Here is a 116,889-nt window from a genome sequence, read left to right as displayed (position 1 = left end):
TATTAATTTTAATTAATAGTTAACTAATTTCTCTGATCACTCTCAACTCTAAATTTGTAGATGATTGAAACAAAAAACATTAAGGGGAGAGAAAGAGATGTATTTGGTTGTGGGTCAGTGGAAAGACAAGGCTGAACGTGAGAGGCCCAGGCAGAATGCCACGGAGGGAGTGCTTCTGTGGTCTAGCCTCAGCCACTCGGGAACAGGCAGGCCATCAGCGCTTCTCTTGTCTTCTCATGAGAGCTTGGCCATGGCTCACTATTGGTGTTAAGTGTGTCATCATGGTGGACTCTGGAGAGTGTAGCACCTCTAAGGGTTTAATATCTGACAATTCCCAATGCACGCATGCGCGCACACACACACACAGTTTCTTTTAAAAGTATCTTTATCCCAAAGAAGTTTTCAGCTGTTACCATGTATTAAGTCTCACTTCACGCATGCTCTGAGTTATTTTTTATAAAGTAGAAAGTCTTCTTATGAGAACAGAGTATTTGGAAAGATCTCAATCTGTTATTTTTTACTTTTTAATCAAGATCAAATAACAAAACATAAACATAAAGAAGCAGAGATTCGATGGGGTGCTGGAGGGATGGCTCGACAGTTAAGGGCACTTTCTACTCTTGCAGAGAAGCTGGGTGTGGTTCCTGGGACCCACATGGCGTTCACAGCGTGTAAGTCTACTTGTACTAGTACTCACAACCTTTTCTGGCTTCTGTGGGGATTGCATGCACACGGTGCACGCATGTGCAGGAAACACACTCATTTATATCAAAATCAAGGTTTTTCAATCTGCAGTCCTTCAGGCCTGCTGTGTTGGTCCTGTAGAAAAGTGTACGTGGCAGGAATGCATGGCACCATGGGTGGTTAGTCAAAGACTGCTTAGGAAGGAAGAAAGGGGAGAGCTAAAAAGCTGAGGGGGAGCAGGCCAAAGCTTCGCGACCCCTTTCAATGGCATACCCTAGTCACCTCTTCTACCAGGTCCCACTTCTTAAAGGCTCCCCAGCTCCCAAATCACACCAACAGCTGGGGACCAAGCCTTTAGTACATGAGTTTTGAGGGACACTTGTGATCCAAACTATAACACTGATACTTAAAAAAACAAAAACAAAACAGACTTAAAATCATTGTTGTTTGTTGTATGGTTTCTCATTTGGGAGGCTTACATATCCTTTGTAAGAAATTTAAGGACCAATTTGGAAACTTTCCAAGAGAGACTTAAATTGTGCAAAATACAAACATATCCACACAGGATGGCTGTTTAAAATACAATTTTTTTTTTTTTTTTTGAGACAGGGTTTCTCTGTGTATCCTTGGCTGTCCTGGACTCGTTTTGTAGACCAGGCTGGCCTCGAACTCACAGAGATCCGCCTGCCTCTGCCTCCCATAAAGTATAATTTTTTTTCCTGATCAAATCAGTTGATTCGATCCAGGATCTTGGTATAAGTTTTCTAGCGACAGAATGCACAGATTCAAAAGTACCGTTTGTCACGCATTTAAAGAGTAAACACTTTATGTTGTGGAGAGTTGGTGGATGGTTTGAGCTGTGTCTCTGGATGATGATGAAGACACTGAGGTTGAAAAGCCTGAGAACTGTTTGAACAAAACTGCTTCCTCGGCGGTGAAAGAAGGTGTGTCTGAGTTAATGGTTACATCACTTGTAGTTGACACATGAAGCACATAGATACTTCACCACTCCATCCATGTCCCTAAGCATATATGGATTCGAATCATAAGACTGGAGCCTTGCCACTTGGAAAAAGAAAGGCAATTACTTCACATTTGAACACGTGTGCACCTTGTACTTAAATGAAGATTGGCATTAAAACACACCTAATTCAATTTTGGACTCATATTCCATATCACTATGTAACGATAAGTATTTTGAATTTTCTTCTTAGGCACGAAAAGGTTTTGAACTGCTTGTACCAAAAGCCTGATGCAGTTTTTAAGCTGATTTGCTTTCCCTGGGCAGGAGGTGGCTCTCTTCATTTTGCCAAGTGGGGCCAAACAATTGGTGACTTACTGGAAGGTATGTTGGCTTTCATACTAAGTAATTTAAGACGCTCAGTAACAGCTACATAGAGAATCTGGAGTTCATTGGGTTTTCCAGGTTTGTAGATTTCTAACTCTTATTAAATTGGGAAAAAAATCAGTCATTATTTCATCAAAAAATAATTTTTATCCATCTTCTTGCCCTGGCATTTTTGATGTCATGGGATAGTGCACCACGCGCTGCTGGTTCAGCATCTTGAGCTGCCTCTCTATGCAACCATTGATTTGGCTTCTTAGGGGTCCTGCTGATGGGCTTCCTCCCACAGCATCATAAAACAAACTCGTCTTCTCAGAAACTTTCCCAGCTATATTTTCCTTCCTATGATTTCTTTTAAAAAACCATAACGTTACTGTCTACATGCAATGTTCTGTGATTGAGTCTTGACGACTTGAGTTCAATCCCCAGACTCACCTGGTGGGAGAGGTGAGAACTGAGTCCTGCACGTTGTCCTCCGACCTCTGGTCTCCATCGGCACATGCACTCACACGTGCACAAAAACATTTTTTAAACGACAAATTTTCATTTTTCTTATGGAACAGTAATGCTTTGCTCTGTATTATACACCACTTTTTCTTTTCTTTTTTTTTTTTTTTTAACCCTCTATGTTGATAGCACCTGAGCTGATCCCCTAACTTGGCTATTGTTGCTACAATGAACATGGGCACTCGATTACTTTTGTAGAGAACTGACTGATTCTTTGGGAAATTTGTCCAGAAATGGAACAGCTGGATAATATGGTAGTTTTATCTTTAACTCTTTTTTTTTTTTCTTCAAGACAGGGTTTCTCTGCATAGTCTTGGCTGTCCTGAAATCTCTCTTTAAACCAGACTGGCCTCAAACTCAAAGATTCGCCTGTCTCTGCCTCTTCAGAGCTGGGGTTAATGTGTGTGCTAGCACTCCAGGCTATTTTTAACTTCTTAAGGGGCCTCCAAACTGATCTCCACAGTAACTGGATTAATTTACATTCCCTCCAACAGTGTATATATGCCCCAACTTTCCCCCTGTATTCCCATCGGCACTAACTTTTTTTTTTTTTTTTTGTGCTTTGTGAATAGGCATTCTCACTGGGATGGCACAGAATCTCCATGTATTTTGCCTTTTATTTCCCCAACAGCTAAAAACCAAACATTTTTATTAGCTGTTTACACTTTGACAAAGTGTCTGCCTACCTGATTTGCTTTGGTTTTATTATTTGGTCTTTTTGTATGTATTTGTTTTTACTCCCTTCTGTATTTTGTGTATCAGTCCTGTCTGATAAGTTACTGGCAAGGAATTCCTCCAGTCTGTGGGCCATCTCTTCATTCATGCTTCCTTTGAGGTTCAGAAGTGCTTCATTTTAATGTAATACCATGTGTCAAACTTTCTGTTAGTCACTGAGGTATGAGAGCTGCATTAAGAAAGTTGTATTTAAAAAAGAAAGAAAGAAAGAAAGAAAGAAAGAAAGAAAGAAAGAAAGTTGTATTTTGCAGTTGCGCATGGTGACACCAACCTTTAATCCCAGCACTCAGGAGGCAGAGGCAGGTGTAAGACTGAGACCTCTAGAGAGATCTCTAGTCTATCCCCGGAGTCCCCACTAAGAGACGGAGTCCATTGTCAATGCAAAAGCATAGGAATAGGAATTTATTGAGCCATCGCGATGGGGTCTGTGCAGCTCTTTCAAGCTGCAGACCCCGAGAAACAGAGGCATAGGCCTTTTATAGGTTTTAGACAAAGAAATGAGTTTTACAGTATGTGATTGGTTGGCATTTGGGCAGAAAAGCTGCAAGCAGGGGGTTACAAGTCTTGGCGTTTGGTGGTTGGATAATGGGTGGAGGGGCAAGCTGACCTATGGGAAAGATTGGTTGAAGCAGTCACAGGGGGCGTTTAGGAACTTTTTTGGTTGGGGAGGGGTAGTGGAAATTTTAAACACAGCTGGTTGTCCTTGAGTCTAGCTGGACTCTGAGCACAGACTAAGACCTTGAGTCAAGTTGAACTCTTCAAGGTTTTTCCTGTCCCTGCCACACACATATGTGATCTGATATCTGTCTGTCCTTGGTTCAAGCTACACCCTCTAGAAATTTACATGCTTTGGCCTTAATGGGGGTCTTTAAGGGAGGACTGAGTAGGCTGACTTTTACATTTTCCCAGACTTTGGCTTTAATGGGAGTCCTTAAGGGGGCTGGTTCCTTCATTCCCCCTTCTTCTTGTAACTGCTTTAATCTTAAAGCAGGTCTAGAGATTGTTTACATGATCTGAGAGTCTTTTATCTTTTGCACCATAAAACGTAGGGACCAAAAGTCAGTAGACATTAGGGTAGTCAGTCAAGGAGAACAATTGAATGAACATAACATAAAGTCTATCATATAAGGGGTACAAGCATGACTTGGAGAAACAGAACTAAAGGCTCAAGTTTGTCTCTTATGTCAGAGAGTTGTCCTTGACTTAGCATTTCAGCCTATAAAGTGGGAAACTGGGCGGAGTCACTTTTTTTTCTGTAGCTTTTTTTTGCTGACATTAGGGGCGCTGTTATTAGGACCTAGAAAGGCTGAAAAGCTACTCAAGGGCCACTGGGGCACTTATCAAGAGCATATGTTCAGCTGATCTAGTTGAAGAGACAAGGAGCAGTCATCTCTGTGGGACCGGTTTATATCAGCTTCTTGTAGGTCTAGATCTCAGCAGGTTGTAATTTACAGGTGATCTCTGGATGGAGTCTGTTAGTCAGGTAAAAATCTGTTGAGACAAACATAAACTTGGAACAGGATTAAAAATTTTTAGTAAGTGGGGAAGCAGAAGAATCTCAAGACCAGGGAAAGTTTTTATTTTATTTATCTGGAGTTTATTTGATCTGTGGCAGGTGGATCCAGTTTTTATGGCCTTTTGATTGTCTTGAAGCTTATAAAAAGTATATTAATTTTATAATTGTAAATGACAGTAGCAGTAGACTCATACTTTTGAGACCCAGTACAAGCATAAACAATTTTTTTTAGTCCAGAAGACTTGATATATAGATTGGACAGACTCATTTTTAGCATGATGAGAAGCACCCTTAAATTTATATTCAGAATATAACAAAAGAAAATTAAACTCTTGATCTTGGGACTGATTTATAAGCAGCCAGTACTTTACTAGTTTATTATAACCATTGATCTTACTTTAAATCTGCAACTTGCACTTACCAACATTTAAACACTTTTTTAGACCCTTAAATGTTATAAACATTTTTTCAGACCTTTAAACACTTGCATTTATCAACTTGAAACACTTTTTTTATACACAACCTTAAAACACCTTTTTGGATCAGGTTTTTTTTTATCTTGCATGTATCAACCTTTAAACGCTTTTTCGAACCCTCAAATATTTTAGACTCGCCTAACTTAAGCTTTTAGATCCTCAGACATTATATAAAGTATATCTTTTTTATCTAGTTATATACCAAGAGACACAGGCAGTTGAGTTACACTAAAAACTGTTCATCATTTAATATGAAGCCTGGGAGCAAGGCAAGTCTGTTTGTCTTTTTAAATAAGAGAGAGATCTGGTACCTAGTAGTTTTAAGTAGCTAATGAACTGACTAGTGTATTAACAGTAGATCTAGTTGTCTTCTAGCTATTAAGCTGCCATTAGCTCAGCCATCAATATAATCAGAGATCTGAGAAGGAAAAAATGTAACCTAGATGAATCTATATATTAATTAAAATGACAGAGATGACTAGCCAGTCCACCACCTAGACAGTTGTTTCACCCAGGCTCCTGTTGTTTCCTGGTATCATGGGCAAAAGCAGTCTGGCCATCAGGCACAGAAGGTGAGAGGCTGTTTCTGTGGAAGAATAACATGAGAGACCGGCCTCACCTTGTTTTCAGCAACGTGAGACGATAACTCTCTAGATGTCCAGCTTGTTGTCCACAGTCCATGTTGGGCCTAGCACCAGGTGAAGCATTGGGGCAGTTTTGCCCAGTGGTAGTCATCTGTCATGCCAAAACTCTTCTTGGAGACTTTAGGAAGCCACTGTTAGGATGTGGGAATCTCTGTCTTAATTACTTTAAATATAATTAATGTCATATTCAGCAGATCTCTGATAAGCTTGAGGACCAGCATATCTGTGTTCAATCTTTGTCTGTCTTTAGTTGTCTGTTTTAACTTACATCTTATAAACATAAAACAACGTTATAATCTATAGTCTGCAGATAAGTGTTAGAAGACTACATCTGTTTAATTTTAGTGTATCTGAATTGCTTGTTTTTAGCTATGTATTGGCTGATTATTTTAGAAAACACCTGTGATTAACTGAGCTAGTACCTAACAAAACCATGAGTTTTAATTATTTTAAACAGTTTGTGATAGTAGCTCTTAACTTTACGCACCAGTTGTAGTTAGAGTACCGGTATGGCTTAAGAGTGTTTACTATTATGTCTATAATTATTATTACTTTTGTTTTTTAAACCCACTAGCAACCAATCAAGACATACACCTGTTATTATTACTTTATATTGACTATAACATAATTAATACAAATGAGTCTTGTTACATTTGTTTAAGAATGAAGTCATAGAGTATAACCATAATTTTTAGAACTTAAAACCAGATTTTTTACAGTGTTTTGAACTAGGATTGAATTGTATAATATCTGTGTTACAAATGCACATGCACTCATATATTTTAAACAAGAGTTTGAACTTAAATTTTAAACATCATAGTCAATAAGCAAATTATTAATTTTTAGATAAAAGTTCACAGATATATGCTGGAGATGTAGTTTTAATACCTTTAAAGTTAATAAGAAACAAACATGTAGTAAAAGAGACAACATGTTTCTTAATTTATAGCATAATTTAAAATCCACCTCCTCCTGGGATTACATCACAGTTCAGGCCAATTACACCATCCCCGGTTACAAATCCCTCTATTTACCTGGTTGGCCTAAACTATATGCCCAATGTCAAAACAGAAATCAGATTGGATGGCAGAGCCTCTCTACCGTTTGGATTGAGGAGACTGATGACAGTATTATCGGTCTTCTTCCAGACAACCACCGGAGTGTCCTCCAGGGCGAAGGGGAGAAAGGTCTGGACACGTCTGTCCCCTTTTTCCTCCCAATACAGATTTGCGCGCTACAGAGGGGAACTGAAAGTGATTGGCCAATTGGAAAAGGGAACAACAAAAAGGAGCTCGCAAGAGCTGGCGGAGAACAGACAGAGAGGAGAGCTCCCGGGAGCTTGCGGAGTACGGAGAAAAGACAAAGTGAAAGTAACTCACAGTCTCAGAAGTCAGTCTTACACCTAAATGTTAAAGGCAGAACCTGTGAATGATAATAGAGAAACTAGGAGTATCCGAGTTTGGCATCTTGCCCAGAATGTTTTTTGGGTGTGAAACATTTTTTTTTTTTAATTCACAGCCTTTATAGTAAAAGTTGTTCAGAGCCCATCACCAAGGAGTCCAAGGAGTGACTAGGACTGAAAAAGACCTTACCAGTGGCTTTATCTGGTCACTGTTTACCACCCAGTTCCCGGAGAGACCCATCACATTAGCTCCCATGGTTCAGTCTTTTCTTTTTCTTGTTGGGTGTAGTGACCCTGCCCTCCCATGTTGAGGCTTCTAGGCTTGTTGGAGTTCGGAGCACATCATCAGAAGTTCAGGCAGCTCTGGGCTTGTTGCCAGTTTGATCTAAGCAGGAGACTCCCAGTCCGGCTCCAAGGACAAAGCTAGTTGATCAGTTTTTTACTGCCTTTTTTGAGAATCTTTTAAATGAGTTAGAACTAATGGCCAACAGATGAAATTTCGCCCTTTCTTACACCAGAATATAAAATATAAAATAACACCAACCTCATGCTGGCTGCGGGAACAACCCGCCTTGTCCTATGTCTAAAAATATCGTCAGTCTTAGACCACAAGCAAATAGATAAACAAATAGACAGATACAGAAACGCCTTTGTCACTGGCAGGGGGGAAGAAAACTAGACCAGTGGATGGAGGCCACTTATCCACACAAATAGATACAAATAAAGACAGAAAATGACGCCAAAAGTCATAGTAGTCCGGACTATACCAAAACCAGAACCAAATGAGCGGTCGACCTGGTGATCAGGCGGGACTGCTGCGTCATCTCTCCAGCCTCTTTCTGCCATCTTGTTTTGTTTTGTTTTCTCCCTAGTTTGTTTGTTTTGTTTTGGTTTTTGGTTTTTTAAAAGAGACAGAGTCTCTCTGTGTAACCCCTGGCTGTCCTGGACTCACTTTGTAGACCAGGCTGACCTCGAACTCACAGAGATCAACCTGCCTCTGCCTCCGGAGTGCTGGGATTCCAGGTGTGCACCATTGCTCCGGGCTCTTTTCCTAGTTTTCTATTTCTTTTCTCTGTGTCCACAAATACTTTTCCCTGTCTTATTACAAGGAAAGTGTTGTTTTTTTATTTTTGTTTTACAGCTTTGTCTTTTTATTCAATTTCTTTCTGGCAGTCTTTATGCGATTATTTGTTTTTAGTCGGAATTTTAAATTTCCAAATTACAGTGATTATATTTTCATTTCATATTGGAGTTAATTCACTTTGGGCACTATTTTCTTCTCCTCTGTGGGATCTTTGGTACGTATTTTCAATGGCCAGAGATGCCTGGTCTACTGTTCCTGTGTCCTGTAGTAGGCGTGTCTCTGGGGTTGCTAGCTCAACCTCTTGGTTCACGAGTGCCCTCTCGTGTTGATACAGTGAAGTGCAGATTAGGGAAAACTGGCACCTTGTTTGTGTAGGTTGCTGGTTGTGTTTTCTTCTTATGCTTTGGTACTTTCGTTGTTTCTGTAGAATTTTTACACCTCCTGAAGTGAAGAAGCCATTTCCTTCTTCAGATTTTTCCCCTCTTTATAAAGTGTCTTTTTGGAAATGTCTTCCCAGCTTGCCTCTGTTCTCTCAAGAATTCTAAATCCTTCCCTAGGGGCTCCAGCTGTTCTTACTTCAGGTCTCAAACTGTCCATCCATTAAAAGAAGAAAGCCCCAGGAATTGTGTACGGATGGATTTTAAAGGTGTTATTCTAAGTGCCTTTGTTGATCTGACATGGAGCCTGTTCACCTTGCTTTCTGATTCTGTGATAAACACCGTGAGGACCGACAAGGCGGGAGGAGGCGGGGGGGGGGGGGGGGGGGGGCGGGAAGAAAAGAGTTTATTTTACGTATACTTCCTGCTCACAGTCCATTGTTGAGCGAAATCAGGGCAGGAACTCAAACAGGAAAGCAGGCAGGAACCATGCAGGAAGTGCTCTCACAGATCCATCAGAAGTGTGTCTCTTAGCGGCCTCCGGATCCAATCAAGGTGGCAACCAAGCTTTACTTCCCTGCCACCGCGCCACGGTTGGCCATTATTGCTTCTTAGAAATTGATCGCATCATGTAAATCTGAGGCTTTTACAGCACGGCAGTATCTCATTCGTCTGCGTTAACTGGCTTACAGCATCTTCCTTGTGTGTTAGTGACTTGCCTCTCAACCCCCAGTGCATGCTGTAAGGCTGGCTGGAAGGGAAACCCGACTTCAAGAGCCGTTCCCAAGCGACATCCACCAGATAGCTGACGAAATTGCATCCGCCCTGCTGCCCATCATCCAGGACAAAACATTTGCATTTTTTGGCCACAGGTATTTAAATCTTGTTGTAAACAGCACGTGTGGGACTCGGGATAGGTGCTTGAGGCTACAGCACTTGCCGAGCATTCTCAAGGCACGAGAGAAATGTTCTTCAACCACAGGTGGGCTTTGTGTTTTGTGAGCTACAGCTTTTTCTCCCGGTTAAACAGGCTGTAGGCTAGTTATCTCTACAGTTATCTGTTACAATTATTTGTTACAGTTTTCCAGTTTGTTTAGGAATTACACCTAGAATGAAAATTCCACCCGAAACTTCTATTTATTTTTCAAATTAAAATATGTGGAAATAGTATTTCCCAAGGGCTTGGACCTGACTTCAGACCTCTTGAGATGATATGGCCATGCCGTTGGGCAAGTTTCTTAGGCTTCTAAGTTAGTTTCCTCCTTCTTGAGGCTGGGCATTGTAGTTCTTGTCTTCGGAGAGTAAATGAACAGCGATCACAGGCCTGGAGAGACGGCTCTGGTTAACAGAGCATACTGTTCTTGCTTAGGACCTGAGTTTGGTCCCCAACCACTATATCAGGCAGGCACATCTGCCTGTAACTCCACCCCCTAGTGATCTGATGCCTCTTGCACTTATGTGAGCATACCCACACACATATATATATGCATACACATAACTAAAAACAGATAAAAAATTTTAAATGGATGGTGATCATAAGGAACTGTGGTGTGTGTACGTGCAAGACATGTGTACGTACAGTGGCATGAATGTGGAAGTCACAGGCTAACCTTCAAAGACTGGCACTTTTCTTCCACCATGAAATCCAGGGATCAAACTCAGGTCCCCAGGCTTATGTGCCAAGTGCTCTTATCTGAGGAGCCATCTCATTGGCCCTACAAATAATATGTAAGGGGGCTGGAGAGATGGCTCAGAGGTTAAGAGCACCGCCTGCTCTTCCAGAGGTCCTGAGTTCAATTCCCAGCAACCACCTGGTGGCTCACAACCATCTATAATGAGATCTAATGTCCTCTTCTGCAGCTAAAGCACTCATATGCAATAAATAAAATAAGTAAATCTTTAAAAAAAATGTTAGTATTACACTGAAAATACTTTTGACACTGGATGGTGTCTTAGGATTATTATTGCTGTGATGGAACACCATGAAAAAAGCAATTTGGGAAGGAAAGGGTTTGTTTGGTTTACATTTCCACATTATAGCCCATCTTGGACGGAAGCCAGAAGAGAAACTCACACATGGCAGGAACCTGGATGCAGTAGCTAATGCAGAGGACATCATGAGTGCTGTGTACAGCCTCGCTCAGCCTGCTTTCTTTTTTGTTTGTTTGTTTGTTTTTGTTCTTTGTTTGTTTGTTTGTTTTTGTTTTTTGTTTTGTTTTTCAAGACAGGGTTTCTCTGTGTAGCCTTGGCTGTGCTGGACTCACTTTGTAGACGAGGCTGGCCTCGAACTCACAGCGATCTGCCTGCCTCTGCCTCCTGAGTGCTGGGATTAAAGGTGTGCACCACTACCGCCCAGCTGGTCTGCTTTCTTATGGAAGCCAGGACCACCAGTCTAGGGGCAGGCCTATCTAATTGAGGCGTTTTTCTCAGTTGAGGTTCCCGACATTCTAGCGACTCTAGCTTGTGTCAAGTTGTCATAAAACTATCCAGCCACAATCAGATCTTGGAAATCCCTAAGTGTCCCTGAAGTACTTTGAGAACTGTTGATATATACCTTGAAGAACAAAATAATGTGCACCTTTAATGGAGAAAAGGAAATATAGATGAATTTCAAACCATTCCTTGCATAAGTCATCTCTGTCTCTGTCTGTCTCTCTGTCTCTGTCTTTGTCTTTCTCTCTCCTCTCTCTCTCTCTCTCTCTCTCTCTCTCTCTCTCTCTCTCTCTCTCTCTCTCTGTGTGTGTGTGTGTGTGTGTGTGTGTGTGTGTGTGTGTGTGTGTGTGTAAGTGTATGGGTGTATGTGCCTAGAACACATGGGAAAGTCAGGAGATGACCTTGAGTCACTGACTATCTTTTGTTTACGATGGGCTACCAGGCCCATGATCTTTCGGGGATCCTCCCACCTCTGTCCCTCATTTTTGCATTGTTGAGATTTCCGGTCTGAGCAGCTGAACTCAGCTTTTAGCATTGGTTCCAGGGATGGATCAGAACTTCTCGTCACAAATGCAAACCAAGTGCTTTGCTGACTAAGCCGTCTCTCAACATTTAACTATGTTGACAGTCACCATCAGTAAGATGCTTTTTACAAGCCAGTTTCCAGGCAGTTAGCTTTTGCCCACCCAGCAGTCGCTGCTGTGTTTGGGACACGTGGTTACTGTGCGTTTTGCCCAAAACGCTGTCTGTCATGTTTGTCTTTCCCCTGGTTTAGTTTGGGATCCTACCTTGCTTTTCTGACGGCCCTGCGCCTGAAGGAGAAATACAACCTGGAGCCGCTGCACTTCTTTGTGTCCAGTGCACCGGCGCCCCACGTAAGTGTCCTGGTTTTCGTTGGATTGGGGTATGAAGAAGAGGGAAATGGGGTGTTAACAATTGGGCCATTGTTCTTCTTTTGTCTAGCCTGGGATAATGGCAGGGATACCCTGCGCTAAAGAACACCTCTGTGGTCTTTCAATGTATGTCTCTCCATACCCCCCTCTCACCCCAAGTGAACATCAGCGTTTTCCCGAATATTGTCTCATTGTTTCTGCCCCTCTGAGCTAGTGCTGCCCGTTCCTGCTCTCTATCCAAAGCACGCCAGCCTCAGTTAGGAACTTCTCAACTGCCAGGAGAGGAACCAGTCAGCACCGGGAAAGAATCTTTTTTTTTTTTTTTTTCAAAACAGGGTGTCTCTGTGTAGCCTTGGCTGTCCTGGACTCCCTTTGTAGACCAGGCTGGTCTCGAACTCACAGTGATCCACCTGCCTCTGCCTCCCAAGTGCTGGGATTAAAGGCATGCGCCACCACCCCCGGCGGGAAAGAATCTTAAAGTGATGCCAAGCTTTTGTAACCCCTGTGGCTTTGTAAGCCAGTCCTGTAATTCCTGGTTCCTTCTTGCTCCAGCTTTGACCTTCTTGGCTTCCTCCGTACAGACAGGGACTGACCTAACACTCTAAATCGGGAGCGCCATTTTGGTGGCACCCTGACGCTAAGGTTACTAGGACATTTTCTTCTTCCTTGATTTAAGGAGGTGGGCGCAAGGCTTTTGGGGCTCTGGGGCTCGTGTGTCTCCTGAAGAATCAGCCTTGTGTTTGTTGCTGTTTCAAGTCAGTATCCCGGCCTCAAATTCCTGAACTTAACAAGCTGTCAGAAGAACAAATCACACACTACCTTCTGAATTTTGGAGGCACCCCCAAGCATCTCATTGAAGACCAGGACTTCTTGAGGCAATGCATTCCCTTACTGAAGGCAGATATTACTGTTGTGAAAAACTTCACGTAAGTAACTGGCATGCAGCCGCCATGTGCACTGTGTTTGTTGATATTTATAGAAAAAAAAAAAACAGACTGGCAGTTCACAGAGGCTGTGTATATGAACACACACCATTCTAAAGGCTGCAATGTGTTCCTGAGGCCTCCTGTGATATTTTTACTGGCTCAGAGTGGATCTGGGTCACAGAAATAGAATCTGTGAAAGATGGCTAGTACATGTTCTCTTTTAAAATATTTATGATTAGGCGGATGGTGGTGGCACACGCCTTTAATCCCAGCACTTGGGAGGCAGAGGTAGGTGGCTCTCCATGAGTTCAGGGCCAGCCTGATCTACAAAATGAGTCCAGGACAGCCAAGGCTACACAGAGAAACCCTGTCTTGGAAAAAAATTATGATTAAACATACATATTTTATTGCATAATAAATATGTATTGAAATAAAGTACTGCCATCACACTCAAGGGATCAGCAAGAGTGGACAGGCTGCTTTTTGAGTGTGGAGGCAGATAGTAGGGAGCAGAAGTTGGCTAGGTTCTCTAGTGAAGTAATGCCAGAAACCCATCCCACCTCTTCATTGCCTGCTCTTGAGGGCATCTGTCTCCAATCCTGGGTTTTCTGACCAGGCTGAAATGTTAATGTGTTAAATCCCATGAGTCTATGAGGCTCTTGCAAGTCTTTCCCAGGGCACTCACTTCCTGCATTGTCAGTCCTGGCTAAGCCTGGATCCCCTGGGCTAAGGCCCTTAAAAGCAGCTTTGTTTCCTTTGCAAAGCCCAGAATGTGTGTGTGTGTGTGTGTGTGTGTGTGTGTGTGTGTGTGTGCATGCGCCTCTGGGTGTGTATGAGTGTATGCTACTTGCCAGTGGAAGCTGACACAGTTACAGTGTTGGACCCTCATGCCCAACTCGGGAAGGGGGTCGCCATGAGAGACCACAGGAGGCACAACGCACTGATGCAAAAGCAAAGGTTTATTGCTGACGCGCCAGGGTCCCTCAGCACTCGAGAGGCTAAGGACCCCCAGTGACTGTTACAGGCTAGTTTTAAAGGCTAAAACTGCAAAGCAGGTGGGGTTGCTTATCAAGTTAGATCATATGGACATTAGGACATCTGGCGTTGGGAGACCTCTTGTGGGGACTTGGGTGTGAGTCCCTAGGGCGGTTACTGGAAACCATATGGGACCTCTGATATTTGGGAGCTCACATGTAGCTATTCTGGGAACTAGGGTGGAACTCCTGAGGCTAGCAGTAACGAGAACTGGGAGAAGCCTCTGGGTAGGCAGGGCAAACAAGCGTCTTACATTTTATAATTTTACAGTTTCTCAACAGCAGTGGGGCAGTCATCTTGAGAACAGAGGTAACCTCATCCTTCCCTCTGCCTCTCCATTTATCTCCTATCTTCAGCCTATCACAAAGTTCACAGCGCCACCCCCACCCCCCAGATACTCCAGGTTCGTCCCCTTCTCTCTGTTTCTATCTGATTGGTGAGATCCCCGTTGAATGAGTTGCAGAGGGAGTACAAGAGGGCGAGGACACATTCTGAAGAGCTAATAGGCAGTAACAGTCTAAATAATCAACTTAGTACCCGCTGGCATTCTAATGATAGTCTCCATAAGAATAGGGGGAAAATTCTTAAAATTCATATGGAAGCACAAAAGACTAACTTGCCAAAGCAATCCTGAGGAAAACAACCAACCAACCAACCAACCTAATGCGGATGGTATCACCACACCTGATTTCAAACCGTACTACAGAGCTGTAGGAAAAAAAGCAACACAAAACCAGACACGCTGACAACTGGGGTGAAAGAGAGGTCACAGAAACTTCTTCCAGCTACAGGCATCTGAGTGTTGGAGGATTATTAATTTATTTTTTATTTTTTGGTTTTTCGAGACAGAGTTTCCCTGCGTAGCCTTGGCTGTTCTGGACTCACTTTGTAGACCAGGCTAGCCTCAAACTCACAGCAGTCCACCTGTCTCTGCCTCCCAAGTGCTGGGATTAAAGGCATGCGCCACCACGCCTGGCTGGATTATTAATATTTAATGTTGATTCATATAATTATTAAGGCAGCAGTTATTCCTTAACCTGCTATTATATATATAAAAGACACAGAAATCTGTTAGATTTTTGATAAGCCTTCATGTACTGGGGCTGGGCAGATATTAACCCTCTAAGCTGTTTTGTCAGCTTCCTCATCAATACTTGCCCATGTTTTCCCTATGGGCTGCTTCTCTTCCCCATCCTCAGAGCAGGCTCCTCCCAGCTACGTGTTTCTAGTTCACGCTAACCCATGGCGAACACACCTCTCTCCTCCTCCCTCTCCCCATCCTTGTCTCTCTGCCACCCCCAAGCCTGCGAATCTTGGCTCTGCCTACCTCTTTCCTGCCCAGTCCAGGCTGTAGGCAACTTTATTAGCCAATCAGGGATAATTTGAGATGCAAGGTTTACATCACGTCATTTTGGGCACTGGAGAATTTGCTGGTAGGGATCTTGGAGGGCAAGCAATTAACATTTGAATACATTATAGCTCCAGATCACCCCCCACAACCTGAGTGGTGACCAAGTAGATAGCCATATGTGGATCAATAAAACTAGGTCCTTCTTAAGTTGTCAAAAGAAAAATCAATAAAAGGCAGATCAGAGGCCTTAATATAAGAGTGTAAATGTTGGAACTACATAAGAAAGCAGGACAAATGAGATCAATCTGTATTCAACTCGGTGGCAATGGTGGCTACAGTCAGTAACGACATATTGTAGTCTTGAGGGTTGCTAAGAGCAGTGTTTCAAAGTGTTCTTGTTGCAGAAAGATCCGTCTGTGTGCAGCTGTCTTCATTTACCCACTTGTATCTGTGGGTTCAAGTAGTAATGTATAACAAAGGGCTGCCAAGAGCAGGGATGCCCGAGACAGCACTGTGGCATCTGTTTCTTTCTTTCTTCTTTTCCTTTCTTTTTGCTGTTGTTGTTTTGTTTTTTGAGACAGAGTTTCTCTCTGTAGCCTTGGCTGTCCTAGACTCACTTTGTAAACCAGGCTGGCCTGGAACTCACAGCGATCCCCTGCCTCTGCCTCCTGAGTACTGGGATTAAAGGTGTGTGCCACCGTGCCCAGTCCTGCTTTTTCTTATAATCTAAAAATTCTTTTAAATTTTTATTAATTAAAAATAAGCTTTATGGCTCACCACTCAGGGAGGCAGAGAGGCTGGTGGATCTCTGAGCTAAATACTAGAGTTGAATGGAATTTTTAGAAAGCTGCTAAGTGAAGTCTTTATTCCTCTATTTCTGCCAATGTCTTTCTTGTAGTGGAAGTGACGCTACACCGTGTTTTATTTCAGTGAAGTCAGGAAGGGGAAAAGACTCTGGGAAGTTGAGGATGAAAATTACAAACAAGCTCTTTCATGTTTACAGCTTTGACCCACCCTCAAAAGCTCCTCTTTCTCGGGACATAACATGCTTTGTTGGATCTGAAGATATAATAACGGATGTAGAAGGTGAAATTGCCTTTGTACTTTGGGATATTTTATTGAAATATGTGTTGGCCGGTTCTCAGCAAATGTCAGCTCGTAGTAGTCACTAAAACAGATAAGTTTTACTGGGTATAAACAAAGAGATATTGGTCTCCTGTAAAATGAGGTCACACAACTGAATCCTGATAGGTCTTCAAGAGATTAAAAATACAGGAGGCACAAAACCTGAGACCTACTGGCTGTAACTCAACCACCGAGTGTCAGCTTTTAGTGAAATAGGACCTGGGAATACGCGTTATGTTGCCATTGGCCAATGCCTTTTATCACTGAATAAAACTTTGTGTATGCCTCAGGCTGGAAGGATGTAACCAGTGGGAAGATTGACAGCTACACGCTGGCAGGTGATCACTTCTATCTGCTGGATCCTGACAACGAGAAGTTTATCAAGAACTACATCTCCAAGTGTTTGGAACTGTCATCACTAGACTGCTTTTAGACGCGCTTTCTCTGGGGTTTCAAATACGCCAACCCATCACAAGCTCTTCCTCCAGGCCCAGCTTCTAGTGTTCAGAGGTCAGAAAGATGCATATTAATGAATTTCTTCATGGAACGTTTATCTATCTGGGGAAAAGACAGCTGCTGGAGTCAGTGAGGCAAAGGAGCTACTGATAGCTGCAGTGAGGGGGGGGGTGCTTTTCTCTGGGGGATGTTGTCACCAGTAGGTTAGCCATGCTCCAGTGAATGACCCTACGCCCTGGTGGCACACACAGGTAGCACTCAGTGGACTCAGTGGGTTATTTAAAAAGAAGATGATGAGAAGAGAGCATGAAGCAGGGAGGGGCACATGTTGGGGGGGGGGAGGGGAGCGTCCGTTGGGGAGGTTGGAAAAGCAAAGGAAAGCTGAATATAGTCAAAATACACTGTACGCATTTATGAGAATTTCAAAGAATAAATAAGAATATTGTTAAAGGAAGAAAGGTTCTGCTAGAGTCCTTTTTCTTTTTATTCGACTCCAATCTGGTTGTCACTTATACAAAGTTTTATCAGCAAAGTGCCTCCAAATGGGGCTACACCTGCAGCTCCTTGCACTATTTTAATGGCAAGCGCAATTGACAGAGGAAAATTATCGATTATCCAACACCATGCCATGGCTCAAAGTTTAAACTAATCTCTAGAAATATGTATTTGACCTATTTCATAAGAGAGAGTAATTGCTGCTTTTATCAAAATACAGCCCTTAACAGTTAGTGCTCACTGTGACAGGAAGATCTCAGGGCTCCTGCAATTCCAGGTGTCTTGTGGTCCTGCTAACCTTCAGTGATTGGCTGGGACTTAGAGCCTTGCTGTGAGCAGCCAAAGGACACCCTGGTTAGGTAACTTGTCCGTATCACATAGTAAGTCAGGAAGTGGCTTAGAGCCAAGTCTATCTGTCACTCCATAGTGCCCACATTAGTGGGAACCCAAAGCTACACAGTGCAGCAAAGGAACTGTTTTTCTTTTCGTCCCACCTACCCTTTCCTTAGGTTTTAGGTTTGTTGGTTTGTTTGTTTTTTGTTTTGTTTTGAGATATGGTCTCATTATGTAGCCCAGGCTGTCCTTAGACTTGTGACCCTCCTGGCTTCACTTCCTGAAGCACCCAGGAATAGTCTGGCCACTATTAATTCTGAACAAACTTCTTTGATTGCTCCAGTAGCACTAACTCACTGTAGAAGAACAGATTAAGTAAAGAAAACAAATGCTGGGGCTGGGAAGATGGCTCAGTCACTACAGTGCCTGCCCTGTGAGCACCAAGTCCTGAGTTCAAGCCCCAGATCCCATATAAAATGCCTGGAATGGTGAGCCACATCTGTAATCTTGGTGCTGGAGTGGAAGATATAAGTGGACATCTGGGGCCAGTTATTCTAACTTGTTGAGCTCCAAGCCAATGATAGATAGATCCTCCTCACAGGAAGTAAATAGCACACTTGAGCAAAACAGCCTAAGTTGTCCACTGGCCTTCCCATGCACGCAGACACACGTGCAAGACACACATATGAATATCCATACACAGAGGCATAAATGCAAAAAAAAAAAAACCAATCCAGGCATTTATTAGAGTTTATATGCACACTACAAAACAACTTTTGAAAGGAATTTTTTAAGTCATCTTGCTCAAGCAAGTAAAATTGAGGAACTGTGTTGACATAGTACTAAGTAATATACTTCATGCTAATAGAAAAAGTACCCATGATTTGGTCACTAATGCCTATGACGGCTTCCAAAGGACATCTGTTTCCTCAGTCGAATTCTAAATTCCATATTTGTCAATCAGCTGTCTTGCTTTAGAAATATAAGCACTCATGGCATCTTCCTTTGACAACCCTAGAAAGACAAGAACATATTATCTCACTAAGTGGTGAGGTAGGCAGTGAAGATGGCTTGTTTTAACCTTATTTAAGAGTTAAAAACCAGCTGGGCACGGTGGCACACACCTGTAATCCCAGCACACAGGGAGGCGGAGGCAGGTGGATCTCTGTGAATTTGAGGTCAGCCTGGTCTACAAAGTGAGTCTAGGACAGTCAAGGCTACACAGAGAAACTCTGTCTTGAAAAAAACAAAAAGAGAAAAGAAAGTTAAAAACCTTTTTGGAGGTTCCACGCTTCCCACTTGGCCTTGCCCTTTAAGTCTAACATTGCTGGACATGCTGCCAAAAGAAGGAGAGAGTTTCAGCTTTACTTTTCACTGTGCACTTCTACAAATATTTTGCAAGCAAGTACATGTATTTATTTAAGACAATGAGCGGGTACCACCGATGTTGATGTCCCCAATAATGGACTGTTTGTAGAGCCCGTAGAGTTCTTTGAGTTCTTCATCTTCCGGTCTACTTTTCAACTTCCTCACGTCTTGTGTAGCCTGGTCAAAATCAGCCTAGGAAAAAGACAGCAAGGACACACAGAAAGCACACATGTGATGCATATACATACATGCAAACAAGATACACACATAAGATCTGAAAAAAAAATGTTTTTAAATTGTAGGTCTCATGTCAACTGATTTCCAGTAAAAAGAAGTTGCTTAGCTCATTTTGGGTTGATTAGCAAGCATGTCTTATCTTGAGGGAATTTTTTTTGTTGCTGTAATTTCTCTCCCCTGCTTCTCTCCTCTCCTCTCCCTCCCCCTTCCTTCCATCTATAGCAACCGCTGGAGAGAAATCACTTTACAAAGAGAAAAGTTGGCGAACAGCCATTGGACTGACAATGGGGGTGGGGCGATAGCTAGAGTAGAAGGCATCAGAAGGAGCCTGCCTCAGAAGCGGTGCCTGCAATGAATCTTGGGTACGGGCATGCAGGTCTCCAGTGCTCAGACATGGGCTGTAAAAGCTGCTTCTGACAATCTGGACAGAATTCACTAGGGTTGAACATAAAGGCTGGGTTGAATCACATCTGTTTGTTCCCTCAAGATACCCACAATACCAGGAAGGCATGGCTATTCTCCTTAATACCTACTGTTGAGGCCTTGTCTACTGTTCTGTGGCAGTAGCCTGGTCAGAGATCATTAGGTGTATCCTCAGTGGGTGGATCAGAAAGTTATCACAGCTAAACCGTCTTTACAAGTGCAGCTGTTGACAATGAATTTCAAAGCATCCTGGGCAAAAGGAATGCCGCCTTCTCTATAGCCCCGTGCTCTGGGAGCTGGGTCCCTGTTGCAGGCAGCTCTGTTTCGGCTAAGTGTTCTTCCTCTCACTTGTGAACAATACCCGCTCCTGTTCATGCGTGTGCTCTAAGGTCTCCTGTTCCCACCTGTAAATGTCGGGTTGTTTGTTTGTTTGAATTTCCTCAGATGATGGGATGAGAGGAAAGCCATACCCAAGCTTTACAAATACATGACTTGAACTGAGCCCAGAGCATTTCTAGCTAACTATCTCTAGGCCGAGGCCCGGAAGCTTCTAGCCTCTGTACAAGCTAATCTTCTGTAAGCCGGAACCTTCAAGGCTTCATCTTCCACCGTCCATCTGTTAACCTAGGCCTAGAATGTTTTCAGCCTCTGAGACTTACTGCTGAATAAGTTCGCCCTTTCTAGCTCTTTCTGAACTTTGGCTGGCTGGTTCCACTCAGCTGTTCTGGCTCAAACTTCTTCTTTAAGCTGACTGATTCAAATAGGCTTCTCTTGACTTCTGACTGAATTGTTCTGCTTGGAAAAACTGCCTCTGAACTGCATGAACTGAACTGCACAAATTGAACTGTACTTCCAAACCCCACTGCACTGTTCTCCACTCCACTCTCTGTGCTCTCTGTCCCCTTTCCCCTCCCCCTTCTCTGTGCTGCTCTTAAGTAGCCTCTCTCTGACCCATTCTGTCAAGTCTCTCTCTTATTCATCACTTTGCACTTCAATTAGACACCATTGTTTGGGATTCAATGTGTGTACTAAAGGCTTGTCTGTATACCAGAGGGATTAAAGTTGTGTTGTGGCTATATTCCACCCAGAGGGATTCAAAGTGTATACTATGGGCATGTCTGCATTCCAGCCAGACCACACAGATCTAGGTCTTTGGATGTGATCTCTTGCCAGAGCAGCCGTGTTGCTGCATGAAAATTCCTCTACGCCCACCTTTCCTGTGTGAGGGATGGATGACACAGGGAGCACAGGACACCATATCAAAGGACTACTTGGGGCCTCTGGAAACTTCCATTCAAATTTCACGCTTCTGAAGACAGCCTCTGAAGGTAGCTCACACTTTACCTCACCTCACTTTGTGTAGAAAGTGAACACAAGAGTCTGCCTACATATAAGCTTGACAAAGCCCTTTGAGCAATTTTTCCTTGTTGAGGAAGACAAATTCCTCCATCAAGGTACTCCATCTAGGCTGTCCTGGAACTCACTCGGTAGACCAGACTGACCTCAAAGTCAGAGATCCGCCTGCCTCTGTCTGTCTCCTGAGTGCTGGGATTAAAGGCGTGCTCCATTCCCCACCTTTTGAGGTGTTTTGGGATCACCTCCTGCAAGCATTCTACTACTGAGCTGCATCTCCAGGCCAGAAGAGATAGATCCCCCGTCTCCTCCCCACCCCACCCACCCCTCCATCCCCCTAAGTCCCTACCACCCCCCACCCTCGCTTTAGCTTCACCATCTAGGAAGGAAACTTGTCCGAGGAAGATGACTGTCTGGCCAGGTGTGAAAGTGAACACCTGCAGTGCTAACATTGGAAATGCTCAGGCAGGAGGATCAGCCAAAGTTCAAGGCTAGCCTGAGCTACATAGCCAGACTCTTTCCCAAAAAAATTAACCCAAACAAAACAAAGACCTGTATCATAACTTATAAATAAAATTGGGAGACTATAAGTAATTTAGGAATTCCAGAACAATCTGCCAATATTTACTCCAGTATTGAAAAAAGAAAAGACAGGAAAATGGTGAACGTGTCCTTGCTGTTGTTCCCACTAGTGAGCTACAAACAGCACTCAGGAGGTCCATAATGTCCATCCTAATGCCATTTCTGTTCTGAAGAGAGAAGACATTTGAATATGATAGCCATATACTAGCTTCTGGCTTTCCAATGTTTTTTTTTTTTTTTTTTTTTTTTTTTTACTTTTACTACAATTTAAAATTTTAATTTTTGGAATCGTTTTAGACCCAGGTACAAGTTATAAAAACACTGCATCATCCGTATCTACCAGGTTCCCTTGGCTATGGCTTTTGCAACAAGTCCTTACCTCTGTTCTCTCCGTATGCTATCTAGGCTTAAATGATCCTCCCTACTTCAGTTTTTCTAGGGGTGGCAAGTGAACCCAGAGACTTCCAAATGCAAAGTACCCTACCAGCTGATTCACACACCCAGGATGCCCCTTAGTCCCAAGTGGGCTTCTAGCCCACCTTTATTCTTCTCTTTTGCTCTGTGTCTTTCTGACACAGGGTCTCATGCAGCACAAGGCTGCTTTGAATCCACAACGTAGCTGAAGGTGGCTGTGGACTCCTGATCCTCCCATCTCCAAGTCCCCAGTGCTAGGAATTACAGGTGTGTCCTGCCACACCCCGCCAGAAAATGTTGTATTTTTTGTTATGTTACTACATTGGCAAGAATTTCAAATTGGGGATGGAGAGATGGCTCAGAGGTTAAGAGCACTGGCTGTTCTTCCAGAGGTCCTGAGTTCAATTTCCAGCAACTACATGGTGGTTCATAACCACCTATAATGAGATCTGGTGTCCTCTTTTGCTGTGCAGGTGTACAAGCAGGCAAAACATTGTATACATAATAATCAATAAACCTTTGAGAAATTTCAAATTGAAACAATAAGTATATGTTTTAAGACATTGTTATTTAGGGAGGTATGGTGGCACATGCCTGTAATCCCAGTACTCTGGAGGCAGAAGCAGGCAGATCTCTATGAGTTCAAGGCCAGCCTGGTCTACAAAGTGAGTCCAGGACAGCCAAGGATACACAGAGAAACCCTGTCTGGAAAAACCAAACCAAAACAAAACCAAAAAAAAAAAAAAAAAAAAAAAAAAAAAGAAAGAAAGAAAGAAAGAAAAAAGAAAAGAAAATAAACTTTATTTGTAACACTTACTTTATTCTTTAAGCTAAACAGTTGCAGGTCTACAGTTCAAGCATTCTTTGAGCTACTGATGCTGATATCAAGCCAATTTGTGTTTTTCACTAGAATCTTATTTTATCAAAGTGAAAGAAAGCTTTTGTTAAAGCAATTAATAGACTTAATTATTTAACATTGACAATAGACACCCATGCCCTGTGTCTGTTTGAATGACTTGAACTTTTTCATTGCATCCCTATAGTCATGGCCGCTATTCACACGCCTTAGCTTATTGCCCATATGATGTTCTTTAACCCTTAAATCCTCAATGGAAATAGTTTTAAGGCAATTAAACATACCCTTCCCTGATGCTGCTTCCAATGCTGTCTGTGCGGGTACCTCCTCTAACAGCCCCTCCTTCTCCGCTTTTATTTACTCTACTTTTACTCCTCGTGTGTCAGGCTGTACATACGTGCATGGGCGCACACGTACCACGGTATGCATGTGGAGGTCAGGGAACAATTGCAAGCGCCAGGCCTCTCCTTCTATGGGGATCTGGAAGGTTGAACTCAGATCATCGGGTTTGCCAGCAGGCACCAGGCCTCTCCCCTTTCCCTTTAGACTAAGAGCGAGATGCAAGCCTCCATGTCTCTGGGGTATGTCACTCACTCATGATAACATCTTGCTTGAACAAATAAAGGTCACCGTACCCGTACTATGTAAAATGTTATGCATTTTATGAGTATCTTAAGCCAGGGTTGGTGCTTCATGCCTTTAGTCCCAGCACTCTTGAGACAGAGGCAGCTGGATCTCTGTGAGTTTGAGGCCAGCCTAGTCTACAAAGAGAGTTCCAGGACAGCTAAGGACTACACAGAGAGATCCTGTCTGGAAAACAACCAGAGAGAGAGAGGAGAGAGGAGGAGCAGGAGGGGGAGAGAGAGAGAAATGATTTAATGAGAAAATGCTAATAAAACTGTTACATACAGAAACATGTCAGAGGTGTACCATGCTCACATACGTTTCATTATACACACACAGAAAAAGGACATATAAAGGAAGCAACCTATCACGTGGTTACCTACTGGGGAAAGGGTTCCCTGGGTTTTACCTACTCATAATTATTATTCTTTTTCCACTCCTATCAATAAAATGGTAACGTCAGCCCTTCATAGACTAGTCCTGTTATTCAACAAAGACACTTAACCTGTGAGAACCTCCAGAGGTCCCAAAAGCAAGGGGACACTGAGACCTCAAAGGATGCCATCTGCTTCCCTGAGTTGTTAAGAGAGAGATGAAGAAGGGACCCCGAGGAACTTGTCAATTTTTCAGATCTGGGTAATTAAAACCATCCCTGAGGCCCAAAAGGGGTTGCTATGGGGATCCTGGGTCCTTGTCAACAGAGGGACCTGCAGTCTACTGTGCAATAAAGAGGCGCTTAGGCAGGTGTGGGAGTGGCTGCTGGGTTTCAGCAGAGCGCTCCTTGAATAACCTGCCTCTGCCCTGCTCTGGGATCCCCACGCCTCCTTTCCTTCTCGGAGCACCGCTCCAGCACGGCCGGCCTTCCCAGATTTGACTTACCTGCAGGGACATAGTGATGAGATGAGGTACAGAATGCGATGGCTCTCCTGCCTCAAGGGTCCCAGTTCCCAGGGCTTGGCTGCTTTCTTAAAGAGCAGCGCTCCTCCTCCGGTCTCCCCTATAGGTCGCGCTCAGGGAATGGACGATTCTAATTGGTCACGGGAACGGGAGGGCGTAGCTGGGCGGTGGCCAGAACCTGCTCTGTGTCTAGGAGACCCCTTCTCTGTCACTACCCTGAAGAAGTTTGCAAGATTACCTCTCTGCCTCAGGCTTTCCCCCTCCCCGCCGCCCCTCCCCCAAGAGGTTGTTTGCAGAAGTCTAAGAGAAGTTTTCCCCGGGCTTGGACCTCACCTGGGAGTCCTTGATCTTTCCTCTATGATTGGTGTGATCACGGGGACTTTTCAAGTGCCACCACCCCAGCTCTACATACCGGGCTAGTCAGGAGTGAAAAGGGACCAGGGGCTTGCAGACTCTTTGGTTGGTTGGTTGGTTTGGTTTTTCAATAAGGGTCTCTCTATGTTAGCCTTGGCTGTCCTGGACTCACTTTGTAGACCAGGCTGGCCTTGAACTCACAGCGATCCACCTGCCTCTGCCTCCCGAGTGCTGAGGTTAAAAGCGTGCGTCACCACTCACGGCTTGTAAACTCTTAAGAAAGCAAAAACATACATTCTAAGCTCAAGTTGCACTCATCTCCGCCGGCATTTAATTTAACTTGGCAAAGGCTGAAGCCTGTTTGGTGGGACCCAGATCTCCCGGGGCACAAATCCACCATCCTCTGAAGTCTCCAAGATTTCAGGAAGAAGCTGTGAACCACATTTTGCTACACTTGCAGAGAACTGGACGAAGATTCCACTTCAGGAGAAGATTTGCTTCTAACTAACTAAAATGGATCTGTGGAGAGGGGACCGAAGAAACCCCTTATTTAGAGAAACCGAGTTTGAAACGAGTTTGCAAGCCTCCAAACTATAACTCGGTTTTGAGTAAACTGTGTTTTAGAAAATATTTGCTACTTTTTCGTGTGTATCTTGCTTTTCTTCCCTTTTGATGATGACGACGATGATGATGATGATGATTTTGGTGGTGATATCAATCAATTTCTAACTACATGACAAAACCCAGGAACATGGGAAGTGCATGGTGGGATACAAGGGCAAAGGTTAGCTTCGGACACTGAGAACACTGAGTGTTTTCTGCTAGCCTAATAGTGGCTGCTGAGTGTCCATCTGCGTCCTGAGCTGAGATCCTTTTGACACTATGGTTGTTAAAAGAAACTAGTACAGGGAAGTCACTCTGTGCTCTCCTTTATTCTGGAATGTTTACTTTTAGGGCAGTCTTGTGTCCTCAAAGTTGTTCTTGAATTCACTCTATCTCAGGCTAGCTTCCATTTTGTGATCCTCCTGCCTCAGTCTCCCAAGTGCTGGGATAATAGGCATCCATAGAACGTTCAAGATCTCTTTTCTGAGTTGTTGTCTTCCATTCTGATGTGGCTGTTGCCCCTCCCTTTTCCTCCGTCCCATTCGTCCCATTCTACCTGTGGCTGTACGGGGCTCCTGTGTTAAGGTCGTAGCTCTGTATACTAGACGTTCATCAGAGTAGGTTCCTTAACCCAGAGAGAACACACATGACACCTGTTATCTTAGCCTTGGGGAGGAAGGATATTGTCCCCGGGGAATTTGAGGTACAGGGAACCGACATCTTGTTGACTTTGCTTGTTCTGGGTCTGATTTACCAGGTGCAGTTTTTCCCTTTTTACCAGCCTCTCTGTGGAAGGGTGGCGCTGCCACCCACTGTTGCCTGGGAACAGCCTGAGTGCTCCAGACCTCTCCCCTTCACAGGGCCACCACGGGCACAGATGGTCACCGAGGTGTCCTACAGACCTTCCAACAGCACAGGCTCGACGCCTGTTTGTTCATTTAGCAGCTCATCATTAAAGTCCATTCTCAGTTAACTGGTTTTTAAATGTTGATCTGATTGTAGACACACAGGAAAAGCCATAATGAAACCAGTATTTTTGGACAATTACTACACACTAATAAAAAAAACTAAAAATAAAATAATTGTTATTAACAGCATCTTTGTAGAATCCACAAAGCCACAGTAGCACATAGATACAGAGCAAAAGTCAGGAGTCCCTACAAGAAAGGGAGAGTCTGATGTTCAACTCTTGCATGTTTTTTTTTTTTTTTTGACAAATCTTATTGTCAGCTCTAATGCTACAACTTCTTGCCCAGAATCTTAAACTAATGTTATATTGCTGTAACATTTTAGTCCAACAGTTCAAGAATTAATACAAAAAGCTTTTATATACTTTCTAAGTTATTAAAATATTTTAAGTGATATTCATAAATTTAACGGTATTTACCTAAACTGTATATTTATAAATGTAACTGTTATTTACAATGTAGAATAGCAGCTCTCACTGCAAAGTAAAATTGATATAGAATTTAAGGAAGCTGTGGGAGGCATATGCTTGAGACATACTGGAAAATGTTTTGTAGAAAAATAATCTAAACATAAGCTGGATGGTATTACTGGTTTTTTTAGCACACATCTATGTGAAATATGTTAGTAGATGACGCTGAATGAAAATATGTGGAGGTAATTGCATCTTCACAAAGGATTATAAAAAGACCCTTAAAATAACCTTTTTTTTGTCATAAAGTTTGTGTTACACAAATGGAAAGAAATTACCTTTGAGATATATTCTTTTTGTTTGTTGTTTTTGTTTTTGTTTTGTTTTCAAGACAGGGTTTCTTTGTGTAGCCTTGGCCATCCTGGATTCACTTTGTAGATCAGGCTGGCCTTGAACTCACAGTGACCTACTTGCCTCTGCCTCCCAAGTGCTGGGATTAAAGGTGTGCGCCACGATGCCCGGCTGAGATATATTCTTTTTGGTAAAAATCTTGTGGAAACATTGCTAAGCCTTCAAATAGAAAACAAGGACTAAAATAGTAGAAGATAGATTTGATTTTCTGTTAACGTAATTCTGTCACAGCTGTCGCTAGCCAGCGTGGTTCCGTCTGTCAGACACCATGTGGCAGCCACTGTAGTAAGCATCTTACACACAACTCTCTTCTAATCCTCAGAATAGCTGCTATTTTTAATCACTTCATAGAAGGCTAATGAACTTGGGGTGTAGGTACACTCTGTAGTAAGGTTAGGGTTTCGCCTTCACAGCCTGGCTACAGAGCCTTGTAATGTAAGAGCTGAAAAAATCTGTGCAAGGTTAGCTCTTGGTAAACTTTTAAGTCTGGAACTTTCGTGGGACAACATGCATAGCCATTTTCTCTTCTCCTCGTTCCTTCTTTTTCTCTCCCCCTCTTGCCTCAGCTTTTTTTCTGGTTTCTTTTTTAAATTAAATTAAATTAATTAATTAATTAACTAATTTGTGCAGGTTCTGACCTTGTAGCTCTGGTTTGTGTCCTGGAACTAAGCAATCCAGGCAGATCTTGAACTCTAGATCCTCCCGCCGCAGTCTCCCACGAGCGAGATTGTTATGTGAACCTTTAGTATTTCAAGTCTACCATCGCGACTTGTCTTTAGTGCTACATGACTGCAGTTATGGTAAACATCGTTTTATGAAACGGAAGCCTGTTGGTACACTCAAACCTAGTCCTGGCTTCCTTCGTGTTAATCTACTTGTGATGAAAGCCACAGCACATTCTCCCTGTGAAAACTACAACGATCTTCAACCTAAAAGCAATGAAATGTCTTAATTTATGTCTAATAGGAGATGGAAAATAAAAACATAGAAGCTAGACTCTAAATTCCAGAGTCTAAAATGAGCAACGAAGGCACTGAGAAAAGGAGGAAGATAGAGTGAAGGCCCCGAATCTTTCCAAATTCATTAGAAAAGGACAGAAAGAACAAAACAACAAAACAAAAACAAACAAAAAACAACTGTCAAGTGTAGCCAATATTTTTGTTTGTTTTGTTTTGTTTTTTGAGACAGGGTTTCCCTGTGTAGCCTTGTTTTGTTTTTTGAGGCAAGGTTTCTCTGTGTAGCCTTGGCTGTCCAAGACTCTCTTTGTGGACAAGGCTGGCCTCGAACTGACAGCGATCAGCCTGCCTCTGCCTCCCGAGTGCTGGGATTAAAGGTGTGCACCATCACGCCAAGCTAAATTTTTTAATCTTTAGCACATTATTCCACTGTTTTACCAGCTGTCCGTAACTCCCCAGTGATCTTGTTCATAACCATTTTTGTCTCCTTTGGTGCAGCAGGCACAACAGATATCGTCAGAATATTCTGGAGCCCTTATTTCCCTTTCAGTGGGCTCATGACTCTCCACATAAATTGTAATTACATGCAACTCTACAAACCCTATTTATTTTATTGTCGTGGCTCGGGGACGCAGGCAGAGAATGGGTGGCTATAAGGGCTGGAGTTTTGCATCCTTAGAACGACAGAGTTCCAAGGCAGAAGCAACTAACTGGGCTAAAAACAGAGCCAGCCAAAAGGAGAGACAATCCGCCCCCCGCCTCCCGCCCCGCCCCGCCCCGCCCCGCCCCGCCCCGCCCCGCCCCCTGCACCAGGATGCAGGGACTTAACCAGCCGGAAGCGAAAGAGACCGGTTACTATAGCAACCACAGACTCTCGCGAGACAGATAATAGGCCTGCACAGTGCTGTTCCAGAGCTCTGTCCCGTGCCAAGGGATTTTACGGAGGGACCTCCCTCGGTCGTCAAGCTAGGGCTGACGTCCCTTACGGTAGTGACGTAATGCAGGCGGAAGGACGGCAGGCGTGGTTCGCGTTATACGCCCGTGCGGCGCAGGCGCACGCACGTGAGTCCGGTGCTTTGGGAAGTGTTGACGGCCGACGGAGTCGCGGCGGTGAATCCATCGGTCACGTGGTCTCCGCAGGGCTCTTCTGCACAGGTGGGCGCGTGCCCGTGGTCCGAGTCCTAGCCCGTGGGCATCCGGATCACCGCGGGGTGGGAAGGGGGCTGCCGGCGCCGGGTCTCCGTGAGGTCCTTTCCGGCTGTTCTCACGGTCGACCCCTGCCTCTGGGGGGTTTCCTTCCTCCGTGTAGTGCGCCGCGGGTACCATTGCATTCCCCGAGACTACGGGAGCTTCTCTGCAGCTGAGGACCTTTCCAGGGTCCATTCCCAGAATCAGGGTCTTTCTCTGACGCCTGTCTGTCTAATCTCGCTGCACACTACTGAAAGGCTCCCTAGAGTCACCATCTTGTCCTAAGCCAGTAACTCCATCTTTGGCATCCTTGCCCCAGCGACACTGAACTTGCTTTAATACTCTTCTGGGATACCTCGCTGCCGGGCCACTATTTCCTTTGGAAGGGATTCTTTAGATAGCGGCTGTTAATGGTCATTTTGTCCTGTGAGCCTACTTTTCTAAGGTCGCTGCTGTCTGCTTCCTAAGGTGCCCCACTATTCTGGCTTTAAAGTGGCTTTATTACTGGAAGAGGCTTTTTGCTTAGCCCAACGCCTAATGTCCTTGGGCATCAAGGATAAATCGTAAGAATTTTGAAGAAACCATGTGGCCTGTAGGTAGTATACCGAGCATGAGAAGCCAGAGGCCTCATTAAATAGCGAAGCCAATAATGTGCGTGGTGGGTCAGAGAGATTTTGAGATGGGTGAGAAATGGGAGTGTAAAAAGGTAAACCTTTTGAGTTTGCAACTGATACTGTAGGCAGTAGCGGCTTTGCATACATAGTTGAACCTTGAATCTGCTTCCTAATCCACACACTGGCGAACTGTAGAGGCGAGTTAGGGAATTAGGTATGTGGAGAAAGTGTCCTGAATTAGAGGAACCTTAGAGAGTCTTTAGACCTGGGAAGGAGAAAACAACTGAGAGAAGGAAATAAACAGCTGCCTTTGGGAAGGGTAAACAGGATCTAAATGAATGAATGCCAAACGACATCCTGACCTGTAAGGTTAACACCATAGTCACTAGGAATAGGCCAATGGCTTTTAATGTTTTTGGAAGGAGCCCAGCCCTTTTATCTCTCCCTAAGGATTGATCTCTCAATTTCATCACAAAATTTTTAGTCCTCGTGAAATCGTGTGAAGGGAAATGCGTATGTTTCAAATGTTTTAGGAAGGAACTTGGGGATCATGAGAGGGCGACTTTACAAAGGGATTACATAACAAAAGCTTTACCCATGGACATAGATTAATATTTTGATTCTTAAAGTCTGACCTGGTTCACTATAAATTTCAGAGACTACAGAAGGTAAGCTCTGTGTGGGCAGAGACAGAATCTTCAGAGCCCACTAGCAGCTGTATGGAACACCATCAGTCCATTGGAGCAACTCAGTGACTATGTGCTTATAAATGAAGGAAGAGGGGCTGGCAAGATGGTTCAGATAGGAAAGGCATTTTTCACCATGCCTGTGACCTGAGTTCAACCCCCTGACATTCACATGGTGGAAGGAGTGAACCTACTTTGATAAAGCGGTCCTCTGAGCTCCACATGTGCTCTGTGATGTGACCCCAAGCCTAATACTTTTTTTAACATTAAAAAATAAATGAGTGGAAGTACTGGAAGATGCTAACAAATCTGTAAGATTAACACCAGTCATTCAACAGTCATTGCCTGTATATCTTGAAAAAATAGAGGAAATTAAAATTGCTTCATTTTGTCAGAAAAGTTATGGTTAGTTGGACCTATACAGACTTATTTATTCTGAAATATTCTGAAAACATGCATTACTAACATGAGAATTTCATCGTTTTGCTTCTTTCCAAAGGATTTTCAAGATGGCTGTAGCCCCTCAGGCACCAAAGAGGGGATCTATCCGGAAGACTAGACCTCTGGTTGTAAAGACCTCACTCAACAACCCATATGTTATTTCCTGGAGCACCTTGGAGAGAGAGGACATATGCTTTATATTACAGACAGTTGAGGACAAGTTTAAGTCAATTGGACTTCAGAAAATTGAAGATAAGAAAAGGAAAAGAACACCTCTTGTAAAAAAGCAAAGATGCAGCTCAGATGTTGAAATTAGTGAGGCTCCAAAAGAGACGGAGCCCGAAGGGGATCTGAAGGTGTCAGGGTGGACACCTGCACACGTCAGAAAACAGCTGGCCATTGGCGTTAATGAAGTCACCAGAGCCCTGGAGAGGAACGAACTGCTCCTGGTTCTAGTGTGTAAGTCGGCTAAGCCTGCCATGATCACCTCACACATGATCCAGCTGAGTTTAAGCAGAACTGTTCCTGCCTGTCAGGTTCCTCAGCTCAGCCAGAGACTTGCTCCTGCCATTGGCTTAAAATGTGTGCTGGCCTTGGGCTTCAGAAAGGACACCGTGGACTTTGCTGATGAAGTAAAAGCCATCATTCCTAGGGTGCCCGGCTTAAATGTGCCATGGCTTCAACACAGAACCCAAGATCCCAAAGACAGTTTAGAGACTGAATCTTTGGAAAGCCACGACAGAGAGATTTTGGACACTTCCTTTGATGACCTTACAAAACTTAGTAAGAGGAAGGCTGCTGAGGGTAGGCAGGCTTCAGCTGCAGCATTACAACCCCTTAAAATAAAGAAACTCATCCCCAACCCTAGTAAGATAAGGAAACCGCCCAAAAGTAAAAAATGCATTTCAAAGTAGTTTTTATATGAACTTGTCAGTTCAAGGAAGGGTATGGTCTAAATAAAGTTTGAAACAATTAAGTATGTTTACATGTATTCTTAGGATGCTGTGTGGAGGTGTTTTCTAACTGGGTGGGGCAGACACGCACAAAGTTAAAACCGTGAAGTACAGAAAACACTCAAGACAATGATTAACAAAACCAAAGTTTATTGAGACTAATGTCCATGCGTATATACATTCACTGCTTTAAAGGCTGGTACAACGCTTGCAAGAACATCAGCTTCCTACAGCACTTAACATTTCTCTACCAAACTTGGAAAACGGGCCACAGACATGGTCTAGTAAGGTAGGTGAAACAACTGGAAAAGGTCCTCAGCTGCAAGGGAGAGACACTAAATGCTAAGCAGTGCATTGACTGCAGAAGCAGTGTGTTATTTTTATTTTGTGGTAATTTGGCTTTCTTTGTAGGTTAAGCATTGGCACAGGCTTGGGAGAAAGGCCTAATAAGGTTTGTTTCAGTAAGAATTCCCTCCCTGTACATCATTATTTCTTTGCAGTATTTAACATTATCAAAAGTACATTTGGGGGTATAGCTCTGTGGCAGAGTATGTGCTTATTAGCACATATAACCCCTGGCTTGATCCCCAGCACCAAAACAAAACACAAATTAACCACAGTAGTAACTAGGTGAAATGTGGCAAGAGGAGAGATACAGGCTAGGAAATGGAATTATCAGTGCTTCATGAATCCACTGTGTGTTTAGAAAATCATTCTGTAATTTAGAAGGTAAATGGGATATTTTCACCCTATGTTTTGGTTGAACTCACGGGCTGTGCCACCTTTGTCCCGTTTGGTGACAAAGTTCCTTTTTTTTTTTTGAAGGAAAGAACCCTTACAGCACAATTTGGATACAGAGTACAGGGCAGTGCGACTTAACAACTCTGGAAACCATTGCTTTTACATTTGGTTTTAACAGCTATTTTATATCCAAGTAGCTGGACTGGTAACTGATTCTCTAAAATACAGACTGGTCATGGGCTTGAATTATCAAGACACTAATGTTAACTGTTAGTGTATGTAACGTGATAGTTCTGTAACTGTAATGTGCAAAAGACAACTCTAAAGGAATGGTTTAATAGTTTCCTCATGAGGTAAAAAAGCCCACAAAAAAAAATTCCTGACAAGCAATTTTTATCTGAAAACTCAATTTGTACAAGACATAAAACTTTGAATGCATCAATTCCCAAAGAGCAGTAATTCCAGATTCACTAAACTCACTTACCTAATGCTTGACTTTCTAAACAGTGTTCCAATGAATAGGTAGTTTATTTCCTAAAGGTGTATTCTGTTAAAAATGTGACACAGTTGGGCATGGACCATATGGACAGAGAAATCTGCCACGTGTCTAAGACAGTACTGGTCCCACTTCTGCACCACTTGTGGGGCCCAGGTGCCCCCTCTAGTGGTGCTATCAGGGATGGCACAATTTGTGGCCTACTTAGGAGACTAGTCCAGAAGAGGCCAGACAGCAAACATTTTAACTTTGCAGGCAATACAATCCAGTCTGTCACAACTACTTCATTTCCCTTTCCCTCCATAGTATGAGGCAGCCATGAGTAGAACATAAATGCAGATGTGGCTGTATTCTGATAAAATGGTTGAATTTCATAAGATTTGCATGCTACAAAATGTCATCCTTTGGACTATTTCCCCCAACCTTAAAAAAAAAAATAAAATAAATAAAATAAAGACCATTCTCAGCTTGTGAGCTGTACAGGTCACATTTAGTGACTCCTTTCCAATAGGGAAGGAAATGCCATGTTGTGTGCAGTAGTGTTCTGGACTGGAGTGGAGGCACTGTAGTAAAGGCAGGAAGAGGATCTACATTGTGGCATCTGACTCAGGCCCAGTCTATACAATGGCCTTGTTTCGTATTTTATTTTCCCTTGGATTAGTGGCAGCATATACACATATATGTACACTGTGAAACTTTTGATTTTCAAATTCTAGGTAAAAACAACATCAGTAACAAAATTATGAATACTTATTTACAAGTAGACATTTTCCATTAGCATGACAATTTTCATGATAAATTAAAGTCAGCATAAAGGAACATGTGCAATTTTGCATAATAAAAACATTCAGACTATCTGTGTGCTGACAGCACAACTACACTCCTCTGGGCATTTAATCTGACCATAGAGCCTTTTAACTTCCTTTCCCTCATATATCCTTGACATTGCTGAGAAATGAGATTGTGCAGCAGCCGCAAGGTCTCATCAGTCAGCTGTGCACTCTACTGAGCACACTGAACATTTGCCCCAAACTCTGCTTTTGAAACAATCCACTGGCCTGCTGAAGAGCAGAGGACAAGCCTGTATTTGTACTGATTTGGCTACTATGCTTATGGGATAGACTGGTGTATTTGCTGATTTGGCTACTACGCTTACGGAATAATAAATGTGCTAAGTCACTGGTACATTTTCATATTGCTCCATACGTTAAATATCTACCGCGTGTCATTTCTATAAGCATTCCCAGTAGCATCATGTAAGGTGATACATATATGGATCCTTGTTCGGGTTTACAGGTGTATCACCACTTAAACAAAAAAGTAGCAGTGACTCTCCTACCAGCACAGGTTTTCTTAACATGACACTGCCACTTCTGTTTGGTTCACAGAGAAACAGTCCCACTTCCAGAGTAGAAAGACAACCTCCTCCCTCTATTGTGAGTGCTCTGTGGACCCCTTCATCCCTCCCACACATCAGTCAACAGCAGAGACTGGCTCTCAAAATCCTAACTAGAACTGTGTACTATTGGCCATCTATGCTGATTGTTAGTGACGACTTCAATTTCACTCAACTTGTGCTTTTATTCTTCTTTGGAATGACAGTTCCAGGAATCACTAAATAGAATATTAACAAATGAGAACATCAGCCTTCTAGAAATAACATATCCATCTACTGTAGAACAAGTCCAACCTAAAAACAAAAAAGAAAAATAGGATAGTAAGACCAAATGGAAGAGGAAACTGAATTGTAATACAGCATAATATACTGTTTTAAAAAGTCCCCTTGAGCTGCCAAGCTGGCTAAGAGGGCAATAGCACTCGCCACATCAGCCTGATGACCAGAGGTCAGTCCTGGAGCCTCAGGAGAAGGAGATACTGACTGATGACTTAGAGCTGTCCTCTGATCTCCATATATGCTATGGCATGTGCACACACATACAGAGTAATAAAAGCCCCCTCCATCCTAAAGTAGTATGGAATTGTCTGAATTAACTGATTCCATTTACAGTTTCTCATTTCTTCCGTAGAAGTAGATAAAGCCCGCTGATATGGGACTATTGTATTAAGCTCACTCACCTTTTCAGAGTCTGTTCCTGGACACCTCCAGTTGTACAAATAATACTGTAAGTTGCCATCTCCTATACCAAACTTGAGTTTTTCCAAGAAGGTCTTATTTTCCATCAGATCTAGTGCATTGAATACATCAAATCCTTTCTGCCAATTTAAAGTTTAAAAGTTTATTATACTAAAGGTAGTATATATTTCTGTACAGCACTCCTCTGCAGCTTGTGGAGGGAGCTGATTAAGCGCCACACTGCTCTTTTGGGGACCTTTCTGTATAAATTGATTTACTTAAGGAGAACCACATAGTATGAAAAGCAAACTGATACTCACCAGCTTGGCTATAATGAGCGCGTCGTTCATGAGGTCCAGCAGGGGTGTCTCTGTGTGAATGTTGTAGAAGGAGTACGCAGCCTTGAGGCTCTTGTGAGCGGGGTGGTGCATAACCGTGGAGGGGAGCGTGTAGAAGCTCAGGAAGTCAGTTAGCTTTCCACTGTGGCTCTGAGGGACCGAGGTAAGCAACAGTAGTCAGTGTTTCCTATAACATTCTGCCAACTGATGTTGACCTGTGGCTGACACCCAACGTTATGTCCAAACAACAAACAATCCTTTTGGTAACCCAGTTTGAGCCCACAGAGGGCATAGAGCTGGGTCCGAGACTAAGAAGTGGACAGAGTCAAAAGTTTAGCCAAAGTGCTAGTGGGAAACTGCAAACTCTTCTAAAGCTGCCTAAGTGCAAAGTTCCTCCAAGGTGACTGAGCAGTCACTGAAGAACAGTGACAGAAGTAGGTCTGCAGCCGCCCAGGCTGAGAACACAGGCTACCTTCTGCACCCACACTGAAGCATGTACACAGGCTGCTGTCAGGAGGAAACAGGGCGGCATGCCAAGCTGGCTACCCAGTGGGGAATAAGACCATTTCAAAGCACATGGCCTTGGTATCTGGCACATTGTCTTAGAAGTAAATGAGAGCTGGTTACTTAAGGGAAAGAAAAACTGACAGGGTTTGTTTGCCAATAACATTTGCACTTGTGAGGTCTAAGTTAAAGTTTTAAAGAAGGGGACAAAAGAAAAAAAAAACACATCATATCCTCTATCATGTGGTATCTTAAATCTTTCTGATGGCAAAGGTCTTATTCATGAATGTGATTTTTAAATATTATCTAACAAAATGTCAATATTTGAAAGATCTGTGTAACCCAGTAAATGAGTATTTCCCAAGCGGACAATGTGTGATGTTCCAAGTGTATATAAGTAAGCTTCATCCAAAGAAGCAGACCTAAGCTAGTGGTAGAGAATCTGCTTAGTGTGTACAAAGACTGTGCTGGGAGGAGGGAGCACACAGAAAGAGGAGGAAGAGGACAGAGGTGGGGGATGACATACCAATGAGTTTTAGTTCAACAGAAAACGGGTAAGATTTCAAATAACAGTATTCCTAATTATCTGAAAACAGTTGTGCATGGCGGTACACATTAGTAATCCCAACACTCTGGTAGACCAGGCAGGAGGATCAGTTTAAAGCCAGAAGCTGGACAGATGGCTCAGTGCCTAAAAGCACTGGCTGCTCTTCCAGAGGGCCCAGGTTCGATTCTTAGCATCCACACAGAAACTTACAACTGCCTGTAACTCTAGTTCCAAGGGATATGATGCTTTCTTCTGGCCTCTGAGGATATAGACATGCATGTGATGTACAAACATGCATATAGGCAAAACACCCATACACATAAGATAATAATAATAAAAAGACTCTAAAAGCCAGCCTGAGTGACACAGTAGGCCCAAGTATGACTACATATTGAGATCCCATCTGCAAAGAGGAAAAAAAGCGACAATTATCTGAAAAGGGTTAAGTACCCACTGATTTTCAAACCGTATTTCTTAGGAAATAACTTCTTCATATACTTCAGTCAAGGCACTATGCCACAATTAACTGAAAGCAAAACCAAGGAAAGGGCCCACAATTAAAAAAAAAAAAAGTAAAATTATTCTTTCACTAATTTTTATGAGAAAAATTAGTTTTTATATGTAGGATGTTCTTTAGGTAACGTGCAATGGATTTACTTTTGTTACATTATTACATGGGGACAAATGCCAAAATCTCATGACACTTTGAGCATGGTTAAGTAGCTACTACTGATGTAGTCCATCAGAGTGGGAGCTCTGGGGTTCTGGGTAATCCTTTAGACAGTGGACAGCTTCTAAGTCCTGGAGACACACAGGTGTGTAAAGATTTACGTACAAAGAACTTTTAGAAGTGCAAACATTGAGACCGCCTGCTCAATTATCATTTAAAGTCTATTGAGTCATCTTTACCATGGGTTAGTCTGTGATCATAAGGCTGACAATACCTGACAGCACTAAGTAACAGTTCTGGTCACAAGTGATGTAAGCAAACCCCAAGAATCATTTCTAATTGGCATTCTCCACTGTCTTCCAAATTACTTGCTAGACTAAATTCAACCCATGAGCTTCCAAGTGAGACAGCATCTGAACAACCAATCCCAAACTTTGTAAAATAGGGTTGGAAACATGTGTTAGCTCCATCTACGCAGTGGTCAGAGTGTCTAGACAGCTCCTTGTCCTTTCCTCTCTTGAACAAGAAAGAGTTAAGGGGCTTAATGTGTGGCTTGTCATCTTTATCTAATGGCAGTTGAGATCCAGCCACTTATACAAAAGGCAAAACAATACTAAATTCTGAAACATAGCTATCTAGGACGAGACACTATTATTAGCTTTTCATAATGAGAAGAGCAAATGCACAGAAAAGCACCCTAATTCCCCCTTAGTAACTAGTAAAATGCTCCAAATCAGGCCTGTGTGCAGCTATAGCAGGACTAGCAGAAGCACTGAGTCATGGAGGAAAGACATGGACACACTATGATCCTCCTCAAAGAAGCTTTGACCTGTTTTCAGGACTAGCGTATCATTTTACCTCCACTACAAATGTGTCAATGATGTGCTCCCTGGGGAGGAACCAGTGGGCCACTTCCTCTTCATCCATCACTGGAGCCAGATGAAACTGCTTCAAGTAGCTGTTGATTAGCTCTCGGACTGCTTTGATATCTTTTGGTTCCATTGGTCTCAAGCCTGAAGTCTTTGTAACCTTGATAGAAGGAACACAAACCAAAGCCAGAAGTTAAATGGAAAAAAAAAAAAAAATAAAGTGAAATTATTTTGTGCTCAAGTGTGGCCCACAGCTCTGCATTGCCTAAGGGAGCTTGTTAGAACTGGAGTCCCTGCAGTACACAGTGAAGCCAGTTCTTAGTGGCTGGGCCTACAGAATCCTAGCTCTTCAAGAGAATGAGACATGTTAGTTAACTGCAAGGTCAAGACCTGACTGGAATTCACAGTAAATTCAAGGCCAATCTGGGCAACTAACTGAGATGGTCCAGGAAGTACAGACGCCTACCGCCAACTCTGAGAACCTGAGTCCCATCCCTGGGGAACCAAATGGTGGAAGGAGGGAAACAACTCTACGAGCTGTCCTGATTTCCACCTGTGCACGTGGCAAATGCATGACATGTGCTCCCACAAAGATAAAGCTGCTAAGCAATGTGTCCTATCTTCTTATCCAAACAAATCAAATGGAACATGACAAGCTGATTTATACACCAAGAATTTAGCAGATATGAAAAATATCAAACTTTATGCTTTTTCCCCTTGGAAAAAAATTGGATAATTTTAGGAAGTAAGTAGCATAAATACTACTAATATGCTTTTTTGTTCTCAATTACTTGTAAATATGTCTAGTAAATTACTTGTAAATATGCCTCTAGTAGAAATGCCTAGAGCCTGGGAGAAGACCCAGCAGATAAAAGCATTCGAGAGCCTGACAACCTAGATTCAATCCCCAGAACCCACACTCTTATAAAAGCCAGATGTAGTCGTGTGCATCTGTAACCAACTCTACAAAGTTGTCCTCTGACTTCCACCACACATGTACACATATGTGCACACAGACAACTAAATAAGTAAAACAAACAAACAAACTCCAAAAAACAAAACCTAGAATTAGATCATTATAGTGTCTTCTGAAGGAGCCTACACAGAAGTCCAAGAGAGAAAACCAGCTTTATCTTCAGTGGCAGCTGCAATCAGCCTTGGTGGTTTCCAAGGCTCTGTGATCAACAGTGTTGACTGCTTACAGATTAGTGTGGGGGAAGGCAGGAAAACTGGCAATGCATGCTTTACACAAACAGACCCAGGAGTTTTCAGCTGAGCATTTACAACAAACTATTCAAGGATGGGGGTACATGGTCTTTATAAAGATACAGAACATCCTATATCTTTATATCATTCAATTATCTAAAGTAGGAGAACTAAATTCTCAACACTGAATAAACAGCTCGCACTTTTATTAATGTTAGAAACATCCAGTCCCTCTGAGGATACGGCTCACTGGTCAAATGCTTGCCTATTGTATAAAAGAACCTGGATTAAATCCAAGTACTGCAAAAAGAAATGTCCAGTCCTACCTGGAAATAAGTAAAATAAATATGCATCTCAGAATGCTAGTTAAAGACCAAAACCATCTAAAGTGTATGTTTGCTGCAATCACTTAGAAATTACTTTCTCTTGGTTACATTGCTCAGTGTATAATGCGTGACTAGCACACACAAGGCCCTGCTTCAGTGACACAAAAGACAAGATTATTTTCGGCTATGAAGCTCCACAGCTGAAACAATTACACTTCAGGAGTAAGTGGAAAGACCTAAACTGAAGTAAAAACAGGATGCTTTTGTGTAACTGAATAAAATAGTCGTGTTTTCTGGGGATTAAACATAGATCAAAGAAGCTTTCCTAGTTAATGGGAGCATGTTACATTTCCTATGTAAATTATGTGTCTCCAGTCAGATACTGTCCCAGCCTCAACTAGTATGGATTACTTTTTTAAAAAATCTATGTAATCTGAAGCTTGTGTAAATGTATAAGAAAAACTCAGAGCTCCACTGAAAAACAAGTGTTACCTGTCAACCTACACAGCACAAGCTGACTGAGCATGCAGAGACTCCAGAGCAGAGATGGGGACAATGGTTATGGTCACTTATATGATTAAGGAGTTTCTAAGCACTAAGATCATCAAGTATTATTCGCTAGAAACGACACCACATACTTTAAAGAGCATCCCTTTAATAGGACAAAGCTCAGACACACTGGGTGATTAATTCTGCTTTTATCTACTTAAAATTCTTTATTTTAATCCCCCTCCCTCCAACTTTGTTTGGAAATACTCAACTTCAAATAAACAAGTACACTGAAGGGTAGGGAGACATAGGGAGATAGATTTCTTGGGAATAGCAGCCATAGTGAATGTCAGGTCAGCTCTGCTCCTACAAAGCAGACTCCACATGTCAATCTTGTGTTTCCATGGCAACTGTGACTGCTTAGGCTAGTGTATAAAAGACTCACTCTCTAGCATAATGTTGGCCTAATACATGTTAGCTCCTAGATTCAGAAGTCTATGTCTAAGACACAAAAACAAGAACTGCAAGAAAAAATAATTTTTTTGCAGCAACAGAATTAAACTAGACTTCAGTCCTCTTTCTTATACCTGAAAAAGAAGGAAGACATCTAGAGCACAGGACCTTGGGAACTGTTTTCTGTTCCCATTTGTATGGTAATGACTGCACAGTAGCACATCTTGTGGGCTTGGGCCATGGGACCCCACAGGGACATGTGAGAGCAGGCAGCAGAAGGAATCTCTGAAGCCTAGGGACAGGACATCACAGGTTTTACCCTTTTGGTTTTAGGGCCAGGATTATGAGGCAACTTCCTAAGCCTCGGTTTTTCATGTGTATGAAAGGAATAAGGAGTACTAAGTTTTGAAGTTGTGAGAGTAAGTTGAATTACATTTGTAAAAGCATATTCTAAACTTAAGCTCACTCAGCAAGAAAGTCAATCCTTTGAAGAACAATGGCACTCCAGAAGGGACCCTGCTCACTCTAAGGAACACGTCAAAGTCTGCTTTTAGAACAAAAGCCAATTTACTAAACTTTGATATTGATGAGATTAATTTTTGTATAAAAAACATAAAGGTCAAGTTATACTTTAACTATCCCAACATAACTCAGGACAGGTAATAGAACCACTGATTTTTTTGTTCCATTTTAGGCATCCTCCATGTGAGTATTTTCCTTACAAATAAGCTAGACTGCTTTGCGCCTAATACAGGGAGACCTGAGAGACTAATGTGGAACGGCATTTTTACCTGATTAAAAATAAATAAATAAAATAAATAAGGTATGGGTCGTTTTAGTTTCAATTCACACACAGCACAACATCAAACTAAAGCTCTCCTCTGTAGTAGCTGAGAGTGTCTCTGGATAGTCCACCTCCTGTAGAGCATGCCTGGTGTGACCTATTCCTACCAGGTACAGAGAGCTGCTTAACAATCAACAGTAGTGACTGGAGGCCTCTTAGGACTTGGCAGCACAGTGAGCACTATGGTTTTCCTCTAGCTGACACACCCCTCCTGTAAACTGTCCATGCTGACTTTGATGACTGAGCTGTCAGGCTATGGGGTTGCCCTATGAAGAAGACCCTGTGGCAAGAAACCGAGAACAGCCTGTGGTAGCTGACAAGCAAAAACGGCTCTCAGCCTACCAGCCAGAAAGCAAGCCAATTCTGTAACAATCCTGTGAGCCTTCAGGTGGATCTTTCCCTGGTCAATTTGTATAAAACTCTGGCCCTGGCTGACTGACACCTACATGGCTAGAAGCAGAAGATTTAGTTAAGAGGTGCTTGCCCGTCAGAACCCGTATGAAAATAAATGTGCATGGTGTTTTGTAAAGACAGTATATTAGGGCTGGAGAGATGGCTCAGAGGTTAAGAGCACTGGCTGCTAAATGCTAAAGGTCCTGAGTTCAATTCCCAGCAACCACATGGTGGTTCACAACCATCTACAGAAAGATTTGGTGCCCTCTTGTGGTATACATGTAGGCAAAACATTGTATACCTAAATAAATAAATCTAAAAAAAAAAAAGACAGTGTATTATTTAATGTGTAGGTGTTTTGCCTGTATATACATTATGTGTGCATGGGGCCCACAGGGGCCAGAAGAGGGCATCATATCCTCTGGGACTGTAGTTACAGATGGCATGAGCTACCATGTGGAGGTCAGTGTGCTTAACTGCTGAGCCATCTTTCTAGTCCTAAATCAGGATACCTTTATGTAGCTCAGGCTGGCCTTGAATTCTATTCTCCTGCCTCAGTCTTCCGAGTGCTAGGATTACAGGAATGTGTCACTATGACTAGCTTAAACATACTGTTTGAAGTTGCTCAGTTTATGACAATCAGCAAGAGATACACAATATATACTATTCAACTATATTTAATTTTTTAAATACTAAGACAGTATTTCATATTGTGAATCTAGTAGTTTAAAAAGATGAAGGGGAAAGGGGTGGCTCAGCGGATAAAGTGCTGTACAAACCTGAGAACTGGAGTTTGGATCCCCAGTACCCACATGGGTCTGGTGGCCCAACTGTAACCCCAGCTTTCGGAAGGCAGAATTAGGGAACCCTAGGGTAAGCTTGCTAACTAGACTACCCAATGTGGGTTTAGTGAGAGACTCTGCCTCAATAAATAAAATGGAGAATGACAGAGAGACACTGACATCAACCACTGACTTCACATGCCTATTCACGCCCTGATCACTCAGACACGTATGAACATGTGCACACTATATATACCATACAAACAGAATAAAACAAGGAAACTTCCAAGAATGGTGCATATGCCTATAATACTAGCCTTTGGGGACAGCCTAGTCTATACAGCCGTCCTAAGCCACCATGAGCTACATAAACAAAACCTTGTCTAAAGAGTTTATTAAAAAAAAACAAAAACCAAAAAACTAAGCTAGGAAGAAAAAGGAGAAAACAACTGAATACAACATTATTTCTACCTCCCAACTTTTCTTTAAACCCGAACCTTGAGTTCTATGGTGTTAAGAAATCAGGGGCAGCTTGGATTTTGCGTATTACTTAAGGGGCAATAATCAAGAATGCACAACTTCCTTGACTTGATTAAATCACATACAACTCTAAACCATGAACTTAAACTTTACTGAGTGAACTTCCGCTCTCCTAGCTCTGGAGCCCCACACCGTCCACTCCTGTTGCAGCATTCTCCTTTCCCCAGACAAGCACAACATCAGTCTGATGTTAAAACTGCTCTTCTGTATTAAAAGCGTCAGTGGTTGCAGGCTCAGAAAGTCACGCATGCCCCCCCTTACTTACATCTGGAAGTCTGTAAAGCTTCATTGTTCTCTGTAAGGTCATGTTTCTACTCAAGTGAGAAAATTTCACTTCCACCAGTTTCCTGGGGTTTAGGGATCGGTGCCAATACCTGGAAGACAATGTTTTCACTTTGCCGTAGCTGTTCCAGAGCATCTATTTAATACTTTGCTGTGCCAGGCGCAGTGATGGTTGCTGGTCCCCTTCCTATGCATTAGTTTGAAGATTTAAAAAAGAAAAATAAACCTGATTCATAAAATTGACTTGCGTTGCTAGTTATGCTCCTTTGAAGTTTGTGGGCTTTCATCTTTTCCTCTAAGGAAGAATATTACATTTAATATTTTGTTTTATTTAATAAAAGAGGTATGTACATTTTTAATGAGCCTCATGATTTTATGTGAGGTGAATCAAGAAGTTTAAGATCATGAAGATGTTCCTACAAAATAAACAGCATTTGTTATAGGAGATACCCACCAAAGAAAACTAATATTGAACAAGTCCTTGAATTTATGAGTCCAGTTTTGATATATAATACATTATATGTACTGAAATAGTCCTGTGATAACCATTTTTATGTTTATCTACAAATGTAATAATTTAGCACATTATAGCAATTTTATAGTTTTATAATGTATTTACTTCATGTTTAGTCCTACTTGAGTCAAGAGAAATTGTGGAGGCAGATAATTTTTTAATGCCTTAAAAGCAGGTTAGTCCAATAACAGTCTGATTATATTCCCTTTGAGAGCCTGGCTAGTTATGAAGTCAGAAAAACAGCTCAAGCCTTCTTTCTTAGCCACCAGGCACACCTGGAATTGTGTGAGGTTTCCACAGCAGTTCAGCACTGCTGCACTGAGCTTAGATGCTGAAAGAAAAGTGTGACACTGGATGGATATTTCAAGACGGCAACACCACTATAGGTTTCCCCACGCACAGATGGCACTCTTTCAAAGGGAGTAGAAATAGAAAACATAAATTTACCCAGCATCATTATTGGGCAAATTTTACTTTTAATACCCAAAAGGGCTATATGATAAGCAGAATATTTGACTCAATGGTTCTATAGTTTTGTATCCATGTCAGCTACTAATAAACTTCTATCTCCTCCAAGCTCAAATCCCTGTGGATTACGTCAGAGAAGAACAATTCTAGCATGGCCTACACTGCATCTGGTAAAGGAAAAAACCACCAATGCTTGTGTGATGTCATTACCTGCATGTGGCCACCGGCTTAGGAAGGACCACTCCGGCAGTATACACAGCCTGAAAGATTCCTTCTAGGTTCACTCTTCTAGTTATTTCTCGAATTAACACTGGGGCCACCCGTTTTGATCTCAGTTTCTTATGGACACAAAGAAAGTTGATTTCTACCATCCTCTTCACACTGACAAATAGATGCGACAATATCAAAGCACAGTTAAAAAAAGCAAGACAACACCTTCATAAAGTTCCTAAGAATTAAGACCAGGAAAACATTCTGTAACATAATACTCAAGAAAACTTTCGAACTGTGCAGGCATTTCACAAGTTCAGACCAGACACCATTTTCTATATCCATTGCCAAAATGATCAACTCTAGGCCAGGGAGGCTTGGCCTCCTTGATCTCAATCAGAATTTAAAACTTTGGTCTATTATTGGAATTTCAATGCTGGATCAGATATGCCTCAAAAAGTTCTTATATTTATATATTTTTCCTATAACATATATAGAATTACAGCAAACAAAACAAAACAACAACAAAAACACCCCTCCCCCAACTACCCACCCAAACACCTCCTGGCTAGCCCAGTGTAGAAATAGCATGGTGCCATTACGTAACACTGATTCTCCGAGACCCCTCATCAGACAGAGCAGACGCTTTCCAAGATAAGCCTCCCAGAACCTCAAAACTCAGTCCTGACTTGAGGTATGCATTTAGGAGTTTGCTGATTTAGGTAATTTGGCCAAGTAGGAAGGCCCTAGTGTCTCTGCTCCCCCAAGTCCAGGATTATAGGTATGTATCACAGTACCTGGCTTTTGATATGGGTCCTTATGCTTGCATAGCAAGCACTTTTTACCAAGCTTTGTCACCCTAGCTCTGTACTGTGTAATTTTTTAAAACCTGGTTTAATTATAATTTGGAGGGTACACACACATGCATAGGACCTAATACATACCTGTCATAAATTCGGATGTTTGCTGGAATGGCACTTATGAAACCTACTAACTTTTTATTTGAAGACACTCTGACTCCACAGTGCCATTGCAGAAGCCAGCCTGGGGGACGCAGAGCCCTGAGGTACAGAAGATAAACACACTAGTTAGTATCCAAGAACATAGGAACAAAACAAGACCCGATTCAACAATCCATCAATGGCCCATGACCAGCCAGGCATACCACAAGAGAAACTCAGGCGAATAGTCAAAGCGGAACATGTTGTCATCATCTTCCACGTAATTCTCATTCAGCAATGTGTACAACTCCTTCAGCTACAAGACAAAACAAGTGTCCTATGTACGGTGCTCTGCACCTTAGACACAATGTGTGTGAATGCAGATGGTGAATTAAACTCTTACCACTTCGGCATTACTCAAGTCTAAAGTGTCCCACATAAAACCTTGTGGCAAAGAATATGGTTCCTGGCGGATATTGTCTTTGTCCGGTTCAATTGCACCATGAGATGTTATGACTTCATCTAGAGAAAAAGAGAAAGAAAAAGAGAGGTTATTACATCTCATAGTAGTCTGACAATCCCAAATGGTCAGCAGCAGAAGTGAAAGGATACTTTAAGTATTAACAATAGCCACTGTAGCTATTTAGTACATGTCTTTTTAATATAGCAATAGCATTAATTAACATTGCTAATAATCATATGTAGTAATAAACAACACATTATTATTGTGGATTCCTTTGGACTGTCATTTTATCAGTTTAAGCAAAGGAGGAACTGTATGTCACCTAATGACATAAAATGATGGTGATTTCTCATCCTCATCCTAGGTCACAGCACACTACCACCACAGCTACAAGTGATGCAAGCCTGATACAACAGCCTTAGAAATACCCACCCACCCCAAATCAATCAATCAATTTCTCTCTCTCACTCCCTCCCTCTCCATGAATTGAGGATGTAGAAGCCATTGTGACCTCTGACCCCTTCCACGAGCAAAACCCAAAATGATTTCCCCGATCTTTAATGCTAGCCATGTAGCCTGTACTACAGGCCACTCTAGTAACTTCTGAGTTCTCCCACTCTTCTTTGTTGGGGAGCAGTCTTGTGTGTGCCAGGCTGGCCATGAGCTTGTTATGTAGCCCATGACGACCTTTAACTTCTGATACTCTTGTCTCTACTTGAGTGCTAGGATTACAGGCATGTACCACATCTGACTGATGAGGTGCTAAGAATCAAACCCAAGGCTTAGTTTATAGTAGGTAAGCACTCTATAAACTGAACTATTGGCCCAGCCCTCAAGTCCTTTTTTTCCAATTCGTTCTCTACATTAAATATCTTGTAACTGGAATAATTACAGGCATTTCCCTGTGGCTCTAGCCTGCCTTGCACCCCATCCCTCCTTATTCCCAATATTCCAGCATTTGACCCTAGGGTTTGTCCTAGTTCAGGGCATTCCTTTTTGCTGAGCCCTGTCCTCTGGTCATCATGATATCAGATCCTGGGAATTTCTCAGAAGCCCACAATCATTTTCTCACAGTGTCTTTCAACAACTAAAGCTTTTTTTTTTTTTTTTTTTTTTTTGCTATGACAGAGATATAATCAACCTTATATAGCTTTTCTACCTCTGTCCCACTTCCTGACCTGCGCCCCATGCTGTACCTGGCATTTACCATCTGCTGAGTAGACCCTTAGGGTCCAGTACATCTGGTCACAGACTCCTTCTACTTGCATCAGCTCCTCAGATCTCCTCCAGGAAGCCCACGTCCCGATTCCTGGCCATTCACTTACAGTGTCCCCATGAAGCCTTTTTAATGCTTGGTTCTTACAAGATGAGCTCATGCATGCAAATCGGAAAGCCAAGTGTGTATGCTACCCCCCCCCCCGAGACAAATGGAACTACAGAGCCAGTCTCTATGTATTCTGTCAGGCCTCCCTTTCCCCAACAACATGGCTCCATGACCAGATACAGCCCCTGAGTGAACTGAGGTGCCCCGAGAGCTCTAGCATTCTGAGAACCTTGTGAAGGGGAAAGAAAAGCAGGATGAGCCCCAGGCATTCCTTTCCAAAAGGAGCCCTGAGTAGGTGTCTTCTTCTCTGGGGCCAGAAAGCATCTTGGTGAACCACATGCAGCTAAACCTAGTTCATTGAAATTAATAAATCTAGATCCTTTCAGCTAATACTCACTCAACTCAGTGTCATTAAAGACTTCGTAAACTCATTCTGAGGAATATTCCTCCATTACAGACAAGTTGAAAGATAAGGAGCAGGGCCCCCCGCCCACCATGCAAGGGATGAAGCCATGGCTCCTCGTGTTCTTAGCAAGTGCTTTACCACTGAGGGTCACTCCACTTCTCCACACTTCTTCCTTTCTCTCCTACTTACATTCTTACTCTAATTTTTTTTTTAAGATTTATTTATTTATGATGTATACAGTGTACATGCTAGAAGTGGGCACCACATTTCATTATAGATGGTTGTGAGCCACTATGTGGTTGCTGGGAATGGAACTCAAGACCTTTGGAAGAGCAGCCAGTGCTCTTAACCTTGAGCCATCTCTCCAGCCCAATTCTTACTCTTTTCAAGCTGTTGGGGTGAGTATGTGGGAGAAGGGAAAGGACCAGAAAACATATGACTGATACTTCAATGTTCAGAAAAACATTACTCCTTGAGTTATAATGACAAAATAGATTATCTATATATAACTGGCTGCTTAGTTTTAGGTGACAAATGACCCCTTCTATGCTGTTAGAAACCTAAATAATCAAAATGTAAGTAGGCACAAGTTCTAAGTAGAAGTAGGGCATTTTACACTGTCATATAATTTGAATACTTTCATGATGATTAGATCACCTATGCAAAATAGGAAAGAGAAATAATTATGTCTATAATAAGTTAATTGGGAAAAGTCTTAAATGGGATTTGATGGAGCAACTCTGGCCATAGGAACAAAACTGTTATAATTCTTTACACGAACAGAGCCCACAAAGGCCTGTACTTCCAAGGGGCACCCTAACTCCCATGATATGGAACTGACATACCACTAGAGTGTGCAGAATCCTGATAAGTTTACAGTTATCCACTTAGTGAGATGTTATAGGAAAGTTTTTTTTTCCTGAGTTCTTTAGAATACCTGAGGCATGAAAAATGCTAAAACTTTAATGTAGTGGAAGTGGAGGGGGAGTTGCTAGGGTGATGGCTCAGCAGTTAAGAGCAGTTGCTTCTCTTGCAGAGAACCCAAGTTTGGTTCTTAGAACCCACATGGTACCTCAAAGCTACTTTTTAAAAAATGTGTATGAGTGCTGTATCTGCAGGTACACCTGTCTGCCCGAAGAGGACATCAGATCCCAGTATAGATGGGTGTGAGCCACTGTCAACAGAAGTCAGGATCTCTTGAAGAGCAGCCAGTGCTCTTAACTGCTGAGCCATCTCTCTAGCCCCCTCAAAACTATATATAACTATAGTTTCAGGGAACCCATTAACTTCTTCTGGCCTCCATAAACACCAGGCATGCATATGGCTCACATATATTGATGCAAGCAAAATAATCATTTTCATCCAATAAAAATACAAAAATCTTAAAAATACAATATACAGGGGAAAACAACTTCATGAAGCTCAGAAGCGAAGAATAATGAAAAGAAAACCCATTTCTTTTCTGTGCAATATATGTACAATATATATTATACTATATACTGTTACATATCATCTATAGCATATTTTCTACTATACAATGTGTTATATATTATATTACACATACATAGAAAAGTTTAATAAAAATTATATAATACACATTTCAAATATGGGAAAATTGGATTATGTAATAAAACAGCAATTAGGCTATAATTGTGTTATTGACAACCAGTGTCTTTACTTAGTATCTATACTTTAAGAAGACAGATACCAGCTTTTGTGTTAATTTTCAGAGTATGACTCAAGACTGTGAAGTCTCTTCACCGTGGCTCATAGAAGCACACATATGAGCTTACTCAATTTGGGCACTGGCTGTGTGTCCCAGAACTGGTATCTGCGTTTTGTGGCCTCATCAATGTTCCTGGCTGGGCCTTGGCATGCAGACAGCAGTTCCATTGCTCTCTGGATGTCCTGTAGCTTCTGAATAGGGATGGTGGGATTCTAGAAGAACAGACACAAAGAGACACATGATATGAGGAAGCTGACACCACTGTTGAACACAAGGCAATGGTGTGTATTGGCCTCAGAGCCTGTAACTCCCAAACACTGCCCCACCTCCTGGAAGCCTGCTGAAGGCTGTCTGTGAATATGCTGAGACGAATCAACTGCATTGTCACAGGTTACCAGTGTGCTGCAGTGTCAAGGGGGGCTCTGGTAGTTTGGGAATGCTAAGTACACAGAAGCACCCTTTGCTTCAGGACCCCGCCCATCTGTGCTGGTCCCACTGTTCCTTTGGGAAAAGAAGGCAAAGAGTGACATGCAGGGCATGCATTACTGTCACACAGCAGCCAGGCAGCCAGGAGCCTCGGTTGTGCTGTTAGCGTTAATGCTCTGCGGCAGCAATGGAGGGGCAGAGGAAACAACTTCTAGAACAGAAACTAGACAGACAAGAGATGATTAGAAGGGAAGGAGAAAGAGAAAGAAAAGAGAACCTTAGGGCTACACTGGGAAGGAAATGGTTAAGAAGAAACCACTACCCCTGCCCTGCTCCCTCCTGGCCACACCCAGCCCTTCTCACACTAGAAGAACCCTGAGACAGGAGAGAAGCTTCTCTGCAAATCCTGGTCCTTGGCACCCATTGCTTGTTCTCCCAACACAAATGTGGAAAACTAGCCTCGTTTTTAGGTAAAACATATTCTTATCGATGAGGTGGACAATATTTTTAAATTCTAAAAATCCCCTTCTCAAAGCCAATATTTCTGGTTTTCTCTTATAGATTCCCTATCTATTTAAATACTTCAAAGGTCATAATATATGGAAATTGAGACTACATTTAAAATGAGACACTGGGCATGGGATTGGATATGGAAATCAGTGGCTCTTTTTTTTCAATAAAATAAGTGAGCTTAAGGATTTTGATAACATTCAGGTAATACTTTGCATTGTGATTTAGAAGTGGTTCGAAGAAATTTCAGAGCCCTTTGGCTTTGCTGTGTATCAGCCCTCTGGATATGAGGCAAAGGAACAATGGACCCTCCATGGTTTATAAGCAGCAATTTAGACTTCTGCTCAATGTTGAGTCTGAAATCTGTGCTCTGGGTAAGCCCATTATAATCTGGGAATCTTCTTTCTCCATTTGAAATACAAAACACTGTCTACCCTGTGGCAGCCTCGTTTACTGGGTTTATATAGGTTCCTGACATTGAAATTATCTAGTAGACAAAGCTGTGAAATATAACTGGAACAGTGCAATGCGGTACTGCCTCCACTTAGCACCCATCAGTACAGCTCTATTACCCCTGAGTCTGAAAGCTGTTTCTCTTATGCACTAGTCAAAACAAAAACCATAGAGCTATATCTTGATGACACATACAAATTAAAGATAATACTTTCCTGTTCTAACCTTGTAATCCTTCTCCCTCTCTATTCCTCTTGCCCTTCTTTCACTTTTGGGAGTGGTACTAGATATTGAGGCCAGAGCCACACACATGTTAGATAAGATAAGCAATGCTCTACCACTGAGCTATACTCTAAGCCTTTTACAAAATTAATTTGAGACATGGCTTCACTAGGCTGTCCAGGCTGACCTTGAATTTGAGATCCTCCTTTATTGGCTTCTCAAGTAGGACTGTTAAAAGCATGAACCACAATACTTGGATCTGCATTTTTTTCAGCTATTTTGTTCATTTGACTAAGCACAAATATTAAAATGTAATATAATTCTCTTATAACAACAAAATAGTGCATATCCAGCTACTCTTAGCTCATATATGTAAACTGTTTTAATTTAAATTTTTGTTTTGGCCTATAGATTTTGTATCCATAATCTCATGTGAAGTATTTAATTTCATCCAATTTCTTTTCATTAAAAAAAAAAAAAGCTTGGATCTGTTTCATTTTCCAACACTTTAAGTAACTGATGAATTAATAACCTCTTGAGCTTCTAGCATACTGTACTAAGAGACCTACAACAGGAACCAAGCTTATAAGGAAGTACATTTGCTTGAAGTAACAATACTTGAAGAAACATTTAACTCTGGCTTGAAAATGCAAAGCAGAATTCAGGATTTAAAAATATACCTGTGTATAGAGCCTATGCTGAGTTTGCTGCGGTGACTTTTCTTTTCTGATAATTAAGTCTTCCAGGGCACATTAAGAGTGAATTCCTTTGCAGCAATCATGAAGCAGCATCTTGGTTCTCAAAGAGCCAATGGGTGCAGCTCCAGGAAGACACTAGAGTGGTTTATACGTGCTGCCTGCACAGTGGCTATGCTGTGCTACAGGTAACAGCTATTTGTGACACATCTATATCCAATGCTCACTATTTAAATGCTTTCTGAAAATAGGTTTAGATAAGTACAATTTCCAAACCTATAATGTCAAAGTAAGGAAATTCAGCTAATTTGTTTGTTTGTTTAAACTTTGTGTTACTTCTGAGGTGCTGGGGATTAAATGCAAATCTTGTACATTGTGCTTCGCAAATGCTCAACCACTGGGCCACACTCCCAGCATTAGGATTAATGTTTTTTTTTTCTTTTTTGAGACAAGGTCTCCCTATGTAGCCCAGGCTGGCCTCGAACTCACAATCCTCCTGCCTAGACCTCCTGGGTGCTGGGATTACAGGCGGGCGCCACCACGCTCACCTTATGATACATTCTTAAATCTATCCATTCACCTTCCATAGTATCACCACCTGGGGAGAAAGGCGAGAATGTGCATTAGCCCCAATTAACTACCCACTATTATGTTCCTACCTAAGAGGCAGGAATTCCTTTTTCTTTCCACATCTGTTTCCTAAGAATACTAAATATCACCTACATCCTTTGCCCATTACTTTCTAAATTGAATACCTTAGGAAAAATATGTCCAAGTCTTCTGCCACTAAAAAGCCTGTAAGAAAGGGTTGGGGTTATTGCTCAGGTGGTAAGGTGTTTGCCTGGCATGCACCTGGCCCTGGGTTCAATCCCCAGCACCACATACATAAATCTGTTAAAAATCCAGACAAGTATCACTGTAATTTTAATCCTTGATTATAGACCAGATTATTCTCTAGATGTAATAGTTTGACATTATCTACAGCTGTCGTATTTATGGGGGAAGGGTGCCCCAGTTTTTAAAAAACAAATGGTGGGCAAAAGCCCACATTAAAATACTGTTGACTGGCTTCTAATATTAAAAAACAAAAACAAAACTCTCTACTATATATGCTAACAATAGTTCCTCCTGCTCAGCTGGAGGCAGTTTCTTATCAGTGCCCAGAAGGGAAAGGAAGTGCTTAGAATCCCTGAGGGTAGTAAAGGGATGGGTAAAGCCAATGGCATGGTAGAAGCAAAGAGCTGCCCACAACTGCAGGTAAGTGACGCATTTATCTGCTGAAGCAACACCAAGAAATGAGAAAAATATTTGCAAGCTGATGGCGGTATCCCAATTTATCTTGGAAGTTATGTCTAGAGGAACAATGATCACCTGAGACCAAAGGAAAGCTAGGGAGAAAGGCTCAACTTTGTTCTTTCCCTCACAGTTACTCAGGGCCAAACTGGGGCAAGCATCTATCCTTTTCAGAGACATAAACCAGGTACAATCACATCAAAACTACCCACAGACTGATTTATATAACATAATAAAATTTCATGTGGAAAAAAAACCCTAAAATCCACATAATTTTCAGGTGCTGCCTTTTGTTGTGTGCACTGTATTTTAGAAAACAAAGCCACCTCCATGTGGGGGAAGAAATGGACTTTCCAGGATAAACAGGCTCAAAGAGATACAGTACACTGTGAGTAATGGAGCAGGGCCAAGTGCCAGCTCTTGGAGCTACCACCCTGCCCAGAAAGATTTACTTGAAGCTACAACCATCAAAATCATCCTTTTTATTATGTTTCTATTTCAGCTCCTCTGGCTCTGGTTTCCTGTAGCACCAGGAATGTGTTCTCCTGCGTGTAGGAAGGAGGATCTCCATAAACAGGGATGGCTGCCAACGGCATCAACAGATCCACGTTCAGCACAACTAGCTCTCTGTTCAGCAGGCCAACTGCCAACACTGGGGCCAGGTGTACAACTAGTTCGGTCTGTAATAGGGGTGTCCTAAGGGAGAACATGAAGAGGTGTTCCCCACCCTTGGCAATGGCATGAGGGATGGCCACTGCAGACCAGGCTGATTCAAAGTCAACAGAAGACTTACCCATGGCTGCTCCCGCTGAAATCTGCTGCCAGATGGCGTTGTGCTATGCAGGTAATTAGACAGACACCCAGAAAAATTAAAATGTGAATATCTTCTGAACTAAAAGTAATCACAGATTAAGTGTAACTTCAAAAACAAACAAACAAACAAACAAACAAAAACACCAAAAAACAAAACCTAAAAACAAAACCAACAAAAAACAAAACAAACAAAAAGCAAAAAAATATCTTCTACCAGGCTTCTATGACTATGATCTACATACTACGACAAGAGAAGGAGAACTGAGGTGGCTGCACACAGAGAGAAGCCCAGTGTGTACCTCTTGGTTATACGGGTGCCACAGTGAGCTTCAAGGAGGCTGTGAACATCTCCAGTTACTTGTACCATAGGAAACACTAGCTACGCATCTATCCCGCCCAAACCCATCTCTTCTGCTTTGGGAAAAACAGCTGTGGCAAGAAAACAGGCTCTCACTTTTGAAGACTGCTGGATTTTAATCTCCTGGGAGTCAGATGCAGAGTCGGACTTGGTACCCCCAGAATTTGGCTTCTCCTTTTTTCTCTTCTGTTTCTTCTTTTTCTTTTTTGCTCCCAAATCTCCTCCAGGGCTTCTGTAGGAAATTCAAGGAGGGTGAAACAAACCAAAGGGGGGAATCATTATATAAAACTGAATTGCATAAAAGCCATTACTTAGAAAAACATGTGATCTGCACAGTGAAGGACAACTATGTTAGACTGTGTGATGTGAGTGTCAGGTTGAGATGTCCAATAGCAAACGTGGTTCTTGCTCCGTCACATGGTAGGCATTCAGATATCTTCTAAACATAAAAATTATAGATACAAGCCACATTCATTAACTGAAGCCAAAGAGCATTCAATTACTCTACTACCCACCTTTTACCCAGCCCCTAAAGATACACCTGGGTCTAAAGAGATGGCTCAGAGGCTAAGTGTACAGGCTGCTCTTGCATAGAAACTATGTTTGATCTGAAGCATCCACACGGCACTCACAACTGCCTCTAACTCCACTTTCACAGGATCCAATGTTCACTTGGAACCCCAGACATGCATATGGTGCATATACATACATACAAACAAAACACTCAGGCATTAAACCATCTTTTTTCTTTCTTTTTTTTTGTTTTTTTTGTTTGTTTGTTTTTTTGAGACAGGGTTTCTCCGTGTAGCCTTGACTGTCTTGGACTCGCTTTTGTAGACCAGGCTGGCCTCGAACTCACAGCAATTCACCTGCCTCTGCCTCCCAAGCACTGGGATTAAAGGTGTGTGCCACCACGCCTGGCCCTTAAATGAAATTTTTAAAAAGAGCTACATGTATAAAAATATTTATTATAGATACCTCTTTGGTATAACACTATTCATCTTTCTTCGTCATTCATTGACTTTGCACATACTAGACAAGCACTCTGCTCCTGATTTGTGTCCCTAGTCTATTAAAATACTTATCTTAAATAAGAGAAAAAAACCTTTTTCCACATTTGAGGAATTTTTCTCTGATTAAACATTTTTCTCTCAATCAATAAAAACCTCTAAGGTTTGTGTCAGTAAAATGGCTTAGTAGGTAAAGACACCTGCCACCAAGCATGACATCCTGAGTTCAATCCCTGAGACTCATAGAGGGGAAGGGAGAACTGACTCTTGCAAATTGTCCTGACTTTCACAGGCACAACATAGCATTGTGTACTTATGTACACGTCAAAAAACATTATTGGTTAATTGTTTTTGCTTGGAACCCTTTTCACTTCTGTATTCTGGAAACCACCACTCGATATGGTGACACATACCTTTAATCCCAGAATTCAGGAGGCAGAGACAAACAGATCTGTGACAGCCTGGTCTACAGAGTGAGTTCCAGTACAGCCAGGGCCACACAGAGAAACTCTGTCTTGAAACAACCACCACCACCACCACCACCACAACCAAACAAAAGAACCTAAACAACAAAATAAAACAACAGAAAGCCAGTCCAAAATAGCCCTCCCAAATTCCTAAAGCACTTTCTTACAACAGGATAGGGGATGAGCAGCCTTAGCTGGTGTGCATGATTGGAACTACATGAAATCGTCAGTGTACAATCCAGAAACGTTTGTCCTGTATGGCCCAGACTTTCTCGAAAGCAAATGTGTGTATGTGTGTGTGAACTTGCTTTGTAGAGTCTGGCCTTGAACTCAGAGATCCAGCCACCTGCCTCTGCCTCTCTGAGTGCGGAGATTACAGGCGTGCTCCATGTCTGGTGCAAATATACTTCTAAGACAGAGGAGCAGATACAGAGACATTAAAAACACCAGATTATTTCATCAGAAATCCCTTAAATAACTTGTATCACCTATAATATAAACTAGGACAGCTTTGAGATGCACTTTTCTATTAATTAAATTCTGAGAGTTAATTAATACTACTCACCCAGGCTCTCTCCCTAAACTGTATTGCTGAAACTATTATTATTATTATTATTATTATTATTATTATTATTATTATTATTAATATCATTATTATTATTATTAATTTTTTAAGATAAAGGCTCCATTGTACAGCCCTGGCTGTCCTAGAACTCATGATGTAGACCAGATTGGCCTCAAACTTACAGAGACACAACTGCCTTGGTCAGGCTTATTCTGAGGCCTGGGACTTAAAGGAGTGTGCCACAATGGCCAGCTTAAAATTGTATGTTTAAATTTTGGTATAATAAAGAATATAATATACTCGGCCAGGCGTGGTGGCACACATCTTTAATCCTAGCACTTCGGAGGCAGAGGTCAGCAGATCACTGTCAGTTCAAGGACAGCCTGGTCTATAGAGTGAGACCAGGACAGCCAAGGCCACACAAATAAACCCTGTCTGGGGTAGAGGGTGGAGGATATATATACTCAACTTTTTATTAGGCCTAGTTTATAAATTTTCCCTTCTCTTGCTCATCTGAAAACCAAAAGTGGCAAGGAACTACTAAAACTGGCACCAAATTCATTATCTCTTCTTCCAAATTTGCATACATACTCCAACCTTCCCAACCCTCTAATGAGGACAAGCTGCTTTTCCATTTCTCAGAAGCCTTAAAGAAACTAGGATGGGGACTAAGAGCTCACTGGGGTACATCCTCATAGTACTAGCACAACCACAATAAAAAATAGAAGGGCTAGAAATTGTGTGCTATATCTGTAATGCCAATATACAGTAGAACAAGGCAGAAAAACCATGCATTTGAGGCCAGGCTGCCTCAAATATGACTACTGGCAGTGACAATAAGTAGAAGCTGAAGTATAGCCCAGCATGTAAGACTCCTGCAGAGGACCCAGGTTTGGATCCCACCACCCACACCAGGCAGCTCATAACCTTCTGTAAGTCCAGTTCCAGGAATTATGACACCCTCTTACGGCCTCCATGGGTAACACACATGTGTGGTGTGTACTACAGAAAAGCAGGCACACACATACACACCAATAATAGTGGTAGCAGCAGTAACAACAACAACAACAGAACAAAGATTAACTGAATTACAAAGAATACAAAACAATAAAGCAATTTTGGGATGTGTGAGTTTCTCAGAACTGATTTATCTGTGCGAGTGTGCATGCACATGTCAGTGAGTGTGTGTTGTTTAAACAAGCAGAGGCCAGAAGAGGGTGTCAGATGTCCTTTACCACTCTCTGACCATTCCTCTCAGGCCAAGTTCTCTCCCTGTACCTGGGGTACACAATTTCTACTCTAGGTTATAAGCCAGCAAAGCCCCAAGTCCTGTTTCTGCCCCCTTAGGAGCTGTGGTTAAAGGTATGCATGGTACACCTGGGTTTTTATGTGGCTGCTCAGCAGCAGACACTCCTCATCACAGAGCCAACTCTCTAGTCTCTTCTCAGAACTTTCAATAATTCCCAGTGTAATCTAGCAATTATAACCTCAGGTTTCTAAATAAAAAAATAAGAGCATACTTATACAGAAATTTGCAATGTGAACATTCATAATAGCCCTGAATGGATAAGGAAAATGTGGGATATCCATATAATAGATTACTATTCAAAAAGTTTAAAAACGTAGCACTTATTTTTGTAAGAAGCCGTTTATATAAAATATCCAAACAAGCAGACCAAGGAAATACAACATAGATTTGTGTTGTCAGGAGCTTAACAGGAAGGTAGGATATTTAATATCGATTGTCACCTTGACAGTCTAGGCTCAAAGAGACAAACTTCTGAGCCTTCCTGTGAAGCATTATGTAGATTAGGCTAAATGAGGGGGGGGAGGCCCACTCCAAGGACTGGGGTCCTAGACCACATGAAGCAAAGCAAACTGAGAGCCAGCGTGCATCTCTTTAGCCCTGCCTATAGGTCCAGTGTGAGCCCTGCCTATAGGTCCAGTGTGAGTAGCCTCCACCTGCTCCTGCTGCCTTCACTGTCCTCACTACAGACAACTATATTCCCACAAATTCCCAGAATCATAAATTGTTTCAGTTAAGTATTTTTTGTTTTGAGGAGAAAGTGCACTTAGGGGACAGACTGCGTAAGGATGTGGGTTTCGTTCTGGGAAGATGAAAATCACTTCTAAAACAGACTATGGTGATAGCTGTACAACTCTGTGGATGTTATAAAAGCCACTAAACTGTTTGTTTTCAATAGGCAAATTACATAGTATATAACTTACATTTCAGTAAAACTTCTTAAAATTATTAACGAGGGAACTCCTATGCCTGGGGTAGCAGGATAAAGGAGGCTTGAAAAGACCCCAAACTGACCTAGAACCATAAGAGCAACTTAACTGGAATTTGCTTCCTACAGATATCCATAGGCTCTGAAAGAAAATGTATGGCAGAAAGCGGTGTCACAAGCCTGAGTAGACAAGAGGCTGAGTAGGAACCAGGATAGTAAAAGAAATTTTTTCAGAAAAAAAAGTTCTACGTGGAATTCAGCTAAGTCTGATTCAGACTCCTGTTTGAGGAAGATCACCAAGTCCAGAAAGGCAATGGTGGAAATCAGGGTGCCTCTTCATAAAAATCTCTCTAGCTTTAAGAAGAGTTCCATGCCAGGCGTGGTGGTGCACGCCTTTAATCCCAGCACTTGGGAGGCAGAGGCAGGCAGATCGCTGTGAGTTCAAGGCCAGCCTGGTCTACAAAGCAAGTCCAGGACCGCCAAGGCTACACAGAGAAACCCTGTCTTGAAAAACAAAAACTAAGACCAAAAAAAAGAGTTCTATGCCCCTCTTCCCTGAGATTATGCATGAAAGATCCAAACAAGTTCTAAATTTTGCTATTGTGAGCTGGGAATGTGTGATGGGGATGGGATTCTGGGCCTTGTTCACACCTGCCATTTCATCCAATTCACTCCATCTCTGCATTGGAAAGGTCAAATTCTGAACGTGCTACAACAGCAAAATGTAAAAGTTCATGAAATGTATAGACAAGACTTACTAGAGGAGCAATGGACTAGAGCTTCAGAAATATTTCAGTCTGCTGGGTGGTGGTGGCACAGGCACTTGGAAGGCAGAGGCAGGCAAGTCCAGGACAGTCAAGTCTACATAGAAAAACCCTGTCTTGAAAAACAAAAGAAAACAAAACAAAAATCACTGTGTCCTGGAGACTGCCCACAGAAATCCAGCCTGCTCTCTGAGCCCAGTTAGTTTCCTGGCTGTCAGATATGACAACTGAGTGAGTTCTAGTCAAAGGAGCACAAGTGGAAAAAGTGTGTGCTTCTTCCTGCTGGCCCTAGCATGTTCTTTCTTTCCCAGGGCTGATGGGATATAGATATAGGTCTAGACAACAGAAGATGGCAGAGCCACACACTGGGGGATGCACACTCAGCCCTTAAGTGATAGAAGAAACAAGAGCCCTTCTGAATAACTTCTGACCACTAAATGTATTGATATATATACTAAGACAGGAATTCCCACGGTATCAGGGCCTATCATAGTGGCGCAAACAAATCATTACTAATGTACTGATTGTAGGACACTGCAGCTTAAGGTACAGGAATACCGATTAGAATAATTAGGCTTTATAGGCTACTACCAGAAAGGTCTCTCAGCAGCTTCCCCTGTGAAACAAAAGAAATATCAGGAGTTTGATACTGACACTAGTTTATACATTTTTTTTCTTGATACCAATTTCTTGCATCATGGATGAGTGTAATCATTACATTGAAAAAAATTTAAGTAGTTTTACTATTATTATATGTGTGTATGTGTGTACATGTCAGCCATAGTGTACATGAAGAGATCAAAGTACGGCTTTCAGAAAAGAGTCTGTTTTCTTTTTCCGCTGTGAGTTCTGGGGATCAAATTTACCCTCTTAGTCCTATTACCACTCTTGTGATGTCATACTGTTTTTTCCTAATATCAATCACAGCTCAAGAGAGAAACATATTACTAAAATGCAAGAGACATGATTGTAACCACCCATGAGTCATAGGAACCTAATATATGATAAACAATGTGAATAATGAGTAGTGTTCTGGGTACAGCTCAGTGGTCTAATGCTAGCATGCACGAGGCTCTGGTCCACAACACGGCAAAAACTTAAAGGCAAATTTCTTAGTTGATGAGTATACTATTTAATGAAAGTATCAGGAAAACTAAACTCCTGTACAGAGAGAAAAATTAACTTGCTATTTGCCCCTACAATTAAAATTTTATTTTACATTTTATTTTGTTAGTGATAAATCTGGATCATCTTTGTGAAATGTGATTCATAATATTTGGATAGATTTTTATTTGCTTATCTTCAAACAAGTTATAATAGCTAGGCATGGTGAGTACCTGACTAAAATCCCAGCAGTTTGGGAGGCTAAGGCAAGGAGATCAATGTGAAATTCAAAGCAGCCTATGCTACATAATCAGACACTCCCACCCCAAAAAAAGGCAGGACAAAATAACAAAAGATTAAAACTAGCTTTCTAGCCATATAAGTGCATACATGCCCTGGTGCCCAATTTTCAAGTGAGTGAAGGGCCCAAACTTGGAAAACAGAACCTTGAAACTGAAAGTAGTGACCTTGGGCCACTAAGGTCACACCTATTCAGCACCAAACACTGCCTGCCAAATAGGAAGCATTCACTAAATATGTCTGTTGATACTAACTTTGTAAAATAAGTTACTGAAAAAATTCTTAAAGACCCGTCATAGCACTAGAGGTAGGAGCAGGAGGATCAGGAGGTCAAGGTCTTCATCAATTATATAGCAAGTTCAAGGACAGCCTAGGCTACATGAGACCTGGTCTCAAACAAAAACAAAATAAAATGAATCTAAATGTACAACCTGTAAGGGAAAAGGTAGTGACTTCAGCTATATCAAAGTTAAATATTTCATAGAAAAATGATTATACTTTTTTTTAATTTATGAGGCAAAATATAACACACATGAAAAAGTATTAATATCTAGAATACGTATGAAGCTGGGTTTTTCCCCACCACAGTGTATGTCAAGCTTCATTCAGAAAGGTAAAATAATATTCTGGAAGAGACTATAGGCATTATCTGAGCCTGGGTTTGAACTCTGATGCCTAACTTCACAACTGTATTGAGTGCATTATTTAACTTCTCTGTACCTCGGTTTACACATGTGCAAAAGGATGACATTTTTTCAATAAACAGTATTGGGAATTAATGCATAGAACTTAACTCAGTAGCAGGGCAGAAGTCACTCAGCATATGGTGAGCTATCACTGCAATGCTCTTATTTTATCCGTGCAACACAATGCTAGTTCAAACTGTACTATCTCCCTCCAACTAGAACACAAAACCTTTAAACATAGGGTTTTCAGTCTTATTTCCAGCACCTAAAATAGTACCTGGCATATAAAAGGAAGTTAGTATTTTCTGTATGAGTAAAAAAAAAAAATTTTAAAAATCACTATGAAAAAGAATATCAAAGTCTGACAAATCATAGGCTGAGGATATAAATAACCACTTCAACAAAGAAAAAGCCCTGGCAGCCAATATGCTTGGGGAAAAAAAATGTGTTTTCTACTTGGTCCACTGATCTGGCAACTATTTTAAAGTCTAATAACCTCTAATACCCTCACATACCTCTGGTAAATGTAAGCCAACACAACAACCACTAATAAAAATCTGGCATGGCCATTATCATTGTCTTCTTCACCAACACCAGCATCAAAACTGTTATCACCAACACCACACAACATCTTCGTTACAACCAGCATTATCATCACCAGCACCACTGTCATCACCGTTAAAGGAACTTAATAGAATGTAGTAACTATCACTATTACTAACACCACACATCTTTGCCACAAACAAAACTATTATCACCATCAACTTTATTATTATCATAGCATATGACCACAGCATCAGCATCATTATCACAACCACTAGCAACCAAACTCCTACATCACTGTCTCTGTAATTATCACCACTACCACCGGCAATTTTACCACTACCACTATCTCTGACATCACCACCAACCACCAGTCACTGCCCTAACCATTTACAGAGCATGACATATAGTGGATGCTGTACTACGCACCTTAGATCTGATCTGGTAAACTGTAGCACATTATTTCCACATGACAGAAAGGAAACTGAAATATGGGTCCATTAAGTACCTCACTAAAAGCAACATGTTTTGTAAAGACAAAACTAGCACTCAAATCTAGCCAAACTGCACCCAGAATCCACACCCTTATACTGTATTGCTCCTATTTGTGCATTTCTATTGACCGTCTCTTAAAGATATTTACTGAGGACTTTTGGATCTTCTTCATGATCCCATTCATGGCCTTTGAATACCTTTTTATGAATCTCTATCTTTGATCAGGTTACTATAAATCATCAGTACTCAAATGTATACATAAGCTCTGGTGCCATTGTTAGGATAACAAATCCCTTGACTAGAAGAAAAGGCAGAAAATCCAAGGTTCTTGTTCAACTTAGACAAATGTTAAATGTAGCCATTGCTCTGGTGATTAAAAAGCTGAAACTCAGCTGGGCAAGCTGGCTAAGGCTGGAACAAATAATCAGCTGTACTGGCTACTAATGCATACCCATCCTCAGTTAGGGACATCTCAGGCAAGTTATCTCATGTCCTCCGAATTCAGTAATGGATTTTACATGCAGGAAGTACAGGTAACTGAAGAAGTCATATGGATTTGCTTTTGTCAATGTCACCTGTCCAATTCCAGTATTAACTTTACTTGCTCATACCCCTTTAAAAACTACCTTCGACCACATCTTAGGGAAGAGTTGGGGGATAGAAGGACCTGAAAGGGACAGGAGATCTACAAGGAGAACAACAGAACCAACAAATCTGGGCCCAGGGGTACCTACAGAGACTGATGCACCAACCAAGGACCATGCATGGAGAGGACCTAGACCCCTGCTCAGATGTAGTCCATAGGTAGCACAGTGTCCATGTGGGCCCATAATATGGAAAACAGGTGCTGCCTCTGACATGGACCCTGTTGCCCACTCATTGATCACTTCCCCCTGGCGCGGCAGCCAAGCTAGCCCACAGAGAAAGAGAATGCAGGCAGTCCTGAGGAGACTTGATAGGCTGGGGTCAGATGACAGGGGAGGACTAGGGGAAGAGGGGGAGGGAGAGGGAGGATGGGGGCCAGGAGGAGACAAGGAAGGGGGCTACAATCAGAATGTAAAGTGAATAAATTAAGAATAAACCAACTTAAAAAGAAACACCCTTTGAACAGTGAGGACTTACTTAACTGAGGAGGAGGAACAAAAGAAAGGCACAGAGATAAACAGACCTTGGGTCTTCAATTTTTTTGTAATAAAGACTATCCCTACTTTCAGGTTACACATTGCTATGTTTAAATAAAGTCATCTTTTATTATATCTTAAATTTTATTCTAACTTAAAGTTATACCTAAGTTATTTCTGAGTTAGTTTAGACAAGTTAGATACACATTAAAAAGAACTATGCTCCTCATTTAGCAGCTTTGTGACCCTGGTCAAGTCATTTATCTTTGAGGGCCATGGCTACCTTGGCAGTAAAACAAGAGTGCAACATGGACAAGGGACAGCATGGGAGAGGAGAGAACAGTGAATAAGGAGCACAGGAAGGCCAAATTCTGTAAGGGCTGCAGGGCCTTGACAGGGACCGTCACATGGGACTGGGTACGACCCCCTAGTTATTTCAAAGTCTATACATTTTTGTCTTGTGAAACAGTAGTGGTGTTTTGAATTAGTGGTTACAGTTTTGTCTCTGTTTTTCTAAGATAAGGTTTCATGGAGCTCAGGCTGACCTCCAACTTCCTACGGTGAGGATGACCTTTAAATCTTGATCCTTCTGCCTCCACCTCCCAAGTGGATGTGTCACTATGCCTAGCTGGTAGTCGTGAAAAATGTGACACTGATAAAGAAATACAGTTAAAACATGCTTAATCTAAGTTTAAAGACAATTCCTAGAAGGAAAAAAATTGAAAATGCTGTATTCTGCAAAAGACAAGAAAATAAATGTTTAAGTATATGAAGAGAGAAATTCAAAGGCACATATTTTCTGAGTTGTCTAATATGATAGTCACCATTTGTGGAAATCTTTTTAAATAAGTTAATTTAAATGAAATTAAATTGAAAGTTTAGTTCACGAGTCATTGTGGCCATACAGCTCCATGTGATAAATGATGCCTACCGCACGAGGGACTTTTACTGCCTCAGAACATGCTAGCAAATATTCATGGCAAAAAACACAAGGCTGTCAATGAACCACAACGTATGATCTTACTTATGTTGACTGGGCACATACTGAAATGTGAGTCAGTTACACTGTCAATTAAGCTGGGATATAAAGAAACAGGATAACCAAGGAGTTTTGCTCTCTCTATACCTTTTAATTTAAATCTGCATGTTTTTACTCATATAACCAGTAAAAAGCATAAAAATATTTTCAAACTAAATTGATAAACGATTTGGTCTTCTTTAACTTGAACAACAGCTTTACTCTGTTAAAGCGAAATACACTGATAGCAAAATGTGTATGCTATCCTTAGGAACTCTGTATTTCAGCCAGGCTCTAGAGGAAGTCTGCTCTGGGCCAAAGGTGACATCACCATCTCAGATGCAAGTCTCAGTTGATATTTTATCACAGTTTTAATTATTTCTTGAACGAGGGGGATCCCTTGGGCCAGGGCAGTTAATGTATCTTTCCATTTAAACATATATTTGACAGCAGTTCACATTTCAGAAAGAGCAGCTTTGTGTGATCCTTTAAATTCCCCATGATGAGAATCCAGAGTTACAGTAAGCTTCTGCATTTCCTCTGAGTCTGTTTAGCTGACTGACAGAAGTGGCTACAGCCAATTCCAATAACTATCTAGAGAACACGACACCATCTTCAACTTTTCCCCAATAGAGGGTGGCACAAGAACAGTTGCTTTATTACTTAATTCCAAGCTTATACCCATATTCCTCGCATGGGAAAGGTTGAGGAATGGGGGAATTCAGCCCAGGTTACACAGTGAATTTTTGAGACTGAAACCTTGTGTCTCAAAAACAAAACAAAAAACAAAAGAATGCCTAAGATTTGATTTTTGTGACATATTGGGCCCTTTATTTTTCTAAGAAAAGAATTCATAATGTGTATCACCAAAAACAATCTACAGATTGAATGCAACAACTGTCAAATTTTCAACACTTTTCATAGAAACAACAAAATCCAAAAATTCATCTGGAAGCACAAAAGACACTGAGCAGCCAAAGCAAGACCGAGCAAAAAGAACAATACTGGAGGTGCCTCATTTCAAGATGCACTACAGGCCGCAACAAAAACAGCATGGTACTGGCACAGAAACACATTTGTAGATCAGTGGAATTAACAGAAGATAGGGAGTAAACCCCACAAGGACAGCCACCTGATTTTTAAGAAAGATGCCAAAAGCCCATTTTTAAGAAAAGCCAGCATCTTCAATAAATAGTGCTAGCAAAACTGGATATCCATAGTAAAGGAACAAAACTAACTCTGTACCTCTCACTTTAGGGGGGAAAAAACCAATTCAAATCTAAATATAAGATTAACAGGAGTTGCTAGAGGGAAGCCTAAAGAAAGCACTTAAAGACACTGGCAAAGGCAGGGACTTTCTAGATGTATCAAAAAGTGACAGTAGGAGCTGGCAAATGGGGCTGATGAAAGAAGACGACACATCTGACAGAAGTTATCTAGGCTCCAAAAAGTAAAGACCAAGAAACCAAACAATCCAGTCAGTAAAGAGGCAAAGGAAATCAACAGGAAGCTGTCAAAATATGAACTACAAACAGTCAATAAATATTCAAGAAAAAAAAAGTTCAGCATTCCTGTTCATTCCATCTTGTCCTCAGTATGAGAGGCTATCACTGTAGCTAGGATGATGGAAAAGGCAGCTCTTGTATGCTGCTGGTAGGAATGTAAATTAGTTTAACCAGTAATAAGGTTCCTAAACAACAACAACAACAACAGAACTACTGTATAAATCAGCTTTGCCACTCCTGGGGATATACCCAAAGAACTCTAAATCAACATAAAACCACATTTTATTATTTTGTCTCAAGGTTTTTTTTGTTGTTTGTTTTCCCCCTTTTGAGATAATTTCTGGTTATGGAGCCCATGCTAGTCTCAAACTCAAGGTTCTCAGCTTCCTAAGGCCAGGGTTATAGGCATGTACCACCACACTTGGCTAAAAAGTTTGTGGTATCAGGGATCAAACCCGGAGCAGTACACACAGTGGGCAATTGCTCTACTAGGAAAGTCCATCTCTGTACCACTCCCACCCCTGATTCCTGATAGCCGCAAAGTGAGCAATTTTACTCTTTAAATCATTCTATGCTGGGCTTCTGGCCCACCACAGACCCAAAACACTGAACTGACCACAGACAGAAAGCCCTAAAAATATGAGTCAAAAATCAATCTTTCATTCTTTAAACTATTTCTCCTGGGTATTTTCCATAGAGATGAAAAAGCTGGCTAATACAATGCTCAGTGTAGGACAAAGCTAAGGAATCTTCTAGGATGTAGTTTACAAATGACAAAAACACACCTTAGTGGGGCAAGAAGACCTTGAGTTTTAGTGGGCTAACATTGTGCTCCATCTTCAATAGTTTTACTAAATTCCTTCAGAAACTGACATGGCAGAACAAATGAAGAATGGGTAGAGTATTAGATACGAAAGACCTTGGATTACCTCTGTAGCCTCACACTGGGGTTCCTAGTAAAGTTACCTTGCAGATAACCTCTTTCCTCCCACTGCCACCTAGGACAGAAATGAAATCTTCAGTCATTTGGACTTTTCATTTGCCTGAAAGTTTTCAAGTTTCCTCAAGCTCTTTACTGAGACCTATTTACTTTATCCCAATTTTAAATCATGTGGTAAGACAAGTTATTGAAGGGGTCTTTTTAGGTAATCCTCAGTTATCTTACTTCTGCTTTTCCATATGTTATTTGAAACAATTAAAACTCCATAGATTGAGCTATCATCTCCTTAGTTAAAATTAATAATCACTCCTTTCGTCAATGTTTTGAGAATGCATAGAATTTTAGAGTGGTATGCTGCTTCTATATTTGGGTGGTCCAAACAGTTAAAAGTATACACTCTTCCCATAAAAATGAAACACGAAAATGGTGACACTTAAGTATTTTATAATATTTGTGTTACTTGCTTTAAATTAAACATAAAACCTCACATTTTGTTTACGGTCTTACAATATTACCCATAAAATGGAATAAAAAGACAATAAGGAAAAACCTGTAAAAACAAAAGCATAGTAATATCTTACTGGATATTTTTCTTTTATTTGAACCTACAGTTTCAATACAGTAAGCTAAAACAACTTGTAAATGCATTACACCAAATGTTGGGTATATATTAATCCTTTCAGGCCACAGGGGAGCTATTGAACAAATTCCTGCTCCTTATACTGACCATTGCCTACTGGCCCAGAAGCAGTACTTTGCCTATTAGAGGTAAAACATTATCTACCCATTCTCCAAAGGCTCATTATTTGTTGTTTATTTAAACTAGTAGAGAATGAAGAGGCCAAGTGAGGAAGGAAAAGTTTTATATTTTAACACTGACAAACTTAAGCTACTTAAAGAAAACTTGGGTTCCCACAAAGCACTATCAATTCATGAGCCAAATAAAACAGAATGACTTCCTTAAATTGTACTGTCTAAATGGGAATCAGAAGAGGAAAGCATTTCAGCAAGAGAATAACAGCAACTCGAGTTTCACTAATCTCTCTACATTTCAGTAGATAATAAATCCATTTATTAATTTTTCAAGCTACAGGTTATCACACATTGTCTATTCCTGGTTAAAACAACCCAACCCACCGGACAGCTCTACATTTTGATTAAGCATCCTAACATATAATTAATGTGCTGATGTATTAATCTGGAAACCTCTCAAGAGGGCTCAAAATGCCTTTGGATGCTCTTCTGGGAACTTCAGCCTATAGGAAGGCATCAGACTGTCCCGGACCAATGGATGCAGAGATAAGGAAGTTTTTGCACTCAGGGTATCCTCACCTGTGTAAGCAAGGAAGCTCTAATCCCCAACCTTAAATATCAACCAGACACAGAACAGTATTAACCCTGCAAGAGACAAGTCCAGGGTCTCCCCAGAAAGGTAACAGACAGGTGTTGAAGTTACTTGAGTGATCCATTCGCTTCTATCTGGACCCATTTCTGACAGGAGAGCTAGTGTTTCAAAAAATAAACATTCATATTTAGCTATCACAGGCAGATTTCTATTAATCATAAACAGAACTCAGGCTCAGATTTCTGTTGAATTTCCTCTACTGGCTTAAAAAAAAAATCTACACTTGAATGATAACATTCAGTACTTGCAGCTGCCACCGAACTGTTTGCTGAAAAAAATTAAAAAGCAACTCGCCAAGGGGAGATATACGTAGTCAGCTTTTCTCTTTCTTCATTTGTCATTTAATATTTTATAATGCATTTAAGATCAATAAGGCCTCCCTTCTTAAATAAAGCTTAAAGTAAACGTTGAATAAAACACAAAAATATTTGAAAGACTCTCCATGAACTGAATAAGTAAGCCATCTGTGACTCAGGCTTCCCTATCTTGTTTTTAGGCTTGACCCATTTCTACACAGTCACCATGGTTCGCAGAACCTCACTTCTAAGGGGCAGCAGGACCGACTCTGTGCCAGCGCATAGTTTGAATCCAACATGGTTAAAAAAAAAAAAAAAAAAGGCTGAGGCAAACAGCACCTACAAAAGGACACCGGTCTTTATTTAAAATGATCCCCCAATCCCGCCTCTAAAACAGAACTTCAACCAGCCTTAACCAGAAGCAGTCTTTTCTCCAACAGAGGGACAAATCAAGTCTGTGGGGGGAGAAAAGAGGGTAAGCACTGATTAAGAAGCCGATCAAGTGTTAAAAAGTACTCGGTCCATTTGGCTTTGGAGACCAGACACCAGGTTTGCAGGCAGGATAAGATCAGGGCCGCGGGAACTCGGCTCACCAGTCAGCTCTGCTCTAGAAAGCTCGGCGGGCGGGCAAGCTCTGAGGCCGCAAGGCCGAATGTCCTCAGGCGTCCGCCGAGACCTGTATACCTGTATCCTCCCACCTCCCCACCCCCTTACCCTCCGGGCGCCCCTTTCCCGGCTTGGGAGGCAGAACTTTGCGCAGCTCGGCGCCAGCAGACCCGAGACCGCCCGGGGCGCATCCCTACCCCACTGCCTAGGACCCGCCTTGCTGGTTTTCGTCTTTACAGGGGGCTAGTGGCGGCAGGGGGCTGGGGGAGGGCAGTGCGAAAGTACTAGAAGGATGCCGAGCCGCAAGCCGCGCGACTGGCATCACCCCCCTCGCCCCGACGGCCCAGGATGCCGCCACCACCACAAAGGGAAGGGCCTGGCGCCCTTGCTGGGCTCCCACCCCGAGCCTCTCGCTGTGGCTGGGTGAGGCCGGCCGGTGGGGGCGCGCGGCAGGTGACATCCGTGTCGCCGGTCCCCGGGCCCGAGTCGCAGTCTCCCCGCCCACCTCAGGCCTCGCCCACCACCACGAGCTCCCCGAGAGCCGGGAGACCCGCACCTCACAATGGTCTCGGGACCGGGGCCGCCCCTCCCGCCCCCGCTAGCGGAGCGGTCGAGGGGCTCCCGCGCGCCACGAGCGGGCGCAGGAGCCCTGAGGTGCGCGCGGTCCCCGCCCTGTCGCGCCCGCGCGCCACCTCCTACCCTTTGGCGTGTTCCGTCTCCTCCTCATTGTCTCCGTCTATTCCGCACGTGTCCTGGTCGTCCAGCTCTAGGCTCTGCTGGCTGGCCGCAGACTCGCTGTCCTCCGCCATCGCGGCGGCTCCGAGCGGCTGGGGAAGGCGGCGCTCCGAGCAGCAAGCGAGGCGCGACACGGCGGGCGCGGCCGCAGCTCGCTCTAGTGCCGCCCACCCTCGGGCCCCCAAGTCTGGAGTCTGCGGCCCCGCCCACCCCCGCAGGCCCCGCCCACCGCGGCAGGCACGGCCCCGCCCACTTGCTTGCGGCTCCCGCCGTCTAAAGCTGTCGAGCCCGCCTCAGTCAGCGTGGGCCCCGCCCACCTTGCGTGCCCTCTCCCGCCCACGTCGTCGGCTCGCCTGCCACAGCAGTCACGGCCCCGCCTACCTCGCCTTCCCACTTCCGCCTATCTGAGCTGGTGAGGCCCGGCTCAGCTCGTGGTCCTGTTTCCGCCTCAGCCAGGGAGGCCCCGCCCACCTCGCCTGCCCGCTACGGCCCAACTCGGCCGGCACAGGCCCGCCCACCTCGCTGGCCCGTTTGGCTCCTTTCTGGTGACGCGGTCCCGCCCACCTCAGCCAACAGGAGGGCGAGGCGAGGCCTACGTTTCTTCCTCGGTCTGGAGACCTGAGGCGGGGAGTTGTGGGAGAAACCGTAGAGCCCGAGCCCAAGGCCGTAGGGGACGGGGCGTGGCCTAGTTTGGGGCGCACGTGTGGCTCTATGGCGGGACCTGGACGCTCTAGGTCACTGCAGGTTGAATTTCGTGCTGTGTGTCAGCGTTTGCGAGCACTGGCCGCGCGGCTCTCTGCCTGTCAATGTCCCTCAGTGCTCTCGACTTCTGTTGGGATTTTTTTTTTTTTCACCCAGGACTGCGATTCCCTGAAGCTCTTCCTGCCTCGTCTCCCACATGTACTTCAAAATTTTCCATTTCATGTTTCAATATCTTATGCTTATCTTGCCAAAGTCAGAGCCTTCCAACCTCCCCGCTGCAAGCAGCCTCAGAGCCTTAAAAAAAAAAAAACTGCCACGGGTTTTGGGGGGTTACGAGGGGGGTTGTTTTTCGTGTTTGTTTTTTTGTTGTTTTGTTTGTTTTTTGTTTTGTCTAGATGGGTTTGGCTGAGAGCAGGACGAACATTTTGTGAGAAATGGTGACGATGTCCAAATTGAGGGATTTAGGTAGTTTCAGGCGGGTCAGTCTGCTTCCTCCTAAGTGAAGGTCACGAGCTAGGCCTCCAAGCAAACGTGTGGTGGGGGGGGGGGTGGGGAGGGTTGAACTCATCCTTTAGCAGTAAACAGGAGAAGAAGGAAGCCAAGCTTGGTAAAAAGATTAGGAGTTCCGTGGGGCCAGCATCTGCTACGTATGGAGTTCAAGGACATCTTGAGCGACAAGAGACTGGTCTCAGGGAAAATAAAGGGCTGGGGATAGAGGAAAGAGACCACCCCCTCCCCCGCCCCCACACACAACCCTGTGCACACCAGATAAAATTCACACTGCTGTTAAAGGCGTCCCACAGCAGTCCTTTGCTTCCCAGGGATAGGAAGTGTTCAAAGATCCCACCAGACCACCCAAAGCCTGCGTGGAGGTTTTACAAAGGCAGTTACTGAGAAAGTTATCAAAACTCTGTAACAAGGGAGACGTCCTTAAAAGCCACCTGAAAATTTTAATGTAATGCAGGAAGAAGGCCTCCACCCCAACACACACACACACACACACACACACACACACACACACACACACACACCGGAGAAAACGTGGTTAAAATGCTAAGAGCTAGAATGACCTAGAGACAAAAATTGCAGAGCAATTTCAAAGTCCAACATTTGATGTTCTTGGAAAAAGTGTCAAATGGGACCCAAACATGGAGAGAAGGCAATTTTGCCCTTAACAATTACAACTATATCTGAGACGGGGTGAAATGTGGCTTCTAGACTCAGGCTTTAGGATAAAGGCAGGGACAGAAGAGTAAGGATCTGGCCGAGCCGCTGCCTCTGTGAACACGAATCGCAGGATGACTAACCTGTCAGACACTTAAGGAAGAGGGAGCCTGGGAGATTAGCCATTTTGACCTGTCAGAGGGGTTGGTGGCAGGAGGCTGGGAAAATCAACATCAAGATTAACATTTTAAAAGGGGACCAGTAGACAAAGAAAGCATGGAAGCTCTTCTTCCCCTTAGCCCACAGGTCATGGGATAGAAAAGCATATAATATTCAAATACGTGAGAGGCTGGTGCTAGGTAAATGTCCTGTGACAAGTCATGTGCCTGTGGCCTAGTGCTTCTGGGGCTTTTCCCTCAGCCCACTAGCCCACACAATTCTCAGGAATGTCATTCATTTCTTAATAAACTATGTCTTTCCTTTTCTTTTTTCCTCCGGAGACATGGTTTCTCTGTGTAGCCTTGGATTCTCTTTATAGACCAGATTGGCCTCGATCTAGTGCTGGGATTACAGACATGCGCCTCTAACTCTCTAGCTTGGTGCAGTTTCTTATCCTGGGACCCAAGAGACAGATTCTCTCTGAATTCAGATCCATGCTTACAACAGGTTCAAGCGTTGTTCAAACTCCAAGGCAAAGGAAATACAGCACACATTTATTTATTTTAACTTTCAAGGAAAATTGCCTAAGAAACTCTCAAAAAAAAAAAAAAAAAAAAAAAAAAAAAAAAAAAAAAAAAAACCACCGAGAAAGCAAACAATCCCAGAGAAATAAAGAGAGGGCATCAGAGTCCAGTAAACATCAGAAAATAATGACAAGTGAGGGACATCTGTTCTTCAGAACGGACAGGAGCAGAGCCAGACGCTCGCACAGTGCTAGACTGAAGCCTTATATAAGCCAACGCTTCTCCGCAGAACATTAATCTTTTACAGGAGAGAAAAGTTTGTGGACAGTCCCGGGGGAGTCCTAAATTCTGTCGCCACGTACAGAAACTCACAGTGTCTCGGAAGGGCCTTCTCTCTCTGGCTCCATCCAGGCGTCTGGGAAGTCAGAGCCAAGTGACAGATTCGGCTCCACTCCCGTGGAGCGTTTGCCATTGTGTTAAAAGGGGCCCTGGGGACATTCCTCTTCTGCTTGGCTCATCTTCCATTAGAAGTACAAGAATACAGACACATGGTTGGTCTTGTTTATTTGTTTTTACACTGTATTCTTAAGTGTCATAAACTATACAACATGGAGCTTACTGTCAAACATATTTTAAGTATATGGTTGATTTCTCTTCACATTACTAATAATCTAGAACACCTTTCCCTTTGCTGAACTGTGCCTCTAAGCTACCACTCCTAACTTTTTTTTTTAAATGTAGCTTTGGAGGATCATACTTAGGTCCTCCTGCTTCGGAAGTAAACTTTTACTGACTGCAATAAATGCTTGGACAGTATCTCCCCTGACCAATACTCAAGGATTTTTTGTTTTTGTTTTTTGTTTGGGTTTTTTTTGTTTGTTTGTTTCTTTGTTTTTTTGTTGTTGTTGTTTGGTTGGTTGGTTTTTTGAGACAGGATTTCTTTGTATAAGAGCCCTGGCTGTCCTGGAACTAACTCTCTTTGCAGACCAGGCTGGCCTCAAACTCACAGAGACCCACTTGCCTCTGCCTCCTGAGTGCTGAGATTAAAGGTGTGCGCCATCACATCCAGCTAATAATCAAGCTTTTGAAGCCATGTAGAATGCATATGATGCATAGACTGTTTGTAATTACAGTTATTGGTAGGAGAATATTCAATAAGAAATTTAATTTCAATGAGGAAAAAATTATATAAGCCAATGTGTCTGTGGGAGGATAGCACATGTTAATTGTAATGCTACACAGATCTGGACCTCAAACATACGTATGAGGATTCTCTCCTTTTCCTTCTCGGAAACTATAACGTGAACTGGAAGTGAGGTTGGGAGCTCTAGGATTATAGATAATTAATTAAGAGATATGACAATAAGACTCCAAAGGAAATATCTGATTAAAACTAGAAATATAAAGGTTCATCTTGAGCCTACCTGTTTACCAAACTAACTTGTTTCTCCAGAGGATAGGAAATATTAAAACTCCTGAACAGAGGCTTATGGAACTGGAGAATAGAGAAAACGGTCCGGAATTACCTGGAGAAATAAGTTTATGAATATTGGAAGGAAATGAAGAGAGGCAGGGTGTGTGTGTGTGTGTGACTGAGGCCTTGCACACTTCCCCTCTGTCCCTTGCAGGTCTTCCTGCTGTGACCGCAAGCTTGGCTCAGCCGGATCCGGTCTCCAGTTGTTGGTTAGCCCACCAAGTGACCACAGGTATATGATGGAGACCAGCAGACGTCAACATCCAGTGTCCTCTCCCTACAGACTCTTGAGAGATGATGAGCACTCATGGCTCAGGATGCCGAATCTCCGAGTATATTATTGCACAGCAGTACCTGCCATCCTAAGCCAAAGCAAAGACCAGGAGAAAATATTTTTAAATAACTCATTTTTTTATTACTAATTATGATTACTCACTGTATTCCTGATTATTTCTAAAAACTCTGACCAACAGTTTACACTGACTGTTCCTAATCTTCCGACTTGTGTTTCTCTCTCTCTCCCTCCCTCCCTCCCTCTCTCTCTGTCTCTCCCTCACTCCCTCCCTTCCTCTCCTTCTCTCCCTTGAGACAGGGTTTCTGTGTGTAGCCTTGGCTGTCCTGGGCGCATTTGTAGACCAGGCTGGCCTCGAACTCACAGAGATCCTCCGCCTGCCTCTGCCTCCCTAGTACTGGGATTAAAGGCATGTGCCACCACACCCAGCCAGGTCTTTGTCTCTTTTTTAAGCCAGTAACTTGACACCACACTTTCACCCTTGCAAATTATGTGTTTGGCCTGACCCTTGAAGAATATACCTTTAATCCCAATACTAGAGAGACTGAGGCAAGATTATTAGCTCCAGGACAGCCTGAGCTAAATAGCTAGAAAACTCTGTCCAAAAAGGAAAAAAAAAAAAAAAAAAAAAAAAAAAAAAGAAGGAAGGAAGAAAAAATGAAAAAGCTATATTTGAAATACATTTTTATGGCAATTCAAAGTCTGGCTTTCACTCTCTAATGCTTAGTATTTTGTGTATATTATTCTTATTGTTCAAATGAGCAGGGAAGTGTCACAACAGGTAATACAGATTAACTACATTATAAAACCTCTGTGTTAGGGAGTCTATCTGGCCTTCTCAAGGCAACTTCAGGCCTAAGTATAATCTCACTGAAAATTCTGGAAGATGCAGAGAAGATGCCATGGAGAAAGAAGCGTGCTTTTAGTTCAGAGCTGGAAGGTTCCTTCCTTCTGTGAACAAGGCCACTTTGAAACCACGCTGCTTTCTGAACACAGTAAGGACAGGCGCTGTCTAGCAGCATATCATTGGGCACTGTGTTTCCACTGTTCATGTTTCATAATGAACGCAGATGACATATTCCTGAAGCATGTTTATCCTCTGCAGTTTCTTGCTAGAAGTCCTAGAAAGCTGCCGAATGGGGCACTCTACGGTATACGTCTCCCGGTTTGTAAGCACAACACTTCTCCATAGTCCAGTTGCAGAGGCATCGTGGGAACGTTTCTCCTACCGGGAGTTTTCCTGTGGACTTGAAGTACAGTGATAGGAAACAGGGGTGCGGTTTGACCCATTTCTTCTAGAAACACAGCTCTCCTCCAGGAATTCCACGTGAGCACCCTGTCCCCATGCTTAGTCCTCCAAGAGCAAGAGATGGGAGGTGTGGATGGGGAAAGACCTTTAGCAGGCGTGTAACAGAGTGCCATCTTGGAAACTCAGAAGCAAAGGACAGTGGACTTGTGCCCAGGAAAGCCCTTGAGTAACTCTGAATAAATAGGGCTCTCAGCCATGTCTGGAAGATTGTCTTAGAGGTGCAGAGACGGTGGGGGCAGGGCATGGAAGACACTCTGCTGCCTTCATTTGAGACACAGATGTCTGTAAAACTAAGAGTGGTAAAGGGAGCCAGAGTGCCTCTCGGTTGTAGAACACTTTTCTAGTATGTACAACGTTGGCCTGTGACCCCTCCCCTCCTCAAACAAACAAGCAAGCAAACAAAGGTAAAGACACACATTTTATGGCAGTATACTAAAGCTGACACACACAAAGCTCGGATACACTTAGTTTCTTCCCAACTGTGAGTGCAGCGGTGTGGTGTTGGTTGCTTGATCATGACACTCTCTATGACAGAAATCAACTGTTGCTACAGATCAAGGCTCCCACCTGATGGCAGCCAGATTCCCACCACTTAACAGCACATGGCTTCTTTTGTGCCTGGAAATCTACTAATCTTGGGCAGATAGAGGTAGAAGGGGCGGTGGGTAGAAGCGAATAGAGCCAAAATGATTCCTGCAGAACATAATGGGTGGGTATGTGCAGTGCCCTTAATTTCTCTATATTGGAACTTTTCCCTTGTAAAATAATTCTAAAAGCATAAAAGACAGCTAACCAAATCCTGAACTCACAAAAGAGTCAACAAGGCCCTTGTCTGAACTTTAACAATGAAGGTTCCATGTTCATCTGTGCTGATTCCCGAGCCAGACCTCTCAATAACCAGAAGGTATGGACCAGTGTGGACCATTAGGTCAAACATCACATCTAAACTGTGGTGAGAGGGTAGACTGTGATCAAGAGGGGCCTGCCATCCACAGTCAGAACAGCCATTTGCAGAATGGGCAACAAGCACCAGCCCTGGTGTGTCTGTTTATAGCAGAATCCTTGAAAAAGAAGTTATCTGCTAATCTTGACCTTGCCTTCTATTGAAAGATAAGCAAACCAAAAAGAAACAAGTCAAAACCCTTCCTTTGTGTTTTTTTTTTTTCCCCCTGAGAAGGAATCTACATATCCCAGACTGGCCTTGAAGTTTGCTTTGTAGCCAAGGATGGCTGACTCTGAGCCTCCGCCCAGGATTGCATGTGTGCACCACCACAGCGGCTTTTATGCCACGTTGGGGTATTAGACCCAGGGTTTTGTGCCTGACAGCAAGCACTCCGCCGATTCAGTTACACCCTCAGCCCATTAACCCAAAATTTAGCAATAACAAAATTAGCAACTGCTTACCTTTAAAGCCCTCAGTGGTTCAGATATCTATTTTGTTCTATTACTGTTTTAACTTTTAATTTGTGACGAGAACACAATATGAGATTTTCCACTTAATCAGACTTAAAGTGTTCAATAAGGCATAGTTAACTATAAGGACAGTCTTATAGAACAGATCTGGAACTTCCTCTAAACATGTTGGAAAAAATGTGTTTTGCATTTACCCTGCATGCACTACTTTTCAATGAGGAGCTAGAAGGATTTACCCACACTCCAGTGTACAGACACTATGGAAATTAGTGTGACAGTTCCCCCAGAAAGATGGGAATAGATCTACCTCAAGCTACTGCTCTACCACTCTTGGGCATATACCCAAAGGATATCTCATCTTGCTAAAGAGACACTTGCTCAACCATGTTCATTGCTTCTCTATTCACAATAGTCAGAAATTAGAAGTAACCTAGATGTCCACCAACAGAATATTAGATAAAGAAAATGTGGTGCATTTACACAGTGGAGTATTACTCAGCTGTTTAAAAATAATGTCATCATGAAATTTGCAGGCAAATGGATGAAACTAGAAAAAAAAAATCATGCTGAGTGAGATAAGCCAGACCCAGAAAGGTAAAATAGTATGTATTCATTTATATGTGGATATTAGCCATTAAATAAATGATAACCAAACTATGATCTGTAGAGAGGTTAGGTACAGAGGAAAAGACTAAGGGAACACATGGATCTCCCTGGGAGGGGAAAGAAGAATAGATTTTATGGGTGAACTGGGGCAGAAGTCACTAGAATGAGAAGATCAGGGAGAGAGGGAGGGGATGCAGGCAGAGACAAAATTGAGGGGAATTTGAGTGGTATTATAGAAACCTAGTGCAGTGGAAACTTCCTGAAATATATGAAGGCGATTCTAATGAAGTCTTAACTGGGTCCAAAACAGAGTCCCCAAACTGGCCACCTTTTGTCACCAAACAAATCTTCTAGTATTGGGACTAGGTTACATCCAATTCAGTTGTTGGCCAAAGGGTTGTTATGAAAAATCCCTACACAACCTAGACTGTTGCCAAGGCTATAGGTTGCTCCCCACAAGTTAACAGCAAGGCGGCGCCATTGCTGAACACAACTCATTGAATTTGGACTGGTTGGTCTGGTGCCGACATAGACCCTTCGCCCCTATCTTCTGGCGTCTTTAGTACAGGCACCTACTCTGCGGGCTACCGAAAGAGAAGTACATACATCAACATAGCCACAACCCTGTTTTATTTCTAGTGCCATCTTGCCCACAAAGCACGCTAGGGCAATGGTGGCGTGAAGGTTGTGGAAGTAACCAAGCAATGTCTGATTTGACTTTAGGTCCACGTCACAAGATTCCTAATGACAGTCTGCTGTACTCATAGAGCCAGAGTCTTATTCAGGCATCATCAGAGAAGCTTCCTCCTGCAGCAAATGGAAACTAATTCAGAGACCCACAACCAGACATAATGCGGGGGGAGGAGGGAGACAGAGAGACAGAGAGGGGGGTGCGCCTTGAAACATAGCTCTAAATGGGATGTCTCCTTCAAATTCCCCTCAAGGCTCAGGGAACCCTGAAGAAGGACTGGAGAGAACGCTTATTGTCTGAGGGGATGGAGGACACCAAGAGAAGAACTGAGCAAAGCTCATATGAACCCACAGAGACCGCGGCAGCACGCACACGGCTGCACAGGGCTACACCAGGTCCTCTGCATACACACTGCGGCTTCCCGCTTAGTGTTTTCCTGGGCTTCCTGAGTGCGTGAACAAGTGGGTCCCTGATTCTTGTTGGGCTCTTTTCCTCCTGTTGGTTTGCCTTGTCCAACCTCAATATGATGGTTTTTTGTTTTATCTTATTTCATTCTATTTTGTTGTGTTTTTGTTGCTATCTATGGGAGACAGAAAGGGAGGGAATCCCCATGGGAGACGAGGTGGGGGAGAAACTGGGAGAAACTGGGAGGAGTAGAGAAAGGGGAAACCGCAATCAGAATATATTGTACGAGAAAAGAATCTGTTTTCAATAATAGGGGAGAAACTTTGATTTGAAAATTAAAAAAAAAAAATGATTTACCCATACTCACTCAAGCTCTGCATGAAGCAGGATTTCAGGCCATGTCTGTGTACCCCATCTAGCCTTAGCATCTTCTGTGTGCTTGGGATGTCCTAGTGTCCCTAGAAGATGGTCCTGCCAATGTAACTAAGCAGAACTCTTCTAATAAGAGCTTTATGTATAATGGTTGTATCATAGTAACCTATTATATACATTATTACATAATACAATGAACAAAGTATATCTATATAATTATTACTTTGGTAATTGGATTATATGTAATTGTGATGTCACTCTCTATCATGATCACGCTTTTTTTCCCCCTCTAAAGCACTTCTCTTTTGTTTTATTTCTACAGTTCCTTTTTTCTATAGCTCATGTGCTTATTAGCATTTCCTATAACAGGTGACAAGTGAAACCAGAGGAAATTACACCCCTTACCTAAGATAAAAATAGGCTCATCATTGGTAAAAACAGATATAGACTTTGATCCTGACCCAGGGCCACATTTTATCCGCTGTTGTCTTATGATAATTCCGTTGTTTTGTTCATTTGTTTGTTTGAACGAGGCTCTTTATATGTTGCCCTGGCTATTCTGGAACTCACTATGGAGACCAGGATGGCCTTGAACTCATTGAGATCTGCCTGCCTTTGCCTCCCAAATGTTGGGATTAAAGGCTTGTGCCAACTCACCAGCCGTGATCACATTTTGCAGTGATCGTATAAGAGAACAGGTTTCTTTGTTTTGGATATAGCTTTCTTTATAATATTTTTCAAATATGTAAATCATTGTGCTTCGCTGATATTTGCCCCTCTCACTCTCCCTTATTCCCCTCACCCTCTCTGCTGGTTCATAGATGGTCCGCTTTCTGCTTTCATGTCATATATAAGCACATATATGCACTATGCACATGTATATTTAAATATAGGTTTTGCATGTGAAACAGAACCTGAGATATTTGTTTTTCCTTTTTACTCCTGCTTCCACCTCCCTTTATAGCCCTTAACCCCCGCCCCCTGTGTAGCTCCTTTTCTACTTTTATATAATAACACACACACACACACACACACACACACACACACACACACACACACACACACGATTCTACATACGGCAGTTTGGCTGAGAATGGCCCCCATAGACTTATATGTTTCAATGTTTGGTTCTCACTTGGTAGTCTACTAGGAAGTATTAAAAGGCACGGCCTTGTTGGAGGAGGTGTGACCATCACTTGGAGTGGGCTTTGAGGGTTCAAGCCCATGCCAAGCCCAGTCCCTCCCTCCCTCCCTCCCTCCCTCCCTCCTCTCACTACCATTCCCCTCCCCCTCCCTCCAGCTAATGGCCCAGATGTGAACCCTCAGATACTGCTCTAGCACCGTGCCTGTTTGCTCTCTTCTGTATTTCCCACCATGATGATCATGGACTAACCCTCTGCAGCTGCAAGGAAGCCCTCAAGTAAATAATTTCTTTTATACAAGCTGCATTGGTGTTTTCTGACATCAATAGAACAGTAACTAAGACACTGCCTATGAAGGGAAAAAATGCCACATTAATCACCCTGAATCTGGCTTATTTCACTTAACATGGTTATTTCTAGTTCCATCCTTTTTCCTAAAAATGATGCATTTCATGGTGTGTGTAAAACACCATGGTAATTTATTTGGTATTTTATTTCATTACCCACTCATCTGTTGACATATTCCATATCTTGGCTATTGTGATAGTGCACCAATAAATCACTCATTCTCATTATATACATAAGTTATGTTCCATGACCCTGATAACTTTGGCTCTAGCATTTTCTAACCAAGACAGTGTCAGAAAAAACATCCCCCACATTCAGTTTTTCTTAATCTTGAATATATACAGTGAATTTCACAGTGCTTATTCTAACTAGCTAGGAATTCACAGAGATTCTAACAGTCCCCTCGAGGGTCTTGAGTTTCAAAGAGAAAAAGAGTTGAGTGAAACATTTTTAGCATAAACAAACATGCATCCTCTTCGCACATGTTCTTGCTGGTAGTTTGAAAAAGAGGGGACCGTAGGGAACGCAAACACTATTAGTTCATATAGACATCTAGTAAGATCCCCTGAGCACACAGGCGTCGAGTCAGCAGAAGGACGGTTTGCTTGGAGGATGTCACAGAGCCTGTGCGCTGACTTAATTCTGAAGACATATTTTGTTCAAGAAGTGCCTGTCTCAATGTAGTGAAAACGCAGTATGGAGACAGTGTCAGCCTCACCTGTGTGTCAACATCATCTATATTAGTTACTTGCCTTGTTGCTGAGACAAATGCCTGAGAAAAATCAGCTTAAAGGCAGAAGAGGCTATTTTGGTTTGCAGTTCCAGGGTGCACAGTCCATTGTGGCAGGGGTGGGGTGGCAGGTGATCACTTCTGGATCCCAGTCGGTGCCGTGGTGCTCTGCACATTCGAGGTGGGTCTTCCTACTTCCATTAGCCCAGTCCCTCAGAGACAGGTCCAGAAACTGATTTCCCGGGTGATTCTAAAGTTCCTCAAGTTGACAATCACAATTAAGCATCTCATCAGCTCAGAAGCAAAGTGTCACTGTTGACACAGGATTGGGAACTTTTATTTTTACTACAGGGAGCCGAGTGGCCCAAGTCTACTCACAGGAGACCGTGTTCACAGATCCCCACTGCCTAAGTCTCACTTTGGTCATTTGAAGACATTTATTCTCTCATCTTTCCTTTTTTTCTTTTCCTCCTTCCTTCCACCTTTCTCTTCTCCCAGAACAGCTAGGGCTTGCAGCTTTATCTAGCCGGAATGATGTATTCACCCAGTCTTTTGACTAAACAAGTTGGTTTTCTTCTTTTTTGTTTTTTGGGTGGGTTTTTTTTTTTTTTTGATTGTTTGTTTCTCTCTCTCTCTCTCTCTCTCTCTCTCTCTCTCTCTCTCTCTCTCTCTCTCTCTCTCTCTCGATTGTAGCCTTGGACTCGCTTTGTAGACCAGCCTGGCCTGGAACTCACAATGATCCAGCTGCCTCTGCCGCCTGGAGTGCTGAGATTAAAGGAATGCACCACCACACCCAGTGCAAGTTGAAGTTGGTTTTCTTAAGCGGAGCTCTGGCCCATGGTCGAGGCTGAAGAATGAGCAGCTGGCGCTGGTGAGCACATAGAGATATGGATAGGCTTCTGCACTGCTGGCCAAAGCAGAAAGTAGTGCAGCTTCTCTGGAGAACAGTTTTGCAACATCTGTGGGGTCTTTGCCCTTTGGACATAGGGTCAGCCCTCTGAACTTGAGAGTTCTACTTCTATGAATTAAAGCAACTAAAGGTGGAAAATATATCTTATTATCATCAAGTCTGTACTGAACATGGACCGACTCTCCACCCCCCCCACACTCTCCCATTCTTAGACTAATATAACAACTATTTTCATTGTATTGGGCATTACAAATAATCTAGATATGACTTAAAGTATAGGGGCTGATGTTCATGAGTTACGTACAAATGCTACATCGTTTCATGTAAGGCAGTGGTTCCCAACCTGTGGGTTACACCCCTTTTGGGGGCCACATATTAGATATCCTGCATTTACATTATGATTCATGAGAGTAGTAAAATTATAGTTATGAAGTAGCAATGAAGTCGTTTCATGAGTGGGCTCATCACAACATAAGGATCTATATTAAAGGGTCACAGCATTAGGAAGTTTGAGGACCACTGATATAAGGGATTTGGGCATCCACGGATTTTGGTATCTATGGGAGATCAGGATGCTATCCTAGGACCAATCTCTCATGGTGAGAGGGACAATATTCTGAAAGAGCTGCAGGGACACACACTGCAACGTTATCTGGAGAACAGGATGTTTAGTGAGAGATTTCAGCCTGTTTTGGACTTGAGACTCCACCCCAAAGCTGAGCAGAAGCGGTGCTGATCATCTGTACCTGAAGGCCCAGTTAAAGGGTGACAGGACCAGTCTGGAGACCAATAGTCACCTCTCCCATGTAGCTTAGAGAACCACAAGTCATTAGCAGACAGCTAAGGTTCAAGGTAAGCGGTGTGCTTTCCTTCCTCAGAGTCCCCATGAGTGGGGCTTTAGGAGCCTTGGGGCCTAGGGAGATGGCTCAGTGGGTAAAGTGCTTTCTGCAAGCATGGGGACCTGAGTTCAGATCCCCAGAACCTGTGTAAAAATCTAGCTGTGACCATGTGCATCTGTAACCCCAGTACAAGGGGAGTGCAGACAGGTGGATCTCAGGGTTTTGTAGCTAGCCAGCCTAAATAAAATAAGTTTAATGAAGAAACTTTGCCAGACAGCTATTTAGGAAGATATCTGACATGTGTGTGTGCGCACGCGCGCGCGCACACACACACACACACACACACACACACACACACACACACACAGAAGGGAATACAAACATCTTATTCTTGAGGGAGAAGCTTGCTACAATATGGAATATCACTCATGAATATAGCTTTAGAATCTGTCTAAAAGTCACCAAGTGTGGAGCCAGGGATACTTGAAAGATCATGATTAAAGGCAATATCTTGAAAATATATAGTCTTTTAACTTATTTACCTAATTAATTCTGAGAAAAGGTCTTGCTACATAGCCTAGGCTGGCCTGAAATTTGGATTTTCCTTCATCAGTTTCCTGTGCTGAGCTTGCAGGCGTACTCCAACATGCCTACCTTACCCACTGTATTTCATTAAATAAAAAGAGCAAAGGAAATCATGTTATTTTATTTATTTATAAATAGAATCTACTTACCAAAATAATAATGTGAGTTTTTTTTTTAAACAAAGCAATAGAGGGGCTGTTGAGACAACTTAGCAGGTAGAATCACTTGCCATGCAAACTCAGTGACCTGAGTGGTTCCCCAGATCCTGTGGTAGAAGCAGAGACCTATCTAGAGCTGACTCCCCCCAAACCTTCAACTTCTCCACTCAAGTTTATGGTAAAGAAGTCTCGTGTGAGTGTGTGTGTGTGTGTGTGTGTGTGTGTGTGTGTGTGTGTGTGTGTGTGTGTAAACCTCCATATGAAACTTGAGTGGGAGTTACAGTCTTGCTAAATTTATAAAACTTCTAAGTTGAACATTTTCAAAAAGCTGTGGAAGGTGACTCATTTTCAGTGATGGTTTTTCATTAAACGCATCCACAGTGGTTGTCTTTCTTTTGTTGTTGTTGGGATGTTTTGTTGTCTGTTTTTGCTTTTGAGACAGGGTTTCTCAGTGTATTTCTAAATATTCTGGAACTCATTCTGTAGACCAGGCTGGTCTCAAACTCAGAGATCCTGTCTCTTCCTCTCAAGTGCTGGGATTAAAGGCATGTGCCACCACTGCCTCCTGTCCACACATAGTAATTTCTAATGTCATTTAAAAAAAATGTTGTACTGGGGGTTGAACCTAGGGCCTCATGCATGTTAAGGGAGTCAATGATTCCTGACCCAGCTCTACCTTTTTTGGCTTCTGAGACAGGATCTCATAAGTAGCGCAGGCTTACCCTGAGCTCCCACTGAAGACCTAGCTGGCCTTTAACTTATGCTCTCCGTCTTGTGGGTATCTGGGCTTACAGGCCTGTGCCAGCCCTATGGGGGACAGCCACTTTTGTCACTTACTCTAACATGGGCATGAGTTGAAGCTGTTTCACCCACCACTTATCTGTCCTTCCCTCTCTTCATGGAGTTGGAAGCTTGCCTGGTCAAGATTTAGTTTGTGGTTATGGAAACCTCTTTTGAACCTGGATATAGGCTAATCCACAGCAAACTGTGGATAGTTGCCCTCATAGTCTGATGTACATACGAAGAACATGTATGCAGGGAAGCTGTTCATCTCCGCAATAAAGTTGTTTATACACTCCTGATCTTGTTCTTTACCTCTACTGGAGTCCTTTGAGCTCTGTGCTTGGTTGGCCTTCTTTAAATTGAACGGAAAAAGTTTACCTAAGCAAGGTTCCATCACCACACAGGCAAGCGTGCATTCTATTTTTTTCCCCATAGAGCTGCCTAACTCACGCACAGGCCTAGATAGGCTTGTCCCTGACACTCACAGTACCTGGCAGAGTCCATCTATAGCGAATATATCTTTCGATAGCAAAAGACCAACTAGTCAGCAAGACTGGGAGGAAACAGGTGAACAAGGATGTTTGAACTAAAGTGAAGTTTAACTCTGAACATTTGGATGTTTGGGCTTAAAAAGCCATAGGAATTGTCATAAAGTGCACATAACATATCGCTTCTTAATAATTTTTTGGTGTTTTTCCCAATGTACACAGCTGTGACACGTGTGTGGAATCCAGAGGAGGATGTCCGGGGTCTTGCTCTATCACTCCCTACCTTATTCTTTTGAGGCAAGGTCTCTCACTGAAACTGGAAGCTAGCAGAACACAGCAATCCTCCTGTCTCCACTCCCACGGCTCTGAGGTTATTAAGCACATCCATGACCATATCTGGTTATTGACATGGGTGCTGGGCATTTGAACTCTGTTCTTCATGTTGGCACAGCAATTCTTTTTTTAAAGTGTTGAGGTCGATGGCATTGGGATCATCCACAGCGTAATACAGCCATCACCACCATTCGTCTTCAGAACTTTTTCCTGGTGCCAAACCAAAGCTATGGGCCAGTTAATACCTACACTGACCACCCGCTCCTTTTTATGACAACAATCTGCTCTCTGTCTCCGTCAATTTGACTACTGGGCACTTCATATGTGTCATGTGAGAGGATGGTACAGCACAACGTTATTAAGTTCAATTCATATTGTAACGTGTCAGAAGTTCATTTCTTTTTATGTTGAAAAAATTCTAATGTACGTAGCTATACAGAACTTCTGTTTATCCACTTATGCATTACTGGGCACTTGGGTGGCCTTATAGACATCTTGGCCATTATTAACAATGGCATGATGAGTGTTGGTAAATAAATATTTCTTTAGAACCCATTTCTGCTCAATTAGATGGAACTGCTAGATTATATGGTAATGCTATTTTTAAAATGTCAAAGACTCACCACGCTGCTTTTCATAATGATTGTACCATCTTATATCCATATAGGGAGGCAGAAGTTATGTGGAACCAAATCTTTAAAAGGGGAAGTGAGCATGTCTTTGACTACTTTGAAAGGAGACACTATCTCTGTTTTCCAAGGCTGTTTTGTTACACAAATATCCATAAAGTGTGTGTGTGTGGCAGTGGTGGTGGGGGACGAGAGACAAAGGAGCACAAGATTTGCTTGCAGAACACATTGAAATATGAGTGACCAATGAGGATTGCCTCCCACCGGCGTATGAATAATACCTCCCACACTCAGGGCTTGGTAGAGGTTGTGGAGCCTCTGAGATTGGGGGAGGGGCTGGCAGAAGTAAGTGACTAGGGGAGAAGCTTTGTGCGACTCTGCCTTGAGGTATCTGCTTCTCTGCTGCCATGATGTGCAGAGCTCTATGGCTACTTCAAGGCAGCACTCCTTCTCTGCCTTGACAGACCATTGTCTGAAACTGTGAGCTGGAGTTATCTTTCCTAAGCTGTTGATATTAGATATTTGATCACGGCAATGAAAAAACAAACTAGTATACCTTCTCCACCCCTATCAATTTAGGGCCAGCAATCATGCTAGGCCTTTTCTATCATCGTCAGTGAGCTGAAAAAACAATGCGACCCCCCCCCCCCCCGTGCACATGGGTGTATGTGTATATGAGTGTGTGTGCATGTATATATGTGTGTGCGTGCACGCGAGTATGTGTGTGTATATGTATGTGTGCGAACATGTGTGTGTGTGTGTGAGACTCTTGAGTTGAGGTCATGCTAAATGACCCAGGAGTGCCCCAAGTGCAATGATAGGCCTTAATATGAGTGAAACAGAAGGAGATTAGACAGGTGAAGAGGAGCCAAGGCACATAAGAGAAAAGCTTGTGGGAAGATGTGAGACCGGAGGGGTGTTGCACTTGGAGTTACACGGCTCCAAGCCAAGGAGTGTCAAACTAAGAGAACACCAGAGGGGAGAGACAAGAAAAGAGTCCCAGGCCTTCAGAAGGTGTGCAGGCCTTAACTTTGGGATTTCCACTATCCAGAAGTAAGAGAATGAGCATCTCCTGTTTAAAGTCACCAAGTTTATGCTAATACATGTCAGTCCTAGAACAAGATGCATCCACTACTTTACACATGGTGGTACTCTTCCATCTGTATCCGTGAGGACAGATCCCTGCAGCACGCTCTGCAGAAAAAGAAAAAAAAAAAAAAACAAAACTATTAATCCCCACCCTCTCCCAGCTGATAAACCTTTAAGAGAAAAGGCAATGACACCTCCTATGGTACAAGAGACTGGCAGACATTTTTAGAACTGTGCACATACTACATGGGGTAGCTAAGGTGGACAGAAAACACTGCACTGCTGTGAAAGGCCAAGGGCATTATGCAGCGTGCAATAACTTACCAACTCCATTCTCTTGAAGGTGACAGTCATCTTAGTTGTAACATGAAAATGTTTTCTGTCTGTATCACATGATGACCATAGGAGTTGTCCAGTTCACAAAAGAAGCTGTGTATGAAAAAGACTTTAGATGTTCCCAAGCACACCACACCACACACACACGCGCGCGCGCACGCGCGCACACACACACACACACACACACACACACACACACACACACACACACACACACTCCACTGTAGTCTAGACCTCATAGTAAGCCTGTAAAGAATTTTGGTTCACTGAAAATAGTCTTCTACTGTCTGCTGGTTTTCAGCCTAGCTCAACACCAAACACTCATCTGGTCTTTTTTTTCTTCGTGTATCAGAAACAAATTCACACCCTGCGGATGCGAGTTTCTTGGAGGAGGTGGGCTCTGAGAGGAATTTTGAATCACAGGAAGAATTCTTGGCTCTTGGGTAGACAGCAGGTGCCTGTGATGACAAGTTGCAGGAAAAAGAAGGAAGGGAAAGGTCCTTTGCATAATTGGCAGGGAAAGGATCCATAAATGGAGCTGGAATGTGACATATTCAAGGATAATCTGATAGTAAAATCTTAAATCATATGTAAATAAATTGAACCCATTGCAGAAGCCTTCACCCCATTCTCTTGTCAAAGGTGCAGGTGTGGAGAGTGGACCTTAATCTGTTTGGGCCCATTTGGACGAAAGCAAGCCTGGAGGCAAAGTGGAGTTGGCATGCGCTGTTTCCAGAGGGGACTGAGCCTAACTGTTGTTCCTGGGCTCTGCAGAACCCCAGTTGGGAACGTGCAAAGAACATAAACTACAGTTTCAGCATGGAAGGGAGGATTGGTGCACAGTGCCCACCCCAGGGAGGGTAACAGGGGCTGAGTCAGACGAATCCAGGGGAGGATGTGGCAGATGCTTAAATGCAGTTGCGAGAGTTTTGCTAAATACAAATGAAGTATGACTGCACTATAAAAAATTCCTTTCGTGCCTGCCTTTAAATTTCCCCACACTTACTTTTACTTTGCGTGCCAAATTGACCTCCTTTTATCCCTTTTTACAAACAACAAAAATCAAAAGGATAATATTCCAGATAAACAGTGTTGATGCTTGCCACATATTTATTATGTACTGAGTCAGTGGTGATGAGAAGGAAGCAATCACTGTTCAATTTATGTACATACCAACACATATATATTTCATATTTATACATGGTATAAAAGCCAAGTTTTATAATATATGATTTCATATCAATAGTTTAATATAATGGCTCTGTGCTGTACATATGCTGAATCTTCATTTTCCAATTTAGGAATCAGAGCCTCAAAGAGGTCATGTAACTTATCCAAAACAGCGTTTTAGAAAGTGACTTTAATAGCTGAGTAGTATTCCATAGTGTATATGTAGCACATACTCTGGTGCCTCACATTTGACCATGTCCCCTGGAGGGGGAGACCTGGTGGCACTCAGAGGGAGGACAGTAGGTTGCCAAGAAGAGACTTGATACCCTATGAGCATATACAGGGGGAGGTAATCCCCCTCAGGAACAGTCATAGGGGAGGGGAATAAGGGGAAAAGGGGAGGAGGGAGGGAAGAATGGGAGGCCACAAGGGATGGGATAACCATTGAGATGTAACAAGAATAAATTAATAAAAAAAAAAAGAAAAGAAAAGAAGAAAAAAAAAAAAAAAAGAAAGTGACTTTAGCCCTTTCAATAGTGTGTTGCAGTTGTCTGTTTGGGCAGGGACTTGCCTATACAATGTGCCACCTCTACCATGTCATTAAAGGCCATCTCCCCCCGAGTGACATTGCCAAGACTAGTCACTCACTCTCGCCATCTCCGTGGCAGCCAGAAGTGGGACCGTGACTCACATTGTTACGGAGACAGAGCAATATCCTCCAGAAGGCATCAGGAGAAATTTTAGGATAATGACGCGTTCATTCAACTGCTACACCCACTGTCCACAGGGCATAGATGAAGGATGCCCCTGGTAGGGTCCCAGAGCCACTGAGATCCAAGACCTTCAGATGCCTCATTCTCTATGAAAGCATGCGTTTGGTTTAGGCCCATTAAGTGTCATGTTCTATCACGCACAGCTGAGAACACTCTGCTCAGGGTTCCTCATCTGCCTAGTTTCCCACCATCCTCTTCGATGGAGCGTGCCTATCACATGTCGCCTCCAGGAAGACACGTGGTCCTGAAAGACAGCAGTACATCAAAGGAAGTTTGAAAGCCACGTTAGAGTCTCTTTGTTGGAAAGCCGAACTTGGGACATAGAGGTCACAGATCCCAGTGTGTCCTTGTTGTCCTTGGTCATTCCGCCAACTGTACGCTTATTATGGAGAGAAGGCCCAAGGCCTGGACAGCTGAGTTGTAGGGAATGACCTACTGTTCCAAAATTCATTCATCTGCTCTCTCTGGCTGGCCTGCAACTCAGTGTGTAGCCTAGAATGGTCTCGCTCTCAAGCACAGACCTTCTTCTTCAGCCTCCTGGGGCCTGGGGTTACAGGCATGGGCCAATTGGTCCAGCTCTCATCTTTATTTTTAGTTTCTTAGGAGACTGGCCAAGGAGAGGGCAGGGGGAGGGGCTGAGATCGCACGCTGAGATCTCTACTGAGACATGTGCTTTCCTCTGTGGGCGTCTTCATGTTGACGAGCCAAGCCATGCAGAACTGGCTCACATGATGGATGATACAGCCGCCCACCTAATAAGAAACTGGAGGAGGAAATATGATGTCTTCCCTCCGTGGACAGGATACAGAATGGGACTCCATTGTGTTCAAAGCATCCTGTTACAGTCTAGGGACCAGCAGGGAAGTACACAAGGGTGTGTGAGAAGAGATGAGACATGAGCTGGCCCTCAGTCCCTGGGGGGCATTTGTGTGTGTGTGTGTGTGTGTGTGTGTGTGTGTGTTTGTGGGGGCAAAGGATGGGGAGGAAAGTGTGCCCCCCACGAGAAAATGTCTGATTTTGAGATGTAACACCGAGTTTCCAGAATTGGAATGATGTTTTAGTTTCATTTCTGTTCATGAATAAAATATCTCAACAAAAGGCTACCCAGAGTGGAACAGTTTATTTGAGCTTATAGTTTCTGGTTATAGTTTATCACTGCAGGGAAATTGAGCTGATTCGTTGTATTGCATACATAGACAAGGGCTATGGGATATTAACTCATGCATGCTCGCTTGCTCTCTTGACTGTACTCAACTTGACTTCTCTGCTCTTAGCAGTTCAGGATGTCCTGCCTTGGGAATGGTGCTGTTCACAGTGGGCTGTGTCTTTCTGTACCAATTAGCTTAATTAAGAACCGCCCCCCCCCCACCGTCGTGCCCACAGACCAATGCAATGTAGAAACTGCCTCCTTGAAAGTCTCTTCTCAGGTGACTCTAGGTTGTCAGGTGGACAGCGCTAGCCACCACCGTGGTCTAGAGTGTGGCTAGGAGATGGGCAGGGTCTAGACTGGAGACGCGAACACGAGCAAAAGAGTTATCAGGTGAAGGAGTAGAACTCTCAGGAACTCCACAAAGTCTTAATCTTTTTAATTGGTCAATAGTGCTGACCTTTTAACCGGCCATTTAAGACAGAAAGGAACGTCTGGACATAGTGTCACACACCTACGAGGCCAGCCCTCTAGGGCTGACATAGGAAGATGAGCTATCTCCTTTGGTACATATGAAGACCTTGATTTTAAAACACAAAGGGGAATGTGTTTTTGTTTTATGAGGGGATGAGAAGGAGAAGTAAAGGTGGGGAGGGGAAGAAAGAATATAATCCTTTTCTTTAGAGAAACTTTTTATGGATATGATAATGTCAAACAGCTTAGGAAATGTTTAACACTATGGATTTTGAATGCGGCTGTTAGGATTGTATTCGATATTCAGAACGACACTTTAAGTGAATTGTTTATACAGCTAAATGTCTTTTTCATCTCCTGTATTGGATTGCATAACACCTACAGTTACAGTTTATGATTAAACTTGAACTCATTCTCATAGATTTATATATTGTTTGGAAAAACCAAGTATCTTTTAGAAATCAAACAGGCCCCTAAATCTCTCACACACACACACACACACACACACACACACACACACACACACACACAGGAAAAACTTTAAGAATGTTACATATATTAAGGATAAAAGGAATCACTGTTCCATCATCCCATGTAACTCCTTTGCCAAACTATTGAAAAGCAGACTCACTCTTGGGAAAACATTCAGACAGTGGGATAAAATGTAATGCTCTCTAAATGTTAAGAAATTCAAACCTTAAAGGCCACTACCCTCCCATCCCTCACTATCTCACACATGTCATCACATTCAGCAATCCAACATCCCCCTTTGGGTTCACCCATGGAAATAGTGCAGTTGGAAAAATATTGCTGAGACATTTAGAATTTTTATAGAAATTCCAGTGAGGCAGACATTTAGGGAGTACAGGCGCTGGAGAAAGCCCTTCTCCCTCCCCGTTTTATTGAAAATAGATTCTTTTCTCATACAATATATTCTGATTGCAGTTTCCCCTTTCTCTACTCCTCCCAGTTTCTCCCCCACCTTGTCTCCCATGGGGATTCACTCCCTTTCTGTCTCCCATAGATAGCAACAAAAACACAACAAAATAGAATGAAATAAGATAAAACAAAAACCATCATATTGAGGTTGGACAAGGCAAACCAACAGGAGGAAAAGAGCCCAACAAGAATCAGGGACCCACTTGTTCACGCACTCAGGAAGCCCAGGAAAACACTAAGCGGGAAGCCGCAGTGTGTATGCAGAGGACCTGGTGTAACCCTGTGCAGCCCTGTGCGTGCTGCCGCGGTCTCTGTGGGTTCATATGAGCTTTGCTCAGTTCTTCTCTTGGTGTCCTCCATCCCCTCAGACAATAAGCGTTCTCTCCAGTCCTTCTTCAGGGTTCCCTGAGCCTTGCGGGGAGGAATTTAAATGGATCTCTCTCCCTCTCTCTCTCTCTCTCTCTCTCTCTCTCTCTCTCTCTCTCTCTCTCTCTCTCTCTCTCTCTGTGCATAATGTCTGGTTGTGGGTCTCTGTATTTGTTGCCATCTGGTTCAGGATGAGGCTTCTTTGATGGCAGAATGTCACTAGGAGTAGTTTTATCATTATTTATTTATTTATTTATTTATTTATGACTAGGACTGTTTGGTTTTACCTTAGGTCTCTGAGATCTCTAGTTTCTGGTTCTTTGGTCACCCAAGTAGTGTCAGGTATGAGTTCCATCTTATGGAGTAGAAATTTCATTACCCTCACAAGCTTTGTGCCACCATTGCCCTGGCATATTTTGTGGGCAGGCCAGTATTGTTGATCAGTGGTTTTTGTTTGTTTTTGTTTTTGTTTTTGTTTTTTGTTTTGTGGCTGGCTTGGTGTATACGCTTCTCTTTTGGTAGCCTGCAGAACACTTGCCGTACCAAAGACACTAGAACACAGGGGTGAAGGGCTCTATGTAGGGACCAGCTTGATCTCTCCTCTGTGTTCAGTGAGTTGTGTGGATGTTGTCTTCAGCAAGGGGGTCTTGCTGTCACTTCGTGGAGAGCAACCTATAGTCTTGGCAACAGCCTGGGTTGTTTGGGGATTTCCACAGGACCCTGTTAGCCAGCAACTCAACTGGATATAACCCAGTCCCAGTACTGAAAGGTTCATTTGGTGACAAGAGGACAGTCTTAGGACTCTGTCTCCGCCATTATGTGGAGACTTCATTAGGATCATCTTCATGTTTTTTAAGGACGCTTCTACTGCACTAGGTTTCCATACCACTTCCCAAGTGCTCCTCAGTTTTATTTGTTTCTCCCCTCATTCCCTTCCTCCATCACATTTCCTTCCCCTTCTCCACCTCATCCTTCTGTTCTCATCCTACCCACACAGTCTGTTTCATTTCCCTCTCTCAGTGAGATCCATGTGTCTCCCAGTCCCTTCTTTATACCTGATCTCTCAGTATATGAATTGTAGCTTGGTTATCATTTCCTTAATGGCTAATATGCACATATCAGCATACATACTATTTTTTATCTTTCTGAGTTTGGGTTACCTCACTCAGGCTGATTTTTTCTAGTTGTTAAAGGCCTTTTCTATATCTAGTGAGATAATCATGTGCTTTTTTTTTTCTTTCAAGTAGCTTGTATGGTGGGTTACATTTATTGATTTTTTTTGCATAGTGAACCATCTATGCATCTCTTGATCATGGTAGATGATATTTTTATATGTTTTTGAATTTGTTTTGCAAGCATAGTTTTTTGAGTATTTTTGCATTTATATTCATAAGTGAGATTTGTTTGTAGTGCTTTTTTCTTTGTTGGATCTTTATTTGGTTTGGGTAGCAGGTAACTGTAGCTGTGTAAAGTGTATTTGTCAGTGTTCCTTCTGTTTCTATTTTGTGTACTAATTTGAAGAGTATTGGCATTGGCTCTTCTTTGAAAGTCTGGTGGAATTCTTTAGTAATATTACCTGGCTCTTATTTTGGTTGGGAAAATTTTAATGACTGCTTCTATTTCACTAGAAGTCATCTTTTCCTGATTATGTGTATGTGTCTGTGAATCTCTCTCTCTCTTTTTAAAATGTGTTTATTTTAATTTTATGTGTACGAGCATCTGCCTGCCTCTATGTCTACGCACTGCAGGCATGTAGTGCCTGTAGAGGCCAGAAGAAGGCATCAGATCATCTAGAACTGGAGTTGTAGATATCAGCTGCCATGTGGGTGCTGAGAATCTTAGGTCCTTTGGAGAATGACCCAATGCTGTTACATATTGAGCCATCTTTGACTCTCTTAATTATAGGCAGAGCAGCTTATTTATTTTTACCTTAATGTTTTCTCATTTGATGAGATTACACAACTCCATACTTGGTGGGTGCATATGTTCATTTATTCTTTTAAAAAAGAATTTAATATATTGTCACCACCCTAACTTTGTGTGGGCATATTTGAATTATGGGGAAGCAGTTATTGGGACTATATTGTGTAGTTATTTCTTCTGAGTTGAGACATTCTGAAACTCTTGGAGAGAAGAGAGGGGTTCATAAGACTCAGGAAGCCAGTAAAACTTAGAAGGCTCAGGAACATCATGAACCTTACAAGACTCAGGAAGTTCAGAAAGCTATGGCTTTCATGGCCTCTCTAGAGAGTTATATAAGCAGGAAATAACTGATGGTTAATGGTAACTCTCCTGAAGCTGTCCACAAGTTAGGCAAGGATCTCCAAGGATGCAGATCTCATGAATCATCATCCATGCTAGAGGCAGTTTTTCAGTGCTGCAGATGTGTTTAAATCACCCATGCTCCTGTAAGTAACCGCCACCCCTCCCCACAAACTCATTAGTTCACAGAGATAAACTTGGGTAGAATTGTTTCTTTGGTTTATTGCTAGTGTTCTATCTGGGGTGCAGACATTTGTTCATGACAGGAAATGCCACACAACCGGAAGTATGAGTTGAGTCTCACAGCTAATCTCCATTAGGTTTAAACTTAAAGATTTATTTTATTTTGAAGTCTCTCTCTCTCTCTCTCTCTCTCTCTCTCTCTGTGTGTGTGTGTGTGTGTGTGTGTGTGTGTTTGCACACACACAAGAATACAGGTATCCACATACTGTAGAAGAGAGCGTAGGATCTCCTGAAGCTGGAGTTACAGGGGCTGTTTTGAGCTGATTAATGTGGGTTCTGGGAACTGAACTTGGGTCCACAGCAATACCAATATGCACTCTCAACTTCTGAGCCACCTCTCCAATCCCTAGATTTTTTTTTCTCAGAGACAGAGTTTCTCTGTGTAGCCTTGGCTGTCCGAGACTCACTTTGTGGATCGGGCTGGCTTCAAACTCACAGCTATCCTCCTGCATCTGCCTCTGGAGTGCTGGGATTAAAAGTGTGTGTGCGCCACTGCGCCTGCCTGGCTCCTCAGTCCCTAGATATAATTCCAAGTCAGTCTGAGGCTGAACGTTCCACATCCTCGTTACGTTACACCACCTCTTTTTTGCTTTTTTTGTTTTTAAAGTTTTTATTAATTTATTCTTGTTACATTTCAATGGTTATCCCATCCCTTGTATCCTCCCATTCTTCCCTCCCTCCCATTTTCCCCTTACTCCCCTCCCCTATGACTGTTCCTGAGGGGGATTTCCTCCCCTTGTATATGCTCATAGGGTATCAAATCTCTTCTTGGTAGCCTGCTGTCCTTCCTCTGAGTGCCACCAGGTCTCCCCCTCCAGGGGACATGGTCAAATGTGAGGCACCAGAGTTCATGTGAAAGTCAGACCCCACTCTCCACTCAACTGTGGAGAACGCTCTGTCCATTGGCTAGATCTGGGTAGGGCTCTTTTTTGCTTTTGTTCATCTCCATCCATGTCAGTATCTAGCTGCCCTGAGACCTTCCTTCCTTTAAGCCTATCATTCTTTCTCTCCCATTGGGTAACATGAGAAGAAGTGTTATTCTATTTTTAAGAGGTTTTCCAGAAGCCAAGCCTTACTGGGGGGATGGGGTGGGGGTGGGGCAGGCGGGAGAAAAGCCATGATAAAATTAAGGCCAAGTTGGCCTTGGTGAAGCTTGGCCTTTGATTGGTCCACGAGGTCCTCTCTGTGGTCCAGGGCCTTTGATGGCTCCAGCTGTCAGGAGGTGAGGAAGGCCTGGTGCTACACAAATCCTTCTGCTGCTTCAGCTTGGTGGAAGTGAGAGGATGAGCAAGTTTGGGTTTACTGAAAGTTGGATTTTTTTTTTTCTGATAAGAAACTTAACAGTGGTGTTGGAGAGACGATGGCTCATCAGTTGAGAGCACCATCTGCTCTTCCATAGGTCCAGAATTGAATTCCCAGCAACCACATGTTGGCTTACAACCCTCTATCCATACTGTGATCTTATGTCCCCTACTGGCACGCAGGTGTACATGCAGCTAGAGCACTCATAAACATAAAATAAATAAATAAATAAATAAATAAATAAAATTTTTTTTTAAAAAAAGAGAAAGAAACCAAATAATGGAGGGTTAACAAAAATTGGCTCGTATGCTCTACTTGCAGATCTTTTCTGTTTGAGCATCTTGCATCCCACCCAAGATGTCATATCACCCAACCAGACCCAGGCTGATTTGGTACCTTGGGTCTGGACTGTGAAGTTGGGATTATTTGATTCCTGGCTCTACACTCTTGCTTCTTAGCTCACTCCTCTCTGGCAGCTTGTATCTGGCTTTCATCCTAGACTTCAGAACTCGATACTGATCCTTTCCTTCTGTTTTCTAGGCTAGAATTTTCCTCTTGGCTGTTCTGGATTCTCAGCCTTGACCAGGGCTGGGAAACATACATTTTTTTTTTTCCTTTCTTTTTTTTTGCTGAGTGTGCACATCCTTGCTGCTCTGTGCCACTGGACATTAGCCAAGTAGATATAATTAGTCTCAGAGTCTCTTGTCTCTCCAATTCCTACAACCGACTCGCCCCACAAATGTCTGTACTTGGCCACAGGGTGTACAAGGTTGCAAGTGAGCTATGCAGATGCGTACTGGAAGCTCCAGCACCATCACTAGACACCTTGACAGAAAGAGTAAAAAAGACAGCAGCGTCCTGTTGCTTGTCTCTGATATCAGCCTGTGAACACCATCTGTTGTGGCCTGAGTGTGAAATGTCCCCCACAGGCTCATGTGTTTGAGCAGTTGGTCCCCAGCTGGTGGTGCATTTGTGGGAGATTTTGGAACCTTTTGGACATTAGAACTACCTAGTAAACAGAGGAAAATAGAATTGGTGCTTATGGGTCACAGCTCAAGCTCTGGTTCCAGCCTAACCTCTCTGCCTTTGACCGACTAAGATACGGGCAAGCTATTCTGCAAGTCTCTGTCACCACAGACAGGATTGTCTCTGCCATGCCTTCCGTGCTGTGAGCTCAAATGGAAGCGTCTTCCTGTAGCTGTTTGCTGTCAGGTGTTTGGTCACAGCAACATGAAAAGTAACCATCGTGCCATCTTTCTGCTTCCACTGTGTGTGATGAGTCTTGAGCAGTGATCCTTCCTGCATGTGCTGCTCCAGGCTGTAGGCTTATGCAAAGAAGGAAAAGGCTTGAGCTAGCACCTAACTCCTCCTGCTTGTGGTGTTCCCAATTTCTGTCTATGAAGTCCATTAGAGACAGTGTAACATCTCCATCTCTTAAATTACTCAAGACTTTTTATTTATTTATTTATTTATTTATTTATTTATTTACATTTCTGGTTGTGAGCTTAGCCTTTAGCGGCTGAGCCATCTCTCCTGCCTTATTTATTTATTTGTTTGTTTGTTTGTTTGTTTATTGCTCAGCTTTACAAAATACAGCCCCTCAACTTTCACAGTGCTCCCCTTGGTCAGTCCCTACTCCTCACAGCTGGGTAAACAGGAACAGGGCTGAGCCACTCCTCTAAGCCCTGAGGGCAGGCCTTGGGAGCTGCCTGCTTGTCTCCATTGTTCAGCTAAGACAGCTTGAACAAGGAAGCTAGCAAAGGTGTCCACACCTCCCGGAGGTCTGCAACTTTAGCACAGACATCTGTGCTCCCAGGATGGTGACTCAGTGTCACAAACCGCCATGGGCAATTCTGCAATCATTCTTGTCCACTTGAAGGAGCTGTACCTGGGACTCCCTCACACAGCCTCTTCCTGAGTTCTTCTTGGAGCAGACCTCTGCCGATGGACAGGGAGAATCATTCCCACCTGTCTTTGCCCTCTGTGTTAGTGCAGTGGGCTACAACCTGATCATATATCTAACTATGAAATACCACCCCCCTCACACAAGACTGTGTGTTTAAATTCTTGGTTTCCAGATGGTGGCATTATTTTGGAAGGTTCTAGAAACTTTCAGAGGAAGTGAATCACCGAGGGCCTCCCTTTGAAGGCCTACTCTCTCACTCCTGCCTTCTTCTCTGCTTCCTATGCAGCATGAGGTGATCTTTCCTCTGCCACATATTCCCATGACCATGATGTTCTGCCTCAGCAATGCAACCAAGTGACTGTGCACTGACCCATCTGAAATCTTGAGCAAAATGAATCTCTCCCTCTTTCAAATTGTCTACTCCCTTATGCTGGTCACAGCTACATGAAAATAAGTAACATTCTGGGTTATGTTCATTTTCAGTTCAAGGAACTTATAGCTCACTCTTGCTATATGGCTGTTTTGCTCTTAAAAAATTTTTTTTTATGTTATGAATATGTGTGAGTGCCTGCATGAATGTATGTGTACTATGTGTGCACAGGAGCCTCAAGAGGGCCAAAGAGGGTATCAGATCCCCTGGAACTTGACTTGCAGAAGGCTGTGAGCTGCCATGTGGGATTGCACCCGGGTTGTCTGCAAAAGCAAGTGTTCTTAACCACTGAGCCATCTCTCCAGCCCCAATGTTTTGCTTTGTTCGTATAGTTAACAGAGCAGTAGGTCTCACCCTTCCTGATCCTGTGAGCTCTTGATATAGTTCCTCATAGTGTGATGACTCTCCTCCAAAAAATTATTTTTGTTTCTCCTTTGTAATTGTGTTACCATTATGGTTTGTACTGTAAATATCTGTGTTTTCCCATGGTTTCAGGTGACCTGTGTGAGAACCACTGCTTAAGATAGTCTCTAATTGAAAAATTGAAGAAAAGAGCCTGAGATGTTGGCTTTCTAATGAACCCAGGGACTCTAAATAAGTAGACCAACTCACTCTTGAACAAAACTTTCTTTGCCAAGTCAAAGGTCAAAGTCTTTATAAATCCTTCTCCCAGCTTGGTACTTTCTGCTCACATGTCACACATGTAACTAACATAAATGATCTGTCCAAGAATTAAAATGACTTGTCTTGTCTTATCTTATTAACTTTACACAGAAATATGATCTTTATTCATATCAGACCGTAATGTTTTTCTCTGTAGATCTTTGTTGACTGGAATATTCCATATCTGACATTCATACAACATGCATGATTCTGTTTCTTTTTTCCTCATTCTTTTGGTTTTTCAAGACAGAGTTTCTCTGTGTATCCTTGGCTATACTGCAATTCACTCTGTAGACCATGCTGGCCTCAAAGTCAGAGATCTGCCTGCCTATGCCTCCTGAGTGCTTGGAACTAAGGAGTGCACCACTAACTGTCTGGCAGCATGGATGATTCTTACAAAATTTAAGTAAGGTTTTGCCAGGCAGGACTCCACCTTCAGTCATTACAGGTAAGCAAAGTAAATGACAGTGTCTACCTTAATAAAAAGCTGGGGTCTGGCCCACAGGCACCTTGGCAGGTCTGTATAATGTCCTTCCCTCTCTCAGTGACTGGAGAAGGGAGATGCAAGGCACAGAAGCCGCTGTCATCTCTGTAGCCCTGCCACATTTTCTTTCACACAGAGAGTGTTGTTTGCAGTTGGCTGTGAGTGGAAGTACCCCTTTCGGCTACTTGTTATTAGAGATGAGAAAGGGTTTACTCTCATCAGAAATGCCTAAGCAGGCTGTTGTCGTAGTCACTGTTCTATTGCTGTGAAATGACAATACAACCAAGGCAGCTATTATAAAAGAAAGCATCTAATTAGGGGCTTGATTACAGTTTTAAAGGGTTAGTTCATTATCATGGCAGGAAGCAGACAGGCATGGTGCTGGAGCAGTAACTGAGAGTTTTCTATCCTGATCCATGCAGGAGAGAGCGGGGGGGGGGGGGGGCGGGGGTGGAGGCAGAGAGACAGACAGAAAGGCAGAGATTGGGGCTGATGTGGGGTTTTGAAACTTCAAAGCTCACCCCAGCAACACTCCTCCAACAAAGACACACCTACTCCAGTGAGGCCGTGCTTCCTAGTGCCTCCAAACAGTCCTCAGGCTGGGAACCAAGCATTTAAATATATGAGTGTATGGGGGTCATTACCATTCAAACCACCACCTCTATCTTACTGATAGCTGAGGTCCCATCTCATTTTTTTCTTTAGTAGTCATGACAGCATGGCCATCGGCCAGTCTTCTGGTGTGACATTCCTTGGAGTTTCAAGGCCCTAGAGGTGACTGGAGGGTGCGTGCATGCATGCCTCTGTGGTGTGTGTGTGTGTGTGTGTGTGTGTGTGTGTGTGTGTGTGTGTAATAATTTAGATATTCCCTAGTACATCCAAAGTGGTTGAGTCCAGTGAAGTGATATTTAACAGCAACAGTTAGAAAATCAAAAGCATTCAGCAAGTACACTAACTGAACAAAAGAGGCACAAATCATGCATGAAAGACGGGAATATGGCTCAGTTGGGGAGAGTGCTTGGCTGGCATGCAAGAAAGGCCTTGGTACAGTCCTCAGCACTGCATAAACTGGCTATGGGGGCACATGCTTACCATTCTAGCACTTGGGAGACAGAGGCAGGAAGATCATGAATTCAAGATTATCCTCGGTACATAATGAGTTCCAGGCCAGCCTGAGATACCTAAGACTCTGTTTTTTAAAAGAGAAAAAAATGTAAAGAAAAATAATACATTTTAAAAAATGTAAATGAAAACACTGGCCTGTTGCAGTTTCATAGCCTTTGTCATCCCTGAAATGACTTTAGGGGAGACAGATACAACCATGCTGATGACTTTCTTAAGCCAGGATCTGCCTCTGTTGCTCTTTTGTTTTTATGAGAGATGAAGAATGGCCAAGCTGGACCTCAAGATGTCATTGGAATGAAAAAGATGTTGGCTGTCGAGTTCCCACTGATGCCTCAAGCCTCATATTCCACTCTATTCCTAGCCCTGTAGAGGAGTTTTAATCCAGCAACATGGCTGCTCTGGCAAGGGATCACATCCAAACACCTTCTAGATCTGTGTGAGCTAGATGGAATGGAATACAGACACGCCCTTAGTGGTTTAATCCTAAACCATGAAGGCAAGGTTAGTTCACAGAAGGAAGCAGCCATGCTTGAAGGTGACGTCTAATTGAGGGGTAGAAAAAGTGACAAAACAGAGAAAGGTTTGACAGACTGAATCAGAGATAAGATACGCCCGACTCTCATGAGAACAGGACAGGAAAGAGAGGCTACTTAAGAGCAGTGCAGGGAGAGAGTGGAGTTTTTTTACCAAGAGTTTTTTTTATTTGTTTGTTTGTTTGTTTTGAGACAGAGTTTCTCTGTGTAGTCTTGGCTGTCCTAGAATCACTTTGTAGACCAGGCTGGCCTCGAACTCACAGCCTGCCTCTGCCTCCTGAGTGCCGGGATTCGCCTGGCTTTTTTTTTTTTTTTTTTTTAATTAAACTGGGACAGTTTTACAGAGATATGTTGCAGAGAGAACAAGCTGGACACAGGTGAAGACAGAACAAGCCAGAGAATTAAAAGGAGCCAGAAGATTAAAACAGATTGCCATAATTAATTTAAGGACAGGCAGATGAATTCAGCCAGCAGCAAAGAAAGGTCAGTTCGAATCAGTTAGCTTGGAAAGGAGTTTGGGCCAGAACAGCTGAGTTGAATCAGCAAACGAGAATTCAGAAAGAGCTAGAAAGGGTTGGGAATGGCTCTCATCTCATCCCCTTATCTGAGGAAATTAAAACAACATTTACGCAGCCACATCCTTCAGAAAACCCAGCTGGCCCTTCTCCTATAAGGCTGTCACAGTGAAAATGGCTTGTCCTGCATCATCTTATGCATTTTCACATCGGAATACAATCTTTATTTATACTAGATGTCAATACATTTCTCTGTATATCCGTCGACCAGTACAATCCATTGAGCACTCTTCTTTCTTCCTCCCCACTTTCCTTCTCCTTCCTCTTGTTGAGACAGGGTCTTCAGTTCCCAGGCTGTCCCCAAACTCTTAGGCTTAGCTGCTCCCCCTGCCTTAGCTTTCCAGGTAGCTAGGGCCACAGGTATACTCCGCCACAACCTAGCCAGAATGTGTAAAAAGTTTCCTAAGGGAACCCTGAAGGTCAACACTGCCATAGTAATAAACACACACAAAAGACCTGGCATCAGGCCAACTGTTTGATCTTTCATTCCGCTAAGAAGGGAAGACCATCCCAGGCAGAACTGAAAACTGTAAGTTAGCTTTGTCACAGTGGCTGCCAGCATGGGTGAGCTAGCTATGAGGGCAGAACCCTGTCTTACTCATCTCTGTGTTCCCAAGACTTGGTGCTTATCACATAGTTGCTACTTAGGGAGCGACAGTGAAACGGCAAATGATATTGGATGAGGTAAAGCAGCCTGCACTGTGATTAGATGATTTGTCCCCTCTCGTTTCAAAGATCTGGATATGAATAGAAAGAGTCATTGGAAAAGCTGGAAAGATAAAGACACACGGATTAACCCTTACTCAACAGAGAAGTGATGCTTAACGAAATTCATCCACCTTCTCCAATAAAGAGGCAAACGGGGAATAGTTAATTCTACTTCAAATTAAAAATAGCAATGGATAATTTATGCACGGATATTTTTCAGCTGTGGATCCTCCCAAATAGCTCCAGTGTTGAGCGCTTTGGGTAGACGATGCCAGAGATTCCATATGTAGGGCAGAAAGCACAGAGGGAAATAAAGTGCCGGGGACATCATGCTCCTGGTCCATTATCTTTGAAGGTCTCAAAATAATTCTTTTAAGAGCAGAATATCCATTCTGAAAAGACTCAAGTTGGGATAGGCAGGGCTCCATCAGCAGATGTAGGTCACCTGTATATGGACAGCAAACCCAACACATTTCCAGCCTTTCCTTTTGTCTGTAAACCAGACCAGGCCAGGTGACCTTGGAGGGACTTTCAACTGTCTTCTGTGACAGCACCAAAACATGAGACCTATGTCTAAAACCTTCCTAATGTTGTGGCCCTCTTAGCACAGTTCCTCATGTTGTGGTGACCCCTATCATAAAATTATTTTCATTGCTACTTCATAACTGTAATTTTGCTACTGTTTTGAATAGAAATGTAAACATTTGGTATGCAGATAGTCTTAGGTGACCCCTATGAAGAGGTTGTTTGAAACTCCCCACCCCAGGAGTCACAACCGACAGGTTGAGAACCACTAACCTCAAAGCAGAGACTCTCTCTCTCTTTTTCTCTCTGATTACAGATTTTAAAAAATTAACATTTAAAAAATGTGTGTGTGTGTGTGTGTTTGTTTGTTTGTTTGAAATATGGTTTTGCTATGTAGCTCAAAGTGGTTTCACATTCATGATTCTGCTGTCTCTGTCCCCAGAATATTATAATTACAGATGTGTGCTGTTTTGCCAGGATTGGGTTATACCTTTGAGGGAGGGAACCAAGGTTACCTTTTTAGAATCCACTAAATGGCTCAGTTTCAAGGTAGCTGTTTTGTTTAATTCTTACCTTGAGAACTGAGGTGACATGCTGCTGTTGTTCTGGAAGATGGGGAGCAGGCCCAGTCTCTCCGTCTCTTTCCTGCCTCCAAATGTAAGTACACACTCCACTACTTTAGGAACTTGACTGTCCATTATCCACTCTCCATTTTACACTTAAACTCTGTGGGGTCTCTCTCTCTCTCTCTCTCTCTCTCTCTCTCTCTCTCTCTCTCTCTCTCAAGAAACACAACAAAACCCAACCCAACCCAACCAATCAACAACCAAAAAACTTAATTGAACAAATATCTAAAACCAAGACCATTTTGTCACTTTCTAGGAAAACTGTTTTCAAGTGTTCTTTAAACAACAAAAATATTTTTGAGACATTAATTACACATGATTCTGAGCATATAAAATAATAAAGCCTGGCAGCAGTCAGGGGACAGACAAAGAAAAACTGAAAGTTCAAGGCCAGCCTGGACTATGCAGAGAGATATTGTCTCAAAATAAGTAAACAAACAAATAAACAACCAATCAATCAATCTGGTAAGATGGCTTAGGGGTAAAAATACCTGCCAAATAAGCCTTATAATTTAGGTTCTGTGCTCACAACCCACATAAAAGCGTTGAGAGAGAACTGACTAGAGTTGTTCTCTGATCTCTATCTGTGTGCTGAGCCAGGTACTCCCCAGTGTGACACAAAATACACAGTGGATATAATAAAGTGTAAAATACATAAAGTGTAAAGTGTACTCCATTTTAAAAATGGTGGCTTGGTGGCGATATGTCCTGTCAAGTCTTATAGCCTGAGTTAAACATGGCTCCTAATGGTAGAAGAAAACAACTCCCACAAGTTGTCCACTGACTTTCATATGTACATATAAGGGGCTCGTGGGTGCCCTACACATACATGTGTACACACACACACACACACACACACACACACACACACACACACACACACACACGCATGCACGCACACACATTCAAATAAAACGAACAAACAAAAGTAGAATAAGCAAATGAGATCGAAATTGAGCCAGCCTTCTTGATGTTCTTCCTCGGGGAACTCTGGTGCACTTACGAATAATTTTAAAATTGATTGCTCTAGGAATGGAAGAGAGAGGATTATAGGAGACATAGACATCAAGGGAAACTGTCTGCCTTCCCCTTAGATATTACAAATGATGGGTAAAAGGAAACAAGCAGCTTAGACCTGCTCCGAAGACAGCTTCTCCTTTTAGCGCTTTCATTTCCCCACTCATAATTATGGACACATTTGGATCTGGGTCAAGTGGGGTGAAAAAAAGAAAAAGGAAAAGCAAGTGGACTAGGAAGCCAGAGGGTGAGTCATAGAGAAGGCTATCTTTACCAGAGCGAGATCCAAGTAAAAGATAGATGAACAGGAAATGGCCAGCATCACCGTGTGTGGCCAACACTAAAAGTACCAGTTCTGCTCTGGGACACCAAAAATAACGACGTTTTCACCCAGTCCGCAAACAGAACCAGAGAACACTTTAGTGACTTTAGTGCAGACTTTACTGCTTGTTCTGTTTAACCTGTGTGTTTGTGCCTGTGTGTATGTGTGTGTGTTTATAGGTATTCATGCATGTGTGTATGTGTATGCATATGCGTATGTGTATACAGGTATTCATGCATGTGTGTGGATACAGGTGTTCATGCATGTATGTGTACACAGGTATTTATGCATGTGTGTATGTGTGTGTGTGTACAGGTATTCATGCAGGTGTGTATGTGTGTGTATAGGTGTCCATGCATGTGTGTATGTGTGTATGTACGTCTGTACAGGTGTTCATGTGTGTATGTGTGTGTATATAGGTATTCATTCATGTGTGTATGTCTGTGTACACAACTGTTCATGCACATGTGTGTGTACACAGATGTTCATAGATATGTGTACACAGGTGCTCATGTATATGTGTGTACACAGGGGTTCATAGATATGTGTACACAGGTGCTCATGTATATGTGTGTACACAGGGGTTCATAGATATGTGTACACAGATGTTCATGTGTGTGTGTGTACACACAGATATTCATGCATGTGCATGTGTGTATGACAACCAAAGGTAGATGTCAGTAGTTTTCCAGTCTGTCACTGAATTGGTAGTGCACTACTTCAGCTAGACATGCCACAGTGAAGTTTAAGGAACATCACAGTGTCAAACACACTATAAATTTTGTTGTATCTCCCTCAGTTCTTTAGTGGGACAGGGTACCTTTTCTTTGTCTATCAGTGGAAAACTGCCATGTAGTTTCTGAGGTGGTACATGGCTGTGAGGCCAACAATTGGAAAGTAGAGGCAGAAAGACTCTAGCAAGAGGTTGTTGACATTTCTGGTCACAGAAAACATCAAATGTCCAGTGCTGTGAACAGTCCGCTTTATTTTGATTATCCTGATTATTGTTGTTGTTGTTGTTATTATTATTATTATTATTATTATTATTATTATTATTATTATTATTATTATTATTATTATTATTATTATTATTTCAGCATTAAGCCTTTTCTCTTCCTCCTAGGAGGGTCAGCTTGAATGGAGGACATGTAGTGAGAAGGCAGTGGTTGTAGTCAGTGTCCCTTCCTCTTGTGTCTTTAGCTTCTATAGTCAGAAGTTTCACCCCTTTGCCCAGAGCCTGGCAGGCATAGAATTTGGGCTGTGAGTGCATGGGGATCCCGGCTTTGTTCCAGGAGATCATCCAGAAAAGCCTGCCCCACATTACAAGTGAGCTACGAGCTGTACAAGCAGCGCCTAGACACAGCCTCTGTACATCCTACACAATGGCATACGCTGCTATCAAATCTGGGGAAGTCCCTCCCTTCTCTGATGCACTCAAAGGATTTTTCTTAGACTAAGTCCTTTGTAAGAAGGAGATGGCTCAGTGGATAATAATGCTTGCCATGAAAGGATGAAGTCCTGAGTTCAAATGTCCTGAGTCTACATAAATATCAGATCCACTGTGTAAGCACCTGTATTCCCAACCCTACTACAGGGGGATGGGAGGTGGAGACAGGAGAATCCCTGGAGCCTCACAGGACAGCTAACCTGTAACATACAATGGAAAAACAATAAAGAGATCCTGTCTCAAACAAGATGGATACCTAATGCGGGGTCCTCTGACTCCACATGCTTGCTATGTTACTCATGTCTGCATTCATACTTGCTAATGTTCACACAGGCACACACATGAAACACTGTGTGTGTGTACACCCAAATGAAAAGAAAAGAAAGAAAGTTAAGTCTGGGGTTGTTGGCTAGGATGCTCAAAGCCCTGGGTACGAACCCTAGAAACCCATAAAACAGGTGTGTGTGGGTGTACACTTCTAGTCTTAACACAGGTAGAGGAAGGAGGCTCAGAAATTCATACGTCAACCTGAGGTACGTGTGTGTGTGTGTGTGTGTGTGTGTGTGTGTGTGTGTGTGTGTGTGTGTGTGTGTGAGAGAGAGAGAGAGAGAGAGAGAGAGAGAGAGAGAGAGAGAGAGAGAGAGAGAGAGAGAGAGAGAGAGAGAGAATTTGTAGTTAAATCTGCAAATCTGCATTTGACCTTTTTTCCTATTGTCATTGCCACTGCAACGTGACCTCTTCCACACAGAGGTGGCAATGTCCCATTTTGAATAGCTCCCCCACCACTGTTTCTTCTTACAACAGCATCTGTCTCGAAGGTACTTGCTTTAAGTCTCTCCTGGAAGTTCTCAGGCAGTGCTAAGAGCAAGCAAGGTCCTGGAAGGCCGAGTAGGAGCAGTGAGGGAAGGAAGAAAGGAGAGATGCGCTGACACACGTAAAGGAGATCTGGGGTCCACCTCTGACCCCCAGAAGCCCACCACAGGCCTGTATTTATTAGATACAGCCCAGGGGACAGGGTTAGCTGGCCTCTGCAGGAGATCTCTGCGGGCGACTGTCTCTGGCTATAAACTCCCTGGAGGACCAAGCTGCAGTCGCTAGTCTTTGCACACACTGGTCACTCACTCACAGTAGGACTCCCAGGAAAGACTTTGCCATCCCTCCTGAGCCTCCTTGTGGCAAGCCTGAAACCTCATCTGCAGAACCAAGGCTGATAAACTTCTTTCCTATGGGAAGGAGGTAGCTTGCTTCGCTTCTTGGCAGCTTGACTTGTAAGATGGTTCCAACGCTTCCCTTGGAGGCAGAAGTTCAAGCAGCAGCAGCTGGTTACAAGAGCCAGCGCGGAGCTCCACACCCAGGAAGGAGGGACTAGGAACAGAGAATTGTACTGACAGAATGTTCTGCTCATATCCATCTTAGGCAACTCAAGAACTCTATGACTTACAGTTCTTGGACCCACTGTGGAATCGTCACCCCGCTATCCCTTTGCTTATCAGCCTGCAAAGAGTATGAATAATAATGAATGCTTGGTGACGTGATCTTAACCATCTTGAAACCATCCGGTGACTATGTTAAAGAAAGCAGATAAGGGAATAATGGTCCTTGTGAGTAGTTTCACAGCATGAGGTGACTTCATACACCAGAAATTTCTGGAATGCTGAGTTCCCTGGGCAGATCACCGCTCCAGGTCTCAGGGGACAAAGGAGTGAGAAGTCTTGAAATAGTGTTTTTTTCTCCCCTTCCTAAATAGCTCAAAGGCTTTCACAATGAGAAAAAGAAAACAATATTATCATTCCTTTCCCCAAAACAGAGATTCTGATTCACAAAGTTGATGCTGTCATCACATGGCTGATGTCCCCAAGGATAATTTTTACATAAAATTAATTCAGTTAAAATAATTAACATTTAGATAAAAAACTCAAGATATTCCGGGGGCATTGGTTCAACTCTACAACTTCTTGCAAACCCAGCTAGAGTCGTAGGCATAGGAAATAGCTGATGAGTCCAGGTTGGGCGTTTGCTGCAGAGTCCTTCTAGCCAGGAAGATTGACAGACAGCCCAACCCTGCCCTTGGTTCCAATCACCTCCTCCCTACTTTTCTCAGGAAAATCTCTGGCTTGACTTCATAAATGAATTCCAAGGCTTGCTTGTTCTTGGAAGTAGCTGAGCCTCCAGTCACTGAGTACCACCAATGCCCTCAACTAATTCTAAATCATCCTTAGACCATATGGGGCCAAGGATCAGCAGGTCTCAGCAGAAAAGATACCCATCTCTATAATGGAGAGCTGGGGTTGGTGTTCCTAGATGCCTAAGCTACGGGAGTTGGCTGTATGTTTCTATTCAGTTCTTTGGGCTCATATTATTACTGGGGAACAAAGCAATTAAAATGTCAAGTCACAGGTGCGGTTCCTATGTAAATGTATAAATGTCCCCGAAAAGCATCTAAAACGTTTCAAAGAGGTTAGCTAAGAAAAAGAAAGACTTAAAAAAAAAAACACACCAATATTTAAAGTGACAAGTAAATTAATTTAAAAGCTCATTTCCTATTTGATGAAAGTTCCTTAAATGAATCCAATTAGTAGAATTTATTGGAGCAAGTATCAGATAAGAGTTTTATTTATTCAACAAGAGTTTGAATAAAGCAAGTCTCGGGGTCAGAGCAGGTTCTAAGAATGCCACGCATCATGATCACGTGACACGGAAGGGCATAGAATGTGGGGTAGAGAAAAACAACTGGGTTGGCTACAGACTAGACAGTCAATCCAGTGGTTAAAGCTTAACTGCTCTGTTGTTATAGCTTGTGTACTTGGCCACAAGGCATTCCACCAGGTACATTAGGTAAGTGTGACTAAAGTCACTGAGTTCTCTGTAGAGAACACACACACACACACACACACACACACACACACACACACACACACACACACACATTCCTGCATTCTACCATGCTTTACAAAATGGAATCTAATAGATGCCTCATTTTCACTGACTGGTTCATTTCCTGAGGTGGACTGAAGGGAGTGAGAGGTCGTGTGTTGAGATCTGTTGACGATGACAGCAAAATGAAAAGCCATGCTCTAACGACTTTACCAGTGTGGAGTTTAATTCCAGTCACTTAACTTCAGCTGATGGAAGGTTCCTGTAGCTAGTCATGTAAAAAAGCTAATTAAATTTATTTGTAGCCAAGCGACTGGTCGGTAGACAAGGCTGCAGCCAATCAATTTGTTTTCTTTCTATAAACTGTGTGCATACAGTACATGTGTGTGTATGCATACAGGTGCATGCATGCCTATACCTGTGTACAGAGGCTGGAAGAGGACATGGCGTGACCTGCTCTATCACGCTTTGCCGTATTCTTTTAAGATAAAGCTTCTTACTGAACCTGCAGTCTAGCTGCCCAAAAACACTGGCGATCTTTTTGCCCCACTTGTCCAGCACTGGGGATAAGGCATTTGAGGCAACATATGGCTTTTTACATGGGTACTGGGGATTTGAACTTAGGTCGTCATGCTTCTACGGCAAATACTTATATACACTGAGATGTCCATTCACCCAAATAAAGCTGTTTCCTACGTCTCCTGGGCATGTGCAACTCAAAACGTGAGGTGACAAGTGGCACAAGACAGCTACGAGTGTAGCCCAATACGATATCATCCACTTACTTAAGATATTGAGTCAGTCTCTCTCTCTCTCTCTCTCTCTCTCTCTCTCTCTCTCTCTCTCTCTCTCTCTCTCTCTCTCTCTCTCTCTCCCTCCCTCCCCCCTCTCATTTTGGGGTTCTGGAGCATTAACTTTGTAAACAACTGTGGTGTTCTGCAGTGTCAATGGGATGGATTTGGCTGAAATAAGCAAGAGGCTAAACAGTAACAAATACCTGCTCTTCTGGTGATTCCCTGGTGCAGGAGGAGGGTCGGGAGGAGGGTCAGGAGGAGGGTCGGGAGGAGGGTCAGGTAGATCAGCCCAGTTATGAGCAGTTATCTTACCCTCTTGATCAATGAGACTTTGTCACTTTAGAGACTCAGGAGCAGGGGATCCCTGAGTCCTTGACTGCAACTGTCTTCCAGGATCATCATATCCTGGTTGTACACTCAGTTCTGTGTGACATGGGGAGCTCAGTCCCCTTTTGCATGAGCCTTAGGGGAGAGCCTTTAAACCTGCTTGTAGTTGGACCTGAAAAAAAAAACATCACATAGAGGTTATCAAATAAGGGCAGGACTTCGATTTCCTGGGCTATGTTGGTTAGCATAATGCTTTATTTCCGGCTGTATTAATAAGTACTGGTGCCAAATGAGCTTGCATGAGCTGCATGTGGGATATCACTGGAAAACAACTGGGGTAGTTTAATGACTAGAAGGGATGAGGTAGATAATGAGATGATGAGAATAATGGCAACTAGACCAGACCAGGGACTTGAACACTGTCCACAGCTCCCTCTTGGCACCTCTGGGAGTGTGCAGGCTCCAAGCTCTTTACTGTGGTCCTACCTGCCTTAGACAAAAAGAGGATGCCCTTGTCAGGTTACCGGGCTGGATAATGAAAACAGTGGGGCCGTTAATTTCAGAGTTTCGTTTCTTATAGTGCTACCACTAAATTTACTGATCCCCGTTCTAGTTTTGAAGAAACTCATGTCAGAGAACAACTCTGATTGGCCTCCCTTTGACCCACCGCATTGGTGAGAGTGGCGTATTGACAACATGGCGGTTGGAGTTCACTTTGTTGGCTGGGTATAGCTTAGAGGAACAGAAAAATGTCTCTTTAAGCACAGGAGAAGAAATGTCATTTGGTGCTATGAATGTAAGTAGAGAAGGGTTCCTGGGAGAATTTAATGACTATCTTTTCATTCACCAACCTATTTGCTTTTTTTAAATTTGAGGATAGGCCAGTCACTTAGTGTTTAAAATTGGTTTGTAAATTTATTTAACTAGATAATATGGTTTTAAGAATACCAATAATTTCTTATTAGTTATATACTCACTATTCCTATTGTTGTTTAGGCTCATGTAGCTCAAGGGTGGTCTCCAACTCACTTAAATTTGGGATCCTTTTGTTTTCCACCTCCCAAGTGCTGGGATTCCAGCCACGCGCCACCATACCCAGTTTATGTGGTGCTAAGGATCAAACCCAGGCCTTTCTGATGCTGGGCAAGCTGCATGCCAGCCCTCATGTGTGTATGCGTGTGTGCACAGGTATTCATGCATGTGTGTGTATGTACACAGGTATTCGTGTGTGTATGTGTGTGTGTGTGTCCCTTTTTCCCTTTTCATGTGTGAACTTGCCCTTCAGGGCCCACTCCACTACTGAGCGACTTTTAGGGTTTGAAATGTATAAAAGCAGAGGCTTCCCATTCTGGATTTTTCACCTTTGGTGTGCTAAAAATTTTGATGACTAGGCAAGATTATTCTTTCAACAAATGTTTCTGGAAGTTCCTATTTACTAATTTTCCTGCCATCAGACTTCCTGAATATTCAGCATTGACTTGGTTGATCCAATAAAAAAACTTTAAAACAACAACATGTATAAGTGTTTTGCCTCCATGTATACAAGAATGTATGTGTGCCCCATGATTCAGTAGCATGCATCTGGGATTACAGCCCTCCTCTAGTGGGAGGTGAGAGATGGGGAGGCTGGCTTGGAATATGCACATGGTAGCAGAAACAAGACCGATCCTACTCCAACAAAGTAGAAGGCAAAATCTGAAAAGTCCCTTTGGCTTCCATCTGCTCCAACACACATATACAAACTAAGTAAATAGATAAAAAATAAACCAAAAAGCAAGAGGCCACATATAGGGGCTGGGACACCTTTGTTCATTTATTGTTTTCTGTTCCCAGCAGTGAGTTAAGAGACGCTTAAAATTTCACGGACTTTGCAGGTCACTGAGAACATAAGAGTGACTACTGCAAGTCTATAGTGCAATTACATTAAATTAAACATCAAAATTAAACATCATTCGTAATCAAAACTTTTCATCCCTAGTTGTTTCCTATGGTCAATTCTTACTATCTGCAGAAGTTATCATCTGTGAAGTTCTACTAACATGATTTAGTATAAACTAGTGCTCCTGAGAGAATAAAGGATATGTCACTGCAAGCCTCTGGTTATAATTGTTTTGTGTGTTTTTGTTTAATGACACTGTTCATACTATCTATTGTCTGTCTCTCTTTTTCTTTCTCATGCTCTCTCCCCCTTCTTCCTTCCTTCCTTCCTTCCTTCCTTTCTTTTTTTTTTTTGAGACAAGCTTCAGAGCCAGGTGTGGTGGTGCACACCTTTAATCTCAGCACCCAGGGAGGCAGAGGCAAGCGAATCTCTATGAGTTCAAGGCCAGCCTGTACTACAAAGTAAGTCCAGGACAGCCAAGGCTACATAGAGAAATCCTGTCTTGGAAAAACCAAACCCAAAGAGAAAAAGAGAGAAGGAGGGAGGGAGGGAGGAGAGAGAGAGAGAGAGAGAGAGGGAGAGGGAGAGAGAGACAGAGAGAGAGAGAGAGAGAGACAGAGAGAGAGAGAGAGAGAAGAGGGAGGAGCTTCCTTGTAGGCCCCATTAAACTTGACTTGTAGCAATTGACCACCCCCTCTCTCTCTCACCCGACTTCAGCATTATGCTTGGATGCCATTTGGGACAACAAAATGGCTATCATAGATACAGACAGGAAATGTGGCAGTGGCCATGGTATGTGAAACACTTCTTCAGAGGATGAGAGCTAGTACAAGATGGCAGGGCGTTGACTTGTTACTCAGTTGGAAACAGGTGCCTTTGCAGGTCAGAATTTTATACTTCTCATGCCCGTGAATGACCTAAACTGGATAGTGAGGCTGAGTGTGGTCACAGTTATGTGTTAACCCAGCACTTAAGAGAATCGAGTAGAAGACTGAAAATTCCAGGCAGATCTGAGGCTATAGTGAGACCCCCATCTCAAAAAGTAACAGGAAAATGCAGCGAGGGCTGGCAAGATGACATATGGGGCACAGCTGCCTACTACCAAGCCTGATGACCCGAGCTTAGTTTCTGGGGCTCACACAGTGGGAGGAGACAATCTGTTGACTCCTGTAAATTGTCCTTTTATCTTCATGGGCATACCATGGTAGGCACACCCCATCCCTGCAAGGTAGGCAGATTTGTAAATCTCTGACCCTTGAACCACATGGATTAGCTACTTAGCTATTACTTAGGCTTCTCTGTGCATTTAGTGGGCATATGATGTAACAAAGACAGCTAGCATCTATTCCAAGCTCACGGGTACTGGGGTAACTGCACTTGTTGCCTGAAGTTGGCCACAGAGGACAGACAAATGCTACTGATAGAGACTTGGCCTGTTTGTGAAGAAGAGCAATGAAGAACAGGCTGCTCCGCCCATCCCCCAGCAGTCCTAACAGTGGTGTAATGTCTGTGTCCATTGTGAGAAGGACAACACTGAAGAGGCGAGGGCATATTTTGTTCAGAATCTGAAAATTGGTTCAGCCAAGAAGTCACTCCTTGACTGTGATTAAGAGATATGTTGACAATCAACTTCATCTCAATGATTAGTTTACAAAAATAACAATGTCCGCACCAGATCACCCATGCCAATCACCACCAAGGGCAGGATCAACTGTCAAAAAGTTCACAGTAAGTAGAGAATTCTGTGTTTTATGATTAAGAACAGCTTTAACTTAAATTCCTTCCTAGAGAGCTAGCTCTATAAGCAGTGCAACTTCTCTCAGTAGAGCAACTTTTATTTATTTCGCCACCAAGACTCTATCTAGTTAGGTATAACATAAAGAAGAATAATATTAAAAATATCTTCCCCCAAACTTCAAACCAACGCTATTATTGTCCCCAGGACTTTTGTTTCTGGGCAGGAACATCACGGGCCACCTCAACCGTCTTCCATTTCCCACCTCACCTGGAAGACAGGGCTAGGACTGTTTCCTACCTTCCCACAGCCCAACCCCAGAGCCAAATGTCTGGGTAGGCCTTGCTCTTTTCCAGGGAGGTGAGAAGTGACCACTAGATGGCACAAGCAAGGTTCCTTTCATGGCTTCGGTGGCCTGAAAACTGATGTGAAATATTGGGACATATTTTACTCTCATGGCTCTAGAGGGGAGATAAATGAATTGCTTAAAGATGGCAGTTATGGTTCTCTGTGTAGAGGGCTCCAGTGTGGCCAACAGTGCTGGCTTTCTGAGAAAATAATATTTGGATCTCACTGTGGATGACTCTAATAGGAAACGAAGGTCTCTTTGGCTGAAGCAATTTCTTTCTGGCAAATCTAGGTGTGCTGGGACAACTGCTACCTGCTCAATGCTTGTCACCGTTAGATCACAACTCACTGAAGTGTTTATCTCTACAGGAGGAGTCAGGAAAGCAGCCCTTACTGTGTCAGGTCTTCCTGTCAGATCTCCATAACCAGAGCAAAGAGTTACGGTATTTTTCAGACCATAAGACACACTCCCCTGCTCCCAAAAGTGTGTGTGTGTGTGTGTGTGTGTGTGTGTGTGTGTGTGTGTGTGTGTGTGTGAAATTAGGGTGCACCTATGGTTTGACCGATGTTTTTACTGTTTTTCTTGTTTTACTACTCTAAAAACTGGGTGCATCTTATGGTCAGGTGCGTCTTATAGTCCAAAAAATACAGTAGTTATGTTACGCGTTTTCTACAAGTTATGTGAAAGGCTCTTCTGGACACTGGCACACCAAGTAGGTAATTCCATTGGCTGCAAGCACAGACTGAGCTGCAAAGGGCTGGGCACCAGCCACAGCAAGGAGACCTCCCAGCATGCCCCCTTCCACCCCCATGGCTTATGTCAGGCCTTGGGTGTTCCTGAAGAGTCAACGTTTAGGAGCCCTACTTGCCTCACTGGTTAAGTCGCTGTCTCTTATCTATTTAGCTGTCTAACTGTCAGGATTGTCTCAACTATCTTTTCCTCTTAAAGTAAAATGTTAGAAACCCCTTCATCTGAGAATTCAGACAATAAATACCAGCTCTGTTAGTTTTATACTCACGCGGAATTGGCAAATGAAGATTTGGTGTCGAAGCTGCTGACAGCAAACATAGCTGCCTTTGCTCTACCAATCTTTTTCCCATTCCGACGTCATCTCCATTAACTCTCTTTGAGATAGGGCTGGCCGTGAACTTCTTATGTATCTGAGGCTGCCCTTCCTCTCCCACACTGCTTGCTGGTACTGTAGGTGGGCACCAACTCACTTGGTTTTGTGTGCTACTGGGGATGGAACCTAGGATTTCACATGTGTCAGGCGAGCACTTGACCAACTGGGCTACATCCTTGACCCCTCCCTTAAGAATTCTGATGAGTAATGTCATATATCTGGAATAGCTTTGGCTAGTCTAACAAACCCTTTCAGAAACTGTTGCAAGACAAATTGATCCTCAGGCATCAAAAAGCTGGTTTCTCATACATTCTCCCTAACTGAAACATTACCAGGATGGCATCATGCATTCTTGAGTGACACTGAAGAGAAAGGCTAATTTTATAAAATTCCAGTATTAATTCCTGGGTGTTTATACATTCACAACCCTCCAATATTGAAGTCTCTTATGGAATAAACAGCGATGCTTTATTGACAATTTCCCAATAGACAAAGGCTCAGAATGAACACAGTGTTTTTTTTTTTTTCCTTCTTCCAAGTTTATTTTGAGTTTTCATTTTTGGACAACCAAGCAGCTCTTAAAGGAGAATGCACAGAAGGGTCATTCTGGCACTTTTTGGACAGTACATGAGTGTTGTTTAATAGTCACATTCGCTCCCCTTGCTCAGCCCATCCACTCATGTTTGGTGAGCGAGATGGGCACACAGGATTCCAGAGTCAGCACATAACCCTTATATACAAACAGCCAGTGGAATCATAGTGGTGGCTAGTGGCCAAAGGGATAGCATAGGGAGGGGCATCTCCACAGTGTCCTCTAGTCTATCTTAGCTAAACAGACCCACATCACACATGATAACTGGAGCGTATACTGCGCTGAGATGAAGATGCTGAGAACGAATGGCACTTGGCAGCATGCAGTTCAAAGAACAAGGTAGCCTTTAGTAACGTCATATAAAATCCAGGCA

General features: G+C 42.8%; 5 protein-coding genes across 6 annotated transcripts in view; 2 read left to right on the top strand and 3 right to left on the bottom strand.

Annotated features, from left to right (window-relative positions):
- The first annotated feature begins 655 nt into the window (after positions 1 to 655).
- On the top strand, positions 656 to 17,123 carry Olah (oleoyl-ACP hydrolase). The gene is made up of 7 exons (XM_051150872.1): positions 656 to 671; positions 7,056 to 7,277; positions 9,489 to 9,642; positions 11,979 to 12,078; positions 12,853 to 13,022; positions 16,412 to 16,494; positions 16,824 to 17,123. The coding sequence occupies exons 1-7, from the start codon at positions 656 to 658 to the stop codon at positions 16,964 to 16,966; spliced, it is 888 nt and encodes a 295-aa protein (XP_051006829.1). The 3' UTR covers positions 16,967 to 17,123.
- A 1,432-nt stretch (positions 17,124 to 18,555) lies between these two features.
- Acbd7 (acyl-CoA binding domain containing 7) lies at positions 18,556 to 24,565 on the bottom strand. Its single transcript, XM_051150871.1, has 4 exons — positions 24,554 to 24,565; positions 19,257 to 19,377; positions 19,091 to 19,153; positions 18,556 to 18,831 (listed from the first exon to the last, which is right to left on the bottom strand). The coding sequence occupies exons 1-4, from the start codon at positions 24,563 to 24,565 to the stop codon at positions 18,758 to 18,760; spliced, it is 270 nt and encodes an 89-aa protein (XP_051006828.1). The 3' UTR covers positions 18,556 to 18,757.
- A 4,668-nt stretch (positions 24,566 to 29,233) lies between these two features.
- Positions 29,234 to 32,160, top strand: Rpp38 (ribonuclease P/MRP subunit p38). The gene is made up of 2 exons (XM_051151320.1): positions 29,234 to 29,428; positions 31,261 to 32,160. The coding sequence occupies exon 2, from the start codon at positions 31,271 to 31,273 to the stop codon at positions 32,114 to 32,116; it is 846 nt and encodes a 281-aa protein (XP_051007277.1). The 5' UTR covers positions 29,234 to 29,428; positions 31,261 to 31,270; the 3' UTR covers positions 32,117 to 32,160.
- A 1,705-nt stretch (positions 32,161 to 33,865) lies between these two features.
- On the bottom strand, positions 33,866 to 70,486 carry Nmt2 (N-myristoyltransferase 2). Of its 2 annotated transcripts, XM_051151314.1 has the most exons (14): positions 70,290 to 70,486; positions 54,628 to 54,763; positions 54,154 to 54,196; positions 52,616 to 52,665; positions 49,829 to 49,973; positions 46,246 to 46,364; positions 46,067 to 46,158; positions 45,846 to 45,962; positions 44,902 to 45,072; positions 43,693 to 43,801; positions 38,384 to 38,554; positions 35,787 to 35,954; positions 35,469 to 35,606; positions 33,866 to 35,082 (listed from the first exon to the last, which is right to left on the bottom strand). In XM_051151314.1, exons 1-14 carry the CDS (start codon positions 70,397 to 70,399, stop codon positions 35,062 to 35,064), a joined length of 1,590 nt encoding a protein of 529 aa, XP_051007271.1. In that variant the 5' UTR covers positions 70,400 to 70,486; the 3' UTR covers positions 33,866 to 35,061. The 2 variants fall into 2 exon arrangements, with proteins under 2 accessions (XP_051007271.1, XP_051007272.1); XM_051151315.1 differs by lacking the exon at positions 52,616 to 52,665 and having other exon boundaries at positions 70,290 to 70,469.
- A 45,907-nt stretch (positions 70,487 to 116,393) lies between these two features.
- The window catches only part of Fam171a1 (family with sequence similarity 171 member A1), a 111,040-nt gene continuing 110,544 nt past the window's right edge, over positions 116,394 to 116,889 (bottom strand). Inside the window, exon 8 of the mRNA XM_051151313.1 lies at positions 116,394 to 116,889. This exon is cut by the window's right edge and continues 2,528 nt beyond it. The gene's annotated coding sequence lies outside the window, so the exon portion shown is untranslated.

The sequence above is a fragment of the Acomys russatus genome, chromosome 9 (assembly GCF_903995435.1).
Source record: "Acomys russatus chromosome 9, mAcoRus1.1, whole genome shotgun sequence".
In the NCBI taxonomy this organism is placed as follows: Eukaryota; Metazoa; Chordata; class Mammalia; order Rodentia; family Muridae; genus Acomys; species Acomys russatus.
Note: the sequence above shows the minus strand (reverse complement) of the source record. Positions and strands in the feature narration are given on the sequence as shown.

Bases quoted from the DNA above. Each gene is read 5' to 3' on its own strand.
- Olah (XM_051150872.1), top strand. The intron at 12,079-12,852 runs GTAAGTGTCCTG...TGCTGTTTCAAG, and splicing joins CCAGTGCACCGGCGCCCCAC to TCAGTATCCCGGCCTCAAAT. The intron at 13,023-16,411 runs GTAAGTAACTGG...TCATGTTTACAG, and splicing joins ACTGTTGTGAAAAACTTCAC to CTTTGACCCACCCTCAAAAG.
- Rpp38 (XM_051151320.1), top strand. From the start codon at position 31,271: ATGGCTGTAGCCCCTCAGGCACCAAAGAGGGGATCTATCCGGAAGACT.
- Nmt2 (XM_051151314.1), bottom strand. From the start codon at position 70,399: ATGGCGGAGGACAGCGAGTCTGCGGCCAGCCAGCAGAGCCTAGAGCTG. The intron at 52,666-54,153 runs GTAAGTCTTCTG...CTTTCTCCCCAG, and splicing joins TTCAGCGGGAGCAGCCATGG to GTGGTGATACTATGGAAGGT. The intron at 45,073-45,845 runs GTATGTATTAGG...TCTATTTGTCAG, and splicing joins AACATCCGAATTTATGACAG to TGTGAAGAGGATGGTAGAAA.
- Acbd7 (XM_051150871.1), bottom strand. The intron at 19,154-19,256 runs GTACCCGCTCAT...TTCTTTTGGCAG, and splicing joins TGGGGACATCAACATCGGTG to CATGTCCAGCAATGTTAGAC. The intron at 18,832-19,090 runs GTTTTTAACTTT...TTGTCTTTCTAG, and splicing joins AGCGTGGAACCTCCAAAAAG to GGTTGTCAAAGGAAGATGCC.